This window comes from Rhododendron vialii, chromosome 6a, assembly GCF_030253575.1.
Source record: "Rhododendron vialii isolate Sample 1 chromosome 6a, ASM3025357v1".
In the NCBI taxonomy this organism is placed as follows: Eukaryota; Viridiplantae; Streptophyta; class Magnoliopsida; order Ericales; family Ericaceae; genus Rhododendron; species Rhododendron vialii.
In genome coordinates, this window is record NC_080562.1 from 9,714,360 (window position 1) to 9,858,538 (window position 144,179).

The 144,179-nt window shown below is 36.9% G+C and overlaps 6 protein-coding genes and 1 long non-coding RNA gene across 8 annotated transcripts; 4 read left to right on the forward strand and 3 right to left on the reverse strand.

Moving 5' to 3' along the window:
* Positions 1 to 18,977: 18,977 nt before the first annotated feature.
* Positions 18,978 to 22,510, reverse strand: LOC131330745 (uncharacterized protein At5g65660-like). The gene is made up of 2 exons (XM_058364426.1): positions 22,245 to 22,510; positions 18,978 to 19,372 (listed from the first exon to the last, which is right to left on the reverse strand). Exons 1-2 carry the CDS (start codon positions 22,470 to 22,472, stop codon positions 19,271 to 19,273), a joined length of 330 nt encoding a protein of 109 aa, XP_058220409.1. The 5' UTR covers positions 22,473 to 22,510; the 3' UTR covers positions 18,978 to 19,270.
* A 7,234-nt stretch (positions 22,511 to 29,744) lies between these two features.
* On the reverse strand, positions 29,745 to 39,396 carry LOC131330744 (transcription factor bHLH93-like). Its single transcript, XM_058364425.1, has 4 exons — positions 38,765 to 39,396; positions 30,918 to 31,091; positions 30,498 to 30,665; positions 29,745 to 30,042 (listed from the first exon to the last, which is right to left on the reverse strand). The coding sequence occupies exons 1-4, from the start codon at positions 39,293 to 39,295 to the stop codon at positions 29,956 to 29,958; spliced, it is 960 nt and encodes a 319-aa protein (XP_058220408.1). The 5' UTR covers positions 39,296 to 39,396; the 3' UTR covers positions 29,745 to 29,955.
* A 36,675-nt stretch (positions 39,397 to 76,071) lies between these two features.
* On the forward strand, positions 76,072 to 87,775 carry LOC131330526 (uncharacterized). Of its 2 annotated transcripts, XM_058364143.1 has the most exons (3): positions 76,072 to 76,470; positions 87,281 to 87,316; positions 87,426 to 87,775. In XM_058364143.1, exons 1-3 carry the CDS (start codon positions 76,203 to 76,205, stop codon positions 87,461 to 87,463), a joined length of 342 nt encoding a protein of 113 aa, XP_058220126.1. In that variant the 5' UTR covers positions 76,072 to 76,202; the 3' UTR covers positions 87,464 to 87,775. The 2 variants fall into 2 exon arrangements, with proteins under 2 accessions (XP_058220126.1, XP_058220127.1); XM_058364144.1 differs by lacking the exons at positions 87,281 to 87,316; positions 87,426 to 87,775 and adding an exon at positions 76,607 to 76,802 and having other exon boundaries at positions 76,203 to 76,470.
* Positions 87,776 to 93,913: 6,138 nt separating this feature from the next.
* LOC131330525 (phosphoglycerate mutase-like protein) lies at positions 93,914 to 102,714 on the forward strand. The gene is made up of 10 exons (XM_058364142.1): positions 93,914 to 94,259; positions 95,917 to 95,978; positions 96,153 to 96,260; positions 96,582 to 96,661; positions 97,384 to 97,546; positions 99,160 to 99,234; positions 99,349 to 99,437; positions 100,191 to 100,310; positions 102,137 to 102,181; positions 102,262 to 102,714. Exons 1-10 carry the CDS (start codon positions 94,100 to 94,102, stop codon positions 102,362 to 102,364), a joined length of 1,005 nt encoding a protein of 334 aa, XP_058220125.1. The 5' UTR covers positions 93,914 to 94,099; the 3' UTR covers positions 102,365 to 102,714.
* Positions 97,768 to 98,506, reverse strand: LOC131330527 (uncharacterized). The gene is made up of 2 exons (XR_009201136.1): positions 98,333 to 98,506; positions 97,768 to 98,167 (listed from the first exon to the last, which is right to left on the reverse strand). It is a non-coding gene; the product is annotated as an uncharacterized LOC131330527 (long non-coding RNA).
* Positions 102,715 to 114,475: 11,761 nt separating the features above from the next.
* LOC131330523 (uncharacterized) lies at positions 114,476 to 117,316 on the forward strand. Its single transcript, XM_058364140.1, has 3 exons — positions 114,476 to 114,947; positions 115,598 to 115,982; positions 116,390 to 117,316. The coding sequence occupies exons 1-3, from the start codon at positions 114,661 to 114,663 to the stop codon at positions 117,131 to 117,133; spliced, it is 1,416 nt and encodes a 471-aa protein (XP_058220123.1). The 5' UTR covers positions 114,476 to 114,660; the 3' UTR covers positions 117,134 to 117,316.
* A 4,745-nt stretch (positions 117,317 to 122,061) lies between these two features.
* On the forward strand, positions 122,062 to 130,957 carry LOC131330524 (CBL-interacting serine/threonine-protein kinase 8). The gene is given in 13 exon segments (XM_058364141.1): positions 122,062 to 122,534; positions 124,249 to 124,311; positions 124,454 to 124,525; positions 124,612 to 124,719; positions 124,802 to 124,876; positions 124,966 to 125,019; positions 125,127 to 125,256; positions 125,972 to 126,057; positions 127,667 to 127,789; positions 128,557 to 128,676; positions 129,815 to 129,931; positions 130,027 to 130,083; positions 130,168 to 130,957. Coding segments are annotated over 13 exon segments (1,332 nt in total). The 5' UTR covers positions 122,062 to 122,375; the 3' UTR covers positions 130,336 to 130,957.
* Positions 130,958 to 144,179: the final 13,222 nt, after the last annotated feature.

Genomic DNA, 144,179 nt, shown 5'->3' on the forward strand with positions numbered 1-144,179 from the left:
AAAGTGAGATATTATGAAATTGCAGTTTACCCCTGAATATACTTTAATTCTCAATTTGAACCTAAATTATGTGGTTGATTTATTTTTAGTAGAATAAGCGCATGCTATAATTAATTAAATTACTTGTTCAACGAATCTTAAGGGCATCGGTCCAATCATAAAATATTATGTGTTTACTTACTCGCACAATATTATTTGATATGTACTTTTTATCTCATTGAAATGTATTATGTTATGAATCGAGTTGTTATTGATTGTATCATGTTGTTTGTGTTGGAATGGGCTTGGGTTCATGGGTGGTTTCGAATAGCGAACAAGTAGACGTGGTTAAGTAAATGATAAAATGGTAAAGTTGATTAAGGATGTTGGGTGCCGGTAAAGAACCCTGGTACGGTAAAATACCTTTAGTTGAGTTGGAGAACGGTAAAAGACCCCGAGTATGGTAAAGTACTCAGAGTGTGTGAAGGACAGTAAAGGGCTCCGGGTACAGTATTTGGGATACGGTAAAGGATCCTAAATACGGTACAGTACCCAGTGTGTGTGTGGAGGACGGTAAAGGACTCCGGGTACAGTATTTTGGGAAACGGTAAATGATCCTTGAATACGGTATGGTATCCAGTGTGTAGATTAAGGGTATGGTAAAGTACTCAGTGTGTAGAGTTGGGAGACGGTAAAGGATCCTGACAATGAGATAGTGCGACCGCTAATGCTGAGTTGTCATGGTGAGCTGTTCCTTTATTATGGTTGTAAGCGAATCCAGACTGGATACATAATTTAATAGTATTCGCTTAGAACCTTGGTGGAGGACAAATAAATTAGATAGTTATTCCATGGGACAGTCAAAGTTAGTAGATATGGGAGGAAAGGACCTTGTGAAAAGGATCCTTAGATTTCATGTAAGATAATGGATAGTAAAAGAAATGGCGATGTGTTATTATTTTGTACCTCCTATGAATTAATATATTGTTGATCTGGTAAATGTAGAGTAAGGGGTTGGTAGGATTGAGATTATTCTACTGGGTGAATTATCACTCACGGATACGTTTGTATCTTGGTAAATCGTTTGCTTCGGCGATCAATTTGCCAGAGGGTGCAGGGTTCAATGGTGGAGCTGTTTGACACAGGAAGAATACCAAGAGCGGAGACCAAGTATGCTTGAGATCTAAATCAAGACTAGAGTTGCTCTGAAGATATTTAAATAAAATGTTGGATTCTTTTTGTTGTATTTTTTTTAATGTACATTTTGTATAACGATAAATAGGGGCCTAGTAGTTTATAAAATTCAGTGTATTTTAGGGTTAATGCTTTCGAAATTCCTTGAAAAATCGGGGCGTTACAGAATGGTATCAGAACATAGGTTTAACTCTCGGCCTTGGGTAGATTGGGTAGATCACTTTCCGAGAGCGTAAATCTGAGTTACTAGTTGTGGTTATTACTTATTTTAAATCTAAACTATAAGTACTATTTAGCAGTTATTCAACTTAGATTTCGAGAGCGCAAAACTAAAAAAATAAGGCGCAAAACTAATAAACGCAACAAAAAAAAAATTTGAATAAGCATAAAATCTAAAAAAAAGTCATCAAAGTTCTTAGTGGAACAAAAACCATGCAAGTACTTAAAAAATGGAGCAATAACTTTAGCGAAATGGGGCCTTAATAAAAGTAAACAAAAAATTAAGTAAAATCAGATAAGAAAAAGGCAAAATTCGATAATGAACAGAATAATCTAGGCAAAAACTGTCACTGAGAAGTCTAAACTCACGCCTAAAATCGACTTATCCATAGCCTGCGAAATGGTTTGGGCGTTTTAGCGTCAATCAAGAGTCAATAATTACGGCACTCACATAGTCACATGCGACCGGTCCCTGGAAAAAAGTCATAATGCCGTTATCTCTTTCCTTCTTCTTTTTTATATTTTTTTATTGAGTGGATTATTTACGACCCAACTATGGGTATGTGCTCAAACAATGCACATATTTGTGTCTTGTTTAGATTAGTTTTTGATTTTTTTTTTTAAATAGTAGGGGTAATAAGTAAAAAGAGAGAGAAATGTTAAAAGTATGAAAAATCTAGGAGGAATTTTTTGAAAAATTCTTTTTGAGTGATAAAGCAAACGCAGCATTGGTGTGCGTGATCCTCTTCGGCGTATCGTAAAAATGATCAGAATCATTCATTAATTTTCAATTAATTATTTGAGCGGCATTTGAAAAACAAAACTCAAACTAAATAGCTATCAGTGATTGACCGAATCTTTCAAATTTTTATTTGAAAAGAGAATTGATTTTGTCATTCCCCTTTTTATTAATACCACTCCCATTCTTTTACAAAACAAATTATCTAATAGAGACACAAAAGAGAGTGACGTTAACAAAAAAGGGAGTAGCAAAATCACTCCCCTTTAGAAAACGTTCTGCTTTGTTTGGATCATAACTTGAAATTTTTTTTTTCAATTCAAAAAATACTTATTACTCATACTTTCAATCATTACTCTCATTTCTATCTCCTCTCTCAAATCATTATTCTCATTTCTCTCTATCTTTCTTCACTCATTAGCCCTATTTTCATCATTATCCTAATTTCTCTCTCCACTCATTACCCAAAAATCAAACTCAAAATTTTTAAAACATCATACAAACAAGGCAGTAGATCTTTGATTCTGAATAACTTTTGGAGAAAAATTATAGAATTCGATCGAAGATTACAGCTATCCAATGGATCTCGTTTTTTTTCCGTGCAACTTGAAAAGCAATGTTAGAGTTAAGTTAACGGCTTGGTTTTTTTTAAAAAAAATCTCAGAATGGGCTCCACACATCTATTTGTGCACGTCGGTGCGGTCTGTACGCACAATAATTACCTCCGCCGTGACGCCAATTGAAACCCGCGACTTCTGGAACAACACTTCTTGTCAAATTAAAGTCGTTAAAAATCCCCCTCCTTTAGGCTTTAGGACTTTGATAAATCACCAAGTAATCTTTACCTAATCATTAGTTTAATGAAGTTAGGCCAATGCAAAAGCCACTTTTAGGCATTACATTTACACACAAGTCGTCATAGTTTAGGAGGATTGCCACTTTACCCCCCTAAAGTCTAGGTTTACTATCCTTTCACCTCTTATTTTAATCGAATGCCTTGTGTGAGGATGAAAAAACTCTGCATCTTTTGGATTATTTACTAACACATCAATAAGAGGTCGCCCTCAAGTTCAAGCGTGACTAAATATTTGACCGTCCAAAAATCGATGATTGAACCGACTCTGCGCAGGGCATCTTCTTTGTTTTTGTCTTGTCATATAATTTGAGAAGCGTGAAAAGTCCTAATAAGATATTAGATAAATGACGACTAAGTTGTTTTGAAAACTGTGTAGAAAATCATTAACAGATACCAATTGCACCAAATTATATTAGATGGAAAGGTGTGTGTAGACTCCTTATCGCTAATCATGTTTGTTGAGACTTTTTCATCTCATGTGGGAGGACCCTTTAATTTGAACCTTGTCCCTTGTGATCCTCCGTTGGCACTCAATTTGGGAGGTGGGATTTTGTTCCATTAAATCAAACAACATAATTTTCCTGTATCTTCTACGTGGGGAATATCCTTAACTCATGGGTTTGTTTAGGGGAATATATTAGTCATAAATGAATTTTGTTAGGGAGTTCGTTATTTATTCTTTCTTACGCAAATTTCAGTCGCATTTCTGCTAGTTGTGTATAATCCTCTAAATTAGTCCCCCTCTATCGCGAATGATTTTTCAAATCAACCAATCCGTTTACTGAAAAATATAGTAAAATTTTAGAACAATTTATTTGACCTCTATACATTAATCCGTAGAAGTGAATGAGAACTTAACTCGTTGACTTCCAGTTGAAATAGGATGAAGAAAACTCGATTTTGATTAATATTCTTTTGAATTAATAATTGAGTAGTTATTATTGTGAAGTCATGTATGTCTGATGACACCTCTGTTGATGCATAGTTTTTTATTTTTTTTATTTTTTTTATAGGCATTTTTTTTCTATTAATCACAAAGATAAAAGAAATAAAATCAATACAATAAAAAAAGAAAAGAAAAGCATTGAGTGAGTCTCGGAGAGTGCACAAAACCCTCCTCCTACTGCTAGTAGATATACATATATCATGCATCTACCCAGACACAATTGGTGTCCATCCTTCTGTGTAAATGCATAATTGGTGTCCCTTCTTTTAATGATTTATTTCATTAACCTTTCCTACTTTTACCTATATATTCATGATTTTAGCAATTCTAGTTTCATCGCTTTATTACCAAAGTTCGACAAAAAATACACTCATAGTTTCCAACGCCCTTTTCCATCGTAACAGCTCCCATGGATTGAGAGATTTGGCGAGAAGAGAAAAGAGTAGAGAAGAAATTCTCACCAGTTGTTTGAATAAATGCATGGGTGAGAAATGATGAAAAATGCGTGTAAATGCAAGACTTATTTTTTCTCACCAAAAACAATGGTGAAAAAACATACTAACTCTTTCTTTTCTCATCAAATTACACAATACAAAGGGCTGTAAATGCTTGTGCGCTATGGGGATAGATGTAAGGAACACGAGTGTCAGTAACTCTCCATGGTCAAAACTGTCGACCAATTGTTGGGCAGATAAGGGTACGTACTGTATAATAATTGCCAAATAAAGGGTAGAAGTCCGATTGAATTAAATAAGGTGTGGTCCACTTAGAAGTAGGTGGGCATCTTCCTAGTTCTTTCCAAGGTGGGAGACACTTGTGATTATTATAGAGTCGGTATCACCAACATTAAAACTACTGCTCGATCCGTCGTGATTAATTTTCACACCTTTTGTATTCAATCCCGTTTGGGGGTGGTACACACGGGTCGGTGCACAGATCGGCACGCAGAGCCTATTTTTGTTTTCGTGTCCTATGCATATTATTTGAATCTTTTATTAATTTTGAATTGTTTTTTCGAGTTGTCCCGAGGGAAACCAACTCAATTGAATCACTACAAGTGCTTGATCTATTGTACTACAAATGTTTCGTTCGGAATAAAGGATTCTAGATTCTGAATGAAAAATTGGTATATTGGATCAAACATTTTCAGTTATGCGATTGAACTAATTTTTCACTACGGGCCCTCAAAAAAAATATTTTAAAAATTCCTGAATTGTTCGGATCTTTTGTGTGAGACCCAAAAGTGGGTCTTGCATGCCGATCTGTGCGCTATGGATTCATGCTTGGCAGGTACTTAGAGAATTATTCTTTTGTATTTTGATATTTACGTTTTCCTTTTTTCATTTATGGGAAAAAAATTCTGAGCATTATTTGTAAGTGGGCTGCACAGTGCAGTTGGGGCATTTTTTGGTCCATTATGGGCATATTGTGATGATCAGAATCGTTCAATTTTTAAAACTCACAAGGTCAACCATAGCATAAATTATGTTGATTAAATATCAATCATGCAAAAAATGAGTGCACTAGGTAGAAAAGAGGTGACAAAATCAATAATTTCATTTAATATTTTCGTTGAATCCTACTTAATTTTATCAATCAAATTCTCATTAATGTACGTCAAATTGAAACAAATCGTGACACTAACATACCACCTGCAATGTCCATGCAGCAAAACCCCATGTTCTTGCCTCCGCGTGGCATCACGTTGCTATTGGTCAACCTATCTTGACCTCGTAGGTCATCCTTCATTAGAATGCTTTTCTTTTTTTATTTTGTAAGGAAGTTTTTTTTGGGGAATAGATTATTTTATATTTTATATTTCTTATTAATCTGTACTTCAATTAGCGTTATTTGCTTATTTAGTATAGTTACCTAGCAAATGTTGGTTGCAGAGTAACATGAAAGATTTATAAAGAACATCCCGATTCAAAAAAAGAAGCGGAAACTGATCAGAACGGTGTCTCGATTTTTCGAGGAACAAACTATGTCAACTACAAGGTGGGGCATTTGCGATCTTTCTTTTTCCTTTTTATTATTAGTAGATAGAGATCGAACATTCAATTGAATTCTTGGTTTGGTCATAATTTCAAAGGCTAGTTTGGACCCCCAACAGAATCATCATAAAACAAAAAGAAAGAAGAGGTGTCACTAGCTAGGTCAGTGGTCACAATGCCAGACCTGGGGGAGGTTGGGGTCACATGACATTCCAATAATGGAGACCTATTCTGATTATGCTAGAAACCAAGGTTCATTACTGTTGGGTCCCTCCTGATGATCAACTTCAGCCCAAAGTCCAAACCCTTCCTATTGTGATTGGAAATGGGAATGGACTTTGTACCAAAAAGGAAAAGAAATGGAAATGGACCCCACTTTCCTCACCCTTCAAACCTTCTCGTCCTTATCCCTCAAATACTTTCGGTTGGACCGGATCGATGAGGTCCTCTTCGTACTCGACTCTTGCGTACGCCGGCAAACTTTATCCGAACCATTCACCTTGCAAGACACGCAATTAGGAACATGTTAGCGGTGGAAAAAAAAAAAAAAAATTCTTGATTGATATTTATAAATAGGTAAATAAGTTGCATATTGTAATTTAAACCGTAATGCTTAAGGTTCCAATAGATTTTCCATAGTACTTATATCAGAAAATTTCGTATAATTTGTTTATATATCTACTGAAATCTCGTTAAACTGAGATTTTGGAGGCGTACGTAGATATTTTTATATTCTACGAGATAAACAATTCAGATCATGATTATAAACCAAAAATTAGGCTCACAAAATAAAAGTATAGAAGGGTATGGAGGGCTAAGATTATGGATCCTCTGTAGGACATTTGGACTTGGACCAAAAGTTTCATTCCTAATTTATTTTTACCTTTGTCACTCAATTGTAGTATTTCCTTGAAAAGAGGTGACAACTTGTAATGTCACTCCAAACATGAGATTTTGGAAAAAAAAAAAAAAAAAAAACAGATAAATTTTTTTTTTTATGGTGATGTGGATGGACTGAATTGTATAATCATATCATGTCCTCTAAGATTAGTCGAGGTGTGCGTAAACTGACCCGAATACCTGAGTATAAAAAAATAACTATGTCCTATCCATCAAGCTCCTTATTGAAACCTCAAACATACAATATATGCATGTACGTATATATATTGCAAGTTTTTTGAGACAAAATCCAAATAATACGTACGTAATTAATTTTTCTTACAAGTATGGTCTTTTGATAAGGAAAAAAAAAAAACAACCTTCAATGGGCTTTACTCGATAAATTAATAAATCGCCTAATGATTAAGTCAACAAAATGCATATAATAATATCTGCTGTTAGGTGCTATCAGTCGGTAATAATATAATGCAGGAAGAAGGCATCTTCTCGCTATATTCATAGAATATTTATGGTTACTGACCAAACCCATAACGTGTTTGACTACATCAAGCTGGGATCAATATTTTTTTTTGTTTTGTTTTGTTATGCAGAGTCGGGACGGAACCAGAATTTTTACTTAGTGGTGGCAGAGACGTATACAAAAAAAAAAAAATCAGAAAAGTAGTTATTTGGGTATTTTTATGAAAAAAATACCTAAATAACTAGTCATTAACAATAGATTTGGGCTACTTATTTAGGTATTTTTGTGAGAAAAAAAGTTGAAGGACTAGAAAACTAGTTATTATTATTATATAATTAAAAAGTATGAAAGAAAAATGTAGCGGTGGCGGGATTATAGAGTTTAGTAGGAAATCTGTAATTGTCTCTACTGTAGTTAATTATTTTAAACCTCTTGAATCCAATAATAACTACTTAATTTGACGAAATCACTTATTTGTAAGATTATATGTATAGTCATCACTAATAGATAGTCCGAACAGCAAACATGATCAAAATGCGATCAAATCACAATACACTTACCGACAAATGGAGATCGAGATTCGAGAGAGTAGTTTGTTTGTTGTTTACTGTGTCAAATATACTCATTTCGCCCCGAAAATATTGCATAAAATATTGTATTTTTGTCAAAATTTTGAACTGTTGAATGCAAACTAAATGAATCCATTGATATCTAGTAATTTGTGAAAAATTGAACTTTTCTTGATAAAAAGACATTTTTAAGCTATCATTTTGTGAATCGAATAATCTTTTTAGGACGGGTATAGTACTAAATAACTAGTCTTGAGAGATTAGCATGAGTGAAGTATTATCAAAGATACTCAGTGTAACCTCGGCTCAACCAAAAAAATTTGCTCTCAACCCTATCTCTCTCTTAACCCTAGCCACCACATCTTCTCGATCTTCTCCCTTCCCCTCCCCCCTGTGGGTTCCATACCCGTGTGCGGCGGCGGGAGGGGGAGGCCATGGTACTACCGACTCCATTTCTTTGTTTTTTTTTTTTTTTCATTCTGTCTCTCCCGATCTATTACTTGTCGTCTGATCTGTGAGAGTTTTGTCTCTCATTCAACGAGAGTTATTAGTTTCGTCTTCGGACGAATTTTGTCTACAGATCAGGTTTTCTCAATCGAGGTTGTTTCACAACGATATCTATATTTCAGCGTTTTATCCCTACATGATGTCTTTGGCGAGGCAACCCATGGCGGCCTGACAGATTTGTAGTTCTTAGGAGTTCATTGGTGCATTCATACTTGGCTGGAGTGCATCTGATCGTCTGGGTATTTGGTGTCTTTTGTCCTTAACTTTGCACTTTTTCTCGTTTGAGACTCCTAATTAGTTGTTAGTGTAATGACCCGAATTTTCACGTCAATTTTTTTTAAACATTTTATTATAATTCTTTTACTAAAAACCATTTTAACATTTATTAAAGTGATTATATTATAATTTAACCTTATGAGCTAGCCATTAAAAACCCTTCGATATCATAGGATTTTTATTTTTATTCTTTTCATATCTTGAACCTTGATATCTTTGTACCCAACTATTATAGAACCATAGCCCTACCTCATAATCCTAAAAAAAACTAGGATACGATTACATTGGATTAGGATAAGATATGATTGGATATCCTAAGATATACTTAGATTTATTTGGATTTTACTAGATATTATTAGATTATGTAAGATTTTCTCTAGATTTTGTTAGATAATATTGGATTTTAATAGATACTCCCTCCGTCCCTTTTTAAATGTCATACTTCGTAACTCCAACTTATTAAAAAAACATCATCATTATACCTTTTACATCAATTTTTTCCTCCACTTTCCCTACTTACCCATCATCATTACACTTTTTACTCACTAACTTTTCAACATGGAATTTACTTTTAGGGACAAAATAGACAATGTACCAACTTTTACCCACTAACTTTACCAAATGGACACTTATTAAGGGACAGCCCAAAATGAAATACTGGACTATAATAAGGGGACGGAGGGAGTATTATATAGATTTTGTTGGATATTATAAGATTATATAAGATTTGATTAGATATTATTAGATATCGTTAGGATTTTCTAGATTCTTCCTTCATGAGTATAAATAAGCTCCATCCCTCCACTCTCCTCCACACACTTCACTCCTCTTCACTTCTCAATTCCAATTGTTAGCCAGAGAGAGAGAGATAAAGGAGAAAGAAACTTGAGAGTTTATTTTATAAATAGCTAGTGATGTTTTGAAGGGTGGATATTGGTATAGAAAAATATTTTTAAGGCATTGATTCGTGGACAAAACAGCCGGTCATATTTGAGGTAATCCGAGGAGTATACGATATGCTTCCTACTTCCGGAATTCTTTCTTCACTCTCATCTTTGTACTCCTTTTGATTATCTCATGGTTTTTGTTCAATCCTATGGAATATTGTTGAAAGCGGAATAATTGGTTTAGAATATGATGTTGAATGAGTACTATAGAACTGTTTAGTACAGGGATCGAGTGAACTTATGCACCAATAGCCTATCCAATAGCCAGAATGGGTTGAGGATGACTCGGTGAGGAAGGTATTGGGGGAGTGTCACTGGTCATGTACTGAGGAGGACATGGAATGAGGTCCCTTGTGATTGTTGCTTCGGCACGGTGGTCGATTATCGTTTATTGATTCTACGTATGAGCTTTGTTATTCTGTTGTATCGTATACTTTCCGGATAATTTCTTTTTCAGGTGTGGAGCTGAATTAGTGAAAATTAAATCGGAGCATATAAGGATTAATTTGGAGAGGTCTTGGAAGAGTTGATAAATTTGGAGCATCTAGAAGATTATTTAGAAGGCGGCTTCAGTTTATTTTTGGTGATGTAATTTATTTATGGAGAAAATAGGGGCCATGTTTGAAATACAGTATATTTGGGAGTTTATTTTTAGAAAATAGCGGGGCATTACAGTTAGGCAGTTTAAAAGTGTCGCTATTGCGTCAGGCCATGTCTGGGTTAGGATGAAAAGACATCGATTGCCTTGTGATTTACTTGTTTTCTATTTGTTAGACGATTAGTTTGGCTTTGTCCAAGTTCTTTATAATGATCTCCGTTTTGTAAGTGCCACTGAGAGTTTATCAATACAATCTTCTCACTTTTGTCAAAAAAGAAGAAGAAGAGATTAGCATGTGATCAATAACACATGACATTATTAGAAGATCTCGTCATCTTGCAAAACTCCAAAAACTCCAAATTAAGGGAGAGTACTTAAGTGTGTGATTATTCCATCAAAGTTCTGTACTTAAGGTATGTTTGGTTCAATGGAATCAACGTTGGAGTGGAATGGTCATTCCATGGAATTTTATTCCCATACTTGGTTCATCATTAAATGATGAAATGATAATTCCAAATGGAATCACTATTTACCTTAGTAAAGAAATTGTCTTTCCATTTTTTTGCCACACCAAAATTATTAGTGCCACTCCAAGATTCACTATTGTCACACAGAAAATTACTATTGTCACACCAAAAATTACTATTGTCACTTCAAAAATTGCTATTTTCACACAATTCCATTGCGGATTAGGATGGTGCAATTCATTTACTCCAATCTCATTTACTCCAATTCTATTCCAATCTCAATTTCATTCCATCAAACCAAACATACCCTTAGATCTAAGCCCAATTATTAGCCCTAGGTCCCCCCCTAAAGTGCAATTCTCTTGTAACATGCAATTGGACCATTAATGGGTTTTCAGCCCCTTCTTAATTAAGAGAGTGTCCTTGTTTCTTGATAAACTAGTTACTTCCACACCTACCCTTTGGGGTGTAATGTTGGGTGTTTCAGGTGAGCTTACGCGTACCTTAGACTAATCTCTATAGCTCATTCCACAACCGTTTCATATGCTTATGCATGAGGCCAAATGAGATGATTCCAATAATTGCTAGTAAGGATAATCAAAACAGAAACCTTAGAAGGAAGCAAATTCTTAAGTCACAAATCAAGACCATTAGGCCAACAACCATGGGTTCTGCCACCCCTACCTTAACAAAAAGGTTTAAACTAATCACCAAATATGTAGTGATCATCACCACGAGCCATTACTGGGAAATGCATATGGAAATGTGATTGCCACCATGATCAAATCCTCAAAGTACAAGTAGCTAGCATGCAGCAGAGATCCACTTAGCATTTTTTGGTTTTATTTTACTTTAAGCAAGTCTTTTCTCTTTATCAGAAACTTCGGCTATAAAAGAATCGGATAACTAAACTCATTAGATAATTGGGATCACAAAGGCTCAACTTCATTTAATTAAGCTTGTATTTTGTATTAGTATCATTAATTCCATCTTGCTAGCTCCTCTACCATAGCCTATTATATAGCTCCCCAACCTGTTTTCTAATAACGATCACAATTTATTATTTAGCAAATAGAGATAGTACAACAAACAAACGGTTGGCCCAATGGCGAAGGCTCAAGAGTACTTCAGGGATTTTCGTTCTCCTAGGTGACCCTACAACCTAATTGGGATCAATTCTTGTAAGATCAGTCGATACGGATCCTTGGCCTGCCTTTAATTGGGGGGACACTTTATTGGGCTTCCCAATGTTGGACAATGGCATTGGTTTCCCAAGCATCACTGAGGGAAGCTGGCCCAAACACCCTGAATTATAAACAAAAGTTCTTATAAATAATTAGCTAAGGGATACTAATCAGTAGGTGCAATCACATGGATGACAAGATCGAAATGAAAACAAAGAGGAGATCGGATTCTTAAAGAGAATATTAACCTTTTTTTAATTAGATTCAATAATTGTTTTGAGAGTGGAAGGTTTCGCTTGATGATGGTGGTTGAGAGATGATCCAATTATTGGGGCACATGTTATGAAACTGATAACTGCTAAAGAATCCCCAACAAACATCCAATAGGTATAGCAGTGACCGTTGGTGTTATTATTAATAATTATAAACCACAAGACCTGCATGTTCATTTATCACCCCAAGGAGAGAGAGAGAGAGAGAGAGAGAGAGAGAGAGAGAGAGAGAGAGAGAGAGAGAGAGAGAGAGAGAGAGAGAGAGAGAGAGAGAGAGCACGTTCATTTCATTTGCCGTAACATGGTTTAGTATGCCATTACATATTTGGACTTTGATAGTAGTAATTAATTTGAAGGAACAAAACCAAAAGTGATTCATACTGTGCTTTTAAAAGGGTTTGGATTCTCTTCAGCCCATACATTGGTATAATATATTTAAGGTTTTGAATTTGCTCAGATAATATCATTGAACGGTTCAGATTTGTACTGTTCCATTCCAAATTAATTAGGACAAGTGAGAATCCGATTCCTTTTAAAATTTCAATAGGGATGACCCTTAGTACTCATTAGTCATTTGGCAAAGGACATGTGGCCACTAAGATAATGTAAGAGTTTTGGGTGTATGGGCTTTACCGTTGGGCTAGTCCCTTTGTATTATGTTTTTTAGGCCTTTTATGGTGTTTGTGTTGCGTTTCATTTGGTTTACTTGCTTTATTTGGGCTTGTGGCCTTTAGGTGTTGGGCTTCGGCATTTGGGGATTTTTCTTTGATTGACATCTTTTCAACTATGAATCTGAATCTCGGATGGACACTCGTTGTCTTTCTCGTTACTCCTTTGGCATAATCATGCAGATTCTCCCCCGCCGCCACACCCCCCTCGATAACAGGGGGTTGCCTTGAGATATTCCAATTACATGGAATCCTTAGTCTCACGTTTATAGTGTAACCTAAGAAACATTCCTAATCCAGATTTCATAATCAGGGAATAAACAACCTCGAACTGTGTTTGGTTCCAATTATGGGTTGCATTTGTTAATCAGATTAGTCTTGGAATAATGTGCCAATTAAAAGTGCATAACATTCATCATGGAACAAGAAGATGCTGGGTGGGTGCTTCGAAATAATTAATGATTTCTAATCCGAGAATTAATTTCACTAACCAACCCTTGTTTAATTAGTAGGTTTCAAATCAACCTAACAATAAATGTAGTAACTAACTAACAACTCCAACTTCTTTCTAAGACTGACAAATTTTCTAGAAAAACTGGACCCAGAGCTAAACAATGGCATATCATTGTGTAACCGTTTTTTTTTTTTTTTGGGTGGGGCGGGGGGGGGGGGGGGCATATCATTGGGACCCGGCTACTCTGCAGTTAGATTGAAGAGAGGCCTCTGCTGTTTCATCGTAGCCATTCATCTTTGTATTCAACAATCTAAGTTTTAAAAAACTCTTATAGGGAAGAGATAGTGCAGGTGAGGTTGCAGTGATAGAAGCTGGCTTCTCTACAGTTGGATTGCAGAGTGTCATCTGCGTATCCTAGCTGTCCAAAAGTATTTTCAACGGTTCAAGGCTTTAAAAAAAACTCTTCCCGACACATGCTCTTGTTAGAAATTGTTAAAGCATTTAACTCAAAACCAATTGGCAAATGAGTGAATAAGCCGTTCAGACACATATACTAGTTTTGGAGGTTGTAATCAACCAATATAAGATAGGCTATAACAGAAATGAAACCCAAGAATAGGAAAACTAGGTATAAGAATGCAAAAAATAAATAAATTTCAGTGTGCCTATTGCTATGAGGAAAATTGTTTACAACTTTGATACCACATCATCAATGGGATAAACAAAAAATACAATTATTCGAGTTCGAGCTTATGTTTGCTCGTTAAAATAAAAACTCATCCGTTTAGCTTGAATATATTTTAAGCACGTTTAGCTTTCAAACCAAACTACAGTGATCGTTAAAATAATACTCCTCCATCCCATATTGCTTGTCACTATTCCATTTTGTGATGTCACAGAATGCTCGTCATCTCTGTAAGTTAAAGGAAAAAGTGTGTATATTTATACAAACTAACCCTCAGAAACCATTGAAAGTAGCTTGGAAAGTGGAGAATCAAGGGGTGGTATTGGCAATCTCATCAAATTTTGTAAGGGGACATGCATTAATTTTACATCGATCTCCTTAAAAAGTAGAATTCTCTTGTACAGGAAAAGCAATATGGGACGGATGAAGCAGTATTTAACAAATTAACGCTGCTGGAAATCGGCTCATGATCTTGATTGGTCATGGATCCAAAAAAGAAGTATATCTCCTCCAATCTAATGTTAAACATATTTTCGAAGCGCTTCAAGCTTTTAAACCAAACTTGAACAATTCACTGTCCGACTGACTACAAATTTTAAACTAAGCGCTTCAAGTTCAGTACATTGATAACGTAACATGCAATCGTAACGAAAATTTCCCCCCCGCTGATCACAACAAATTTATAGGCCAGTTATGAGTTAGTGAGGAAAAAAATATATAGTTGGATGTATAGGCAACAAACATAGTTTGAGATGACAGGGGATGCTACCGAGTATTTCCCTACAAAGCAGTGCCGAGATAAAGGCCGAATCGCCGCTCTGCACCCACTATGCAGGGGATGTTGCCGAGTATCCCCCATCCGGTTTGAGATGCATTAACATGAATAGGCCCCAACGCCCCATGAAACCTCTCTGCATTGAATCCATTGATAAATGAGATCTTCCATGGCACATTTTAAAACTAAAAACCAGTTGCTGAGAAGGAAATCTCAGGAGATCTGAGCTAATTTTCTCTGCTGCATGTACGTGATCCTACCAACAATCACTTTCCCGAGAAAAAACATATGGATATAAACTGAGACCTGGCTGGGAAACAAGTCATTTAACAAGACCAGAAACTTTTCCCTCCCATTTACTTTTCAACCATTGTATTGGTCCAAAAATGGAAGTTTTAAGGATTTCCTGTAGATTTCTTCCCCAGCAACCAATGGGTTTTTATATCTAAGCCATACCCTGTTGCTATGTATATCTGCTGCGCGCAATCTCACTGTGCAACTGCAAACAGTGTCATGCACCAGTATTTGTGTTTCTATTTTCTGAAGCTTTGAGTGAGTAATTGAGGTAATGGGCAAAAAATTTGGCAGGTTATGGCTATGTATGGCTTTGGATTTTTATGCAGAGGAAATGTCCCCATTTGACACATAGTGACAGGAGAAAAAAACTTTAGTCCTGCTTTCACGCCCAACGGTATCAGGGGTGTCAACAGAAAAGATGCCAGGAGTTCAACTCTGGTTATAACGTGGTGATAATCTAACTATTCTAACAGTATTGACTTTAACCGATAAAAAAAATATCATTCTGAAGTACCCAAAAAAAAAATTGGCAAAAAATAAAAAACATTAAAAAATAAAAAATAAAAAAGTGTACAAACCTTGATGATATGCACAAGGCCCACTAATAGTTTTGTAAAATGTATCTAATGTTTATGGCGTGAAGAAAAGGAGCCTCTACTCAATAATTGCAGAAAAAAGAAAAAAAATTGTCTTTTGGAAAATTACTCTGTACCTAAGAACATATTATATTCAAAAAGCCCATAAGGATGTGAGGTTCGGATTGCTAAAACTTCCTGTTTATAAAAACATTGCCAAAATTTTATACTATGATATTGTTTGTTTGAACAGACAGGGGCATCAGATTAGGCTATATGTACAAATGAATAATTAACGATTGGCTAAATATTTCGTAAGTCGAATCAAATGTCCATGCAGTTATATAATCCCCATTCTAGTAGACGTTGCAATTGGTCCCCCGATAATTAGTCAAGGTGCATGCGTGTCTACTGACTTGAATATCCTTAATTACCAAATACAGAAAAGAAAAGAAAAGAAGCTTTGCACAAATTATGGCAGTAATAGATGTTTCAAAAACCACGACAAAGGGTGGGGTGAGGTAGACTAGAAAGGCCCAGTCAAGGCAATATAAATGTCAAAAAGGCTTATCTAGAATGCCTATAAAAAAATAAAAAAAATAAAAGGCTTATCTAGAAAATGACAAATCACTTTGTCTAGCAAATATAGGAGTTGGGATGGGGTCCATTCAAATTTGGACGGTTTGGGATCCACATATATTTTGATTGTGATCGAATAGAATATGCAAATTGATAATCCCTCCGCTAATTCCGTATTGATAGTCCATTTTCACTACTATGAAGCCTTCAAAAAATTGTCTATATTATTTAATTTTTAATATTTTATATGCCATATGGATCTTGTTTGGTAGATTTCGATTAATTTTATTAGATAAAAATTTTCAATTATACAAAATATCATATATAAATTATTATGAGATATAAACGATTTTGTAAGCTACGCGGATGTCGAAAAAGGACAATCAATTAGGAATGGAGAGAGTATCTTCATCCTTGTACCCAAATTCACCCCTCCTGAGACTTAATATTTGTTGAGGTTCTTACATGCATGACCAAAAAATAAGTCTCTTGTTTTCTAGTATCTCATTTTGGATATATAGCAAGCTTAGAAGTGCTATTTGATCGGTGGGAAATAGAATAAAGACAGAGCTTAAACGGGTTTGTTCGGGTTAGGTTTCGACGGAAGATTTTGGAGTAATAAGTTGAGAGTGATAGATAGATAGAGAAATGAGAAAAATAATTTGTGAGAAAATTTATTGGGAAACTAGTAATTCCAAAGCGTAAACCATTGCATATATAAGCACGTGGTGTCAGAGTAATTTTCTTTTCACCTATTTTGACAAATTCAAAATCAAGTTCTAACCACCGAGGTGGTAACCCAATTGGTAAGGGCCACTACTCCCCTTAACGCAGGCGGAGGTTTGAGTCCCGGCGGGTGCTCGAAACCCGTTTGCGGACCAAAGGGTGAGACTTTTCACCAACTGTGCACTAAAGTGGTGCCGTGGTGACGGCCCGTCCTTCCAGATGGTAGCTATGGCTCAAACCGGATATTCCATTGGCGGGTAGGGAGCCCTTATAGTCACGCCCAAAGAGAATTGCTACGCTGGTTGCCTCCTCCCACCCTTTCGAATATCAAAAAAAAAAAAAATCAAGTTCTAGCTTGCTATCTCATTTTGGTGCTGCTGGTTTTCTTTCCTTATGAGGCTGTGATGAGTCTGTGTTTTGTTTCTGTATCTGTTTTTGGTCCTGTTTGGGCGTTGTCTTTTCCTGGGACTTGGGCTTGTACTAGGCCTGGTTTTGTATACTTTTTAGTTTTCTATTGATGGCTGGCATCTTGCCAACCTAATGCTCTTTTGCGGTCTTGAGTGACATACGATTGTCTGGGTGCTAACATAGTTGAAATGTGTTTTTCCCGTTGTGATACTGTCGTACGCTTGTTCCTATTAGAAACCAACCACCCAACTGTAGAAGCTTTAGTTTCGAGACACGAATGTGACCGGCGGTCTTGTAAAAAACACAAAAATAAGCAGTTTGAAGGCAATGGGCCATAGGCTTTAGACGGTGGCCAGATTAAGGGCACAGATTAAGCCCAGTTAATTATTACGACTTTTGGCTTTCACTTATTGGAAATAAGAAAAGGTTCGGATCGGAGAGTACAAGTTTTGGACTATACGAGACAATCCAAATCTAGAACCAATCCATTAATTGTAGCAATAAACGGTCCATATTTGTACTGTCCCGTCTAGTCCAAATTAAGGACCGGAAGGGAGAGGATCCAATTCCAATTACTAGAAAACCTGCAGTAAAAGCCGCATAAGGTTTACAAACTGAAATGCTAATTGAGCAAAATCTAAAAGGATTTGGCTTGTCTTGAAGTCCTTGAAAGGTTCATATTTTCTTTAACAATAATGTCTGATTTTCTTGTGTTCTTTGAAAACAAATGCTATTTATCAATATGGCTATCGATTTCAGATCAATATTCGAAGCCCATTAACTCATTAGTGGGGGGAAGCATATCCATTACTAGGCCCAAGTAACATGGTTGGGCTCGGTAGAGTTTGGCAAAGTTTTTCAGCCCAACCGAGCAACATATGGGCCACCTCTCTTTTTCATAAAGGAGTGCTAGGGACAAAGAAAATTGACAAAGAAAATACCCTTAAAGTGCACATGAATGGCTCAGATTCACTGTGCGGTGCATCTGAACCGTTCATATATACTTTAAGGATATTTTCTTTGCCAATTTTCTTTGCTCCTAGCATTTCTCATTTTTCATGATATAAAAGAAAAAACTTCTCTATTGGACCAAAAATGGAAGGGAAAACGACGGCCAATGATATGTTTTGATAATTAATACCTGCTAAGGATATGTTGAGAACATTTATTAATGCTGAAAATGTTTTTAACGGTTATTAATTATCAAAACACGTCATGGACTGTCATTTTCCCAAAATGAAGGGAAAAGAAAATTCTCTCTTTCTAGGTAGCATAAGCCCTATTCCCCCCTACTAACCGGTGAGTTTCAAACAAAGTTGTCCATCCTCTACCGGCAAACATACCGGAGTTTTTACTGAGACGGTACATACCGGTACGGGTGTGTATACCATTTCAGATTGAAAGAAGCATATTTTTTATATTTAATATTATAACGAATAACATAAAAACTTAACATATAGAGAAATAAAATAAATTCTAATACTTTGAATTTGATATACTTTACCATTAGGATTCTAATAGCAAATTAACATGATATACAAATTATAGATTCCAAAATTTGTTGAATTATCTTAAAATTCAAAACTTTTTTTAGCAAGGGAAAAAAAAAATTAAGTGCACCATTTTATTGCAAGAGAAAAAAATTCAAGGCGGTGCTCCAGGTATATGCTGGTAGTTTGGCCGGTATGAAACGCCTAGTCACGTGTACCGTAGCTACCGTTTTATAATTTTATTGGCGGTATCGGCCGTTAGGTACGGATTTGACAACACTTGTTTCAAACCCTTTTTTCATTACCAATAAGTGAAAAAGAAAACATTCTGAACAATTATTTAAATTTTGGGTTCATTTAGTATCGTTCTGGAGATATTCATAACTCATCTCTAAAAAATTATCAAAAAGACACATGAAATTGTAGCTATAATTGGTGTCAATTACCATAACTCATCTCTAAATAATTTTTTTCTTTCCTTTTTCGGTGTTTTTTTTTTGGGTATGCTATGAATATGTTTGACATGGAGTGGGCAATGCTACGAATTTGGGGAATTGATCTCCGGGCATCACCACCGTCAAGTTCGGCCCTTGAGTTGGCTCTTCCTTCTGCAAGACAATTGATCCAATTCGAAATCATAATCCAATGGTATCTATAAATACGAAAAGACGAAACTACAAGTTGGCTTACGAGGGTTAGGGCCACCGCTATTTGGAAAAATCTGTAATTGTCTATTATTTTTTTTTAAACCTTTACATGGTTGAGGTATGGTGTTTCACTTTTCCAAAAAGTACTTTTTTTTTTCAAACGAAAGTAATTTCAAACTCAAATATAATGAAAATAAAAAATATTTTTTCAATTTTTTTTGAACTGTTTAAAAGATTTTATGAGATCTATCAAACAAGATCCATATTGGTAGGAAAATTATTTGCGTAAACACATGATTTTTGAAATTAAAATTGCATTCTTTTTCAAAAAGTTCTTTTTCCACAAAAGTGGAACAGCCTGAAACTTTTTATTTTTCAACCTTTAGTTGTTTTCGTTTGTTAAGGCCATGTACTTTGTGTTTGAATTGGGTATTATTCAGAAATTTAATTGTTTTACTTTCCTGAAACTTTAAATTTAGAAATATCGTTTATATTGTGGCCCCTCATTTCTGAAATCCGGACTTGGGGGAGGTGACAACAGCGTGCTGTCCCGGCCAAGCGAGATCCGTTCCGATTTCGCTTCAATGATCGAAAATGTTCACTTCGTAGAGTTTGTTGATTTAAACAAATATGCAAAAAATCAGCTCGATCAAATATCTTTAAGTGCCCCGTTCGATCGGAACAACAGATCTCCCAACTCCGTGAAATCCTAGCTAGTTCCTTCCCTGAGACTAGGCCTGTCAATGGGCCGGATCCGATCCGGATCCAACAGATCCGGATCCGGATCCGAATCCGATAAGACACAATCCGATCCGAATCCGATAAGACTCAAATCCGATAGTGAGAATCCGGATCCGGATCCGAAAAATCCGGATCCGATCCGAAAATCCGAATCCGATCCGGAAACTTTTTTTACTTCAAAAATTTTAGCCAAAAAAAAATATTTTTTTCAAAAAAATACAATTTTTTTTTTCAAAAAAAAATTATTTTCAGAAAAAAAATTTAAAAAATTTAAAATAAAAAATAAAAATAAAAATACAACTTCTTAAACATTTTTTTTTTCAAAATAAAAATTTGTTTTGCACTGCCATCGAGTTCATTGGCGGAGCTATTGAAGGGTTGGGAGACCATGGCCCCACCCACCTTTTGTTTTTTTCACCCTCTTTTTGGTTTTGCTAATTACACCTTTATACATGCATATATACAAAGTTTATTTGTACTATCCCTCCCTCCTTAGATTAGAGTTTTTATCAGGATTGTAATGAATCAAATTCTTTTATTCATATATATATATTATAAAAGAATAGGAATTTTCAAGTGAGGGATCCCTAATGAGGGACTTTCATTTCCCGATCAAATTTTAAAAATTCGAACCGTTCAATGTGTGTAGAACGTAATTTTAAAGGGCCCCGCAAGAAATCAGCAAAAAAAATGACCGGGAAGGGCGTCATCCGAGCAGTTTTTCTTGAACCGTTTAATGAAAACTGCTCGGATGAAGCCCTTCCCGGTCATTTTTTTTGCTGATTTCTCACGGAGACCCTTAAAATCACGTTCTGATCACTTTGAGCGGCTCGGATCATCGAAATTCAATCGGGAAGGGGAGTCCCTCATTTTAATAAAATGAGAAATCCCTCACCGGAACCTAACTCTATAAAAGAAATAATTGGAACTTCCAAGCTCGCCAAGTTGGTTGGGTGCTAAGTTAGTCATGTTTGATCAATGGTTCAACTCTTGCTCACTACTAAATTACTATTCACTCTTAAATGTATGTTGGAGTATGAATCTCTTGCCTTTTCTCAAAAAAAAAATTAAAAATTATATTGCTCTCTCTCTCTCTCTCTCTCTCTCTCTCTCTCTCTCTCTCTCTCTCTCTCTCTCTCTCTCTCTCTCCTAGTGTCACTAATTATCGATTGACACTCGCCTCAACCTATCTCGAAACATTGAATTAATTAATGACCTAACAAATCTCCACTAACTTGTAAGCATCACTCAAAAACTGCATGTTTCCATAAAATAGTTCACTTTTGAAAACACATAATAATATTGGCGATTTAAGGAAGTCGTTTCCTGAAATTAACAATACAAATACAAAATGAATCCTCTCTGGCCCATATTTTGGATTGGATTGGAGGAGAGTCAGGAGACAATCCTTATTAGCACTGTCCATTTGCTACAATTAATGGTTTTGAATGCATATTTTAACTCTTACCTTATCGGTAAGAATTTGTGAGTAAATCTGAATCATTGATTATACCAATGGGCGGTCCTGATGTCTAGTCTAGACCAAATTATGAATGTTTAAATGGTTATATTGTTTTTATACCTCAGCTCTCGAAACAGTGATGGAGCCAAAAATTTTGAATTGTGGGGATATTTTAAGAGGTTCAGAATAAGGAAGGTATATTCTAATAAATTTTATTTTGATTTATAATTGGTCCCAAAGACTTGTTATTTTTTAAAATCCACATATGTGATAGCCTCATTCATGATACTATTTACTCTCTGAAATAAAAGAGAACGACTAAAATTTCTATATATGCATTTGAAGCAAATTAATTGGGACAATCCATAAAATATTTTTATAGAGTCGAAATAATAAAATTTGGCTGCAAACTATATCCGTCGTCTTTGTGTGATATCAAGGCGAGCAGGATCAAGTTACCCCAGTTGTACCTCACTTTCACTGGCCCTTGTGTCTAGATCAGTTTATCGTCATCATATTTTTGGTTTCCAAAACAAGAAAATCAAAGCGAATAAAATTAAAGCAATACTGAACATATAATCCCCAAAAAAAAAAGACAATAAACAAGACAGAAAGATATGTATAGATTACCGCGGTGTATTTCGGGGGTGAATGAGGTGCCGTACTATCTGAATCTCGTGGCGACTCTGAGTAATTTTCATGCATTGAAGGTCGAAAGATAAACAGGGAACGAAGCTTGTGCCAGTGGTAGAAACAAGTGAAGAGACAACTCATACATAGCAACATCACAACTAAAAGAGCTAGGCCTAATGGGAACCCCATCAATGGCCTTGATGATCTTCCTCCTTCCTCCTCCATCTCTCTCTCTCTCTCTCTCTCTCTCTCTAAAAACGATGAAAACTAAATTGCTGATGGTTTCATGTCGATCTTATAATGTACGTCCGGGCCGTACACTTGATGGCTTGATGTTAATTTTGTACCATAGGAAGGAGCTGTGGGTCCCATCAAGTAATGTGTGTATATTTTTCGTTCCGCTTCACTTTCAATGGAGCGATATTTCTCTAAGGAAAGAGGATGGAAGCGTTGGGCCGAGTTCCGGTCCAATTTCTACTTCTCTAGTTTGGTCCAGTTTTGGGTTCTTTTGAGCCTGCTTCAGCAAACAATGATAATCAAAATGGTTCATATTATTTTATTCTTACAGAGAAGTATGCCTCTACAGAAAAGTATTTTAATCGGACACTGATGACTATGTTAACAGTTCATATTTGTGCAGGACTAAATAGACGATGAAAGTTTGGAGGGTTCATTTTGTCTTCAACAAACGTAAGTTGTTGGTGTTCAATCAAACTAATTTTTTACAACATTCCTCTTTGTGATATGCAACGTTTCTAGTGTTGTTGTTGTGGTTCCGAAATAGGCCCATAAGTGGACAAGACTGGAGGATTATAAACTTGACCAGGGTCCGGAAGAGAGGGAAGCCTTCAAGCTAGAGAAACCCCCTTTTTTTTTTTGCGGTCAAGGGAACTACAAACCTGCCGGAGCATGGTGAAGGAACAATAAATTCATAAATTTCTACTTGCCTAGCACTAGTGGATCACAGTTGGGCCTATGCAAAGGCAAGGCACGGGGCGTTTCGTTCGCCCACCTCGTACCTACAATCTCCTATGCCGAAACTCCGTGGGAGTATCCGTTCCAGAAACACCTTCTTAAAAAATAAGTACTTATTTCACATTTTCAAACTAAAAAATAATGTAAATAAAAAATAATTTTTTGATTTTTTTTACACCGTATTAAAGATCTCAATAAAATCTTTCAAACAAGATCCATATTGCATATTTTTATATTTCAATAAACCCATTATTTTTTAGCTTGAAATTGCCTTCTTTAAAAATAAGTACTTATTTCACGTTTCGGAACGAGACCTAAACCTTTTATCAGTGCTCTTAAAGAATTGCTTTAGGAGCCTTTTCAACCACACGTTACGATTCTAATCATCAACTAATTAATTTTGCTCATCTCCAGTTTCCACAACTTTTGCCCTAACTTTACTGTGCATACACACTTTAGTCTTTACTGTGCATACACACTTTAGTCTTTACTGTGCATCCATGGAGTTCCTTTTTCGTCTCTTATAATCATATTGGCATATTGCAATGCCCGGGTGCTTATCAAAATTAGCAAACAGTACTATATATAGCAACCCACATATGCCTTTAATTTACCGCCATATATATATATGTGCCTTTTATCAAGATATGCAGAGGGACGGGCCAGGATTTCATGATAGCTAGGCTGGGCGTCAAAAATTTTGAGACTTGAGTTCTCCATGTTTGGATGTTTCAGCTTGACATAAGGCCATTTTTTTTTACTGGTTTTGTATTACTTTTTTTTTTCTTTTATGCTTCCTCATGTTATTTAATAACGTGACCTTAGCTCTAAAATTTAAACCTTTTACCCTTCACATTGGATCCGGATCCTCTATGAGGATTTTGTGAGGGTTTTGTTCTGCAGGTTCTGTCCTTTTACTTCTCAGGAAGAGTGTAAAATATGGAGAAAAAAAAAAGGGGAAATGATTTTGTCACTCCCTTTTTTATTAACGTCACTTCCCTGCAAGTATATTTTTGCACAAAAAATACATTTGCAGATGAGTGACGTTAACAAAAAAAAGGAGTAGCAAAAGTGTTAATATCACTTCAGGTTAAGTATTGGAATTTATTTATTTTATGGTCTTTAGGAGGAGTCCGGCTAGCTCCTCTTCAATCCATAGGGAATTAGAGGATCCTCCAAATCTATCTTATATTGCGACAAGTGGCATCTAATGCATTTAACGGTCAAGATTAATCTATTAACTCCATCCCCAATTTTAGCTCATCTGGTACTCTAGGGCACGCAATTACTCCTCAAATATTCCCCAATTTCTTAACGTCATCTTCCTCCCGTTAACCCTGCCCCTAAAGGTTTTCATCTCTCCATTACCCATCAATGTGTTCTTTTTCAAACAGAGCTTCTCATTTTTGCAGCAAGTATCTTCCCGACTCTCTTTCGATGTCTGATTTTGTGATGTTTTAATTCGATTTGTACGTAGTTTTGGTTGGGATTCATGGATCAGAGTGAATGCCTTGGGTGAAATTTGTATGTATTTTTTTGAGTGATCGATTCTCCAATTTTCTATGGATTGAAGAGGAGCCGGGAGGTGCCGTGCCAATATGATACGCCACCCAATGCATTGGCTCCGTTCCTGAGCGTGTATTGTAAATAACGTTGTGAAAGAAGATAAAATGTGGCCCTCCCCGAGAAATGCGAAAATAGAGTTACAAGCATATGCCACCACTTTTTAGCAAAAAGAGATGAAAATCCCAAAAGAAATGGGGAAAGAATTTCAGCCGATATAATTTATTTTGTTGTCTATGAACGAGAGAGATATATATGATTTTACTCCTGTATATTCTTCAAAAGTTTCAAATTAACCACAACTATAAATCTTACCGAGCGCATAGAGCGGTAATAAAAATTTGAAGCATTGCAGTTTGTTTGATAACACCATTATATCATTTAACGTTCCGCTTTGCTATCATAGGACGTGATTATCGAGATCAATCACAATGACATTGCTATATATATGTATGTGCATTTCATCACTTTTTTCCTTTTATCAGGTTTTTTTTTTTTAATGGAATTTCTCTCTCTCTCTCTCTCTCTCTCTCTCTCTCTCTCTCTCTCTCTCTCTCTCTCTCTCTTTTCCTTTTATCAGGTTTTTAATGGAATTTCTCTCTCTCTCTCCTTGTCCATTCATATATGATGCGATCATCAACTCACAAATAAAGACGAAGGTATCCAATGAAAAATGATGGTGGAAAAATGCATGCCCATTGACTTATACCAGAGTGTTATATATGACAGCCATGAAATATGTCTGGTCTTGTCTTTTCTTATCTTTAATTTCTTCAAAGTGAATCTTGGAATTTATCTCCAAAACTTACAGAAATCCTAAAGGTACCGACGGTTTCCGTAGGGAAACCGTACTGATGGCCGCGCCGGGCCATCTCCGGCCACCGGACGGCCGATCAGAGCCGTCCAAAATTTTAAAAAAAAAAAAAAACGAGGGGGTCTACGCGGGAATCAACGGCATCCGATGTGTTTAGGGTACTTGATCTAAACACCTTATTTTTCATGTATATATGTATATACATGTATATACGAAAAAATAGGGTGTTTGGATCGAGCACCTACGCATGTCGGATGCCGTTGATTCCTGTGATAGCCCACTCGGTTTTTTTCCTTAGAATTTTTGGACGGCTCGGATCGGCCGTCCGGTGGCCGGAGAAGGCCCAGCGCGGCCGTCGATGCATTTTCGGTTTGTTACCCATCGGTACCACTAGCAGGACTCCAAAACTTAGGTTAGGGTCATTTTCAAAATCATCAGCCCTAGCAACAACTTGTAGTCCCACTAGCCCCGCGGGTTAGTCCGGTTTGTTCGTAGATTTGCTACTAGCACAATTAACTAGGGTGTCATCCTTCGGGTCAAGTCCCAAGAAATTAATCTCTTATGAATTTCATAATTCCGGTGTGGATGGCATGCCTTTGATCAGATCAGAGAGGTGATTTTGTCAAAGTGCACGTAAACTGACTTAAACACCCCAGACCATCGGAACGTGTTATAATTCAAGACCTAACTAACGTACGTCAATCCTTGTTAGATTGCAAAATTGTCTAGCTTAATATATATGACGCATGAGAAACAAAAGTTTGATGAATAATGTACGTACCCCATGGGCTTTCGTTTCGATTTCCATGTTAGAGAACATAACTGAATTACAAAACTTGTGAGCTAGAATCATGTTTTGATCTTTAAATGTAGAAATTGATGATGGTTTGGAATTACGCATTTGTTGGGCTACTTGTCACACAAAAGGATTAGGCATCTAGTAGTTTGGAATTTTAGCAATGTAATTGAACTACAATCACTAGTAATTACGGCTCTCGATCGTTGATTGACGAGATGAGATCCGAGCCGTTGAATACACGATCCGATGACTCAGAGGTGTGCAGCACGATGCTGTGCATCTTACTGCATAGCACCAACCCGAAGTCTCTTAAATTGTCCATTTTGTAAAGTTATTGGGTAAAAATTTGTGCATTTTCTATTTTGCTCCTAAAAGTATATTCAATTTGAAAAGTTAATGAGTAAAAGTGTAATGATGCTATCTCCATAGAGGGTAAGTAGGGAAAGTGTAGGTAAAAGTTAATGTGAAATGTGTAATGATGATGTATTCCTAATAAGTTGAAGGTACGAAATTGGACACTTAAAAAAGAAACGGAAGGAGTACTAGTTTAGACAAATTAACATTTAATCAAATTCTCAAATGACTAGGTATAGCTTGGCTTGTATGCACACTTGTTGGAACCAGTCTCCAATCTCTCCATAGAGGGTTCTTTTCGCCAAGTGAGATGCATCATCGGGAGTTAGAGGGGTAGTTAGTAAGTTAGTTTACAGAGACTTCAAAGACTGTTCATAACCCTGAACCGCAAACGCCCCTGGCAGGACTCGAACCCGGCTTCCCACAAGGGAAGGACTATGAAATATAATTGAGCTACAAGCCCTTTGGCCAATAGAGGTCCTTAGAAGAACTGAATTTTCTTATTTTTTTTTTGTCACAAGCTAGAAATGTTGATCTCTATACCTCAGTTAGCCTTGGGCTATTTCTATTAATCAACAACTCCAATACTCCATCTAGTAGGCCTTTTTCTCACCCCAAAAATATCGAGCAATGCAACGCACACAATTTTATCTCAGAACACAATTGTGTTCGAGACCCTTCGATGCACATACGTACACCTGCATCAAACAGAGTCAGACACACTAGTGTCCGGAGCCGTGTTTTAAAGTTGTGTGTTGCTGTGCATAGACTTTCTTTACAAAAAATCTAGTAGCCCTCTTATTCTTTAAAGCCCAGAATTTGACTACTTGGGCAAAAAATTGGATCATCAATGGCCAAGAATCTTGCGCCTTATTCCGTGGTCTGCGCAGTTTGAAGCCCAAGAATGGTCTCAAAACCCGTTAATAAAGACCATATATCACCGTAATTAGTTGCGCACTACTGCTGGTGTAAAAGATAAGTTTTTTTTTCCCTCGACAAAAGAGAAATTTTATTAAACTTCAATAATGGTACATCGAGCATCCGATGGAATATGGGATGAAACACCGAAGGGGCCGAGCCGAAACATCGGTGTAAAAGATAAAGTTACGTGGAAGCCGATTTCATGAACCCAATACAGGCCCAGCTTGAAGTCTTGTTCCCTGCAGGCAGAAGGAATGGGCTTCTAGCCCACTAGGTATCCCCTCTAATACCGGACTCGTTCATCCCTCTCGATCCCATCCATATCTAGAACCCGAACCTGAAATTTGAGAGAGCAATAACCCTTGTAACACGGTATTAAATGTACATCCTAAGTTGTATTGCGGTTAACATGCACAAACTCTTTTCGTGGTGACTGCACAGTGCATAATAGTACTTTGAGAATAGATAAAGCTATATAGTTGAATTGATTTGCTGGAATACAATTTGAATACTGATTTTTTTTTTTTTTAAAATAAGTTAATTGTCACTATCCACGACAGAAGCTAATACATCAATATGTATACACATAATCTTTCTCTTTACGTTTGGTGGCTGTAAGGATCATCATAGGGCCGAGGCAGCTCGTCAAGTCGCTACTCAAGCCCGTCCACGGGCCGGGCCGACCGGGCTTTTTCTTTTTGGCGGGCCGGGCTACCTACCATAAATTGAAGCCCAAGCCCGACCCACGGGCTAGCCCAATTGACGGGCCGGCGGGCCAACAGGCAAACTTAAATTTCCTTGGGCAAAACTAAACCAAGGGAAAAATGAAGGGGTTTTGGGCTAATAGGCTGGCCCGTTGGCGGGCTTTTGGGCGGATACCCCTGACGGGCTCATGGGCCGGGCCTACGGGGCAGGCCGAATAAAAATTCATAGGCCCGAGCCCGCCCATTACAAACTACGGGCCGGGCTACCCCGCCCGTTTTACTGGCTCGGGCTGGGTAAAAGCCCGGCGAGCTGGGCGGGCTTTGGGCGGGTCACGGGCCTTCGGGCTAAATGATGACCCTTAAGTGACTGGATAACATGCAAGAACAAAAGAAGACTCCTATCAAACGGTACCGATCTCGAATTTCCATCATGGCTCCGAAACTGATGCAATTGGACAGTGTTAGAGTTGTTACACTAAATAGCCACACCATTGGATAGAGTTATAATAATGTTCTATATCTTCTTTAATTTGATCAATCAACTAGCCCGTGGAAACATGAATATTATGGCCTATTTTAAACAAGAAACATAATAATAAAATTTAAAAAATAGGTAACATAACATTCCCTAATGTTATTCTAACTCACTTCGATTACCGGACTAGTAATGATTTGTTTCATCATTCATGAACATGTTTGTGAAGAAACTCCACAAACTTGTATGACAAAGATAGAGAGAATGAGATTATTTACTCGTCCAAAACGTGTTACGTACTGTGACAGAAAGCCCCAAAAAAAAAAATTAAAGAAAAATTAATTTAAGGATTATGATGATTTAAATAGCAGGGCCACATTTATTTTTTGAACATTAAGTCCATAACAAGTCCATTCAACCCTAACAATAATTTCAGAAAATTACAGTACATTTTAATTATCAAGAAATCTAACATCTGCTAGATTGGATGTTAGATCTCATTGGGAAGTGTGAGGATAGAAATATAAAAACCATTCCTCAGAAAAACTTTTTGAGAGGGTACATTTGTCTTTTGAGTTTTGACTTGAAAATAGGGGTGCAAAAGAGTCGAGCCCATTCATTTACGAAACGATCATCGCTAAACGAGTCGAGCCTATATATACAAATGAGTGAGCTTTAGAGTGTTGAGTTCAGCTCGTTTACTAAAACGAGCCTAAATTCGAGTTCGGCTCGGTTACTAAACAAGTTAAGCCTCTAGCTGCTAACGAACAGTTCGGTTCATTTGCAGCCCTACTGCAATGGCACATTTTTCATTTGTGTCTCGTAGAATGCCAAAATATTCCCCATGAATTCCATCTTAGAAAAAAGAAAGGAAAAAAAAAAAATCCAAGTATAGAAACAAAGAAACATTGCACTAGAAAGCAAGTGCACATTAATGTCACATTACATAAAACAGTTTCTTGAAATGGCTTTGATACTTTATTTTATTAGGCAAAGCTCTCCTAAAACTACAAGAGACCCAGACAGAATCCAACCCCATACATGTGATTCCACCACACGCTTTTCCATTATCCATTTATCATCATCCTATCCAATTTGCAACTCTAAAGACACCTTCCTCCATATCCTGCATTTCTAAATAATGCCTCCTTTATGTCCTCTGAACTTAAAATTGCCCTCTGCTCCAATTCCTGTCACCATAGTAAAAAAATTGATGCAAGGCAACGTTAGGGAGATAGACAGCAATATATTCTTCTCAATATTGGCATTTTGAACAGGGCTGATAAACGAGCCGAATAAAAAATAGTTCAAGCTTGGTTTGTAAATTGTACGAGCTTCAAAAATATGTTCTCCGACTCTAAAACGACCTTTAATAGAGCCGATCATAAGTCAATCTCGAGTAAATTGAACTTTTATACATGATCATAGCTTGAACGAGCCCAGTAGCAGCTTGTTCAAAACTCAGTTTGATAGCTTAACGAGATTTGCAAAGTGTTCATGCCTGGTTTGCTCACGAAATAAACCAATCTCTAACAAGTTTTTTAACCAGCGAACACGAGCTCGAACTCAAGCAGATCTGCTCGTTTACCAGCCCAAATTTCAAGGACTAAAAAAAACAAATTACAACCAAAGCAATAGTTTGTACCTCGGAGCAAGTGGCCTGCATTGCAAACTCATTGAAACAGCTAATCACACATTGTTGAATCTCAAGGCCTAATGCTTCTAAAGTAGACACAGTTGATAGGAGCAATCCAGGTTTCCCAACACAAGATATCTCAATCCGGGTATCCATATTTCTCCTTTCCACATCAAACTGCCAAGGAAACTGCAATTTAGAAACGCAACACAAACATGGTTTTTGCCAATCCCAAGGGTTTTTTTCACTCCTTAATTTGGACTCGATGGGAGAGTTCAAATCTAAATTGTCCATTGCTGCAATTAGTGGTTCAATTAATACCAGTGTATGGTCCAAATTTGAATTATTCCGTCCAATCCAAAATTTGGATGGGAGGGAATCCCAACCCATTTGTAATGAGATTATTCAATTGAGTGCAGAGCATCATACCTTGGGTGAATTTCTAATTAGGACTTCATTAGGCTTCACATCCTTGAAAATGCTCATTAAGTTGAACTGATTTGAAGTATCCACTTCCTGGATTTCCTCTTGCAAATTGTTGATTCTGTCAAGGAGCTCTTTCATGTAATCTATTGTGTCTCCAAGTATAGATGTCCTGTCCATCTGTCAATGTAATTCATTTAGTAAAATGAACTCAGTCTCAATAAAAAAAAAAATTTGACAAGAGGAAATATCATTTCATATCAATGCCCAAAGGATTATAGATTTCATCACAAATCCAGGAGAAAACTAAAACAATCAAAATCTAGATGCGAGCACATGCATAAATTAGCAGGCTCAATGGCACCATCTACCAAAGTAGGCCAACAACTAGGTCGCTACGTGTAGAACATTATCTTTGAAATGATAGTAGAAATCCCAAGGGAAAATAGCTCAAACCCGAAGTAAACACAAGATGAAATCTACCATGGATATGCTACATATAAAGCCAATCGCCAGCCGGCAAAAAACGCCTGCGAGCAAAACGCCGACGGATGAATCCACACTAACACAAGCAACTTGACGCCACTTCGGTGCAAGCCCCGCTGTCACGTCAGGCTCTGGCACACGGGAAAGAAGCCGACGAACCCACGTGACCACAACGAGGCATTGGATACCACTTTCGAAAAAAACCAAACACAAACCAAAACCAAACAAACTTATTTTCCCACCACCATCACCGACGGATCTGGGGAAACCTGACCAGTATAGTCATCGGACTGGGAAAACCGGTCAAGAGACAGTCGGAAAAAAATAGCCAAAAAACCTCAACTTCCCGAAACATCAACTCCCTTTATTCTATTATTAGCCATACCGTCGGCCACCACTTGCTGCCTCCACTACAATCTGAACCATAAACGCTAGAAAACACTTCAGATGGGGACTGCCAAGGGAAACCAGACCATCGGGTCAAGATAACACACATGTGGAAATGCAAATAAAAAGGGGGAAGAACGGGAGAGGGAACACGACGGAGGGTAGATCTTGGAGATGAGGTATATGAATTTGAATGACTTTTGTCATTCAGCGTTGAACTATGTCCTTAATGATGCAATTCTCCGTCTTTCTAAAACTACCAATAGTTTTCTTCTAAAACCGTTAGGTAGGGAATATGATTATAGTTCTCGAAACTATGTATTTTGACAAGACATCCTTTTTTTGAGAAGCAATGTTGAATGAATCCATAATACTTGTGGATATTCAACGAAACTTGCCAGCTAGATTTTTTTTGCCAAAGTGCTTAGCGCGAAAATTCCAATTCAAAAAAAGTTTCCTTAAAAAAATGGTCGTGGGTTACCCACGAAACATCGGTCATATTTCATTGATTTCATTCTGGATATATGTCACCATAAACCAATGAAAAAGGAGAAAAAACAATGTTTATACTCCTTAGAAGGAATTGTTGATTTTGTTGTCTCAATGTTGGGCAATAATCCAATAGTATATACAATCGAAAATCCTACTGGTTTGGAGAAGTCAAAACTTCATATTGGACAAGTCAACGATATTTATGGACCCTATTCATATGAAATAGTGTCTTGTCATGATATATTTCTTCCCTTTAAGACACACACATGCCACGCGAGTGGGGCCGTTTTGCTTTATTGCATAATCTTGTTGGATCCTACAACAAAAGACCGTTACAGTGAGGCGATCGCAATTTGCCACATAGATACTTCTGCCTGGGATACTTAGCATGTTGCTTTCACGGAGCTTGACACCACTCTCGGAAATTCTGAGATTTGCCATTGTCTTTACCTAGGCGATTTAGTCTGAGTTGCTGGCACTACTTCCGATGGAGCACATTAAATGTTTATAGCTGTCTAGAGCATTGCATGGTGAGAAAATAAAGAAGTTGCCATAGAAATGAAGTTCATAATCCTCCTTATTGCTTTCCTTCCACTACTCTTATCGTCATCATCACTCCTCTTGTCCAAAATATTTAGCTATGGGTAGGGTTGCAAATGAACTGAGCAGCTCGCGAACTCAGCTCATTAATGCTTGGCTCGGCTCCTTTAAGCTCGAGTTTTTGGCTTGTTTAGTAAATGAATTGAGTGGAGCTCGGCTCGTTCAAAAAAAAATCGGCTCGTTAAGGAAGGCTTGGCTTGATTAAAGAGGATCGTTTAGTAAATGACTAAGCTCGGCTGGTTAAAGACTTGACTCGTTAAGGCTCAACCCAAGCTCGAACTCGACAAAGCTCGACTCGGCTCGTTTGTAGCCCTAGCTATGGGGATGCTGAAAATGATTCAATTGTCTCGTCAATCGTACTAGGTTTCCAAAATCCTATGAGATCCTCCTACAGAGTAGCGTCCTTGCTATCTAAAATAAGGTATAGAAATTTGAATGGCTTTTGTCATTCAGCATTGAACCATGTCCTTAGTGATGCCATTCTCCGTCAACAAAATTCAACGTTCAACTATGAAATTTCCTAATCACCAAGTCTTTATTTTCTCACCACGCAGTGCTCTAGACATTTAATGTGCTCCACCGGAAGTAGTGCCAGCAACACAGACTAAATTGCATGGGTAAAGCCAATGGCAATGTGACACCCCGCTTTCTGGTGGCCGGCGGTACTCCAGGAAGCGTCCGGACGGAAGGGGGCAAGTCATGATTTATAAGAAAAGATCCTTCCTACTTGTACAAAGCCTTTTAAAGCCGTGAGGGCGGGCCAAAGCGCATAGGAACTTCACAGTTAAGCGTGCTCATCTTGGAGCAATCCAAGGATGGGTGGCCCCACTGGGAAGTCTATGGGCTTTGGGCGTCCAAAGGGGACAATATTGTACAAAGATGGAGCAGGTCGTTACATATGGTATCAGAGCACCTACATGGTGGGGTCCACCTCAAGAATCTGGTACGAGCACACTGATTGTGCTGTATAGAACTAAGTGCCACACCATGGCCACCAGGGGAAGGTTGCTGGGCCTGTCTGGGCCTGTGCAACGAGGACGTTGCATCCCTAAGGGGGGTAGATTGTGACACCCCGCTTTCCGGTGGCCGGCGGTACTCCAAGAAGCATCTAGACGGAAGGGGATAAGTCATGGTTTATAAGAAAAGATCTCTCCTACTTGTACAAGGCCTTTTAAAGCCGTGAGGGCGGGCCAAAGCGCATAGGAACTTCACAGTTAAGCATGCTCATCCTGGAGCAATCTAAGGATGGGTGACCCCACTGGGAAGTCTATGGGCTTTAGGCGTCCAAAGCGGACAATATTGTACAAAGATGGAACGGGTCGTTACAGGCAAATCTCAGAATTTCTGGGAATGGTGTTAACCATCGCGAAAGTAACATGCTAAGGATCCCGGGTAGAAGTATCTCTGTGGCAAATTACAATCGCATCAGTGTAACGGTCTTTTGATGCAGGATCCAACAAGATTGCGCGATGAAGCACAATGGCCCCACTCGCGTGGCATGTGTATGTCTTAAAGAGAAGAAATATATCATGACAAGACACTATTTCATATGGATAGGGTTCATAAAAATCACTGCCTTATCCAAGTTGGAGCTTTGACTTCTCCAAACTAATAGGATATTCAGTTGTATAGACTATTGGATTATTGGCGAACATTGAGACAGCAAAATTAATGATTCTTTCTAAGGAGTATAAATATTATTTTTTCCCTTTTTCTATTGGTTTATAGTGACATATATCCAGAATCAAGTCAATAAAATATTGCTCAAAATATTGACCGATGTTTCGGGGGTAACCCACAACCAAATTTTTATGGAAACATTTTTTGAATTGAATTTTTCGCGTAAGGCACTTTGGCATGAAAGATCTAGGCGGCAAGTTTCATTGAATGTCCATAAGTACTATGGATTCATTCAACATTGCTTCTCGAAAAAATGATGTCTTGTCAAATATTGTTTGAGATGATAGTTTCAAGAACTAAAATCATATTCCCTACCTAACGGTTTTAGAAGATCATGCATAGAAAAACTATTGGTAGTTTCAAAAAGACAGAGAATGACACATTAAGGATATAGTTCAACGTTGAATGACAAGAGTCATTCAAATTCTTATACCTCATCTCTTAGACCTACCCTCCTTCGTGTTCTCTCTCCCAATGTTCCCCCTTTTCATTTGTGTTTTTTATGCATGGGTATTCTGGACCCAATGGTCTGGTCTCCCATGGCAGTCCCCATCTAAGGTGTTTTTCGGTGTCTACGATTCAGATCGGAGGCATGCGTATTCTAGACCTGATGGTTTGGTCTCCCGTGGCAGTCCTCGTCTGAGGTGTTTTTTAGTGTCTACATTTTAGATTGGAGTAGTGGAGGCAACGAGCGGTGGTCTGGTGAACGGTAGCCGACGGTATGACTAATAAAGGGAGCCGTGGTTTCGGAGAATTTGAGTTGTTTTGGCTTTTTTTTTTTTCGCCTTTCTCCCGGCTGGTTTTTTCATTCCGGTGATTGTATTGGTCTAGTTTTCCGGACCCATCGGTGATTGTGGACCAGTCTGGTTTTGGGAAGTTGAGTTGTTTAAGTTTGGTTTGTTTGCGTAATAAACAATTCTGTAACGCCCACAGGGGTGTAGTGCAGTTGGTCAAAGATGGGGCCGCTTAGTTGAGGTTGAAACATACCAAGGCTGGGCACTAAGGTTCGATTCTTGGCAGCTGCCAGGAACGAAGGGAAAGGGCGGCACGTGCCTCCACTTGAAACTAAAATAATTTTGTTATATTTTCGTATATTTAGTATAATTATGAAATTAAGTGTGCTACTACACATACACACTTGCATATATCTAAAAAATATACAGATATATTTAGTTTTGTGTTTCAATTTCGTTATATGGGGCATTTATACTTGTTGGTTTCCGAATTATTTGTTTATTTAGATCATTTTTTTTCTTAATTGTACGTATTTTTAACCGTCTAAGAGCAATATTTTAAAATAATATCATTAATAAAACTATATTAATCATTCTAAAACTTGTCAATGTTTATGTAAAACATATTCTCAAATTTTATCTGAGATTTTATACTCATTTTTACATAATTTAAAGGAAAGTATGTGTTATAAATTTTTGTAATTTGTAATGCATCCCTTAATTGTATACGATCTTATTGTGGTTGACTAGAAAAATAAATTTTCGTCACAAAATGCTCCCACTAAACAACATTTCTGAATGTGTCCCTGGCAGCTGCATACTCTGAATTTAATCGGTGCACGGTGTGCGAGGCCACTGCGTGCAGCAAAACCAAGGGATATTCTCCCAAAGGTTTATCCTCAGGAAGAGTATATCTTGGGGATAAGCCTTTTTTTTTTTTAACACAAGCTCAAACTTGAACAGATTTGTTTGTTTACCTGCCCAAATTTCAAGGACTAAGGCCCCGTTTGATAACAGTGATAGATGGATGAGATTCGTAAGGAGATAGGATTAGAATTGAGATTGGTAATGAGATCGGATTGATAATGAGTATGTTTGTTTGGGATGGAATTAGATGATAGGATTGTTAATATCATGTTTGTTGAACATAGGATAAGATTGGATTGATAGTAATTAGAAGATGTGATTGATAATGAGTATGTTTGTTTGGGATGAGATTAGATGATGGGATTGTTAATATCATGTTTATTAATTCCATTTTTGCCCTTATGCAAAATTGAAGAATAACATATGATTAAAAAATTAAGTGATCAAATTTTCAATCTGTTGGAACCAGTGCAAAGATATTATTATTCTGATCATATTATTCTAAAGGGTCACAATTAAATTTTGTTTTTAGGGCTCTCATAATTAAGTTTTTGCTCTTTATTTAGAACCCTATGGAGCAGAAACGTAATCATGAGAGTCCTACTATGAAGCACCGACACCTCTAGAGGTCGAGGTATCGCAGTGTCGGACACGGGGACACCACGGGGATACGTACGGGACACGCCACGTGGCGTGTCTCATAATTTAATTTGAATTTTTCATGGGGACACCATTGGGACACGGTGGGGACATGGCTGGGGACACCGATGGGGACACGACAGGGGCCAAACTGTAATTTTTTAAAAATTTTGGGGGTCAAATTCTAATTTTTGAAAAAATTGGGGGTCAAACTGTAATTTTTTTTTAAAAATTTGCTGCCAAATTACAATTTTTTAAAATTCTTGGGTGCTAAAGAATAATTTTATATATATATACGCGTGGCGTGTCTTCCGCCGTGTCCGTGTTCCCATTTTTTTAGAATTCTCATATCTCAGTGTCGGTTTCGGTGTCCGTGTCGGTGCATCATAGGAGTCCTAGAGACAAAATTTGATTAGAATAATAATATTTTCGAATCGGTTCAAACGAATTGAAAATTGGAGCACTGACGATAAAAATCAAAACTTTGGATAGATAGAACCAAAAAATTAAAAACTGTTGAAAAGGCTAAAATAACTAATGCACTAAGCTAATAGTTATAATAGATTTATTTTTTATTCTAAGAAAAAACGGAATGTAGTAAAGAAAAATTTGTTGGCAAAAAAACTGTTTGTTAACTAGGATATTTAGTTTGGGTATTACGTTTGAACTGGGCAAATTGGTCTTCTTGGATCACTCTACTTGGGATTGGCTTACCAATACCATGTCCATGGGGTATTACCAATCCCCCCCTATTGGCCGGATTACTAAGGTGGTGTTCCAACTAGCCTTCCTTTTTAAAAAGTTCTTTTTCTTCAATTTTCAAACTCAAATATAATAAAAATGAAAAATAATTTTTTGATTTTTCTTGCACCGTATTAAAGATCTCAATGAAATCTATCAAACAAGATCTATACTGGTAGGAAAATTATTTGCATAAAAATATGATTTTTAGATTTGAAATTACCTTCCTTTTTCCAAAACTTTCTTTTTTTAGAGTTGGAACACCCTCTAATACCTTCGGACTAGTAATCCATACTCATTTTTATAATCAAACAAGGTGTTAGGGATATCTTGGGATTGGTAGTCCAATCCCAAAGTCTTAGAGTGTTAACAAACGGGGCCTAACAGGAGGGGCGAGGGGAGAGGAGCGCTAGCCCCCACCCCAAGAGCAAACCCTAGCCGCTGGAAAAAGGGTGTACGGTGAAGGATGAGAAAAGTTAGAGAGAGAAGTTGAACCTTTCAGAAAAAAAATTTCCCTCAGTCTCCATAATGAAGTACCTGAATTTCAAATTTTTTTATGAGTACCTCAATTTCAACTTTTCTCCATACATTTCTTTAGTTAGCGGATATTGATCAAGCTTGTTTTACATTTGAGTTCGGGCGAGAGATTGAACCCCATTTGAGAGAACTGAAAACAGTGAACAAGTGTTTTCTTCAAGTTCTTGAATCCATACCATATTCTTCAGTAATCAAAAACCAATTTCACCAACTGCAACTTTGGCGTGGTTACACTGTGTAAACTGAAGCTCTATTTCACACAAGCTTAATTTCTTGTGGGGTGGTGACCCTAAAGATTTTGCACTTGGGGGGGCATTTTGCACAACATCCATATTTTTCACTTAAAAAATAGTACTACTCCTAGTCTCCTACGATACAAAAAACAGAAGCAATAAAGGAAGTGTCATAGTAATTATTATTTGATTTCAAGAAGTGTCAGAACTTAGATTCCGACATATAAGAAAAACAAAACGAAAACTGCGAAAAGCTAAAAAGAAACTTCTGTCATTTTCATTTTCCTTATAAATCGCTCCATAAATCTATAATCCAAACACATCTTTAGACATTAGGGTTTGAGAGGAAACTGAGAAAAAAAAAAATTACTAACAAAACAGAGAATTAAGCTCAGAATTTCCTTTTCCAAACAAGGCGTATAATGTGGTATACTTTAATTTTGGCTTGTATTATTACCTTGCTTATTTTTGGAACAACTGACCGGAGCATAGATAGCCGGTCATTCAGCCGCTTCCTCCGCCGCCTCTCCGCCATTAGATTCTTCGACGGCTGCCCATCCACCTTCTTCACTCTGTTCTTCCTCTCTGCTCCGAAAACCGGCACTTCGCTCGACTGGATTCGCTCCAATTTGCAATTATTAGGACTCTGAAACTCCAACGTCATTTGGACTCCATTTCCCATTTGGGGCTTCTCCTCGTTCTCCACCATTGACATTGAGCAGTCATCTGGGGTGGGAAACGGCGGCGTATCGGTGACCCCTGGAGCAGAGAACTGAAAGGGGTCTCCTCCAAATGGGAAGTAGAACTCGTTGATTGAGCAGTTTAGGCTTTGATCGAGTGGTTCGAGAGGGAAATTTGAAGAAGGTACATGAAATGTGCTCTCATCAAAACCACCAAAACTCCATTTATTAGTGTCGAAATCATTCATTTCAATTGGTATGGTTGTTGCTACTAACTCCTCCAAGAAACCATGCCCATCATATTCCATCTCTCTCCCTCCCTCTCTCTCTCTCTCATCTAAGAACTTGCCTTGTTTAAGTGTAGCTGGACCACGAGGAAATAATATATAGGGAGAAAACCCGTAATTTTTTTTTTGGTAATAAAGGGTGTTCCAAGCTAGTTTCTGGTTATCTCAGGACTAATCTTTACCGGCTACCGTCCCTCACACAGCTTTTTCACTTAAGTCAGAGTAAGGTGACCCCAAAAATTATTCCTAAAGAAAATTGAATATGTGACGTAAAGGCTTGCTCCCTTGTAGGCTTGATGATCGAAACATACCAACTCTTCTAGAGCTGGTTCATACAAGGCTTTTGCCCGGACCTAAATTAGACTCGCTAATGGACGGTGAGATAGTTATTCAATATTTAATCATGATTAGCATAAGTTTGTCAAAAGCATCCTAAGTTATGAACTGTATTTTTGTGGGGGATAAAAAGCAGGGAGATGAGTATAGATTAAGAACGCATTTACATTATTGGGTGTTAATTAGTGCCTAGAGAGCCTTAGACTCGAATCGAATCTGCTTTTTTCTTCTCCTGTCTATCTCTGTCTAGGTGATTTCATGTCTTTTTCACCGAAATCTGATATAAGTATTATTTTAGTAATTTTGCAACTATGAAAATGTGGAACCACATTTCTGTCTCATCTCATAGACCATGTCAGGTTCTTGGTATTCACAACAAAAAGTGAATATTTTGTGAGTTGATTTCAAACTACCCTTTTTTATAATCTACTTTTCTGTTTTTTTTTTTTTTTTAATCTTTATCCACGCGAAATTACAAAGTTGCTCTTTTCTCCATACACTTTTTTAACACATTCAAGAGAAATATTGTAATTTCATGAGGACAAAGACAAAAAAGATTGTGTGAGTGAATTATAAAAAGGAAAGTGTAGAAATCATTTCCTAAACTTTTGAAGAATGAACCCAAGATGGCTAGGTGAGCGTGAGAAAGCAAATAAGTGTTTGTCTTTATGAGGTTACATGTTTAAATTTTACGGGGTTTGCTCGATTTTTTCCTTTTAAGCTTTGGATTTAGTCAAGGTGCACAAACTAATCCGATCATTTGGTTATCAAATTCAGGATCTTAAATTCTAAATGAAAACTTGAAAGATTGAATAACCAATTGAGTTGTTTGTTTGCATGGGCTACTCAAACAATTATTTTAACACTAATGAGCTGTTTAGATTATTCGTGCAGGTCCAAAAGGCTCCACACAGTCTACGTTTTCGATATCCTCTATTTTAGTACCCCTAGCATTAGCGTTTCTATATGAGTCCTTCTATGGGTACATCATTTGTGCATGGCGTTGAGTAAGACCAATTTCGGGGTTCCACACAAATGATCGGAACTGCTCAATTTGTTTCAAATATTTTTTACGGATTCCTATAAAAAAAAACTGCTCATTCTAATATCAATTAGTGCTTGATCGATTTTTAACTCATCTCTTGTCAGAAAATTGAGCAAAGAATTGATCAAGCCTTTACTGATTTCCAACAAAGCTAATTTTTTACAAAATTTCTTAAAAATATGTTTTAACTAAATTGAGCGACTCCAATCATTTTTGTGAGACTCTAAAATGGATCCCACACCACGCAGTGAGTATTTGGTGTGTACCCATAGTTTATTGTTTACGTGGTGCCTCACACAGGATTTGATTAGCCAATAAATTTTTCAGTATTCAGTGTACAATTAACCTACATATTAACCGAATGATTACGATTGATTAGATCAGATTTTGCAATACCTTGAAGGCCCTGTTCCAGAAACCTTCTTAATAAACAGCTTATTTCACATTTTTAAATTAAAAAATAATGTAAATGAAAAATAATTTTTAAATTTTTTTTTGCATCGTATAAAAGATCTCATCGAGATCTTTCAAACAAGATCCATATTGCATATTTTTAGATTTCAATAAGCCAATAATTTTTGAGCTTGAAATTGTCTTCTTAAAAAATAAGAACCATAATTAACCAATTGGCTGGGACTAGTTCAATTGGTTAATTATGAGGTCATGAGTTTGAATTTCTCCACCTGTATGTCGGTGTTCTTTTCTTAGAACATCCGTCGTGACATAACTAAAACTCAAATGTTGCTAGGACTAACAATGTGTATTCAAAAAAGTGCTCGCATTGGAATAACAAAATTTAGCAACCTCTTAGCAACTAATCAAATTTTGGCTTTTTGATAATTAAAACTAGCCGCCTTTTGTCAATTAGAAAATTTAGTAGATCCCATATGTTCTCAATCAAAGTACACCTATCATTACACAAAAATCTTTTCTTTCTTCGCATTTCTCCCTCTCTCTAAACAATGTTTTCAAAAAATTATTTCAAAGATAGTTTTTTTTCAAAAACTATTTTTGTAAAACTTGTTTTTTAAACACTGTTTCTACACAACAAGTGTTTTTCTAAAAACTGTTTTTTATTTATTTAAAAAAGAGTGTTTATGGGCTTCTCGACTGGCTCGCCTTCGAGAGTCGCCACTTGAATTTTTGAGATGAATGATCCGAGAAATCGAGGGCTTGATTTGAAAAGAAATGCTTCTGATCTAGCGAAAGCGATGAAATTTTGGGTTCGAGAGCCATGTTACGAACATGGAAGGTTTTGTTGAAAAAACACCCCGCTCGCCCGATAAAATCGGTCTCTACTTAGCATTTTAAATGGGGGATTTAATATCATTTTAAAAAAACTTAATTTTGACTAAAACATGTACGGGAAAGGGACATGGGGTTTAATATATCACATTGACGTGCTTGTAGTGCGAGCTGTGCAGTATGAAATGGATGAACAATATACAGAAAGTGAAATAACAGCATTACAGCAGTCTACCAATATCATGTGAAACGTCGCACGGCGACTCGGATACGTCGCACGGTGTGACTAAAATACCGTGCGGTGTACATATTTACGCATTCCAGACTTAGTTCGCTTTTACATGATAAAACAAACATAGGTCCGCAAAACTGTTTTTTATATTTCCCAAATCTCTGAAAAATGATTTACGAAACTCTTTTGTTCATCTTATCATGAAAAGCAATATTAAATTTTTTTTGAAATGTTAAAAGATTTAATAAAGTAAAAACAAAAAGACTTTTAACATTTTTTTTTTGCTCGACAGAAGACTTTTAATATGAAACTTGATTCTGGAATGTACCCGCACAGAAAAGTAATAAACAGAATTAACATAAAGAAGGAATATGTACAAAAAATAAAATAATACACGGTGTAATACACTACGTCGTGCAGTGTTATAAAATGCCGCACGATGTAGTGTATTACAGTGCAGAAACTGTTTTTTTGTGCTTTTTGAATATAAAGATTGTTTGTGACCCAAACTCAGTATAGAAAGACCGAGAAGGGCCTCGATCGGCTCTCCTCAAAGCTAAACGTGGTTTAGCCCAAGAAATTTGTTTATACCTTTTGATCGAAACTTGAACGTGTTTGAAGATGGAGGAATAGAAGTTGATTTGGACTTGAAATACTTGAATGAGAATTGAAGGATATGAGGTTGTTTGGATGCTTTGAGATGGAGGTCCTCCTAAATCAGTAGTTTACTAAACTTAAAAAGAGAAAAAGAATGGGGGATATTTTTAAAGAGAGAGTGAGAGTCTAGAAAATGACAGAATAACTTTATTTTGAGTTGAAGGGGTGTCCTTCTCAATTAGAGGGAGGTGTATTTACAGGTAAAAATATGCTTAGAGTGCACCCAAAGGCAAACAAATGTGAAAAACGTGCTCTGGCCAAGCCATTTTTCAATTATTGCATCTGCAGGGGTGACCGACAACTTTCTGCAACTGTCAGAACTTTTCTCCGAAATGCCGCACGACATAAAGAGAAATATTGTGTTGTATATTGAAGTCTCGTGCGATGGAGTGATTTTTTTGAAATTTTCTGAAACGCCGCGTGGCGTTTCTGAAATATCGCGCGACGCTTTGAAACGCCGCGCAGTATTTTGTGTCAGCACAGCACACCAAACTTCGCGGGGGCGCCCCGGACACTCCTGAACTCGGATTTGAGCACGGTTCGAAGCGTTGGAAAGCTTGTCGAGTCCTCTTTCTAACCCAATTGATTTTACTTAAAGACGTTTTATACATTGAAATGTGTGCCCATTTTACCATTAATGTGTCATGGAAAAAAAGTTGTTTTTGACTAAGCAAACGCATTTTTCTCTTTGCAATTGAACCAGGGGCCACCTTACATGTTTAGAAAAGGGGTTTTCTTTGAGATTTAGAGAAGGAATAACAAAGGAGCAACAATCCAAGCCTTGAAAGTATATTTTTCTTTATTTCATCATTGGAGAACTTAAAGATTATTCGGAGGCCCGAATTAAGGTGTCTATAGTGTTTTTCCAAAAACTATATTTACACAAACTTTTTTTTTCAAAAACTGTTTTTTTTTAAAAAAAAAATTGTTTTTACACAATTTTTTTAAAATTTTTTTTTTGAATAATGATTTCTTTTCAAAAAAATCTTTAAAAACAATTTCAAGACCCCTTTTTTTTTTTCAAAAACTGTTTTCTTTTAAAAAACTTGTTTTTGAATAATGATTTCTTTTCAAAAAAAAATCTTAAAAACAATTTCAAGACCCTTTTTTTTCTTCTAAAACTGTTATCTGTTTAAAAATAGTTTTTCTTCAAAAATGAAAACTTTTTTTCGAAATTTGATTTGGAAAAACTATTTTCAAAAACTTTTTGTTATTTTTTTAGTAAAATAAATTTATTAGTTTGAAAATTATTTTTAAAACATTATGTTCACAATTTTTAGTTTTTGGCAGTTTGAAAATGTGATGTGGCAAGTTTTAGATATCCAATTTTAATTATGCTATTTTGGGCCTCTATATTGCTAACTTTAGTTGTCTCTTAATTAAATAGATAACCAAAAACTGATGTGACAACTTTAGTTATCCAATTTTGGTTAGGCCACTATGGATACTCTTAGATAGATTTTTCCTCTCTTTCTTTGTTTTTTCCCTATAATGAGCTTATTTCTGTTATTGGTTAAATTGATGGACTTAATTATCTTGTGGACTTTCATAATTATTATAGTGTCCCAGATTTATACTTTATACTTCATGACGTAAATAAGTGACATAATTAAAAAAGTTCAACAATTGATTTTCTTTTTTGGTAGTGTTTTTCACACTCTTTTTTTTTTTATAACCACACCTCAATTTTTATTTTCTTGTGAACTGAATTTACAATTTTGTCATTCCAAGTATGAAAGAATATAAAAATAAAAGTTTAATTTTGTAAATTTACATTATAAGAGAACAAAAAAAGTGTACTTATGAGAAAGGAATGTGTGAAAATCACAGCCCTAAATACTGAAAGTATTAAACGCAAGGACAAACAAAAATGAAATTCTATTAAATAAACAATGAATTTGTGAGGAGAAAAAAACAAAAAATGAATTTGTGAGGTGGTACATAGTTGAATGCCTTCTACATTTCGGCGAAGCTCGCAAATTTCAAAGGAGTCGATGGGCCCATTTATTCCTTCTTCACTCTTCTTTCATTAGATTAATATATATGGAGAAGTAGATGGAGAATAATATTGACAATTTACGAGTATTTAATTAGATTAGTGGCAATATTTAATATTTTATTCCTCAGTTCCCGTAGTCAGGGTCTATTACTCTAGCACAGGGTCTATTACTCTAGCACTTTCTCGTTCTCAGTAATCAATCACCTGGCAGAACTGTAGTAGCAATTATACAAACGCTGAAGTGGACAAAGAACATTTAAATGATTAATTAACTGATGAATTGAATAATTAAGAAAATTAACATCTATGACTCTACCTATATTATTTCTTATTTTGTCTATTTTGGCTTGTGCTGTATGTCTTATCTAGTAAAAAAAGAATATAATGATCCCTATATTAATATTGTTTAAAGGATATATTTGGACATGAACCGGTCCATCAGAGTTGGCCATATTTCATACAGGCATCTTGCGCCTGCAGTCTTTTATTTTTATTTTTTTAACAGCGAATTTTTTTTATTAATATTTGAAGGATTACAAAGACTATTTGTGCCTGCAGTCAGTTACTTTCAAGAGCCTCGGATCCGTTTGTTGACAGGATTAATTTCTTTTCAAAAAAAAATCTTAAAAAACAATTTCAAGACCCTTTTTTTTTTCTAAAACTATTATTTGTTTAAAAATAGTTTTTCTTCAAAAATGAAAACTTGTTTTTGAAATTTGATTTGGAAAAATTATTTTCAAAAGCTTTTTGTTATTTTTTTAGTAAAATAAATTTATTAGTTTGAAAATTATTTTTAAAACATTATGTTCACAATTTTTAGTTTTTGGCAGTTTGAAAATGTGATGTGGCAAGTTTTAGATATCCAATTTTAATTATGCTATTGTGGGCCTCTATATTGCTAACTTTAGTTATCTCTTAATTAAATAGATAACCAAAAGCTGATGTGACAACTTTTAGTTATCCAATTTTGGTTAGGCCACTATGGATACTCTTAGATAGATTTTTCCTCTCTTTCTTTGTTTTTTCCCTATAATGAGCTTATTTCTGTTATTGGTTAAATTGTTGGACTTAATTATCTTGTAGACTTTCATAATTATTATAGTGTTCCAGATTTATACTTTATACTTCATGATGTAAATGATCTCTTCTATTGATTGACAAAAATAAGTGACATAATTAAAAAAGTTCAACAATTGATTTTTTTTGTTGGTAGTGTTTTTCACACGCTCTTTTTTTTTTTTATAACCACACCTCAATTTTTATTTTCTTGTGAACTGAATTTACAATTTTGTCATTCCAAGTATGAAAGAATATAAAAATAAAAGTTTAATTTTGTAAATTTACATTATAAGAGAACAAAAAAAGTGTATTTATGAGAAAGGAATGTGTGAAAAAATCACAGCCCTAAATACTGAAAGTATTAAACGCAAGGACAAACAAAAATGAAATTCTATTAAATAAACAATGAATTTGTGAGGAGAAAAAAACAAAAAATGAATTTGTTAGGTGGTACCTAGTTGAATGCCTTCTACATTTCGGCGAAGCTCACAAATTTCAAAGGAGTCGATGGGCCCATTTATTCCTTCTTCACTCTTCTTTCATTAGATTAATATATATGGAGAAGTAGATGGAGAATAATATTGACAATTTACGAGTATTTAATTAGATTAGTGGCAATATTTAATATTTTATTCCTCAGTTCCCGTAGTCAGGGTCTATTACTCTAGCACAGGGTCTATTACTCTAGCACTTTCTCGTTCTCAGTAATCAATCATGTTGGGAATGCCTTGTATTCTTTAGTCCCACATTGGTTAATTATGTTGTTTCCGTTTTTGTAGCCTATTATAAATAAGGCTTTTGGGAAACTTCTAGGAATTATCTTTTGGGCTTTCATATTGTGGCCTTTCTAGAGTTACGAATTATAGCCGGCTCTTTGTATCTCTTCTTCACGTTGGTTAGTGAATCCTCTCTCTCCTCGCCCGTGGACGTACCCATCTTGGGGAACCACATATATCTTGTGTCTTTGTGATTTCTTGTTTAGTTTTCAATTTCTCGTTCTTAGCTTGCATTCATAGCGTTCGTTACAACAAACTGGTATCAGAGCCTTAGGTTGCAAAAACTAGGGTTTCGTTTCCGATTGTGGCTATGGCGGCTAAATTCGAGATTGCGAAGTTTGATGGGCAGAGCAGCAGTTTCAGTCTTTGGAGAGTAAAGATGAAGGCTTTGTTAACCCAACAAGGATTGCACAAGGTTTTGTTAGGCAAGACTAGTTCTGGAATCAAAGAGGAAGATTGGGATGATACGGATGCCAAAGCTCTGAGTTCTATTCAGTTGAGTCTGGCAGATGACGTTCTTCGCGAGGTGGAAGAAGAAACTTCAGCAGCAGGAATTTGGCTGAAGTTGGAAGGCATATATATGACGAAGTCGCTCACCAACAGGTTATATCTCAAATAACGTCTTTATACGTTTCGTATGCGAGAAGGTATACCTGTTAAAGATCATTTAGACGAGTTCAACCGTATTATTATGGATCTGAAAAATATTGATAGTAAAATTGAGGATGAGGACCAAGCCCTAATTTTGCTATGTTCTTTACCACTTTCGTATGAGCACTTTGTTACAACCCTATTGTATGACAAAGACACGATATCCATGGAGGATGTTAAGGCCAGCCTATATTCGAAAGAATTGAGGAAAAAAGTGTCAGGTGAGGGTGATGCACATGCGGAGGGTTTGTTTGTTAGGGGAAGAACAACAGAAAGGGTGGAGTCGAGTAATAGGGGAAGATCCAGATCATCAGGTAAGAAGAAGGGAAAGTGCAATTATTGCAAGAAACCCGGGCACTGGAAAAGTGACTGTTTAAAACTCAAGGAGAAGGAAAAAGAAGACCAGAAAGGGGGTAAAGTAATTGCTGGAATTGCTGAAAGTTCAGATGAGTCAGATAATGTGTTATCAGTTACAGAGGGCGATTCTCGCTCTAATACCGAGTGGGTTCTAGATTCTGGATGTTCATACCATATGTGTCCGCATAGAGAGTGGTTTTCTACTTATGAGGCGGTCAATGGTGGTACAGTTTTGATGGGCAACAACATGGCCTGTAAGACTGTTGGTTCAGGAACGATTCAGCTTAGGATGCATGATGGTATTGTTAGGACTTTATCTGAGGTTCGACATGTTCCGGATTTGAAGAAAAATCTTATATCCCTAGGTGCTCTTGATTCTCATGGTTGCAAATTCCTCGGTGAAGGTGGAGTTTTGAAAGTCTCAAGGGGTGCATTAGTACTGATGAAAGGTCAGAAGCGTAGTAACCTCTATACACTCCAGGGCAGTACAGTTATAGGTGCTGCAGCAACGGTTGCTTCATCCAAGATTTCAGATTCAGACTTGACTCGTTTGTGGCATATGCGCCTTGGGCATATGAGCGAGAGGGGGATGACAGTTTTGAGCAAACAGGGTTTGCTATGTGGCCAGAAAATTGAGAAGCTGGATTTCTGTGAGCATTGTGTTTACGGCAAGCAGTGCAGGGTAAAATTCAGTACAGCTGTTCATCGCACCAAAGGCACGGTGGATTATTTTCACTCGGATCTTTGGGGTCCCGCAGAGGTAACTTCTAAAGGTGGTTTTCGATATTTTATGAGTATTATTGATGATTTCTCTCGTAAGGTTTGGGTGTATATGTTGAAACATAAGAGTGACGTCTTTAATACATTCAAACAGTTTAAAACTTTAATTGAGAATCAGACTGGTAAGAAAATAAAACGTTTGAGAACTGACAATGGTATGGAGTTTTGTCTTGGCGAGTTTGATAGGTTCTGCAGTGATGAGGGCATTGTGAGGCATCACACAGTGAGAAAAACCCCTCAGCAGAATGGTGTGGCTGAACGAATGAACAGGACTCTTTTGGAGAAGGCACGTTGTATGTTGTCCAATTCCGGATTGGGCAAAGAATTTTGGGCTGAAGCCGTTTCCACAACATGCTATTTGGTGAACAGGTCTCCGTCGACTGCTATTGAGTGTAAGACTCCGTTTGAGGTATGGTCAGGTCATCCGGCTGATTATTCTGTGTTGCGTGTTTTTGGGTGTCCAGCTTACGCTCATGTGAATGAAGGTAAACTGGAGCCACGGGCCAAGAAGTGTATTTTCTTGGGTTATGCAGCAGGTGTCAAAGGGTACAGGTTATGGTGCTCTGATGATTTGAAGTTTTTGATCAGTAGGGATGTGACTTTTGATGAAAATTATCTGATTAAGGAGTCTAAGCAGGTTGATGATACAGTTCAGGAACATAGTGTTCCAAAGCAGGTGGAGTTTTTGGGTGAAGCTTCCGACTCAGGGAAGAAGCACATTGAGAAGCCAATTGAAGAGGAGTTCAAGAGTTCAAACACAGAGGTTGATGCATTAGTGGAGCAACCACGCACTATTGCTAAAGATAGGCCAAGGAGGGAGATTCGGCCTCCTGAAAGGTATTCGGCTTATTCTGAGATGGTGGCCTATGCTTTATCAGTTGCTGAAACAGTTGAGTATGAGGAGCCTTCAAGCTATACGGAAGCTATTTTGAGCGCTGAGTCTGCACAGTGGTTTGTTGCTATGAATGAGGAGATTGAGTCTCTTCAGAAGAATCAGACATGGGAGTTAGTAGAACCGCTGAAAGGGAAGAGGATTGTTGGATGCAAGTGGATCTTCAAGCGCAAACCAGGTATTCCAGGGGTAGAAGACGCTCGGTTTAAAGCTCGGCTAGTGGCGAAAGGATACAGCCAGAAGGAGGGTGTTGACTACAATGAGGTATTTTCACCAGTTGTAAAACATAGTTCCATTCGCACTTTACTTGCTATTGTTGCATGTTATGATCTTGAGTTAGAGCAACTTGATGTCAAAACTGCGTTTTTGCATGGCGAGCTTGAGGAACAGATTTATATGCGTCAGCCTGAGGGATTTGTTGTTTCTGGTAAGGAGGATCATGTTTGTTTACTTCGTAAATCTTTGTATGGCCTCAAGCAATCCCCTAGGCAGTGGTATAAGCGGTTTGATACTTTTATGATAAGCCAGTCATATTCAAGAAGTGAGTATGACAGTTGTGTATATTTTCGAAAACTTCCAGATGGTTCATTTGTTTATCTACTGTTGTATGTTGATGATATGCTTATTGCTGCCAAGAGTGTATCAGAAATCAACAGGTTGAAACAACAGTTAGGTGGTGAATTTGAGATGAAAGATTTGGGTGCGGCAAAACGTATTTTGGGTATGGAGATTTGCAGAGATCGAGTAGCTGGCAAATTATTTTTGAATCAGAAGTCTTATGTTCTTAAAGTACTTGAGCGCTTTGCCATGCAGAACTCGAAGCCAGTCAGTACCCCTTTGGCAGCACACTTTCGACTTTCAGCTGAGTTGTCACCACAGTCGGAGGATGAGGAGAAGTATATGTCTCAGGTTCCATATTCGTGCGCAGTTGGGAGCCTTATGTACGCCATGGTATGTACTCGTCCTGATATTTCACATGCAGTTAGTGTCGTTAGTCGTTATATGGGGCGTCCAGGAAAGGCACATTGGGAGGCTGTGAAATGGATACTACGGTATTTGTGCGGAACTGCAGGTGTTGGTCTATTGTTTGGGATTGTCAATTCTGGTGATCATGCTGTTGGTTATGTTGATTCGGATTTTGCCGGTGACCACGATAAGAGGAGGTCTCTGACAGGTTATGTCTTTACTCTGTCCGGAAGTGCCATTAGTTGGAAAGCTACTTTACAGGCTACAGTTGCGCTGTCTACAACAGAAGCGGAGTATATGGCCATTGCTGAAGCTGTGAAGGAGGCATTGTGGATGAGAGGTTTGCTTTGTGAGCTTGGTCTTGCACAGGGTGTGAGTTCAGTATTTTGTGATTCGCAGAGTGCTATACATTTGACTAAAAATCTGATGTATCATGAGAGGACTAAGCATATCGATGTCAGGTATCACTTCGTTCGGGATATCATCTCACAGAAGCAAGTTGAGGTGAAGAAAGTGGGTACGGCAGATAACCCAGCAGATATGTTGACTAAACCGGTTCCGGTTGCCAAGTTCAAGCATTGCTTGGGCTTGCTTGGTATTTGCAGTTGATCGCCCCTCGGGGGCATTTGGCGAGTGAGAGGTTAGAAGGGGATAGCTATATTTGGTGATTTAGTTCGGTGGAATTCAAGTCAATGTGGAGAATTGTTGGGAATGCCTTGTATTCTTTAGTCCCACATTGGTTAATTATGTTGTTCCCGTTTTTGTAGCCTATTATAAATAAGGCTTTTGGGAAACTTCTAGGAATTATCTTTTGGGCTTTCATATTGTGGCCTTTCTAGAGTTACGGATTATAGCCGGCTCTTTGTATCTCTTCTTCACGTTGGTTAGTGAATCGTCTCTCTCCTCGCCCGTGGACGTACCCATCTTGGGGAACCACGTATATCTTGTGTCTTTGTGATTTCTTGTTTAGTTTTCAATTTCTCGTTCTTAGCTTGCATTCATAGCGTTCGTTACAACAAATCACCTGGCAGAACTGTAGTAGCAATTATACAAACGCTGCAGTGGACAAAGAACATTTAAATGATTAATTAACTGATGAATTGAATAATTAAGAAAATTAAAATCTATGACTCTACCTATATTATTTCTTATTTTGTCTATTTTGGCTTGTGCTGTATGTCTTATCTAGTAAAAAAAGAATATAATGATCCCTATATTAATATTGTTTAAAGGATATCTTTGGACATGAACCGGTCCATCAGAGTTGGCCATATTTCATACAGGCATCTTGTGCCTGCAGTCTTTTATTTTTATTTTTTTAACAGCGAATTTTTTTAATTAATTTTTGAAGGATTACAAAGACTATTTGTGCCTGCAGTCAGTTACTTTCAAGAGCCTCGGATCCGTTTGTTGACGGGATTAATAGTTAAATGAATTTTTTTGAACCGGCGAATTTTTTTTGTTTATCCTTTGAAAATAATTACAAAGACTAAAAGAAGCAAAGAGAAAGGCAACAAGTACCCCTCCGAAACTCAAACCCTTGATTTACAAGAAGTCAACCAAGGAGATTAAAACCCCAAAATGATTGTTATGTGTCATTCTATGAGATTAATTATACTTTGTCCATTCCCGAAAAATTTGTCTATTTTCATTAATTATTTGAACCTCTCAAAACATTGTCCAGGTTTTTATACTTTATAATGTTCTCTCTGAATTTAAATTTTTTGTCTAATGGAAATGAGATTTATCAAGAAAGATTATTATTGCGTATAAAAAATGATATCAATTTAAAAATATAGATAATTTTCTAAGACGTTCAAATATTAAAAACAGATAATCTTTTAGGGATGGATAGAGTATGATCAATACCATTCCCTAATGGTCTTATACTCCGTATATCTCACAAAGCATGGACCCAAAGGCTCCGTTCAGTTGTCAGGAAAGTACAAGAAAGGATGGAAAAATCAACTTTCCCATGATTTTTGTAGTGTTCAGTTGGCAGGAAAGTAATGGGAAACATGTTTTTAAGTTTTCCTACAGGAATTACTTTCCTGCAAAAGTGATCCTGCAAAAAACACAGGATTTTGCGTCGCGGGAAAAGGAAAATGAGTGAACACTCACAAAATTTTTCCGAAAGTTTCTTTTTCCTGACAAATGAACAACTAAACCTTAATTATTCTTGCAAAATTCTTTTGTCAAATGAACACTCACAGGAAAATAATTTTCTTTTTTCTTTACTTCATTTTACTTGACTTTTCCTGAGAATAACTTTCCCGTACAATATTCCTGGCAACTGAACGGAGCCAAAGTCTCATTTGTTAAGAAAGTCTTTAATAAACTACTATATATTAAAGAACCGTAGGAACATGACCAAATATGAAAGTTCTATCCTGATCAAATGGATCGGTTTAGCGGTTATGTCGGTTTTCTTGAACACATCTCCTAATAATAAGGAGATCTTTCTTTGAATTAACTACTACACATTCATACTCATAATATTAACGAATTGATTCAAATAAGATCAAGATTGACCCAAACTGCAAGTGACAATCCAATGGTAAATCTTTTTGGCTCTTCAAAAAAGTAAAACCGTAACTCTTTTTAAATGGAAGATAGAAATTACACAAAATGTACTTTCTTTAAATAAAGATAGAAATTCGATTTCAGTTTGAGTTTCGTGAGCCTTTCTCAAGGAGTGACATCAATAATTATACAATAATGTTAAGGACATACCAATTTGTCACTTTGTCAAGCTTGTAAAATAAATCATCTATCTTTCTTACAAATAAATGCCGTGAGCGAATGTCGATGGCTACATGAACAAATTAAATGCCCATGTGCAGTACTAAAATGGTTTATTTAAATTTGCAATAAAATTTTAGCCGCTGTATGTGTCGACCAAATTTGCTGTGTTTTTTTAGAAATCGATACTCGTTTGAAGTTAATTTTGTGCATAGATGATCTACTTTAAGAATCTCTCTCTCTCTCTCTCTCTCTCTCTCTCTCTCTCTCTCTCTCTCTCTCTCTCTCTCTCTCTCTCTCTCTCAATTCTAACCCATCACAACTCTCTCTCTCTCTCAATTCTAACCATCACAAATCTCTTTCTTTTCCGAGTTGTGCTAGATGCATAGATAATGGAGTACATACTCTATGCACAGATCATTTTGGAATCCATTTTGGGTTTTATAAATATAATCGGAGCCGTTTATTTTGTTTAAAATATTTTTGTTTAGGATCCATGTAAAAAATAAGTTCTACCAGATAGTCTTTACAAAACATCCAACTTTGACCTAGATTTTGGCCTGAATTCTGGAAAAAAGTTGGATATTTCGTAAAGGCCCCTACCGGTATCCGGTTGAAATGATTTTTTACAAGAGCCCTAAAAAAAATATTTTGAACAAAATGAGTGGCTCGAATCATATTTATGGGAACCGAAACGTGTCCTAAAATGATTTGTGCATGGAGTATGGACTCCATTATCTGTGCAATTAGCATTAGTGTTCTTTTCCCTTCCCCTCCCCCTAGGGTTTTACACCATTGTATAGCGATGGGAGGAGAAGGTTATCATACTAGTTCTAAACATTTTCTTCTATAATTTAGTAACTGTTTTGTTTTTCTCTCTTCTCTTGAGAATTGTCATTTGACCTGTGTGAGTTTTGTTTCTTGTTTTCTCGAGAGTAGTTAGTTTTGTATTGGAATGAATATTTCGCCTAAGATCGAGTTCTTTCAGATATTGTTTATTCTTGTCAATAGTGCTCCAATCTTATATGGGGTCTTTAGCTAGGCAACTCATTGTGACTTTTCAGAACTGTAGTTTTGAGAGTTCACCGGTGCTTTCCTACTTGATCAGAGTTAATCTAATCCTCGGGGGACTTAATTTTCTTTTGTTTTTGACTAGTACTTTATCTCTTTTGAGACTGTTAGAAAGATATGAATCTTCGACAGAATATGCGTCAGGTGAGAGATGTTCGGGATGAAAGACATAAATTGCCTCGTACTTTTTTCGTTTTGCTTTATTTGATAATTAATTTGACTTTGTTCAAAATTTTTGTAATGAACTTTGTTATGCATGTGTCCGCTGTGCTCTAAAGGAAAGTCCGCCCACAATATCAACTGAAACTCCGCCCACAATATCAACGCCAAACCGCTACTCTCTCTCTCTCTCTCTCTCTCTCTCTCTCTCTCTCTCTCTCTGACGAAGTCGTGTTTGTCGTCCAGTGTCTGTTTGTTTGCTATCTAATGGACAGACGTGCAATTATACATGCACAAAAACACAAACACGTACTATTGCTAGAAGCCTTTTCTGCTAATCAAAAGAGGACAGTGATGAGCCCATTGACTGTCTTCTTGCCCTTTTTCAAGGGCAACTCTACAAAATTCATGTTCTCTCATTACCTGTATATATCCATGCATGCTACCTGTTAACAAGATTTTGGGATGGTGTTGCGCACATCCGGATCGTCTGTCTCATCAATTAATGGCCCGGATTTCTCAGTATTGTGCGTAATCTCAAATGTACCCCAGTTCGTGTTTACAGAAGGATGAAGGGCTTGATTGTCAATTGGACTATTAATTAAGTTGGATAGACTAGTTGTTTGGACTAGTTAATCCAATAGGCCAAGCATTTGCCGCTGGACAATTTAAGGCCACTCCAATCATGTATGGGTGGTTAAGAGGTCAGGGGTTTCAGTCATGCTAGCAACGCGCCTTCTCGAACTTGATCCTCATGCGAAGTCCATTGTGGTCCACTAGCTAGTCCTACGGTCACGCCCAGAGAATGGTTACAACTTACAATACACGGTCACCCCCTCCTCCACTTTTTTGGCTTAGCAAAAAAGTAGTACCCCTTCACCAATTCTTCGATCGAGAGAGAGTGAGTCGATGGTGGTGATTTTTGTTTTTGGCGTGGAAGACAGGTATGAGAAATTGGGACAAAAGTATTTGGTTGGTCAAATTTTACAACTTGGATGGGGTGGATTAATGAATTAGGGACATAGTTTTGGGGACCAATTGTAGTAATACAGTTGGTAAAGAGGGATTCCATTTTTTGGTCCCTAGTACTCTTTCCCCAACCAAACTTAGGAATTAAAAGGAACCTTGAAGGGTAAATAAGTAATTTACTTTTCATCATCTGTCGAATTTTATCTTCCTATACAAATTATTAAATTACCAACAAAACCAAGTATATATATGACAATCCCCCTTTCTACAATATGCATGATTTTCCTAACAAATCACCACATGAAAAAAAAAAACACAAAATTATCGTTCATGTAACTATTACGATCCAATCAATATGTTTTTTTGGTATACAAGATAAATCTCAACTTGGTAGGAAAAAAAAAAGCGCACCGTTTATATTGTTATGTTGGATCCGAAATGAGACTCATATATATTAAAGAAAGATCACAACAACCTCCCCTGGTTCAGTAAATCAGCCTAGCATTCATTTCATTAAAAAGAGAAGATAGACTGTATGGATATATGATCATGGTAATTTCCTCCACCTCCTCCTATAATTTTCATTATTGTGGCTTCTTTTTTTTTTTTTTGTGCTAGTTTTTTTTTTTTTTTAACTAGTTTATTCTGCGTCAGTACTACTGTTAAGATGCTATTGTCCAGTCACTAGCTAGTACTCTTTTTTTTCTTCCCAAGAAACCAAGGAAACCCTAGAAACACCATCGGATTCAACACAATCACAGTATGGAGACTTTAATTGGATGATCGGGTAAATGGAAAGGAATCTATTGGGATTGATGTATAGAAATGGTACGAGCCAAACATGCACTCAAGTGATCGTCTATGACACTCCTCCTCCTCCTCCTCATTTGAGGTTATATATAATATAAAATACTCCAACTCAACTAGTCAGTACTGTTACTGAAGAGATAACGATCGATGAAGAAAGATGATCATTATGTGCATGTTGTAGTCCAGTTTCATCCATTTGGATTTCGAATTCGACTAGCGCTTTGGGACCCGCGCAGGAATTGAAATTTGGATGGGCCAACAATAAAAAGAATTGTAACTTAATTATAAAAACGATAAAATCTCTCTCTCTCTCTCTCTCTCTCACCAAACCCTAGCCAGCGTAGCCGCCGCCCCCTCCTCTCTCCTTCCCCTCCTTGGCCCCTAGGGTTTTAAATCCTTATGCGGCGGCAGGAAAGGAGGGGTTTCTCCCCTTCGCGGGTTATACCTCCCTCTCCCGATCCTAGATCCGGGAGTTTTTTCTCTTTTCCTCCATCACCCCCCATCCTCCTCCTCCCCATACCACCAGCACCAACCGCGTCTCTCGCCGTTATGGTTCCTGGAGGTAGTTCGTTGTGTGGCTTATGGTTACCGAAAGTGGGTTTTGGGGTCGAGGTCGCTGAGGTCTTGACAGAGACGGAGCCTTGGCCTCAAGATAGTCTGTGATGGTGCGATTCGTCCTTAACTCGGTGCGGCTCAGCAGACTACTCGATTGACTTGTTACCAGTTATTGACTGGTTGTTTTCTTTTTTTCTTTTCAAATGGTAGCTTTCTGCCTCCGTTTGGAGGATTGTTTTTGTTTTGTTGGACCTCCGGTGGGAGTTCATTGTTCTTTGGTTTGTCCTACCCTTGTGCATGCTTCTCTTCCCTGACGCGGGACTTTCTCATTCCTCTGGGGCTGTGGGGATATTCCGGTAATTTCTCTTATCCGGTAATCACCGCTAATTTCATCTATTAGTTTGAATTGGTCTTGAGTATTTTGATGTGACGGTAGTGAGTTTTCAAAGTGGTGGTAGCAAGTTGGTGCTTCGTGCAAGTTGTGGATGCAAGTGCCGTTACCATTGTGTCGATATTTTTCGTGCAGATGGAATTCTACTACGGGAATAAGTTATGTCCGGACAGCCCCCTGTCTGGTTGATCCAGAAAACACTTTTTCTCTTCTACTAAACAGTGTGTGTCGAGGGCGCACTCAATACTTTTTCCTTTTTTCTTCTTCTCCACATCCGTCAATGTTTAGAGACCCTTAATTTTGAGGGATTTTTCTTATTGTTTGGTAAAACCTACTTAAAAGTCTCAAAACTTTAGATAATCTTTTTCATACCCAAAGTTTATCTATTCTTGATTAATTTATGTTTTTTGGTTTGATAAATTGCTCATCATCTTCACTTGCAGAAAGGACAGGTCCCACAGGCTAGGAACGCGTATGTTATAGTATATGCAGTACGCTCGGTAAGGACTTGATTAGTATTTGTCCCTACATTTGACAGGATGAAAACTAAATAAATCGATCAAATCCAACTCCAATCATTTGTATATATATAGTAGTATCGATTAGTCTATTGAGTAACTAGAATACCGTCATCAATAATTATAGCTGTATACCTATTGCCTATTTCAAAAGGTATAACACTACTACAAAAATAAAACTATTGCTAAAAATAATACAAATTGTCGTAAAAGTCTTGGTTGAGTGGGTGTTCGATTGTTCAAAAACTCGTCGGGCGGGCGAACATGTATGATTTTAAATTTTTTGAGAACAAAACTACTATAGTTCTAATTATAAAAATTTCAAACATCAGTAGGCGGCCGCCCGGGTTCATCCGATCTTCCTTCCGTCCATGCTATATTGAATTGATATCCGTTGTTGCTGAGTAATATGAATGAAATATGTGCTCTGCTAATTAATGCCATCCACGTGGTTAATCAAGAATAAATTAAATTATACTCATCGAAGAGAGAGCAATCAGTAAATTAAGGTCCCATTTCGCTAACTAAAATAAGTTAAGTATTTATTTTTGAATTAAAGATAATGTATTATGAGAGAATGATCTGTCTCGTAAAATAAGAATAATTACTTAAAAATAAGAACATAAGCGGAATGGGACCTAAGACAATGATTGTGTGAACGTTGTCAAAAGATAACATTGTGAGTGAGGAAATGGTGTGGGATGTGATGCGTTGATATTTAAAACGCGCGAGATTCACAAGGTGAACGCATCTAATTATAGAAGAAAAAACCAAAGATGAGGAATGATAGAAGTAATAATTTCACGAACGTCGTTTTTTTACTTTTTGCCAGACAATAGGTTGTTAAGAGTTACTTATTAGTAATTACAACAGAAATCGAGCATCTCCTTCCTGAAGACTCGAACTCAGGACTTTTAATAATCCGGTGTCCTAACTTTTACATCAGTAGATTATGGATTGTTCCAAAATCATACAAAACGATGCGCAATACGCTTGATTTTTGGTATAGTTGATGTTCTCAACGAGTATAACAAAATGAACGATCTCGATCATTGAAGTGAGATCGCAAAATTTTTTTTACACGCCAGAATTGGAGAGATTGTTCTCTCCAATGATTGGCCAATGGTTTTCTCTCCTGCCGTGTGGTATATAAAAAACCAGTTCATGGTTTGTATCAAATAATTGAAGTTTTTTTTTGGGTAAGTAGCAAATAATTGAAGTTGAGCTCGTAATCTGCATAATCAGCTGTCCGGCAGATGATGTTGAGTCTTTATTAATTAGAGAGGATTACAGAGGTGTTTGGTTAGCTCATTTTCACATTTTCATTATTACACATCTTCACATTTTGATCATTTGGTTCCTCATTTTGCAAGTATGTTTTGGAGAACACATTTTCCAAGCTCTTTCTCATTTTCGGATTTTTTCATTTTGTAAGTGCATGTTTGGCTCCTCTCTTTTTTTCTTTTTTTTCCAAGTTTTGGCAAAATGGCTTTGCCCATTTTGCTTATCTAGAGTAGAAGTCAAAAAGTGCTCCGGAGGTGTTTTTTCCATTTTCATGTTTTTCATTTTACATTTTGCACATATTCATTCAAACACTATGTAAAGCCCAGTTTCTAAAATGCAATTATGTGACTCTAATTAGGTAACTCTGCATATTATTTGTAGGCTAAAAAGAAATATGATTAAGGTCAAGTCGATATTTCTAGTCTATGTTTTTGAGGCAAGAGAATAGCACGATATAATTTACAGAGTTCAGTACTTCTCTTTAGAAATCGAACAGTACCATAATGATCTACGCATTTTCATTTGTCTATGTCTAATTTTTCATATTTTTCGGAGATCGAAACGCTTACACAATTGATCGAGTCGGAGTGATGTTCATCCAAATTACTACTGTGATACCTCATTGCAGATTAAGGGATGACCATGCCATTCCTTGGGTATTAAGCTGCCATGTGTGTACACCTGCCAACAAATTAAGGAAGAGGAGGAGGTGTGAGTAATAGGTATAGCAAATAAAAAGAAAAAAACAAAATAAAGAAAACAAAGCTTAGTCGAGAGGCTTCGTACAATAGAAAGGAAAAAGAAAGAAGAAACAGCAAGAAGAGAAAAGAAGTAGTAGTTAAAGCTACTGTGATGTGTGTGGGTGTGCATGAATTTGTTTAGTGTGTGCGGTTGAACCAAAAAGGAAGGAAACAGTGTGTGTATATATATATATATATATGCGTAATTGGGTACTACATGTGATGTTAACTGTGTACGTATATATTAATAGATGGATACCAGGTTAGTTCCTAATTAGATGTTAGTTTTTTGTAACACGAAACAATCAGATTGTGGGAAACCCTAAACAATCAAAGTTCTAATAGGTTACTACTGCTATGATCAAATATTTACACATGTAAAGAGAGAGTCCCCTTCTCCTAAGGACCACCTTAACTTAATAAAATAAGAACCTTCCTTTCCCGATAGAATTTCGATCATTCAAGCCGCTCAATGTGTTTAGGACGTGATTTTAAGGGTACCCGCGAGAAATCAGTAAAAAATAATGACCGAAAATGCTTCATTCGAGCAGTTTTTGTTTGTTTTTTATCGAACGGTTCAAATAAAAACTGCTCGGATGAAGCCCTTCCTGATCATTTTTTTTGTTGATTCCTCGTGGGTACTCTTAAAAGAGTGTTGCTATATGTACCGACCACGGGGAGGGAAAACGTACCGACGGCCGCCGGCGGGCCGTCTCCGGCCACCGGACGGCCGATCCGAGCCGTTCAAAAATTCTAAAAAATAAAACCGAGGGGGTCAACGCGGGAATCAAGGGCATCCGAGGTGTTTAGGGTGCTTGATCAAAGCACCCTTTTTTCGTGTATATATGTATGTGTACATATATACACGAAAAAAGGGTGCTTTGATCAAGCACCCTAAACACCTCGGATGCCCTTGATTCCCGCGTTGACCCCCTCGGTTTTATTTTTTAGAATTTTTGAACGGCTCGGATCGGCCGTCCGGTGGCCGGAGACGGCCCGCCGGCGGCCGTCGGTACGTTTTCTCTCCCCCAATGGTCGGTACTCATAGATTTTTCGCTCTTAAAATCACGTTCTGAATACATTGAGCTGCTCGGATCATCGAAATTTGAAAGGAAAATGGGAGAAATGGAGAGGTCCTTATTTTAGTTAAAATAAGGACCTTCTCATTTGAAAATTACTATGTAAAGAGATTAGTTTATATAGTTCTTCGATTAAATTGGTTAGGAATATCACAGCCGCATCGACCCCGAACCAATTCGGGGAAATTCCTGGCCGGTCCCAAATTTTACATAGAGTTCCATGCAAATTCTTTTTTAAAGTTCTATCCCATCTAGACCCTTTTTAAAGATGTTTTTACTATTTCGTCGCTATCACTTTTCATACCTCAAGAATTCACACCTTCGAGAATTCACACCCCCTCAGAATTCACACCCTCAAGAACTCACACCTCCGAGAATTCACACCCCTCAGAATTCACACACCTCCAAGAATTCACACCTCAGAATTCACACCCTCAATAATTCACAACTCCGAGAATTCACACCCCCAGAATTCACACCCCTCCGAGAATTCACACCCCCAATAATTCACACATCCGAGAATTCACACCCTCCAGAATTCACACACCTTCGAGAATTCACACCTCTCAGAATTCACACCCCCAATAATTCACACCTCCGAGAATTTACACCCTCCAGAATTCACACCTTCAAGAATTCACACCTTTCAGAATTCACACATTTCAGAATTCACATATCTTTGTAAAATTCACACCTTTACGGAATTCAAACCCCTAAAATTCACATATTTTTTTGCAGAATTCACGCCCCATCTGCACTATTCGCACCCGAGAATTCATACCTCTTAGAATTTACACCCATTCGCAAGAATTCACACCCATTCGCTCTATTCACACTCCCATAATTCGCTTCTTTAAAAAAAGACACAATTCACACTTAAATAAATAATTCACATGTTCGTAAAAGACACAATTCACACCTTAAAAAAGACAAAATTAGCATCCCATCTATACTTTTCACATCCTCGAAAAATGAGATATCAATTGAGAGACTCGTGATCTTTACAGAACAAATCAATTGAATCCCAATCATGCAAAAATTGAACAAATCAATTCACACCAAGTGAAGTACAACAATCTACTGTATAACAATACAAGAACGAAACGATTACTAGAGAAATCAATTGAGTGACTCATGATCATTACTGCAACGATCTTGAACGTATCGACGAGCGTAGCTGCAAAATAAAATTAAAAAAACACAACAATAATCACAATCAGATTAATTAAGAAAAAGAAACAAATAAACGTATATATTTATATCTATTTACGAATAAGAACTTACCGAGGTGGATTTCTCCGAATGATCCGCTACCGATCTTTTGCTCGAGCTTGTGTTTGCCGCCGACGATCCCGACAAATACAAGTTTTGAGTTGCCAGGTTTTCCATTACGAGTTCATCAACCAGATCTACAAACACGTGGTCAGTTCCGAATGCACAGATCGAGTTTTCAGTTGATTATTCATATGTTTCCACAGAAATAATAGCTAATTGTAAACAGTGGTGTTCGAAATCAAGGAGAGGGATGAGAACGGCGTCGTTAGTGAAATGAGACAATTGGCGGCGGCGGGGAAGAGGGGGGCGGCGGTTGCAGTTTCCGGTGGGGAGTTGTTCGGAGGGTTGGATCGGATTATGTCGCCATATTACGGGAGAGGTGGATGCGTATTATGACGACGAGAGTCCCAGCGAGAGGGATATTTTTGGTAGTTTACCTAGAACAGGGGTTAGGCGGAATAGTGTTGACAGGAGGTGGGCTCGGACGGGAAGCGGGTGACGAAAAGGGGCCGGCCAGTAAGAACCCCATGACATGAAGTAATTGACAAATAGGTCGGTTCAAGGAGTGAGTACCAAAAAGATCAAGTCTTTAGCTTTGCTCTCGAGAAGTCAAAGGTGACAAATAGGTCGGTTCAAGGAGTGAGTACCAGAAAGATCAAGTCTTTAGCTTTGCTCTCGAGAAGTCAAAGGTGAGATACTCTACCTAGCTTAGTTATATTTAGGGGTGTCAAACGGGTCGGGTCGACACGGCACGACACGGTTAAATTTGGCACGGCACGGGCACGGGCACGGTCGTGCCCTAGCACGGCACGACACGGCACAGTTTTAGTGGGCACGCGGACTGGCACGGGGCACGGAAGTGGGCGGGCACGGCACGGAAGTTGGCCTAGCACGACACGGTAGTTGAATGGGCACGGCACGGCACGACACGGTTCTAGCCGGGCACGGGCCCGACACGGTAGTTGAATGCGCACGGCACGACACGACACGATTCTAGCCGGGCACAACACAAGGCAGAGGAAAAAAGTTATTAATTTGACTTGTGACTCATGAATATAATGTGATTAAATGACAATAATTTTAATTACAAAATAAGGCATTTTAGTTTCATAATTTATAAAAAATAAGCTTTTAAATTGGAACAACTAAAAATAAATAAGAAAAAAATTAATTTTAAAGAAAAAAAACCTCCATGTGATTCAAACCCAAGTCCTATGGAACTTGGGTTTGAAGCACGGCCCGTTTGACACCTCTAAATGGGCACAACACGATTAAAAACGGCAATCAAGTAAAACGGGCACGTCATGAAGCACGACATGATTAAAAAATGGGCCAACATGGCACGACACGATTTAAGTAAATGGGTTCAGCCGGCACGATTGAAAATGGCACTACAAGATTAAAAAACGGGTCAGCACGGCATGACACGATTTAAGTAAATGGGCCCAGCCCAGCACAACAAGACACGATTAAAAAACGGGTCAGCACAGCATGATACGATTTAAGTAAATGGGCCCGGCCCGGCACGACACGATTGAAAAACAGCACGGCACGACACAACACGATTTAAGTAAATGGGCACGGCACGGCACGACACGAGTGAAAATAGCACGACACGACACGATTTAAGTAAACGGGCACGGCACAGCACGGCACGACACGAAGCATGGTTGGCACGGAAGTTGAATGACACGGCACCGCACGACACGCACGTTTGACACCTCCAATTATATTGCTTTTTCAAGCAAATTATGTTATGTGTTTCATGTGCCCAAAGCTAAGATATGTATACAGGTTATCAAGAAAGCATGATTTGGTGAGATGATGTTTACCTCTCATTTTATACCATTGAAATATGCTATGAACTCTTTATTCAAAGATGACGATTTTATGAGAATGATTGTGTTTAAAAGGAATGATTCTATGAATACCTTGCCATCTAAAGGTGAAGATACTATGATATTATGGCTCTATGAACACCTTGTCATCTAAAGGTGAAGTTGATGCATCCAGTCAGCGGTGTCCCAGGGTGGGAGGACGAATTTTAAAGATATCATAACCAACGAAAGAGTTATAAGGGAGGAATATTATGTGGCACCAGCTATCAATGACTTGATCATTTCACATTACATGGGGTCGCTCTCTTATTCATGTTTAGCTGTTGGATGTGCATCATAAGATTATGTGATGATGATGTTATGAATCCTCCTCTTATGAAGTTATGAGAAAGTAATGATAAGTTGTGTCAAAGAATTTTATAAATGTTATTTTCATGGTAAAATGTATAACTCTGGTACTGTATCTCACATGAACTGTCGGCTTAGGAAAATTAATTATTTTCCTATAGGTATTGCCAAGTTGGAATGAGAACTCTTCTGCCGGGGGGACATGTAAAGAAGATGTTTAGTCAATATTTTGAAAACTTCAAAGTTAGGAATTGACTACTCCTGTTTAGCGTAAGGTCACTTTATAGTGTAAGGTTTTTAAATCTTTAAGGTTTTGACGGTATTTTTATCTCAATTATGTTTCTGCACTTTTAAATTTTTACAGTCTTTGCATCTCTTGGACTGAGTAATGAGGCCTCGGGTGGAGGTTAGATCCACTGGCCGGTCACGATAATCCTATCATTTTAACAACTTTTGGGATAGGGTCGTGACACACTATCAGATTGAAAATTCATTCTGATCAAAATCCAAAAATTCAAAAAGCTAAAAAGTAGTCTTTCAAGCACTCTACCAAATTCAAACTACATTATGATCAAAAAGCTAAAAATGAAAATTTTCAAAAAAGCCCCTAAACTTTCAAAAACTTTACAAAAAATATATATGGACTTTAATTAATGAAAAAAGACATCTGAACTTATCATTCCTTAAAAAAAAAAAACCTCGCTGTCTAATTCCGTCAATTTGTAACGGATGGAGTTAACAGAAAGCATAAACCTCCCCCCCTTCTTTTTTTACTTTTTACTTTCAAAATTTACTTTTAACTTTTTCTTTTTTTAGTACTCCCTCCGTCCCTTTTTTCGTGTCCAGTTTTTCATTTTGGGCTGTCCTTTAATAAGTGTCCATTTTGTAAAGTTAGAGGGGTAAAAGTTGGTGCATTGTCTATTTTGTCCCTAAAAGTAGGTTTCATTTTGAAAAGTTAGTAAATAAAAGTGTAATGATGATGGGTAAGTAGGAAAAGTGGAGAAAAAAGTTGATGTGAAAGATGTAATGATGATGTCTTTTTAATAAGTTGGAGTTACGAAGCAGGACACTTAAAAATGGACGGAGGAAGTACTAGTAAATAATTAGACAATAAATTCTTTTTTTTCTTACTATTTATCAACAATTACTTTAATCTCATTTTTTACTATTTACTAAAATAATTTTAACCCTCCCTTTTTTTACTTTCAAAATTTACCTCCTCTCCCCCAATTTTGTAAATAGTTAAAAAATGGTGGTGGAAGTAATTTTTTAAAAAATAGTAAGAAATAAATTTTATTGCATATTTATTCATTACTAAAAAAGAAAGAGTTAAAAGGAACTTTTAAAAGTAAAAAATAAAATGAACGTTAAAAAAAGGGGAGTGATTTTCACACCCTCCTTTTTGATAGGCACACTCTTTTTTTTTTCTTTTTTTTAGTATTGAAAGTGTATGAATTTTTTTTTTTGCTAAAAGACAAAAAGGGAGAGTGGTTATTAACAAGGGGAGTGTGAATATCATCTCCCAAAAAAAAAGTAATTTCAAAATTTTGAAATTGGGGCTAAAGCTTTGGCGGCTAATTGTGGGTTGATTGGTGGTGTGGGATCGAATTTCTAGAGGAAAAAAAAAAGAGGGGGAGAGAGATAGAGGAAAAGGTAAAATTTGAAAGCAAAAAATGGGGTTAAAATAATTTTTGATAAATAGTAAGAAAAAAAAGAATTTTATTGTATATTTATTTATTTCTTAAAAAAATTTAAAAGTAATTTTTTGAAGTTAAAAATTTAAAAAGGAAGGTTAATGCCTTCCGTTAGCTCCATCCGTTAAAAATTGACTGAATTGGACAGCGGAGGCTTTTTTGTTAATGAAATTGTAAAGTTAAAGTATAGATGTTTTTTGTAAAGTTATTGAAAGTTCAGGGGCTTTTTAAAAAAAAATTCAACCAAAAAACTGAAAATGAAAAGCCAAAAAGTAAACTTCCAAACAGCCCCTCATTGCCAAAAGAGAAAATCCAAGCGGTCTACTCCCTCCGTCCCAAATTCTTTGTCTGGTCCGCAAAACGGAGTGTTGAAAATAATACAATTTTTGCAAGACAAAATCAAAAGTTTTTCAACAACTTACTAGATATCAATGAGTATTTTTAATTTGTAAAAAAATTTTGAATTTTTTCTTGAAAAAATTGCATTATTTTTAACACTCCGTTTTGCGGACCGGACAAAGAATTCGGGACGGAGGGAGTATTAAGCAAGTTTTATTTGTTTTAACTGTGATAAATTAGCTTTTAAATGAACGTCAAACAATTAAGGATAAATTACGGGTCAATCTAAAAACTATCCCTTAGAGCATCTCCAGCTTTGACCGAAATTTTATCCAAATATATAGGGAATTGATAATGTCAAAACTGTTTTCATTGGTGCCAAAACTTCAGTACATAAAATTATTGTACATTGCAAATGGAACAAGTCTTTTATGCACTAGAGTTTTGGCACCAACAAAAATGGTTTTGGCATTATCATTTTCCAATTTATAAACCTTTTATTCTTAATGGCATAATGGTAAATAAAGTATAGCAAACAAAACAAAATTCACTCCCTCTCTTCCCCTCAAACCGTCTCTCTCTCTCTCTCGACCCTCTCTCTTCCTCTTTCGACCCACCCCCACCACACCATCGCACCCCTATGTCTCCCCTCAATCTCCCTCCGAATTCCACCACCATGACCATCGACCCAACACAACTACATTGCCTCTCCTCTCCACCACGCTACAACAAAATGGCATAAAGATTACAGTCCAAAAACTAAGAAGATCTCACATCTTTTGTAAAAGCGTAATAACATATTATGGAGTATAGTTTTAATCTCAATTATACAAAAAAATCTGAGATGGAAAGATTTTTTAGTCTTAGTAATTTAAAAAGTGCGATTGTAACTTAAAAAATAGATTTCGTTTTTAAAAAACTGAGATTGTATATGAAAGAATATATCTCGTTTCAAAAAAATTGAGATAAAAATAACCTTTAATCTCAGTCATCTAGAAACTGAGATCGTAAGTTAGAGAATACATCTCGTTTTTTTATTTGGACCAAGATGAAAACTCTTATATAGAAAAAATTGAAAAAATGAATGTCACAATCGACTTCCAAAATTCCGCCCTCCATTCTCGTTTGTCTCTCACTCTCAACCGTTCTATAAAAAATATTTTGTTGCCAAATGGGACGCTTTCGGCGATGGAAATATATTTTCGTCTCTAAAGGGTACCTTTAGTGACAAAATTTATGGAGGTTGCGTTTCTTCGCCAAATATATTTTGAGCAAAACCCTTTACTCAGAACTCCGATTGAGATAATTCAAATTGAGTTTGAACAATAACACAAAGGGCTACAACTTTTATGATTATCAAAATTGCTAATTTTAATATTTAAAGGTTCAAAATGACGTTCGAAATATATTTTAATGTTAAATCCATATGTTATATATTAGTTATTTTAATTATATATTTAAAAGCGTGTGTGGTGCAGTTCGTTGAAACTTTTGTGTAGAACACATGAGACCTGGGTCCAAAACCTAGCAAGAGAAAGAAAGTGGGATTTTTTTCCCTAGGAAAATGGCAATTTTAACCTTGATTTTTTCAAAAATTAAGATTATTTCTCTCTAAACAACCACGATTTTACAATAAAATTGAGATGTTAAGCTAATAAAAGTCACGATTTTGTCATTTTTAATCATGATTTTTACTTTTTTAGTCACGATTCTATACATGATTAAAAGATAGGGACTTTTAATTATACCTTGATAGACCACAGTTTTGAATGCGAGATTAAAAGTGAAAGACCGCACCAGATGACCAAGATCTTTGTACCTCTCACTTTCCTCTACGGGATCTACAAGTACGGCTACGAGAAGCCCTCCACCATCCAGCAGAACTCTGCCATTGCCTAGGCTCGATCAGTTCGGCACCGGCAAGACCTCCGACAAGGTCGTCCACACCTAGTCCAGAGAGTACACTCCGGCTAGGGCTCTTTCTCTCTCTCTCCCCGCTACAAAAATCGGTCAAGCCTTTTCTTGTTCCAGATTTGGGCAAAGAAATGGGTAAAATTAAACCCAAAATGGGAAAGGATTTGGAAAAAGGATTGCAGAGAGATTTTTGTGATTTTTGCCCAAATTTCTACGATCAAGTAGGATATCCCATTTTTACTTAGTCTAGGTAGGAAAGTGTGAGCTTCTCCTTGATAGTACATTTTCAGATTTGGGCTGGAGTTTTTGGAAATATCTGCCAATTACCTGGACTAGGCCGTAATTTATTCAACAATTTAACTTAGACCGACGTGCTGGTGACAGCATGTCAACATGGGAAGTGATACAATTAATACACCCCTATTAATTAGATTTCTATGGTATTCATCGCCTTAAATGCATAATGTTTGCATTAAAATTCGTAAATTTTGTACAAAATCTCGCGATATTTACGTAGAACTTCATAACATTTGCATAAAAATTTCTAACAAGACAAGACCTCATGACATACAAGTTATAAAACTGCTATGAATTCATGAAAGCTGATGTTGTCAATTTAGGACCAAACTGTTTGTGCAAATGAATTCAAAATTGGTCTTATTAACTCCCGAGAAAATGTTATGAATTTCTATAGAAAATGTTATGAATTTCTATACAAAAGGTGTGGAATAAGGTATGGGATTGGAGAATGATCAGGGCGTATGGAAAGAGGATAGAGGTGATGTTGAAAACATTATTCTTTCGTATTTCTCTTCTATTTTTACTTCTAGTAATCCCCAAAATTTTGAAGCGGTTTTAAGGTGTATGGATAGGAAGGTGACAAACAGAATGAATTAGAGCTTAGTTAGAGTTGTAACGACAGAGGAGGTGAAACAAGCAGTTTTCCAAATGGACTCATCTAAAGCACCCGGTCCGGACGGCTTTACTGCTTCCTTTTCTCAGTCCTACTGGGATATTGTTGGTAGGGATATAGTAGAGGCGGTGCGCAGTTTTATGTATTCGGGGCGTTTACTTAGAGGGTTGAACCACACGCATATTGTTCTTATCCCGAAGGTGAAATGCCCTATGAAGATGGGACAGCTTCGGCCTATTAGTTTATGCAATGTGGCATATAAGGTGCTAGCCAAAGTTCTTGCAAACCGGTTGAGTGTCTGCTTGCCGTCAATCGTTTCTGAAAATCAGGGGGCGTTCATAGCAGGTCGGCTTATTCATGATAACGTGATTCTGGGACAGGAGGTTATTCACCATCTCAAATCGAAAAGACGAGGGGGAAGGTATGGGATGGCGGTGAAATTAGATATGAGTAAAGCTTACGACCGTGTGGAGTGGCATTTTATTGAGGTTGTGATGCGAAGAATGGGTTTCAGTGAGATTTGGATTGGGTGGATTATGGAATGTATTTCCAGTGTTTCTTTTTCAGTTTTAATTAACGGGGAGAAGCATGGATATATAGTGCCATCACGGGGCTTACGACAAGGTGATCCATTATCGCTTTTTTTGTTTGTATTGTGTGCTGAGGGTTTATCGGCGATGTTGTCTTATGCGGAGAATCGAAGAGCCATCCATGGGATTAGAATTTGTAGAGGAGCACCGTCGGTTAATCATCTTTTTTTTGCAGATGATACATTGATTTTCTCTAAAGCTACGGATGGGGAGACAGATTCTATTCGGATTATTCTAAGGGATTATGGGTTGGCTTCGGGGCAAGTCATTAACTATGATAAATTCGCAGTTTTTTTTAGCGCGAATACTCCTGGTGATATAAGGCAGCAGATTTGTCACAAGCTGGGGGTTAGAAGGGATGCGGCATTGGGTAATTATCTAGGACTACCTGCAGATATTGGAAGGTCAAAAAAAGCAGTGTTTGCGTATGTAAAGGATGCTCTGGTTTCTCGGATTGAGGGATGGTCTGAATCGATGCTAAATCAATCGGGACGTGAGGTAAATCTGAAATCAATTGCTTTGGCCCTTCCCACGCACGTGATGTCATGTGTCAAGCTTCCGGATGGTCTTTGTGCGGAGTTAGTTAGGCACATGGCAGCATATTGGTGGGGAGGGACTTAGGGGAGGAGGAAAATGCACAGGCTCTCATGGGATAAGTTGTGTGAAAAGAAGTCAGGTGGGGGATTGGGTTTCCGAGACCCAGCATGCTTCAACTTAGCTTTGCTTGCTAAGGTGGGTTGGCGACTAATTACGAGTGAGGAAACTCTTCTTCAGCGGGTTCTTAAGTCAAAATATTTTCCGGCATCGACTTTTTTTGAGGCGCAGCTCGGTGCGAACCCATCATGGACTTGGCGGAGTATTCTGGAAGGGCGGAAGATTTTAAAGGATGGGGCGAGATGGAGAATTGGTAATGGGAAGAGGGTACGACTGGATGTGGATCCGTGGCTTCCAAGATCAAATGGGTTTCGTCCAGTTGGTGTATCCAATGAAGGAGTAGGCTTAAGAGTTTGTGATGTTATCGATGCTGCTCAGCATGTGTGGAAAATGGAGGTGATTGATGCAGTACTGCGGGAGGAAGAAGCAAAAGCAGTGCGTTTGATTCCACTTCCTTGTTCGGACATGGAGGATCGGTGGGTATGGCACTTCTCGAACCATGGGGTCTATTCAGTTAGTTCCGAGTATGAATATGCTCTGAGGCTTAAGAGGCAAGGTTCGGCACAAGGAATAACAGGAGGGGAGTCGAGCATGCGTGATGATGATAAGAAAGTTTGGAACAAGGTATGGAGTCTTCCAGTTCCAAACAAAATTAAAGTTTTTGTGTGGAAATGCATCAACGGTATTCTTCCGATTCGGGAGAATCTATTTCGAAGAAAAGTTACGAGAGAGATGTTGTGTTTGAACTGTAAAGGTGATTGTGAGACTTTTCCACATCTTTTTTTGGAATGCCGGTTTGCGCATATTATGTGGAAGTCGTCTCCGTTTGGTTATGTTCCTAGCATGAATGGTCAAGCATCGATCTTGGCATGGTTTGATAGTTTGATTGATAGATGGAAGGGACCAGATGATGGAGGTTATATGTTGACGTTGGCAGCGATGATTATGTGGAGGATTTGGAAATTTAGAAATGAGGTTCTATTCAATGGAGCAAATTCGGACCCCAGTCAGATTGTGGGCGTAGCTGTTAAGGAAGCCGAGGAATTTATCCTTGCAATGAGGAAACAAATTCCGGAGTCGAGACAGCCAAGAATGGGAAGTGGGGAGTTGGCTCCATGTTGGCAGAAACCGACGGGTGGAAAGCTGAAATTTAATGTGGATGGGGCTTGGGTAAGCAGATCAGATGGATTGGCAGAGGCGGGTGCAGGGATAGTGGCACGAGATTCGAATGGATCTTTTGTGGTAGCACGTTCACTGAATCTGGGTGTGGTGGGTACTCCTTTATGTGCGGAAGCTATGGCATGGCGGGCAGCTTTTGATTTTGCCATTTTGCTGGGTTTGGATTCGCTCGTTATGGATGGGGATTCACAACAATTGGTGAGGTGTATCCGAGGTGAGATAGCGTGTTCCACTGAAGTGGAGGTGGTGGTGGAAGATGTGAGAAGATTAAGAAATTTGGTTCGGGAGTGTGAGGTTGTGTTTGTTCGAAGATCGGCTAATGGTGTAGCAGATGCTTTGGCGAAACATGGTTTGCGAGGTCTTGGTGTTAGAACTTGGGAAGCTAGGCCTCCTGATTGGTTGTTTTCTCCCTTGGGAAAAGATAACCGACTTATTTCTTGTACTGGAATTCTCTGAGTTATAATAAAAGTTTCCTATCGTTTTTTTGGTTAAAAAAAAGAAGGTATGGGCTCTTCCAATCCCCAATAAATTGAAGCATTTTGTGTGGAAATGTGTTCATGGAGTTCCTCCAATTAGGGAGAAATTGTTTCAGAGAAGAGTTACTGAGGAATTGTTATACGTTAACTGTGAGGGTGATTGCGAAACTTTTCCCCATATTTTTGCTGAATGCCGGTTTGCTTAGATTATGTGGCGAACATTGCCGATTGGTTGTGTTCCGGTAATGCCAGATCAGGAATCAATCTTGGTGTGGTTTGATAACTGATCGAAAGATGTAAAGGTGAGGGAAACTGGAAGCAAAGGATTACTTTGGCGATTTTTATTTTATGGAGAATTTGAAAGTGTCGTAACGAAAAGATGCATAAGGGGCAAATGTATGAACCTCAATGCAATCTGCCATTTATAGGGCTGTGCAAGATGCAACGGAGTATTGTCAGGCAACTGAATCAGGGGAACAGGTGGATAATCGACATCAAGCTATGAGTTCGGAGCGAAGTAGAGATTATTGGGAATGGCCAGATCATGGGTGTGTCAAGATCAATTTGGATGGAGCATGGCTAAGGAATTCGTTAGGAGAAGGTCCAGCTGGTGCAGGAATCATGGTGCGCACTACATCTAGCAGATTTGTAGTTGCTCGAGCAGTTAATTAATTTGGGGATGATGGGCTCTGTTTTGTGCACGGAGGCCAGGGCTTGGCGAGCGGCTATGGAATTTGCGCACGCCTTGGGCATAGGTACTATCATGGTTGAGAGATCGAGATTCGCAACAAGTTGTTCAGATCTTGATCAGGGATATATAGAAATGGCAACGGGGCGGGGGGCGGGTTTTTGCCTACCCTGACCCCGACCCGAAAATCATCACTCGACCCCGGCCCCGCCCCGACCCGACCCCGATCGGGTTTTTTTGGGGTACCCCCATTCCCGCCCCGATCGGAGAACGGGTTTACCCGCCCCGCCTCACCCCGCCCCATAAAAATTAAAAAAATTAAAGTATAAGTGAAAAAATAAAAAAAAATGCTTAATAATAATAAAAATTATCTAGAAAATAAAAATTTTGAAATTATTTTTGTGTCTTTTGGTATCACGGTTTTATCTAAACTTTTAATTGCAATCAATATTTTAGATACTTCATTCCATTTCTTTATGTGTAGAATTTATTATAAATATTTGAAGAAAACTTTTTTAAAAATCCACTAAACACCAATAAATATCAAATTTTATTTCTTTTTTAAATTTAATTAGGCTACTTTACAGTAAAGAGACATTGTTTTTTGGATTAATGCTAAAAAAAATGAAATAACATGTATATAAGTATATATACATAAATAAATAAATTATATATATATACGCCGGGGCGGGGGCGGGTATTTCGGGGCGGGGTTGGGGCGGGACACTTTCGCCCCGAACCCGGGCAGGTTTGGGAATTTTTACCCCGACCCCGACCCGATACCCGAAAATAGGGTGGAAAACCCGCCCCGATCGGAGCGGGGAGGGTTCGGGGCGGGTAGGGTACTATTGCCATCCCTAGGGATATACTATGCCCGACTGACGTGGAAGTGATAATCGAAGATATCCGCGGATTGGCGAGATGGTTTGTGAGTTGCTTGTTCCGGTTTGTGAGAAGATCAGCTAATGTGGTGGCTGATACATTGGCAAATCATGGTGTGCGAGTGGTTTCAAGACTTAGGAAGCTAAACCTCCTTAGTGGTTATTACGCTCTATAGGGTGAGATGATCATCTTTTTAATGTTTTGTTTAATTTTGTATCAATATATGGCTGTTATAACTTTGACAAAAAAAAAAAAGTACTCTGCTCAAAGCACTGTTGTTTTGATTGTTTAGGCCCCATTCAGCTAAATAAACCAACTGGCTTATTTTTTTGTCATTCTTTAATTTTTTTTGTATTTGTTAGTTTTTCGTTAATTTTTTGGAGATTATTGCATCGTCATAACAAGAATAATCTAAGAAGTAAAAAATTACGATCAAAACCCAATTTTTTTAAATAAAGATAAAAATAAGTCAATTAGTCAATTTTTTCGTCTTTATTCAAAAAAAAATTAGATTTCGATCATAATTTTTTACTTTTTAGATTTCTCTCGTCATGACAATGCAATAATTCCTAAAAAATTGATGAAAAACTAACAAATACGAAAAAGAATTGAATAAGAATAAAAAAAAAAAGCCAATTAACTTTATTTAGCCGAACGGACCTTAGAGAATGAGTTTAGGAATCTATTTGATTTAAGATGGACTACTTTTAATAGACATGTATCCATTGTCTAATCCAAGTTTGTACAGTATCATTTTTCCAAGATCTCTATGTGCATTCGAACTCTTTTCCTAGCAGAATAGGCTGAAATATAAAGAGGTGTAATTATTACTCTATGTGCATTCGAACTCTTTTCCTAGCAGAATAGGCTGAAATATAAAGAGGTGTAATTATTAGGCCTTGTACTTTTGCTGAAATTCCTCTAAAGTCCCTCCATTCTTTAATTAGCTAATATATAATATAGTACATGTGCTAGTTGTGGTCAACGCCAATTGAAACCTTGATACACGAGCTTTCGCTTATGCACAACCTTTTACATCTTTCCAGGGAAATAGCGTCTAGCCATCGACGCATCAATGCTCATTGGTGGTACGTGGATAACCATAACTTGCCTAATGGTCTGTGATTATTATATTTGTACACTTAAAAATTTAGGATTATGTTATTTATTCCACAATTTTGCATACTTTGATTTTTATTATTTAATAAAATGAGGATGATGCTAGAAATTTCTAAACTAAAATATGAGTATGTTTTCGGCGGCTTAAAACCTGCTTGGACAGTCGCGAGCGGCTTAACACCAGCTTGGACAGTCGCGACTTCCGAGATCAGTTTTAGGTCGTGACAGCAATACAGCATCACCCCATGGGTGGACCCCAACAGAGCCATTTCTTCGAAGAACATAATTGAATCACCAGAGAACTATTTCATGGTTTAAGCTAGCCATTGTTAAATTATGTTAGTAGGAAGCTGGGAGGAAATTTATTTTAATTTTTAAATAAAAAAGGAAGCAGGGTGGAACTACATCTTCTGATATTACTCCTATTTTAATCTCATTCAGCGTGAAGAAAAAGTAAAACTCAAACCATAGGAGCTATCCAAGACTCAAACAATATTGAACAAAGACTAAGATAAATATATATATATATATATATATATACAGTCAGGTTCCGGTGAGGGATCCCTTATTTTTTTAAAATGCGGGACTTTCCTTCCCGATTGAATTTCGATGATCCGAGCCGCTCAAAGTGATCAGAACGTGATTTTAAGGGTCCCCGCTAGAAATCAGCAAAAAAAATGACCGGGAAAGGCTTCATCCGAGCAGTTTTCATTGAACGGTTCAAAAAAAACTGCTCGGATGAAGCCCTTTCCTGTCATTTTTTTTGCTGATTTCTCGCGGGGACCCTTAAAATCACGTTCTGCACACATTGAACGGTTCGGATTTTCAAAATTTGATCGGGAAATGAAAGTCCCGCATTTTAAAAAAGTGAGGGATCCCTCACTTGATAATTTGTGTGTATATATATATATATCAGTACTAGAAATTTAGAAACGAAAAAATAATGACATTTCAGGCCCCATTCCGTTAAGGAAAATAAGTGTTTATTTTTTTGAATTAAAAATTATGTATTATGAGAGAATGACATGTCACGTAAAGCGAAAATAAGTACTAGTAAAAAATAGTAAGAACTTTAATAGAACGGTGTCTCGTAAAGAGAAAAATAAGTATTTAAAAAATAAAAGTGCTACACACACAACGGTTGTGTAAAACACAACACACAACTAATCTCTAGCCATCTATTGCTGTAATAAATGGTCAGGATTCGTTCAAACTCTTCCCCATAAAAGTTCAACTTTTTCTTGGAAGGGTTTTTTTTAAATCTAGACCGTCCAAATACATCTGGACGGTCAGGATTACGCACACAACCAACACAACTGTTGTGCAAGTAGCAATTTTGTTTAATAAATAAGAATCTTAGTAGAACGGGGCTGATTCAAGATTGTGATTTTATATACTATAATAAAACTGAACAAAATCATTCAAGCAAACAAGTCTCCATCATTGATCCAATGGACAAGATTTTCTCTGAAAGTCAGCGGCATATATGTGTGATATATCATATATATATTCTCCTATTAGTTCCATTCATAAGCACCACCCTATCAGGTAAAATCCTTAGCTCATAAGCTTTAGCAAAAGGGTTGACTAAGCTACAATTTGGTCTATATATATGTGAATTATGCTCTGCCTTCTACTGTTCTACATGTTTTATATAATAACATTCATCTCTCTATTTTAGTTTCTGAATTCGTAATTTGTGGTTAATGAATCAGCATCATTACTCACCAGTGCCACCATCCATGGAGAAGATCAAAACCAAAGGCAAGCTCAAACTCTTTCTCTGTTGCTCCAGCATAGAGCTGAAAGGGAAGAAGAATAAGAACAGTACAGAGGAATCGTCTCCCGATAACGAGCATGAGGAAATTTTCACAGCAGTTTTTGGGGAAAAAAGTAAACGCTCGTTTGCCTGTATCTGCTGCTCGTCGGTTGAAGCAGGGTCAACGAAATCCTCCCCACCATCTCCGCGCAATGGTCCTACGAACCCCTCCCCACCATCTTCCTTTCGATTTTGGCCTTCATTTTTTTTTTTTTCGCCTTTTTTTTTGTGTGCGCGCACGCTTGTTTTCATACTTGAATGAGATTTTTAACAATTTTTTGCCTTCTGCAGATTTACCTCCGAAGAAGGGCGACTTGGTCACGTGGTGATGGTGCCAGCAAGGTTGCTATGAAGCAGGAATCAATCTTGTGATATGTATTATATCTATCAATCATCCAAAATATATGTTTCTTTGGAATAAGTTGTTGGATGAGTAGATGTTGTGGTTGGAGGATTAATCATTTGGTTTTGGTGTTATTGTTGTCTATCTGTTTGTTTATGCGTTTTTATAAACTTATAAGTCTAAAACTTATTTCGATATTTTTTATTTTTCGTTTAGCTTTTTGTCGTAATTTTTGAGATTAATCGTTTGTCTCGACAAGACAAATAAGAAAAGTATAAAGATATGGACCGATTTTCAAAAAATTCAAATAGACGGTACTTTAGACAAATAAAATACTCCGTAGATGTTTGATTCTTTTTTCATTTTTAGTGAACTTTTTTTTCTCTTTTTTTCTTTTTTTGGTAACAAACATTTTTTTTCTCTCCCTCGTATGGTGTACTTTTTAGACTCCTCTCGTCAAAATAGATGATTAATCCAAAAAGTATGACACAAATTTTAAAAAAATTCAAAAAAAACGAACAAATTAAACACACCAAACGAAAAAAAAAAGTTTACAAAATGGAATGCATTCAGAAACACCTGGGTTTTAGGATGATGTTGCAAAGGTACAAATCATACGTGGGCCAATAGACCATAACTGGGCTGGGGTTTCAGAAGTTAAAAGCTAAAGGTATGGTTCTTGAAATTGTTTGATTCTGGCCCGTCAAACCAAATAATTTTCTTGAGAATCGCCGAATTTTATGGCCCACTATTTTTGTTTCCCAAACTCGTTTTTTTTTTCACTCGATAGATGTCTAGCCTACTTTTAAAGAGATGGAGAATGAGTACTCTTCCTAAGCTAAGCGGCATACAAGTGGACAAAGCCCACACCTGTTTGCTTGAATGATTTTGTTCAGTTTTTACTAAGGTTTTTATTTTTTAAGTATTTATTTTTTGTTTTACGAGACAGGTCATCCTCTCATAATACATTACATTAATTCAAAAAATAAGTACTTATTTTTCCTAGCAGAACGGGGCGTGAAATGTCGCTATTTTTGCGTTTCTAAATTTCTAGCACTGATATATTTATCTTAGTCTTTGTTCAAGGTTTGAATCTTGGATAGCTCCTATGGTTTGAGTTTTACTTTTTTCTTCACGCTGAATGAGATTAAACTAATACTGTCACCGTCTCATAATGTTTGTTCAGTCCGCAAAACAAGGATGTAAAAATAATACAATTTTTGCAAGAAAAAATTAAAAAAATCTCAACAATTCACTAGATATCGATGGATTCTTTTAATTTATGAACAAATTTTGAATTTTTTCTTGAACGAAATGCATTATTTTTGAATTCTCGTTTTGCAAACTGGACAAATATTTTGAGACAGAGGTAGTATCAGAAGATGTAGTTCCACCCTGCTTCATTTTTCATTTAAAAATAAAAATAAACTTCCACCCAGCTTCCTACTAACTTAATTTAACAATGGCTTACACCATGAAATAGTTCTCTGGTGATTCAATTATGTTCTTCGTAGAAGGGAAAATGATGGCGTAGAACGTATTTTGATAATTAATACCCATCAAGAATATGCTGAGAACATTTATTAATACTGAAAATATTCTTGGTGGGAATTAATTATCAAAACACGTCTTTGGCCGTTATTTTCCCTTTCTCCTCTTAGCGTTGTAGATTCTTTGGGTCTCGGGCTAGGAATTTGATGTCATTATTCCTTTTTTTTTTTAAATCAGTCAATATTTCATTCAAGCCCGAAGGCGAAGATTACATAGCAAAAAATAGGAGTGCACCAAACTACCTAATCCGGGACCTTAGGACACCCTGCAAAAGCAAATCAACACTAGGTGCCGATATGAGAATCCCGTCCGGGACAAGACAGAAAGATCTCAAAAGAAATCACAGCACAAACCATTACACAACAAAGAGCAAATGTAATTTAAAACAACAAACAGAATATAAGTGTAAAGGGAGAAACAGCCTCATGGACAGACCAGATCGGCCACCGGCCGACTGGCCGACTGAAACAAAGCGACCCTCCATCACACCCGATCTGTTGTTGACGGCCCAGAACGACCAAACTAGTGTTGGTACGAAGACCCCCAGCACCCGCTTATTCCTATTAATCTTTGTAATATTTTAAGAGATTAATGAAATTTTTCCCTTCCGACAAAAATCATTCAAGCAAACAAGTCTCCACCATTGATCCAATGGACAATATTTTCTCTGAAAGTCAGTGGCATATGTGTGTGATATATCATACTCCCTCCGTTTCAAATTTTTTGTCTGGTCCGCAAAATGGAGTGTTAAAAATAATACAAATTTTTCAAGAAAAAATTCAAACTTTTTTCACAAATTACTTAAAAATACACATTGATATCTAGTAAGTTGTTGAAAAAACTTTTGATTTTTTCTTAAAAAAGTTGTATTATTTTTAATATTCCGTTTTACAAACCGAACAAAAAATTTGGAACAGAAGAAGTAGATATATTCTCCTATTAGGGCCCGAATGGATGGGGTATTTAGGCTCCCTCCATAGCTAATCCGGGTGATAAGGCTTGATGTGACTGTTTTTACTAGGTTTGGTTGCAAAAAATCCCCCTCCATAGCTCATCTCCCCTCCATATTTCTCACCCCTTATCCGGCTTAGGCCTGTTTGGATGGAGTAAAAAAGAGGGGGGGAAAATAAGAGGGGTCCACCATTCTCCCCCCCATTAGGCCTGTTTGGATGGAGTAAAAAAGAGGAGGGGGAAATAAGAGGCGTCCACCATTTCACCCCCACCCATTATTTCTTACCCCCTTTTGGTTTTCCCCAGTTCTAGGAATTCTCGGGTATTAATTTTGGGCTCCTCTTGAAGTCCCCAAAAATAATCCGAGTTTGGAGGGGTGTTTTGTGGATGAAAATACCCCTCGTTATCCCCTTTCTCTATCCACCATTCAACCAACTTCTACTCTCTATTATACCCAAAATCATATTTTCCATTCAAACATATCCTAAGACTCCTTATTTAATTTCAGGGCTCTTTTAGGTGTTCATTGAAAGGTCTTAGAGTTAAAAATCTATTATGACCATTTAAGATAAAATGATCAAAAAAATAAGATCTTCACACCGGTTCAAACAGATTGAAAATTGGAACACTTAATTTTTAACTATATTTTTTATAATATATAAACGGTGTAAAATATTAAGTATTCCAAATTGCAATCCGTTTGAATCGGTGGAAATATTTTAGTTCTCTAGTCATGTTATCCTAAATTATCATAATTAAATTTTGACTCTATGGCTCTCGTTGATTAGCCCTAAGAGATATCATACACCCTCCTTATACGCCCTATTAATCCTTCATCCAAACGAAATATTATTTAATCCTCATCCTCTAATACCTTATCCAAACAACCTATTATTTAATCCCTCCTCTATAAACATCACATTAATATGAGTTATCCCTTATTAACTAATACCCCCTACTATCTTATCCCCTTATTAACTAATACTCTAAATTCTTTCCCCGCGTCCAAGCGGGCATAGGGGATTATTTTGGATGGGGTTTGAAACGGGTATAATTTATACCGGTCTTATCCGGCTGGATTTTGACCATATTACCCTTCCCCATCCCCCCTCACTCCATCACTGTAATTCATACACACACTGTATGTATATATGTGCAGATAGAGAGAGAGACAGACAGATAGACGCACTTGATGAACAAGCTTGGTTGGGTCGATTTTTCAGTCGATTGGGGTTCTTTCTCACTTGATCATGTGGCCAGTGTTGTCAATTGTCGCCGGAATTTCAGTCGGTTGGAGCTTGAGGCCGGAGAGGGAGACGCACTGAATAGGTGAAATGGGTCCAAATGGGGAGTGATTTTTTAGTGCTGAGCGGGTATATTATACATAGTACTTGTTCGGCGCATCCAAGCCGTCCGATACACTTTTGGACAGTGCGGATTGAAACCCTTTCTCTCCTCTCATCTCAATACTTTCTCTCTCTTTTTTCTCTCCCCACCATCTTCCTTTCGATTTTGGCCTTCATTTTTTTTTTCGCCTTTTTTTTTTGTGTGTGCGCGCACGCTTGTTTTCATACTTGAATGAGATTTTTAACAATTTTTTGCCTTCTGCAGATTTACCTCCGAAGAAGGGCGACTTGGTCACGTGGTGATGGTGCCAGCAAGGTTGCTATGAAGCAGGAATCAATCTTGTGATATGTATTATATCTATCAATCATCCAAAATATATGTTTCTTTGGAATAAGTTGTTGGATGAGTAGATGTTGTGGTTGGAGGATTAATCATTTGATTTTGGTGTTATTGTTGTCTAATCTGTTTGTTTATGCGTTCTTATAAACTTATAAGTCTAAAGCTTATTTCGATATTTTTTACTTTTCGCCGTAATTTTTGGGATTAATCGTTCTTCTCGACAAGACAAATAGGAAAAGTATAAAGATATGGACCGATGTTGAAAAAATTCAAATAAGACAGCACTTTAGACAAATAAGATACTCCGTAGATATTTGATTCTTTTTTCATTTTTAGTGAACTTTTTTTTTTCTTTTTTTCTTTTTTTGGTAACTAACATTTTTTTTCTTTCCCTCATATATTGTACTTTTTAGACTCCTCTCGTCAAAACAGATGATTAATCCAAAAAGTATGACACGAATTTAACAAAAATTCAAAAAAGAAGAACAAATTAAACACACCAAACGAAAAAAAAAAAGTTTACAAAATGGAATGCATTCAGAAACACCTGGGTTTTAGGATGATGTTGCAAAGGTACAAATCATACGTGGGCCAATAGACCATAACTGGGCTGGGGTTTCAGAAGTTAAAAGCTAAAGGTATGGTTCTTGAAATTGTTTGATTCTGGCCCGTCAAACCAAATAATTTTCTTGAGAATCGCCGAATTTTGTGGCCCACTATTTTTGTTTCCCAAACTCGTTTTTTTTTCACTCGATAGATGTCTAGCCTACTGTTAAAGAGATGGAGAATGAGTACTCTTCCTAAGCTAAGCGGCATACATGTAACGACCCGAATTTTTGACCCAATTTTTTTTAATACAAATTTATACTATTAAATTCCTAATTCTATAATTAATTAGATTGAATAATTAAAGTATATTATTATGTGTATAATTGATATTATTTGCACTATTGTATAAAATATATATTTAAACTTTAGATATACAGGAAATTAGGGATTCATATTCATCTCTTATCTTTCCTATCTAAACCATAAGTAGAACTCTATTCAAACTAACTCTCAACTTCTCTCTCTCATCCTATACATAAAAGCGTCCAGATACATTCTCACCATGTACATACATGCGTCCACATACATTAGAATTGAAAATCCCCCCCTAAATGTGGCACTTGTCCCCTATCTTTTTATCATTATCAGTATCACTCTCTTTCCTCATTTCACCACTTCTACACTTATCCTCTCACCTTCTATCTTATTCTCTCTTATTATACATACACAAATAAATCCGAAAATTGAACACCAGTATATTATTTTACTCTCAATTCTATTGTTGAGTCTAGAATAGAGAGAGAGAGAGAGTTGTGGCCGTAGGTATGTGCACACCGTGAGTTTCGTGAGTACACCGCCGCTGCGAGCCCTATCAGAGTGCCGCCGGACGCTGCCCCGAGATTTCAAAACCACCATGGCAATTTACGGACACCGTACAACATTTATCCGAACTTAGAATCGCGTTTGAGGTAGTTTTTCGGAAACCCAAAACCTTTATCTGCATTTTAATGGAGTTACTTAGATTTAAAGTTTATTGAAGATGATGATCTGCTGTTAAATTGTTAATTTATTTTTAGTCCTGTTTATATTAAAATTTAGTCCGGTTGTGCTGGAATGATTAGTGTTATACCCTGTGAAAATTTATGATCGTTTAACAAGTGTTTGATTGTAAAATTATTATTGATGTTGCATTGTTAATTTATATTTGAGTGGACGTTTACGTGTTTAATAAATTATTGGGGTAGATAAATATTTATGAAATATTAACAAGAATATTTTATTAGTAAAAATTTATTTAGATTGTAAACAAGAAATATTTTAGATTATATATTAGTTAATCTTTAACTCTAATAAATATTGACTGGAATAGCCTCGCATAATTTTGTTGTTATAAAAATCCCATATTAATATTTAATATAGTTAGTAAATATTAAATTTAGCAATAAGTATTTTTCAATAAAAATTTGTTTGTAAAATCTATGAATAATATGAGAGTTAAAGAAAAATGTATAAATAGTAGAAATGTTTTATAAAATTTCTAAATGAGAGAAACAGACTTAATTTTAAGTATAGTAATTAATTGTTTGACTGAATATTATTTTGTTACTCGAATGATTAATTCTATGACAGGATTAATTTTATCGCATGGTTATGTGTTGTTAGTACTTTTAGTTGAAATGTTGAACCGTGCGATATTTTGTTGTGGCTGTAGATTGGACAAATAGGTTTCCGGGGTGGTTACGAGTAGTGAATCATGTAGACGATGATAAGTAAATGAAAAATGATAAAGTGTTGAAAGTGTGAGTACTGTGAATTGAGCCATGGCGATGGCAAGGGTAACCTATGGGGCCCTGTGTTGAAATGGGTTACCTAAGGGGCCCGGTGTTATGACACTAACGTATGATACGTCATGGGAAGTTTCTCTTTAAGGAAGAGAATGGGTCCCATGAGACGGTTATAGTTAGTGAGACGCTAACGTATGATACGTCATGGGAAGTTTCTCTTCGAGGAAGAGAATGGGTCCCATGAGACGGTTATAGTTAGTGAGACGTTAATGTATGATACGTCATGAGAAGTTTCTCTTTAAGGAAGAGAATGGGTTCCAATGAGACGGTTATAGTTAGCGTGGGGTAGTGGATGTCCGACCCTAATGTACGATACGTCATGGGATGACTCGATCCTCCTGTTATGGTCTTAAGTGAGAACATGCTCGGTACATAACTTAGGTGAGCTCACCTAGGACCCTGGTGCAGGACAAACAAGAGGAAGGGTGGACCCATGAGACGATTGTAGTTAGTGGATGTGGGAGGAAAGGATCTCGCGGAGAGAATCCTTAAATTATATGTAAGATGATAGATAGTAAAGAAAAAGACGATGTGTTATTATTTTGTACCTTCGGTGTATTATGAATTATTATATTGTTGATCTGCATATTGTGGTATTGGATTTTAGGATTTCTACTTAGTGAATTATCACTCAGGATACGTTTGTATCCTGGCAAAGCGTTTGTTTCGGCGTTCAATTTGCTAGAGTGTGCAGAATTTCACAGTGGAGCAGTTGATACAGGTGCGACTCCCTAGAACGGAGTCTGGGCCAACGTTGCTTGGAATTCGTGTCAAAACTAGAGTCGCTCTGAAGTTGCTTTTATTAAACAAATGTACATAGATTTTTGTATTATTTTGAAATTGTAATTTTTGTATAAGGATAAATATGGGCCTAATAATTTGTAAAATTCAGTATATTTTTGGGTTAATGTTTCCGAAATCCCTTGAGAAATCGGGACGTTACAATACAAGTGGACAAAGCCCACGCCCGTTTGCTTGAAAGATTTTGTTCAGTTTTTACTAAGTTTTTATTTTTTAAGTATTTATTTTTTGTTTTACGAGACAGGTCATCCTCTCATAATACATTACATTAATTCAAAAAAAATGTACTTATTTTTCCTAGCAGAACGGGGCGTGAAATGTCGCTATTTTTGCGTTTCTAAAATTCTGGCATTGATATATTTATCTTAGTCTTTGTTCAAGGTTTGAATCTTGGATAGCTCCTATGGTTTGAGTTTTACTACTTTTTCTTCACGCTGAATGAGATTAAAATAATACTCTCACCGTCTCATAATGTTTGTTCAGTCCACAAAACAAGGATGTAAAAATAATACAATTTTTACAAGAAAAAATTTAAAAAAATTTAACAATTCACTAGATATCGATGGATTCTTTTAATTTATGAACAAATTTTGAATTTTTTCTTGGACGAAATGCATTATTTTTGAGTTCTCGTTTTGCAAATTGGACAAACATTTTGGGACAGAGGTAGTATCAAAAGATGTAGTTCCACTCTGCTTCATTTTTCATTTAAAAATAAAAATAAACTTCCACCCAGCTTCCTACGAACTTAATTTAACAATGGCTTACATCATGAAATAGTTCTCTGGTGATTCAATTATGTTTTTCGTAGAAAGGAAAATGACAGCGTAGGACGTATTTTGATAATTAATACCCATCAAGAATATGCTGAGAACATTTGTTAATACTGAAAATATCCTTAGTGGAAATTAATTATTAAAACACGTCTTTGGCCGTCATTTTCCCTTTCTCCTCTTAGCGTTGTAGATTCTTTGGGTCTCGGGCTAGAAATTTGATATCATTATTTCTTATTCCTATTAATCTTTGTAATATTTTAAGAGATTAATGAAATTTTTTCCCTTCCGACAAAAATCATTCAAGCAAACAAGTCTCCACCATTGATCCAATGGACAATATTTTCTCTGAAAGTCAGTGGCATATGTGTGTGATATATCATACTCCCCCCGTCCCAAATTCTTTGTCTGGTCCGTAAAATAGAGTGTTAAAAATAATGCAATTTTTTCAAGAAAAAATTCAAATTTTTTTCACAAATTACTTAAAAATACACATTAATATCTAGTAAGTTGTTGAAAAATTTTTGATTTTTTCTTACAAGAGTATTATTATTTTTAACCCTCCGTTTTACGGACCAAATAAAAAATTTGGAATGGATGTGGCATTTAATTAGGGCCCGAACGGATGTGGCATTTAATTAGGCTCCCTCCATAGCTAATTCGGGTGATGAGGCTTGATGTGACTGTTTTTACTAGGTTTGGTTGCAAAAAATCCCCCTCCGTAGCTCATCTCCCCTTATCCGGCTTAGAGCAAGTTTACCAATGCTTAGGTATACTACCTCGTGTACAGTTTACAATTTTATTTTAGCTATCAACTTTTTTTTTCACAACTACACCAACACTATCTATTTTACCTAACATCAATTAAAATATACATTTTTTCAATCTCTTCCTTTATTCTTTTATTTTTATCATTTTCCACCAACTATTTCCAAAACCGGCTTCAACCACCAAAGAACTCCAAGGTTCAGATCTCCAAATCATCTTCCACGCCGCCGACATCGTCGGAGTACCCTTGCTAGCGTTCCAAAGCGGTAGTTGAGCTCCAGATCTGGAGCTTGGTGGAGAGTGTCTCCGGGAAGCAAGATCCCGGCGAGTGGGTTCAAGTTCTTTGACTCGATTTGGGCTTTGATTGGGCTGGTCGTTGCAAAGTGAACAAGGAGAGAACGAGAGAGTGCTAGGGAGAAGACTGAAGAGAGAAAATAAAACGTAATATTTAAATGGATCCCTTGTGAACAGTACTTGTACCATCTTCGGTACAAGTAGCTAACAACTGTTTGCAAATGGAAAATACCTCCCCTTTTCCCGAATCTGCTGCAGCTCTGTTTTGATGCTTTAATTAGGTAAAATAGCTACATAGGTTGGTTTTGCTGCTCTGATAAACTTGCTCTTAGGGGATTATTTTGAATGGGGTTTGAAACGGGTATAATTTATACCGGTCTTATCCGGCTGGATTTTGACCATATTACCCTTGCCCATCCCCTCTCACACCATCATTGTAATTCATACACACACTGTATGTATATATGTGCATATCGAGAGAGAGAGAGAGACGCACTTGATGAACAAGCTTGGTTGGGTCGATTTTTCAGTCGATTGGGGTTCTTTCTCCCTTGATCATGTGGCCAGTGTTGTCAATTGTCGCCGGAATTTCAGTCGGTTGGAGCTTGAGGCCGGAGAGGGAGACGCGCCGAATAGGTGAAATGGGTCCAAATGGGGAGTGATTTTTCAGTGCTGAACGGGTATATTATACATAGTACTTGTTCGGCGCATTCAAACCGTCCGATACACTTTTGGACGGTTCGGATTGAAACCCTTTCTCTCCTCTCATCTCAATACTTTCTCTCTCCTTTTTCTCTCCCCAAATCTAAACCGTTCAAACCCGCTCGGCACTAACTTCTTTTCTTTTGGTGGAACACGTGGAGAGCAGATGAATTTTATTTTATTTTCCCCAAACCTTTTTTTTTATTCCAGTTTCCCCGACTGCTTTTTACTAATGCATAAGGGCAATAAAGTTATTTAACTAATTTTTAATTCATCCACCCAACCTTACCCTCCCTTGTTCATAAAGCACCACCCTATCTGGTTAAATCCTTAGCTCATAAGCTTTAGCAAAAGGGTTTAACTAAGCTACAATTTGGTCTATATATATGTATGAATGCTCTGCCTTCAACATGTTATATAAAACATTCATCTCTATTTTAGTTTCTTAGTAGTTTGTGGTTGACGAATCAGCATCATTACTCAACAGTGCCACCATCCATGGAGAAGATCAAAACCAAAGGCAAGCTCAAACTCTTTCTCTGTTGCTCCAGCATGGAGCTGCAAGGGAAGAAGAAGAAGAAGAAGAAGAAAAATACAGAGGAATCGTCCCCCGATAACGAGCATGAGGAAATTTTCACAACAGTTTTTGGGGAAAAAAGTAAACGCTCGTTAGCCTGTATTTGGTGCTCGTTGATCATAGTAGGGTCAACGAAATCCTCCCCACCATCTCCACGCAATGGTCCTTTAGATTTGGCCCTTCATCATTTTTTTTTTGCCTTTTTTTTTTTTTTTTTTGCTTGTTCTTCGTGCTTGAATGAGAGATTTTTAACAATTTCTTGCCTTTGCAGATTTACCTCAGAAGAAGGGCGACTTGGTCACGTGGTGATGGTGCCAACAAGGTTGCTGTGAAGCAGGAATCAATCTTGCTTCTTGTGATATATTATCTATATATCTATCAGTCATCCAAAATATATGTTTCTTTGGAATGAGTTGTTGGATGAGTATATGTTGTGGTTGGAGGATTAATCATTTGGTTTTGGTGTTATTGTTGTTTGTTTGTTGGTGTGTAATATTTGTATGTTTGATTAGGCTTTGTCATTTGGTTTTGGTGTTATCGTTGTCTGTTTGTTTGTTGTTGCATTTTCGTAAATTTATAAGTCTGAAACTTATTTCAATAGTATTTATTACTTTTCGTTTAGTTTTTTGCTGTAATTTTTTGGGTTAATCATTCGTCTGGACAAGAGGAATCGAAAAAGTATAAAGATATGGACCGACATTGAAAAAATTCAAATAAGACGGTACTTTAGACAAATAAAATAGCTGTTTGATATTTTTTTCATCTTTAGTGACCTTTTTTTTTTCTTTCCGTCATATGTTGTACTTTTCAAACTTCTCTCGTCGAGACAAATGATTAATCCAAAAAACATGAGACAAATCTAACAAAATTTAGAAAAGACGAACAAATTAAACACACCAAACGGGAAAAAAGAAAGTTTACAAGAATGGAATGCATTCAGAAACAACTGGGTTTTAGCATGAATGTTGCAAAGGTATAAATCATACGTGGGCCAATAAACCATAACTGGGCTGGGGTTTCAGAAGTTAAAAGCTAAAGGTATGGTTCTTGAAATTGTTTGATTCTGGCCCGTCAAACCAAACAATTTTCTTGAAAATCGCCGAATTTTGTGGCCCACTATTTTTGTTTCCCAATTCGTTTTTTTTGCCACTCGATAGATATCTAACCTACTCTTAAGAAGATGGAGAAGGAGTACTGCTAAGCAGCATACAGATGGAACCTAAAGAACATCAACAACCACACCAAGAACTCGCGTTCTTGAGGAGGAAGTGTTGTTGGGCTGCCCGTTGGCTTCCAACCTGCTTTTTAAGTAAGGGAAAAATGCATGTGGGTCTTCCTTTTTCAATTTTTTGGACTAGTATTTTTACCAACTATTTTTGGATACTCGAAATTTTCAACAGGATTGTGAAGCTAATAATCCAGAATCATTTATACCCAATGTAATTTCATTTTAGATTAATTCAGTAAAATCTAATGGAGTCAACATTACTTTTTCTTGAGCCAAGAATCTTTTGGATTACTATTGAGATCATAATTCTTGCTTGAACATGCCACGAGAAACTAATTACTGTATATATTCTTGTTTTAGTCTCTTCTTAACGTAAGAATTATGAAAACATTACATTACGTTTTCATTCCTCCTTGAAATTACTGTCAAGCCCAACTCTTACATTTCTTCCGGTCTTCGTCCCAAGGGATGAGAGCTCATCTTCAAACCTTGTCTCTCCATAATATTTCTCCTTACTCTTATCTTGTGGGCTCATTTAGAATCCATAACCATGATTCGAGTCATTCATTTCGTAGAAAAGACAAAGAACAACATTTCTCAATAAATTATATTGTTTGAAGACCCATAAACAGGTGAACAAGTTGCATTTTATAATGTACAATGAATGGCAAAATATATTTTAAAATTACACCTTTTAGAACAAAATGTAACTTCTCCACATTTTTTGTCAGTATCGGATCATACTAATTTCTCACAACCATATTTTAAAATTTAACAACAGATCGAATCTTTCATGTTGGACACATGGTGGGCCCCAAACGACGATGTACGTCATATGTACGCACCATGATCGGTACCAATAGCAGCGCTCTAATATAAGTCAGCTAATATTGTAGAGTCTAATTCTAAAACAACAAACCATCACAAACAAATGCACCAACACTCACACGAGCCCACACACTAGTGGTCAGTGTGTGGGCTTCTCAGTGTGTGTGGAGCCCACACACCTACATGAATGTGTTTTGTATTTGTTTGTGTAATATGTTTGTGGTTGTAGAATAATTGTTTCGGGAAAATACATCTCTATCTCTATTATAAAACAGAAAGGTGTAGGGACAAGTTGTTACAATAGCTTAGATTTATTTGATCCAAGGGTTGAGATGCATTTTTTCACATTTTATGAAAGTATCCACATTTGCCCATCAGATTACATAAATGCCATCTGTTGTTTAAGAGGAAAAAAGAATCGGAATTCAAATTTCACCTCTCTCTCTCTCTCTCTCTCTCTCTCTCTCTCTCTCCTTGTGTGAAAATAAAGAAGGGGGGAAAGCAATTCTCCTTGCTTCCTTTCTACGAGACCTTTCCTCCCCTACGGGTTGACTGTCTTTGGGGAAGGGGTTCCCCCCTTTGGACTGCCGAGCACTGGGACCATCCACCGTCCTCTCTTCCTCGACAATCAAACCCCTCGGAAGAAATCAAATTGGGAGAGGTATTTTTTGTTGTCCACCATGTGTTTGTTAAAATGCTCTCTTCTATTTTGTATACACTTCTTCCAAAATCTAGAGAGGTATTTTATGTTGTCCACCATGTGTTTGTTAAATGCTCTCTTCTGTTTTGTAGAGCTGTAGAGACTTTGTTGGGGGGGGGGGGGGGGGGGGGGGTTTCCTTTTTGAACGGCGTTCTACATAATTTCGTGAGTTGCTAATTTCTTCACTACACCGTTTGCGTATTCACTTACTTCATATCAATTAAAAAAAAATCTTCGCCATTCAAAAAAAGAGGGGTTAATTTCCAGCAATTTGTAGCTACCTAAAAATTGAAATAATGTTTTGAGCCACTATCAAGATTCAAAGGGTATTTCAATTCCAATCGAGGTGAGTAGTGTTGTAGGCACGGGCAAACACTAGTATTTTAAAAGAGAATAAAGGAGGACAATTTTGTACCGGAATAATCCCTTGTCATTTGGCTCAATGCTATTCCATACCAAAATTCTCTAATGTGATTCTCTTGTGTGATGCTTTCATGAGATTCTCACGTGAGGAGAAAAGAGCCCAACATAATCTTATTTCAGGGATTTAAACGGTTTATTTTGAAGATACGGTTCCTAAACAATATATTATGAAAATTTCATTAAAAGCAATCATATGTATCTCATCGAACATTTTTATCATAAAAAACGTAAAAGTAGAATTATGGCGGTTTCTTCCTCATGTAGTACTCCCTCCGTTTTTAAATGGTCGTCCACCATGAGATGCAATTTCTTAACCAAAATATAAGGTACTTTTGTGTATAATATTTTAAAATTTCTTGACACCAAATTAAAGATCTCAATGAGAATTTTGGTGTGACGAAATTAAAAAATTATTTTGGTGACAAAATTTAAAAATTGTGCAGGAAAATACTGTATATTTTTCAGGGCAAATTTTCATAGTCGTTCATCTAGTTTTACGGTTGTCTCAATTTCGTCTCTTTAGTTTCAATTGTCTCAATTTCGTCCCTATAGTTTGTTTTAAGTTCCAAATTGGTAAAATTGTTAACAGCGTTAATGAAAATTAACGGAAAAATATGATTAAAAAATTAAGTGCTCCAATTTTCAATCCGGTTGAACCGATTCGAAGATCTTATTTTTTTGATCATTTTATCCTAGATGATCGTAATGAATTTTTGGCTCTAAGGCCTTTCAACGAGCACCCGAAGTCTCCTTATTTAGTTTCAAGGCTCTCTTAGGGTGCTCATTGAAAGGCCAAAAATCCATTATGACCATCTGAGATAAAATGATTAGAAAAATAAGATCTTCGCACCAATTCAACCGGATTGAAAATTGGAGCACTTAATTTTTAATCATATTTTTTCTGTTAGTTTCATTAACAGTATTAATGATTTTACCAATTTGGAATGTAAAACAAATTACAGGGACGAAATTGAGACAATTGAAACCAGATGGACGAAATTAAGACAACCGTAAAACTAGAAGGACGACTTTGAAAATTTGTCTTATTTTTTATTTGAAAATTGTACATAATTTCATAATGAAGTACCATTTAAGAACGAATGAAGTAATGATTAGATGGAGAGAGAAATTAAGATAATAATTGGAGATAGAGGTAATAATTAGTGGAGAGAGATATACAGAAAAATAAGAATAATGATTAGAAATAGGAATAATGAGTGGAGAGAGAAACGAAAGTAATAATTGAAGTATGGACAATGAGTATTTTGTGAGTTGGAATTTTTTTTTTCAAAAAGCAAACCAAACAAAGCATAATTTTTTTTAGGGAAAAAAACTGAAATAGTCCCTATAGTTAAGTATTTGTGTCAATTTGGTTCCTGTAGTTGTAATTGGCTCGATTTACACTCTGTGCTTTTCATTTTGTTTCAATTTGGTCCAATTACTAACTTCCGTTAGTCCGCCGTTAGTCCTTTAAACAACAAAATCATATGGGCCCCTTTTTTAGGGTTAAAATAGACTCGTTCGACTAAATAAGCCAACTGGCTTATTTTTTTATTCTTATTGAATTTTTTTTCCTATTTGTTAGTTTTTCATCAATTTTTTTGGGGTGATTACATCGTCATGACAAGAGAAATCTAAAAAGTAAAAAATTATGATCGAAATCCAATTTTTTTTGAATAAAAATCAAAAAATTGGCTTATTGACTTATTTTTGTCTTTATTCAAAAAATGAGGTTTCGATCGTAATTTTTTACTTTCTAGATTTCTCTCGTTACAACGATGCAATAATTTCCAAAAATATGACGAAAAATTAACAAATATGAAAAAAATTTGAATAAGAACAAAAAAATAAGCCAGTTGACTTATTTAGCTGAATAGGGTTACTCACTCCCCTCTTGCCCTAATAAACCTCTGAACCAAAACACAACTCATTCTTCCATTCTCCATTGATAAGGAGGTACTTGAGAAGAAATTTGGTTATAATTTTCTACAAAAAGTTGCCATCGAATTCAGCATTTTCATGATCAGTCATGAGGTATCATAACCACTGATATTGTCTACATGTTCAACTTGTGGACAAATACTGAGATGCCTTATTTTTCTGCATAGTACTGAAAATGCACATAGAACCATGTCCAAAAGTCACAACATGATATAGATCCAAAAGTCACAACATGATAAATAACCATATCCAAAAGTCAGAATATTATATAAATTCAGTTCCAAATTTACCATGTCATAACCTAATACATAGATATAACAAACCACTCAACTAGGTTACAATAAACCTAACTTAACAGCCCAAGTGGTTACAAAAAATAGTGCCCTGTTATTCCATTAATTTTCCTACACTTGGCTCATGCACTGATTCCTGACTAGGAATGTTGAAAAATAAACCTAGGCCAATTTTTTCGTCTTTATTAAAAAAAATTGAATTTCGATAATAATTTTTTACTTTTTAGATTCTTCTCGTCATGACGATGCAATAACCCTCAGAAAATTGACGAAAAACTAACAAATAAGAAAAAAAATTGAATAAGGACAAAAAATAAGAAAGTTGGCTTATTTAACCGAACGGGTCTGTTTTAACCCCAAAAAAGAGGGCCATATGATTTTGAAATTTAAAGGACTAACGGAAGTTAGTAATTTGACCGAATTGAAACAAAATAGAAAGTACAGAGTGTAAATCGAGCCAATTATAACTACAGGGACCAAATTGACACGAACACTTAACTACAAGGACTATTACAGTTTTTTTTCTTTTTTTTTAATAAAGACAAAAATAAGCCAATAAGCTATTTTTTTTGTCTATTGAAAAAAATCGATTTCGATTGTAACTTTTTTCTTTTTACATTCCTCTCATCATGACGAAACAATCATCCACAAAAAATTGTGAAAAAACTAACAAATGCGAATTTTTTTCGAAGAAGGACGAAAAAAATAAGCCATTTGGCTTATTAGGCCGAATAACCTTTAAGTTTTTCTCACACACAAAAGAGTAATGCTAGGAACACAATTGTAAAACACAATTCAAAACATCGATTTATTCTCAATTTCGGGATGCAAGTTGGCTCACATGTACCGAATGATTTCAAGCATTGAAGTTGTGTACTAAAGTTGTGTTAGTTGACTTTTTTTCGGTGGTCTTTCCACACCGTCACGCAGTATCCCAATCCTTCTATTTTTGTTATTAATTTTTTTTTTTTTTGGAGGGAACCCAATCTCTCTATTCAAAGGTACATATTTTTGTGTGATTCAATACTAATATGAATGCCACCAAAAATGTATGATGAACGAGGGTATTGAAACCACCGCTAGTGCAGTTGGTTGTCTTATTTTCTCCTTCAATTGAGGTCTCGATTCAAACTCCACGGAAGATGGACTTTGAAAGCCAAGTCTGAACTCACAAGAATATTAAAATATTACGTGAAGGTGTCTCAAAATTATTGAATAATATCCCCGTCACTGAATAATATCCCCCACGAGGGTCCCCCGTTTTCCTAGGAGATAGGAAAAAGAAGATCAAAAGAGAACCTTTTTTGTTTTGTTTTTTGGTTCCTTTTTTATGGGTACACGCAACTAGAGCCGAACCTTCACGTAACACGTTGTTGGGGGAGCGGAGGGAGACGTTTGGGGATTTGGTACCGAGCACCGACGCCACACATGCGTGGAACGGAGAGAGGAAGCTAATATAATACTAATATTCCAAAGGAATTCCTCAATTGCTAAATCAGCATTCAAAAAGTCGCACACGGCGCACGCCAGCCATGAGCATCTTATTAACCAATTGCTGCATTTGTTCCAACTACTTCAACCTAACCTGCACCGCCACTTGCACCTCAACTTCCATCCCTCCAATTATAAAACACCACCAACGTCCGCCCATTCGCCTCTCGCTTCTCCGTTCCTCCTCCTCCACTCCCTCTGGTAAACTTTCTTATACATCACCACTCTCTTTCTCTCTCTCTCTCTCTCTCTCTCTCTCTGTACACACACTCACACATGATGCGTGTGCGTGAATTTAACCACATACAAACACATATCATACAAACACACATATTTGTGTGCGTTCCGTTGGCTTGATTTACGCGTCTAAATCAGGTTGATTTCAAATCATGTAATCGTGGATCTTGATGTTCTCAACTCTTATTAATATATTGCGTTCTGGATTTGAAATGTGTTGGTTGTATTTGGTCCTTTTCGTTCTTCTCTTTGGCATGATGATGATAAACAGGAGGATTTTACGCTTTTACTGTGGTGATATGATTTTGTGAATGTGTATGTATCTGATTGTATAGTATATGTGGGAGTATTAATGTGTTTTGCTGGAGTTTTTCCCCTGGAGAATTCTTCGAAGTATAGGAAAAGGTGTTGAATATGCAGCCTCGCTATATTATTTGAGTTTATTTGAAGAGTCTGTAGTGAGGATTGATATTCTCGGGGAACTTTCGATTGCCGGATGATTTTTTTAGAAGGTTTGGAAAAGATCTGATTAATGATGGGGATAAAGGGGACATACGGGTCCCTTGGATAGTAGATGGGATTGTATGTACTACGGGATTAGTTATACTAGATTTGGTGGGATGAAGAATGGGATCAGGAGTGAAGAAACTTTTTCCACCATTACATGAAATGTGGGACTAGCTAATCCTATTGAAACATGTTGGGCCACTTGTTTCCTTGTACTATGGATGCATGATTACAATCCTGGCATCAAACGTGCCCGAAGGGCCTATTTGATTGTCTGGACTAGATCCGGATTGTGATTACATAACATGGGAGGTCAATTCTGGTGTTTGAATGCAGCTGTTGGCGGAGGGATTACATATTAGTTGGAAAACCAATCCTAAACAAACATGGAATTTATTATATTTTGGGAATGTGAAATTGCAAGTCCCTCACTTTAGTCCAGTGGTATCACTCCTCGTAGGAGATTATATAGACCCTAGCTATTAGTCTGGTCAATCAAACACGGCATTAGAAAAAGATGGAAAATTAGTGTAACGATTGCTTATGCTAGCCAAAATTATTCGATACTTGAATGAGGTACCCTCAGACAAGATACTTGATTGACGACTAGACATGGAATTGGATCCAGAGCGATGTTGCAATACCATCCTCTTGGTTAGTGTGCTTAATTTATTTCCCAAATACCAATAAGAAGTTAGGTCTTATTTGACTATTCGATAGATATTTGTCGTATGATTCAACAAATTTCTCCTTTGTATTATTTTGATTTCTCCTTTTGGGATGATTCCTGGGAATTGGGTATTCAAGACACGGTACGTATGTATAACACATAATTCAAAAGTTCACAAATAATGCTATGTAGTTTATTTTGCTCAATGCATCAGATAACATAGCTATTTCGTTGCCTCTTTGATTCTCGTACTAAAGACACAATTGCACTCATTTAACCGATTATTGCTTTGGCAAAATTGAGTGTTGGTAAGAGTCTTGTATGGCATGTAGTTATTTCCTTTCGCTATTCTAATTTGAAATTACTATATTGAATGCGATTTTGCAAGGTTCTATTTTGGCTGAATTTCTTTTAATCCATCAGTTCTTCTATGTTAACTCATAGGTATGGATTCCAATGTGGGCCAGAGCTTGTACCCTCTGCACCGATGTAAAACAATTCACCTGGTTTGTGCTATTTTTGATCCTTTTTGCCTTATGATTTGAATGGTAGAAAAAAGTAAGGTCCAATGATGTATAGGATCTGAAGTTCTGAACTACCACATACTTCATCTAGATGCACTCTTGGTTTTTCCATTTGTACTGCCCATGGCATTTTGGTACTAAAGTTCAGTGACATAGGTGAGGCATGCGCAAGGTATTCACAATGTAGAAGGAGAAAAAGACCATGACGCATACTTATCAGAAGAACTCTTTGATGCACATGTCACCCCTCTTGGCTGGAAACAGGTAATAGTTGTTAATATATGGTTTTGATGTCAATTTGTTAACCGTAGCATCCTTCGCATAAGTTTTGTTAATAGTACACTTATTCTTTTAGCAGTCCTGAAAGACTCTCTCAAGTGAGGTATCGTGTTCCGATATAGTTTTGCAGAAAGTGTTTGCTATCAGTTTTTTTCGTTTGATCTAGTAGAAAATATCTAGTCAGGGAACTGTATTGAATTTTCTTAGAAACTTATTCGATATTGTCTTGTGTGGTACTCTCTTGAATCAAATAATTCATATTTTAGCTGTAAAGAATACTTCATCTGGACTCTGTGGTTGTAACAGGTAGCTAACCTTAAGAACCATGTTGAGGCATGTGGCCTTTCCAAGAAGATCGAATTAGTCATCGTTTCTCCTTTGCTAAGGTATCAGTTACTCATGATTTTTCTCCATGCTTAAGCTCATACGTCATCAGCTGTCCACTATTTTGAGTTCTCTACAGTTGTTATCTATGATCTGACAAGCATGTGAATTCTCTATGGGTATGTGTGCGCACATATGCAACTCTAAGGATAAAAAGTAGGGCAGGAGAAGAAAAAATGATTCCTAAATATTATAATTCTCATCGTTGACTGAATTGCATCGCATATATGATTGTGGCCTCTGAAACTGCCTCCTCCTGCCCATGGTTGCTGATATCTTGTTAAGATACTTGAATTCTTATGAAGCTGATTTTCAGGTATTTTATAACACTTTATTGTATTGATTTTTAAGTGTTCTGAATATTGAAAGTGCACTTACATCTTACTGCTGCTGCTTGGGAAAGATATTTTTGGTCGACAACACTACTTAATGTTTACTGCGCACGGCATTTTGTGTTCATATGGCGTGCACTTTTCTTGCTCATTTAATCTGTATCCTCTCAAAAGTGGCAAGGTCTAGATGGAGAATTTTTTCCATTCTAAAGAAAAGGCCAACTATATATGGGGTATGGGCATACAGAATAAAATACAAAATGCCTCGACTGGTGTCCAATTCGATCTGTAAATCTCAATTGGCTGAATTGTTCATAGACTGATCATCATACAAATGGGTGAAGTATTGTAATTTGTAACATAGGCTCTGATTACCACTGGCTGCATTGTAGGACCATGCAAACGGCAGTCGGAGTTTTTGGGGGTGAAGCTTATGTGGACGGGATTGATGCACCTCCTTTGATGGTTGCAAATGCTGGGAAGAGTAGCCATCCTGCAATCTCAAGTCTAAATTGCTCACCTTTCATTGCGGTGGAGCTTTGTCGAGAACATTTGGTATGTGACATCATCTTTCTGTTTTCTTGTCGCTCTCTTTTTGTTTCTTTAGTATGTGGGAGCGATAAAATGCACAATTCCATGCATAGAACTAGTGTAAGTGTAGTTATAAAACTATGAAACCTCTCCCATGAGGAATTCTGTGAAACTTCTCATATTGGTAGATCTACAACTGATATTGTGGAGGAAACAGTTTTTGATAGTCAGGCCTTTGAGTTGGGGACTTCAGGTTGTTCTTGTTTAAAAGATGTCCTTGCTAAAATCGTCCAATTTTCTAATTCAAGTAGTTATTGGAAATAGTTTTTCTTCGGTTTTCAATGATTTGAGGATGATTTTGGGTTGTGATATTTTCTCTCTTTACTCCTTGCCAATGCTTGAGAGTAGAACCCATCAAAGCATGTGTTTTTGCTCATAATTTCAGATGACATTCTCCTGTATTCTTGTCTTCAATAAAGTGCTTGCTCATCAGGTGCTCTATTCTTATGGCTTTGTAGCTTCTCAAGGACGTTTCGTGTTTTAACTTGAATTTTGAGTTGCAATATTGAGGCCATAGGAATTTTAAAGTGGGTTGATTTGCCTCATCTGATTGCATGTTTTACAGCAAAAGATTTGTTGATTTGACTAATGGATGGTCTCTGCTGTTGACAGATATGTGTGCACGACCTTAGGTGCCAGTTATTTGTTGTCTCTCAGTTGCACAATTCTTATAACTGCATTGGCTTTGGGAGACATGTTTGGCATTTAAGTTTTCATGCTCATGGTACATCCAATGTAGAGATTAAACACCTATTGAGAGTTATATGACTTGAGGGCCTTGCAATGACATGGGAAAGACCAAGGGCAAATTTACATTTCCAGTAAAGAAAAAGACTCATTTTTGGTTTAATGGATGATTAGACCCTTAGTTTGAGATGTACAGCAAAAGTTATCTGGGATGCCTACTTTGATTTTTGGTATTTTCATTTATTGACTTTTTACATTGTAGCTTGCCCAGATAGAAGATACCTTGGCTTTTGAGGGGTGGGAACTGAAACTTCAAATACTATGATAGTTTTCTATTATATCTTGTTTGGGCTATTTCATTTCAGAACTCGGTATGCTTTGTGCGATAAATATGAGATTATATGGTGCACTGAAAAAAAAAAAAAGAGGTTTATATGATGTAAGTCGTGTTAAACACTTTCTCCTCTCTCTTAAATGCTGCATTCTATACCTTTTCTTGCAAATAGTACAATGCCTCCAGTGGACTTCATAAATATTAGGTTCTCTATTTCAACTTGTTTCTCCTTTGAACTACTATGTTAATATTAGATAGTTGCAATTGAACCCCATCTGAAAACACTTTCTGCAGTGCTTTCTGTTACTTAGCTTGAATGTCGTTTTAAAGAAAGCCATCCGTTGATTAGGTTTATCGTTAGTAAAATATTTTCATTGGTTTTGGCAGCTTTTGTTGCTGGTGCATAGCTTGATATATATCACGCAGGGTTATTGTTATGGGCCTTATGGCAGACATTAACTCATCCCCAATATAGGATTCCTTCCTGTAGTACCTTTCCTTTCTCCATCCTCTTTGTCTTAACTAAATGACATTTAGATCCCTGGATAACATGCAGGGTCTTCATCCATGTGATAGGAGGAGAAGTATTAGCGAATACAAGCCTATTTTTCCAGCTATTGATTTTTCCCTGGTAAGTGTTTTTTTCATGATTCTCACTTACCAGTCGTCGTCAGTAAGAAGGAAAATACTTTGACCATGGATACTGGATAGCCTATTAATGGGTGATGTTTGCATTTTTCTTCAGATAGAAAGTGATGCCGACATTCTGTGGAAGCCCGACACAAGAGAGAAGGATGAAGAACTTGCTCGGAGGGGAATGAAGTTTCTGGACTGGTGATTCCTTGTCTCAGTTGCCTGAATATCTTGGTGCGAAATTTGATGTTGCTATGGAAAGAATTCAAGCTGTAAAATATTGATTGTGCCATCTCCCGTTCATGAAAAATCATACAGATAGGCCCTTGTGCAAAAGATTCTTTTGTTCTCCCTTCGGATATCGCGGTTTTCCTAGGGCGATCACACCCAGATTCACAATTGATTCTTGCGAGTCGAGGGTCTTGTAGGATGCAATAGCAAACTAGCCTAAGAGTTGGTTATCCCATTGTCAGCTTTATAATTATCCTTCCGACTTTCACAACTATAAGCAGTTTAATTTTTAGTGACATTATCAACCTTTGCTAATAAATACTCTATTTTTTTCTTTTTCTTCTTTGTTTTAAGTGACTCCCTTATCTAATAAAAAGCACATAGGTGCCGTTGAACGCCGAAGAGATCTAGTTGTTTAATATTATTTTAATTTGTTGGGACATCAAATGGCCTGTTAGTCTTCTTGTGTGACAGATTGTGCTTTCTTTTCATGACCATTGCTTCTTTCCTCAATCCTACTACTGTTGAATATTTGAACACTGGATACTAACACGCAAGGCTTGATTAACAGTGCGAGCCCTCTTCCTTTCCGCTCCCTTTCAAAGCATTATTTGAATTTTCATGATATAAGTGGCAGTCGTGTCCATCTGTTTTGTGTTCTACCAACAAATGTGACAGTTACTTGCCGACTTCTCCTTTCTCATCCTATTTTCATTTGTACAGGTTGTGGACGCGGCCAGAGAAGGAGATTGCAGTTGTTACCCACAGTGGATTCTTGATTCATGCCCTAAGTGCATTTGGAAATGATTGTCATCTATCTATCAAGAGTGAAATATGCAAACCGTAAGTGTATTTTGGCTTCTCACATTTTACTTGTTAGAGAGCAGCATATGTACTATCTATCTAATCCATATATACCCAACTGGAAGCAACCAGCTGCCAAATTCTTTACCCCCGTTACTTGGGAAGCTTTGGATTCATTTGACCATTTGGCCTGGCCACAAGCTTTAATCAACAGTCAACAGCAGCTGGTGGGAGGGAAACCCATATTCTCCTATTCGATAGAGTATCCTTCTCAACACCGAAAGTGCGTAGTCGTAGGTAAAGTGGTAGAAGGCAGACTTCTAGAAGTATTCAGTCATCTAAGAGCTAAAATGTAAAAGACGCGCAAACAGCATACATACGCACACAGAAATATGCACTCCCAGAATTAGATGAGGATCCGTGCTTCTGTGTAATTTCATGTCTACTTCTCAACACCAAAAGTGTTTGGTCTTAGATAAAGTAGTAGAATTCTAGAAGTATTCAGTCATCTAAGAGCTAAAATGTAAAAGACACGCACAAGTAGCATACATAGACACACAGAAATATGCACTCCCAGAATTAGATGAGGGTCCTCTTTTTTTTTAACAGCATTAGATGAGGGTCCTTGCTGCTGTGTAATTTCATGTCTTCTGGAATTATTCACAGGATTCTGCTCCCACTCCCAGTACTTACTTTCATGTCATTATTTTCTTTTCCCACGGAGAATATCACCCAGTTGCCACAAAAAGTGTCTACGTGCAGCTAGGTCATCTTCTGAGAATTTATTCAAGACTGTTATGTTATTTCTTATTGGTTGCCACTAGCTACAGAAGTTTCTTTATATAGCTAGTTCATCTTTTAAGAGGTGCTCAAGAACTCTTCTGTTATTTCATGAAAATTGTAATGGTTCCAGTGAGGTGCTTTGGTCATGTACTACAACCCTTTTTATCTCTTTTCTAGTGTCCATTTAGTAAATGGACCCAAAGTTGGTTCTTCGCCTGCCATAATATCATAACCTCAGGATAGTTGTAGCTTATATCTGTATGTGGCAATCGTTGGAGGGATAATGAGACTAGGGAAAAAGTTGACCAAGTAATGAGACATGCATTCCTTGGCTTGACCTTTATAGACGCAATTTAAGTTCAATTCAAGTATTCAACAGTCTTTACAAGAGGTTAGCCTGTTCGAAACCACATTTCAGGAGATGTGGATTTGGTAGGTGCATTGAGTTCAGTTACCCGACTACTACTATCGGTGGTGGGGAAATTCTGAAAAAAGTGGTCGTAATTGGGAAGTTAGACACACCCTAAACCTCATCCTTTTTCCTTATAAAAAAGCACGCACACAAGCTGAAAAGAAGTTTTGTTTTTCATTTGTCTTGTAATTTTCCCCTGAATTAGATGAAGCTCCTTCATTGAGTGATATTTTGATGATGGGCGATGGAAATTTAAGTTTGCATACAGAATAGTAATGAACTGATCTGACACCTATCTCACATTCGCACACTGGCACATTGATGACTGCCTGCAGCGGCGGTGCTCCAGGATTTCAGTCAATGGTGAGTCTAGTGAGACATAGACTAAAAGATAACTTTACATCCAAATATACTCAAGTAACAAAACTATACGATTGCCAGCGACGACTTCATTTGCTTGGCCTAGTGGGTTCATTTGCGTCGTAAGAATATTGTACATATAAGTGTTAAAATCTTTCAGCGCGTTCCTTGGACCCCACTGTTAAAGATTGGAGCCGCCCCTGAATGCCTGCGTCGCGTTATCATTCTTTTGCAACTGACCTAATGTTCTCCATTGTCATTATGTGCTATTATTACTGACCAATTGTTGTAATTTGTTATGTATATTCAGCTTTAACAACTGTGAGCTTCGTTCAGTGGTCATTGTCGACAGAGGGTAAGCCAGTCATTCTTTTAACTCAGAATTTTGCCCTCATGCTTTATGCTTAACTAATGTATTGATTCCGTAATCTGCAGTATGATAGGATCTGATTCCTCAACCACTAACTATCCTGGAAAAATTCCTAGTGGGCCCGATCTACCCAATGATTTCGCAAAGCAAAAGCATCCAGGCATTTGAATGTCTGCATAATCAATGCGACGTCACGTGCGAAACTTAATTGTTTTCGTATTCGTTGATTCGATTCTTCATAAGCGATTTGGTGTGGTATAGCCTTGCATTTCAAATCCTAGTTTCTCAGTGAATATGTTGCCCATATTCCTTCTTGCTATGGAAAGGAGGGCTTAGATCTGAGGCCAGGCTAGAAAGAAATGCTGTTTCCTGTTTCTTTTCTCTCTGATGACTAGGCAACTTGCAGGACAAATTTAGGTTGTTAATAAGTTCCTAGGAACAGGTTCAAAAAGTTCTTGTTTTGGATCAATACTTATGCAGGAGTTGTTATGCCTCGATCTCAATTTGTCATTTACGAATTTCTGGCTAATTGTCCGTTTATTTTCGCAATTCCCTAGTTATATGAATCTGTACTCTTTTTTGGTTTTATTTATGAAGAAGTCAACATTATCCTTTCACTTGTGCCAGTGTTCTAAAAGTTGACCGCCCTAGACCGACTAGTCTCCAGGTCCTTTCTCAGCTCTCTCAAATAGAAGATCTTGATGGTGCAGATCGACATTGAGTCTGTGTTCTCTATGCAAATTTTTTTTTTTTTTTTGATCCACAATTCTCTATGCAAGTTGAACCCTCGGAAGGTATTTCCTCCGTCCCAATCTAAATATTCCATACGGTTTTTTGTGTATTTTCAAACCCCCAAAAAATATATTTTTACATTATTTTTAAAATTTTCTTACATCAAATTAAAGTGCTCAAATGAGCATTTTAATTTGGTGTAAGAAAATACAAAAAAATAATAATAGGTAGAAGTATTTTGGGATTTGAAAATGCACAAAAAACTGTAAGGGATATTTAAATTGGCACGGATGGAGTAATAAATAGCTCATGTAATTTTGGAAACGCCTAAGCACTAGGTGCCCATTTTTTCACGCGACTAACACCTAGAAATTTTTACCACGTTGCTTGTGCTGTTTCTCATAAAGTTATTAGAACATTGCTTGTGCCTTTTTCGCACAACTAGGTTTTTCGCCGTCGTGCAAGTATGAAGATTTCGTGCCCGTGGAATCTGTTAAAAATGAGATTTTTCGAAAATATCGTATACAACGCACAATTTCCAATCACTGATCATTTTTGTGACAATTGCCTTATTAACGTCTATTTAGTTTCAATTCGGGCACGAATACCCTCAGAATATCTTTTGTCCAATTTCTATGTTCATGTAGCAATTCAAATTATAATAATATCACAAAATAAATATTCAGCCAAATAATTAATTACTACATTTAAAATTAAGTCTATTTCTCAAATTTAGAATTTATAAAACATTTTCACTATTTATCTATTTAACTACTATATTCTTATTCATAGATTTTAGAAACTAATTTTTATTCGAAAGTGCATATTACTAAATTTAGCATTTTCTTAATTTTATTTTTTTAACAACAAAATACAATAAATGTTTAATATTAAATCTTTATAATGAGTAATTTGGTCTAATCAATATTTATTGGGGTTAAATATTAACTAATATATAATCTAAAATAAATCTAATTAATTATACAACGAAATGAATAAAAATAAATAGTATATGAACAAATACTTGTGTTAATCCTCATATTTATAAATAGATACTTTCTACAAATTTCATTGGTAAACATGTTTTTCTTTTTATAAAAAGTTCCTCTTACGTTTCTTAATGCTATTTACTGATTAAAACCCCTCTTTTGTTTTATATCATCTATTGATTCAATAAACCTACACTTGTCCTCTTGCACACAATTCAACCACTTATCTTCGCCAGTGATTCACCATAATCTCGCGAATAATCATCAATTTAAGTATAAAAACATTTTCAGGCCTTATCACTGATTTTCTATCACAAACAGGACTAAATAATAATTAATTAAATTCTGAAATTAAAAACAGGTTACCATCTTCAACAAGAATTAAGTTTTTGTCCTAACTCCATTAAAATACAAATTGAGTTACGGGTTTCCGGAAAACTACCTCAAACACGATTCTAAGTTCGGGTAAGTGTTGCACGGTGTCTGTAGTTCGCTGTAGTGGTTTCGAAAACTCGAGGCGGCGTCCGGCGGAGCTTTGACGGGGCCGCAGCGGCGGCGTAGGCATGAAATCCACTGTTTTTTTTTTTTTTTAGACCACCGGGGTGGAAACGGGTGGTGGTGAACGGAGGGGAGGGAGGTGGCTGCCGTGAGAGGTGGTGGTGATGGCAGGAGGTCGGGCCGAGGAGTGGCCGGCCGAGGTGGGTGGTTGTCGAGGAGCGGCGGTCAAGCCGGAGATGGTGGAGCCGAGGAGGTGGGGGCTCAGTGGGTCGGGCTCACGGTGTTGGACGGAGAACACCGGAGGAGGTGGAGGAGGTGACTGGTGGTGCGGGGTGAAGGGAGCCGAAAACACCCCAGCAGAACCACGGTTTTACCAAAACACCCCGCAAATTGAAAAAACCCCATCGTCACGAACCTGGCCAGCTCCAATCCAGAGGCTTAATTGGAAAAATTGGACAAAAATGGCCAAACCCTTTTAACGTTCTTTCATTAACAGATTAGATATGAGATCATTGTAAAGTTACAAGAATAACAATAAAAATGAGTGTGAAAATCAGTTTGTTTTTATATAAGTAGATAGATTGGTACTCCTATATTCTTGTAACTGTTTAGTGCAAATGATATAAAAAATAAAAAATAAACCGGTTTTAAGTGCAAATGTATCATCATGTCTAGGCGGCTAATTGAGCCAAAAAGACTAAAATTTGGACTAGAGGAGGTATTTTGTGGAAACATGCCTCCTTTTGGAGGAAGTGCACGAGGAATTTGAAAATTCTATAGGTGCAGCGGTAGCAGCCTGCACCACAAGACTATAGATCGGCCGATCCGGTTGCGTCAAAGCCCTTTAGACCAACTCATCCTACACAATTCCTTTGTCCGTGCACGAGGTTGAACTTTTTCGGCGCAGCTCATTCGAAATAGATCATCATGTCACAAACTAGTACTAGTATTCTGTTGATAACGTGTCAAGTTGTTATGAAAAGGTCAAAAGAGTGAATATAGAGAAGGCTAATCTAGGTTTTTAGTCCTTATATAAAAGGGATAATGCTATGGTGTTTCCGGTCATTTTAGGAATACCGTAATTTTTGACATAACTTTACCATTATGAGCATAACTAAAACTTATTACAAGTATAACAGAACCCAAACAAGGCCATAACCAAAGAATATTCAAAAAAACAACAAAGGCATAACTAAACCTAACCAAAGCATAACAAACAAGTTATGCCTTGTTATAGTTCTGTTATGCTCATAATGGTTTTGGTTATACTCATAATAGATTTTAATTATGCTCATAGTGATTTTGTTATGCCAAAAGTTACGGTGTCTCCAAAATAACCGGGGACACCGAAGTCATTCCCTGCAGTTGATTGTCTCATTTCCTCCTTCTATGGAGTTCTCGGTTCGAATTCCACAAGAGGCGGACTTTGGGGGCAAGAGCTATGGATTACCTCTAGATCTCTCTGTGTTAACTTTAACACCCCGCTAATGTATACAATATTGAAAAAATATATATAAAAAGAAGGTTTATCCAGATTTTTAGTCCCTATAATTATGGGCGAGTTTCAATTTAGTCCTTATATTTTTTCCCTTTTTTATTTGCCATAAAATTAATCATAGTTATCCAAATTGGTCGCAACAATAATGATAAGAGGACAAGTGGTCCAAAAAGTAGGTGAAGCGTCGTTGGGCAGAAATAATTCTCGAATTACATTATCCTCTCTCTAAACATAATAGTATTATCTATTGATCATTAAAATATAGGGGAGTGATTTTGCCACCCCCTAAATTGTTAACGACACTCCCCAGGAGAATGCCAAAATTAATATGAATTGATTTTGCCACTCTCCAAATTGTTAACTTTTGAGGAGTGACAAAATTAACCCATATTGATTTTAACACTTTCCTATAGAATGCAGTTAACAATTTAAAGAGTGATAAAATCACTCCCAAAAAATAATGATATCGGCGACATGTTAGCTGATTCCATATCCATTATTCTATATTCCATGACATGAACTGAAGCGATGAAAAAATTAATTAATTTCCACATTCGTCTAGATGAAGTGAAAGCGAAGGCGAGAATAAAAAAGAGGACAGAATCCTCTGGAGTATTGTTTTTTGACCAAAAGTTCTTTATTGAACACAAGAACTTTACTCACTACCAAAATTCTAATTTATACAAATGGAGAATATCATAATGGCATGATCAGCCAAATCATAAAGTACCAATCAAAAGATTTGGAAGTAAATTTGCCATCCACAAATATGTATAGGGAGATCATAACAATTACTATTAGTGAGTTCCCGTTTGTGTCATCTAATTTGGTTATTGTGTTTTTAACCAATTTCGAGTTTTCAAATAAATTTACGTGCAATTTGACTATATTTGAAATGATGATCGATTTGACTATATTTGGAATGGTGATCAATTCGAAAATCCAGTAACAAGGTGCCTAGTTAGAATCAATTGGTAAACTACTAAGGTCATCCACAGTGGTATAATCAAAAATCAATTATTTTTAAAGTTAACAATATTTGAGCAAAAGATGGCTCACAATGTTATAATCAAACTTAACAACATTCTTAGAAATAATCAAATTTTGGGCTTTGGATAACCAAAACTAGCAACCTTTTTTCAATAATTAAAATTTGTGAACTCCATACCACATAAGTTAACTAGTTCCAAAATTTGTATACACGCTTATTTCAATTGGTATTTTTCTCTCTTCTTCGCCTACTCTATATCTTATTCATTTAACCCACAAACTATTTCTCTTTCTTTCCCTTAAAAAATGAAGCTCATATCTCTCGATCATCTACAATTCAACCCATGATCGCCAGATTAAGGTATTTCACTATTCTTTTCCGTTTCTTTTTTTTTTTCCAAAAAAAATCATAATAGGAGGGAAGAAAGTCATCGATTTTTTTCCAAAATTAAGAGAGGGAATTGATATTTTTTTTTGCCAAAAAAAAAAGGTAAATGGAGGAAAGTGAATGGCTGACAACAAAAGGGAAGAGAGAGTGAAATTATAATGAACCTTTATTTTGGTTATAGACTAGAAGTGACCATTGTGAAGCTTAATATTGTTAAGCTTAACAACCACTTAAGTGAATAATCAAAAACTGACGTGTCAACTTTTGGTTATCATTTTTTTATTATTCCACTGTGGATAGCCTTATATTCTACTTCCGTAATGCATTTACATTTGAAAAACTATGAATTGCATTTTAATATATTTTATGTAATAAATAAATGCTCAAACCGGTCGTAGAATAAAAATGGTAAGAGATCAGAATATCTCTATTTACTACAAGAAAATCGTTCTATAGCAACGGTCGAAAGCGTTGCCAAAAAATTCAAAAACCGTTGGTAGAGACCCGTTTAGGCTATACCAACGGTTCAGCCAAACCGTTGCAATATATCCGTTGTTATAGAGGTATAGCAACGGTTTTAACGAGCGTCGGTATAGATTTTTTTTTACCAACGGTTTCATTAGCAACGGTTATAACCATTGCTAAAGGCAATTTTCATTTTTTTAAAAACAAATCACTGTGTGACTTAAGCCTCCACGTGGCGCTGACGTGGCACCCGTGTGGCAGCCTATATGGCGCCCGAGCCCACGTGGCGCCTGCGTGGCGGGCGAAATATTCTTGCTCCTCCTGAGAATCGAACCTCCGACCTCGTGTGTGCGCGAGCGTGCGCGAACCAACTGTGCTAGTCAATAAATTGTGAAAAATTATACACCTTTTAATATTTATACTATACTAACCGGTTTTTTTTAATTCTTTTTTTTTAAATCCGGTTTCTAGTAACGGTTAATGAAAACCGATGCTATAGACCAGTTTATAGTAATGGTTATTGAAAACCGTTGCTAAGGTCAGTTTTTAGCAACGGTTAATGAAAACCGTTGCTATAGTCTTTTTTAGCAACGGTTAATGAAAACCGTTGCTATAATGTTGTGATCTACTAACGGTCACATGAAAACCGTTGCTATAGTCCTGTTTCTAGTAACGTTTTGGAAACCGTTACTATACACCATCTATACCAACGGTTTTTTTAACCGTTGCTAAAAAACCTTTGGGAGATCCTAAATTTCTTGTAGTGATTATAAAACAGAAGGGTGTGGGGACAAGTTGTTGGAATGGTTAGGATTGATTTGATCCAAGGGCTAAGAGGCATTCTCCTCATATCATTAAAGAGCCCACATTTTAAAGCTAATTACACAACTGCCATACATGCCTTGCCACCACATTCCAAAACGTATTCACCGTACTTCGTCTTTTGAAACCCCCACGCCAGAATTCCTTTCTCTCTCTCTCTCTCTCTCAAGGCACCACCTCCATCACCATCGTCCTCTCTCCCTCCTTTGTAAGTTCAATGTTTTATTTGTTTAGTATTCTTTTATGTTTTGAAGTTTGCAATTATTGTTGGGTGTTCGGTTTCTTATTAATCACCCATGGTATATGTTTGCTTTCAAGGTGTTTGTTAAAATGCATGGTAGAAATAGAATGAACTCCATTTAGACATCTTAAAAAAAAGCCAAGGAAACAAAAGCAAAAAAAATTTATGGGCTCTTCAAATTCCAAACATCTTTCAAAACTCCCCAGCTTATAGGCTCTTTTTTCCCATTCAGGCATTTTTTCTCATCCCTTTTGAAAAAAAACAAAATGAAATGATAGGGACAAGTTGTTGGAATGGCTAGGATTGATTTGATCCAAGGATTGAGAGGCATTCTCCTCATCTCATTAAAGAGTTCACATTTTAAAGCTAATTACACAATTGCCATACATGCCTCGCCACCGCATTCCAAAACGTATTCACCGTATTTCGTCCTTTGAAACCCCCACGCCAGAATTCCTCTCTCTCTCTCTCTCTCTCTCTCTCTCTCTCTCAAGGCACCACCTCCATCACCGTCGTCTTCTCTCCCTCCTTTGTAAGTTCAATGTTTTATTCGTTTAGTATCCTTTTCTGTTTTGAAGTTTGCAATTATTACTGGGTGTTCAGTTTCTTATTAATCACCCATGGCATACGTTTGCTTTCAAGGTGTTTGTTAAAATGCATGGTAGAAATAGAATGAACTCCATTCAAACATCTTTAAAAAAGTCAAGGAAACAAAAGCAAAAAAAATTTATGGGCTCTTCAAATTTCAAACATCATTCAAAACTCCCCAGCTTATAGGCTCTTTTTCTCTATTCAGGCATTTTTTCTCATCCCTTTTGAAAAAAAACAAAATGAAATGAAATAAGCAACAAATTGTAGACGAAAAGCAGAACTCAAAAAAAAAAAGACCTACCAGCATTATTTTTTTGATCAGTACTTACTGGCAATTCTGGTACAAGAGAAGTATTCTTAAGTCAATTAAGCAGAATACGCCTCAAGGAAAAACAGAAAATAGTTTTGGAAAAAATTCGCGGGAAGTGTAGGGACCCAGAGACTCGGATTCACTTGATCCAATAGTCTTTTTCCTTTTGTTCCCTTAAATTGTGGTCAAAAAACCTATTTTTGCATATACAAGTTGACAGGTCAGCTGTTTCGAGTAATAATCTTCACACATTTCTTATATATTATAACTTTTGGTTGATGCTGTGGAACTGTACATTGTTGTATGTGGACCAATTTTGCTTTAATGATTACCAATAATCCTTCTTCTTTGATGGTTTTAGCGCTTTTACATTATTGGCTTGAGTTGATAAGAAATATTGACAAATTCTATTTATTTCGGTGGGTTGCTTATGTGGTGGTTCGGTGAGTTTTTTTTCTTATAATTTTTTGGTCTTTTGTTTGGAGACCGACAATGATTCCCTTTTTGAGGTGATTTCTTTTGGAGGCCGACACTTGAACTGTCATATTTTGTAGCTTCTCATTTCGGTGTACCTCAGACTCCTATGAACTTTTCTTATCTCTAGGACACCTGATGGTGTTTACATGATTCAGTACCAAAATGCTTGGTTGCTATGGCTTATGGACAATACCCTGGTAGCTTGGATCAATACTGATTTTGATTGTTGCACTAATTTCTAGGTGGTGCTCGGCATTTTCATGCTTCAAGCAGACAGGGGCTCATTTTGGATCAATACTTCAAGTTGGTTTGTGCTCTCCTATCTCTTAGTTGGGTTTATGCACATTCTGTGTCGGGTTATGATCTGAAAACTCTTTTCCTTTTTTGCTTTGTATTTTTCCTTTTTTATTTTATCAAATTTGTGCTGAGTTGCAGATGATTGTCACGGGGTAATCCTTTTTTTTTATATCAATAAAAAAAAATCTTCGCCATTCAAGAAAAATTGGTTAATTTCCAGCAATTTGAAATTACCTAAAAAATTTTAGCTACCTACAAATTGAAATAATGTTTTGAGCCACTATCAAGATTCAAAGGGTAATTTCAATTTCAACCGAGGTGCGTAGTGCCATAGGCACGGACAAGCACTAGTTTACCTAATAAAACACAAGGGCATGGGGACCACACAAATAAAAGTTGATCTAAGGGCTGAGATTCATTTGATCCAAGGACTGGCAATGCATTCTCCCCAAGAAATCAAAGCGCCCATGTCTTTTTTACATATATTACAAAGCTGCCATCAAATCACTTTTGCCCTAACAGCCACCAGTTTGCACATTTTCAAAACATTTCTGTGTTTCAAAATCCACTGTGCCATTTCTTCTTCTCTCTCTCACACACATCCAATGAGACTTCCCCCCCCCCCCCCCCAAAGAACTAGACTTTCATCCCCGTCACCATTTCAAAACATTTCTTTACATTTTCTGCTTCTTTGTGATATGATGGTGTCTCTACCTATGTTTGACGGGCAATTCCAACCTGAATGCGTAGTGTTGTAGGCACGGACAAACACTAGTTAAAATAAAAACATGACATGCACAGAAATTGAAACACAAACATGTTCATAATCGTTTAATGTGTATGAATTCTTCTGCGAGATTCATGTGCATCATATGTAAGAACACAACTATGGGATGCCGAACTTTTGGAGTACCAAAAAAGTACAACGGCTTTCGAGGCTATTTTTGAATCCCACAAAAAAGATCCAGACCGTTAAATAATTTTTCGAAGGGCCTTGCCAAAACAAAGCTCAATTCGATATGTGTAAATAATTACTCTAAACTACAAGTTTTCATTCAGAATTCAGAATCGTAAATTCTGAATGAGAAATAAAAAGATTGGATCAACCACTTTCAAATATTTAACTGGATGAATTTTTGCAAGTTTATCAAAAGTGGGCCTCGCAAGACGTCTTACATTTTCGGTACCCCAATAGTTCAGTACCCTTAGCATTAGTGTTGTATGTAATACATCTGAGTACATATATATTCACATACAATTAGCTAGGGCTGTAAACGAGCTGAATATTAAAATGTTCAAATTCATTAGTTAAGTTTTTTAGCGAACTCGAGCTGAACTCAATGAAAATTTGATGTGCTGATCTTTTGTCGAGCTTGTTCACGAGCCAATAATCTGATATATTTATGGTATCATACATGTTTAGAGTCGCAAATAAATTTTTTAGTATGTACATAAATACGTTCATACATATAGTGGAGTATTAAAATGATAAAAACATATAAAAAATAGTTTTTAGTTATTATAATCGTTTATACTTCTACAAATTTTAAAATTGTCATTATGTAAATACATAAGTTTATACATGGACAAGTTATATAAGTTAATACTTAGGTCTCGTTCTCTTGAATTTAACTTAAATCTGGAAGTTTTGTCTTTAATTTGAATTTTTTTTTGCATTTTTTAGTTTTTCACCAAACTTTTGTGAGTTATTGATTCATTTCGACGAAAGGAATCGGAAAAATAAATTTTTTTTTTTTACTTTTACACAAATATTTTGAGAAATAACCATTTTTTTGGCTAAAAAATGTCGATTTCTCTGGTCGACACAAATCAATAATCTACAAAAGTTTGGAACAAAACTAACAAATGAGAAAAAAATTCACATAAGGACAAAACTCTCATATTTAAGTTAAGTTAAAGAGAACCGGGTATATAAAATTTTCATGATACACATCATGCACTCTAGGCTCGCGAATCTAATCAAGTCGAATACTACTTAGTTTTTGTTTAGTTCGTTTTTGTTTAGTTCATTTAGTAGACAAATCGAACTGGAACGAACTTTTACCTAGTCAAGCCTCGAACAGGTTAAAAACTACTCAGTTCATTTACATTTTTCAGTCGTATTATTCAATTAAACTTGAGAAATAATTTTCACATTTTTTTTTTTGATAAATGCACTCCAGTTTCTTGTTTTTAGGTGAAAAAATTTCACACAAAAACTTTACTAAAAAACAAAAATATATTGCATTTTTTAAAAAGGATGCGGAAATCATTATAGGGGAAATCACCGATCAGTGGCCCATGGGGCAATTAAGTCTCAACCAATGGACAAGTTTTCACAGAATTCTAAAAATATGAAACGGAAAAAAATATTTCATTATACATGGAAAGGGTCATGTAAAAAGACTAATATACTCAAAATCCTAAGCCTCTTCTTCTCTCCCTCCGTACGACGCAGCTGCTGCTGCATCTTCGTCTCGAGAGAGAGAGAGAGAAATTATTCGTTTGCCCAAACGAATTAAAATTTAAACTTGGAACATTGACACACGTTTTTCTCTTCCACTGCACACAGCCTTCTCTCTAAAATTAATTAAGTATTTCAAATTTCAATCCGTTTGAATGAGTGAGAATATTTTATTTTTTTTATTATTTAATTCTAAAAGGTCATAATTAAATTTTGACTATAGGGCTCTCGTTGATTAGCCCTAAGAAAGTTGTAGAATCAAATATCTCTTAGGACTAACCAACGAGAGCCCTAAAGTCAAAATTTAATTATGACCCTTTAGAATTAAATAATTAAAAAAATAAAATCTTCTCACCCATTCAAACGGATTGAAATTTGGAACACTTAATTTTTCAACTTGCAGTTTATATATTAAAAAATATGGTTAAAAAATTAAGTGCTCCGAATTTCAATCCGTTTGAATGGGTGAGAAGATTTTACTTTTCAAATCATTTAATTCTAAAGGGTCATAATTAAATTTTGACTATAGGACTCTCGTTGGTTAGTCCTAAGAGATATTTGATTCTACGACTTTCTTAGGGTTAATCAACGAGAGCCCTATAGTCAAAATTTAATTATGACCCTTTAGAATTAAATAATTAGAAAAATAATATCTTCTCATCCATTCAAACGGATTGAAATTTGAAACACTTAATTTTTCAACCTGCAGTTGATATATTAAAAAATATGGTTAAAAAATTAAGTGCTTCAAATTTCAATCCGTTTGAATAGGTGAGAAGATTTTATTTTTCTAATCATTTAATTCTAAAAGGTCATAATTAAATTTTGACTATAGGGCTCTCGTTGATTAACCCTAAGAAAGTCGTAGAATCAAATATCTTTTAGGACTAACCAACGAGAGTCCTATAGTCAAAATTTAATTATGACCCTTTAGAATTAAATGATAAGAAAAATAAAATCTTCTCACCCATTCAAACGGATTGAAATTCGGAGCACTTAATTTTTTGGTGCCAATAGAGTAGTGTTCATGTGTCTTTACTAATACCCAATGTAGTCCGTTATAATAAATAACTTGCTCTTTTATATGTCAAGCAATAGTCAATTATTTGGGACAAAGTTCTCTAAAAAAATATGACTTGGTCGATGTTAACAGAAATATTGGTCTTTACTAATACCCAATGTAGTCCGTTATAATTAATGACTTGCTCTTTTATACGTGAAACAATAATCAATGGAGTCTTGGAAAGTATTTTTCAATATCAATCAGGGATATTTTTGTCTTGATAAATTATAAATTCCATGTATTGGAAATTAATATTCTCCTTCTCATGACTTATGATTTCCAAAAAGGTAGTCCATAACCTGGTAATAATTTGCCCCAAGCTCCACTGTCCTGTCATTTCCCCATCATTATACTTAAAATTTTCTTGCAAGACAATCCCTCTCAATCCCTCTCTTCCACGCCTCATGATTATCCCTAATAATTAAACGAACCCGGGTCCCACCCAGCCCCCACACCTCACCTCTCTCTCTCTCTCTCTCTCTCTCTCTCTACCGGCTCACAATCTCTCTCTCTTTCGCTCGCGTTTTTCTCAGGTGCCCCCTCCTTCCACTATCCATTCGACGCCATCCACGCCCACCCAACAAATCACGTGCTTGCCCTTTTCTAAAACCCTAATCCCCAAATCCTCAACCGGAAAAAATGGAGAACTACCCCTACTCCAATTCGTATCCAGATTCCGGTCACTCATCCCCTCGGTCTCGAGAAATCGACTGCGAAAACGCCTCGTGGGACGACCAGCCGCTTTCCTCCGGTTACAAGGTCAAGTTGATGTACAGTTACGGCGGCAAAATCCACCCTAGGCCTGGCGACAACCAGCTCACCTACGTCGGCGGCGACACCAAGATCCTGGCCGTTGATCGGAACATCCGATTCTCCTCCTTCATCTCTAAGCTCTCCAATTTGTGCGAATCGGATATCTGCTTCAGGTTAGTGCTTGGTAGATTAATCGGACGTAAGGAGGTTTGATGATGAAAATCCCCAAATTATCAGAAAATTCACATCGTAGCTTCTGAAATTCTTTCTCAATTTGTTACTTGAAACGCAAAAATTGTCACTTTGGAGCAACTCCCCTGATCACTACTTGAATCGCGTCTGACTCTGTGCTCTTTGATGTGAATCTATATGAATTAAGTTACTTCAATTTCCTTTTGGAATTTTGTTACACTAAAAAAATTTTAAAAAAAATCATCTTGGAATTGCGTTTTATTTTGAAATTTAGATAGATTTCATGTCTTACTAAACGAATTGAAGTCTATTTCTGTTAAAACTTACTGTCCTATGTAATTATTGGAGTTCTTTTTTCTTTTCTTTTTTTGGTAATTTTGTTTTTCTTAGACTGGCCCAAAGTTGGTTTGGGTTTTTCTTAGAAGTCCTGTTCTCCATCGAATTGGCGAATATGATCAGAAGAATCTAGTAGTTTTCACGTTTAAGATGATCTTAAAGTATAGTGAATTGTAAGAGCTTGTACCATCAAATTATTGTTGGAAATTTGCGCCCCTTTTTTTTTTTTTCCGGTCAAGCGGAAATTCGAAATTTGCGCCTTTTGTCGAACCGTAGAGATCTGTTTCTGTTTCAGGTACCAGTTACCAGGAGAAGACCTCGACGCCCTAATCTCCGTCACGAACGACGAGGACCTCGAGCACATGATGATGGAGTACGACCGCTTGTACCGCGCTTCAAACAAGCCGGCGAGGATGCGCTTGTTTCTTTTCCCGGCGAACTCTGCTCCGGCGACGACTTTCGGTTCCGGCGAGACCAAGTCGGAGCGGCAGTGGTTCGTGGACGCCTTGAACTCCGTTCAGATCCAGCCCTCTTCGCCGCCGGCGCCGGATGCGGGGACGAATCCGGACTTCCTGTTCGGTTTGGACAAAGGACACGCGCCGTTGCCGCCGGTCGCTGCCGTGGCGAAGGAGCGAGATTTGCCGCCGCCGCCACATATGGTTCCTGATTCTTTCCCGAAGGTAAATCTCAGGGGCTATTCCATTGGGGTTTGAGGGTACAAGGAAACCTCTTTGTTCAAAATGCATCAAAATTTCATATTTTGCATGTAAGTTGATTTTTATTAGAATTAATAACAATCCACTTGAATTTGTTATAAAATGAGCTAATTTTTTTTTTTTTTTTTGCATATAAAATGATTTTTCTTTAATGTTGTTTGCATTTGGATAATTTTTCGTATAGCTTAATTTGTAAGTTAGTGGATGATTAGCTCATTTTTTTTGTTTTTGTTTTTGCGAGGTATCATATGAATAGATTATTTTATATAGTTTTCAATCGAAATAAATATATCTATCTTATTAGTAATGTTTTGTATGTAAACTATTTTTATACATTTTTGTCACACCGCGCTAAAATTAAAATTTTGCAGCCATCCCTAGTAAATCGTGCCGAATCGGACAGCGGTTCGGAGGATCGGCACGTGATCGGAGAGCCGGTGGTTTCTCCGTCAGAGATCCAGAGGCAAATGCACGAATTTCAGAGGTTTCAGATATCTGGAAATGAACAAGGGATGTACTACAGAAAAATCGACGAACCAAACCCGAACTATTACAACACACAGAAAGTACCGGAGAAACTTCCACCTGCCCAACCGGCTGCGCCGGTGACAGTCCCGGCTTCCTACTGGCAGGAACGAAACGTGGCTACTGGAGGTTACCCCGTATCAGCAGCAACAGCTCATGAACCACCGGTTTACCTAATTCAGACGCCGACCGGGATGTATCATGCTCCTGCTCCGGCATTGCGACCGGTTACCAGCCAATTCACCGGTCAGGGATACTATGGAATGCAACGAGTAGTGCCGGAGATGTACCGGGAGCAGCAGATGTACAATCCAGGTCCACAGCCGTCTATGCAGGCTTTGCAGCAACAAATGGTACGGCCTCCGGCAGCGGCTGGAGTAGGGATACCCACCGAGCAGGGTTATTCACATGTAGCTTACGAAGGGCGGCAGATGTACTACACCACTGCGCCAGCAGGGGTGGTGCCGCCTTATCAGGCGGTGAATGCAGTGGTTGATTTGAGGCAAGGCGGAGGCGGAGGCGGCGGCGGCGGGTGGAATGCCGAGGGCGGTAAGTTCGTTGGCAAGGGTTCAGAATCTTCTTCGCTGTGATCTTTGTTTTTTTTCAGTTAGTTAATGGAGAATTATTGATTTACCTGGTGTTCTGTGCATGTTCTAGTATCAGTTATTTGGATGTGGTTGGTTTTTGTTTGGCAATATTCTTGCGAGTGTATGTTTGTCATGAGGTGTGCAACTGTGAATATTTTCTCAACAGCTATTGCAATGCCATTTATTGCTATGCACTCTTTCGAGGGTGGCTTCTAGGCACACCATTAAGTGGTCATTTAGGGGCCTTAGCTGGTGATCCGAGCTGCTTCCCTCTCAACGATGAAACTTATCCCCCGTCATCTCACTAGCCGGCCTTGGTATTTTGGGTATTTTGAGGTCATTTCTAGTATTCATAGTTTGCCTTGATTTGGTACCACTCTCGCGGCACAGACCGAAAAAACTTTTTTGAACTGCACTTATTACTAAACCTTTTCAATGGTTTTATACATTGTTTTACGGGTGGTCAATCACGTACTTTTTAAACTTGGAATGGGAAGAATTCCAATAGTCCTCTCAATTGTAGAATAACATAAATTACATGAGTAAACTAAAGGAAAATGTTTCAATAGAAGTCATCCATTCTGTGTTTGCTTTGTTAGATTGGTTTGGTGGAAAGTGAAGGAAAATGAATAGGAGGGTAGAGAACCATTTTGAAATAATTTTCAGTTTCTTTTGCTACAAGCTATCCCACATTTATCTTTCTTTTTTTATTAATAGTAGATAGAAAAAAGGAATGCTTTTGAAGTTATATAACCTAGATGCCTTTGATAACATTCTCAAAGAGTGTTTGAGGCAATTGGATATGCCTGGGATGACAAAACATGCAACTTTGGGCTGTTTATTATTAATAAAATCGAAACTGATTATTACCCGATCGTTGTAAAAATCTCGATTTGTCAAATTTTTGGGTCTAGAAATTCAAATATGAAAGGTTTGGATTTGTGAGAATGTTAAAAAATTATGAATTTTTGTTATTCTTAAGAAATAGAGGTAAAATTAACTTTAATTAGGCTCCGTTTGTTTCGAAGTAAAATATTTTTTGATATAAAATGTTTTACACGTAAAATAATTTCAGTGAAAGAGAAATTTTTTGTTTCTATTTTACGGTGTTTGATTGGTAATTGAAAAAAATCTTTGCAGCAAAACATTTCTCCAGTGTTCAATATCAACCAAGTTGACCTTTCCATAAATACAACAAAAATTAAAGTGTAAAACCCACGAAAACCTCAACACCACCCCCCTCCCCCTCCTCAATTGACAAAGCATTTCAAATTTTATCAATTCCTGCCTCAATTCTGCTATTTATTTCAAGTTTGGACTTCATACCCAATTGAGTCGAAATCCTTTTAACAATTCCTTTAAAGAAAGAAAGTTGTATGCGGAAGGAATTTGTGTGAACTTTTTTTGCATTGATGTGGTCGCAGGAAAAATGGGTATTAACAGCTATGTTTGTGTGTGTGTGTGTGTGAGAGAGAGAAAGAGAACAAATATATGTGTGGGTTGAAATTGATTTTGAGTTTGGAGAGGAGAGAGAAACGGATAGATCAGAAGAAGCAAAACAGGAAATGAACTCAATTGGGCCATGAGAGTATTAGCAGTGAATAACGTAAAATGACTTGCAGGAAAATCCATTGTAAGTCATTTTCCCTCCATAGCCCAAAAACATTTTACGGGGGAAAATAATTTACGTGTGATGTAGGCATCCGAACGTTGAAAAATGGGTAAAATGTTTTACCTGAAAATATTTTATGGTCAAATAAATGGAGCCTTAATTTGCAAAATCTTAGAGAGAGAAGCTGGGAATTTCCTATATGGTGACATCACTGATTGCTGTGAGGAAAACAAACGGAAGTTAGGGGAGGGGGGAATCCAGAGAATAGTTTAAAAAAATAAGGACGTAGTGCATTTTCAGAAACCCGAGGAGAGGTCCTGAATTTGTAAAGAAACCTTAGCGGAGGTGACTGAAATTGCCTATTTCCTTTTTGAAAATCCCGTGACATAGTTAAACGAAATTTATCCAGATATTATTGGTCAGAAGTCATGAAAAAATTATTCAATTCCCTTGAAATATCGCCACGTGGTACCTCAGGCCCCTCTTCAATCACACATTTTTATAGAGCCCGAGATTAAGTGTAAGAACCTCACAATAATTTGCGGTGGAGAGAAATTTGGCGCATCGTCACGTGGTGCCCTAAGTCACTGAATAATCTCTCCAAGTCATGACTCAGCATCAAACTGTTACGTCAACTTATCAACTACTCCCCTTCTACCACTAACCTAATGGCTTCTTTACCAAACCTGATCCGTTCTAGTTTCCACCCCATTTTCAAAACGGCCCCACCACCCCGTATAACCTCGACCGCGAGTATCACGTGTCACGAACTGCACAGCACACGTAGCGTATATCCTCGAGCATAATGTGACATTTTCACATGATATTCGTAACAAATTATGTAGCGATGAACGGGTAAATAGATCAAACTCACACTTTTTATTTAAAGGCATTGAAATTATCATGCAAGTGATATCTCTCATATGTCATGTAGTAGCTTAACTAGTCATTCGAACGGTTCATATGTTATTCGTAGCAAATCTTATAAAATAAGTCAGATTATCTTTTAGCAAGTGAGTTTGATTGAACATAGACATGTGATTAGATAAGGCGGTTCCCTTTTAGGCGTGATCTCGATTTTCGAGGGTAGGTTTACTATTTGGGAGGTAAAAGTCCATGTGACTAGTCTCATTGGCACGTCGTTCAGTGGTTCCGTGGTCCCTCTTTCTAGCTACTTCTGATTGCTTTCCGTGTAGGTGTTGATTCCCCGAAACCAGTCCTTTGTAAATTGTCTCATTCCGTTTCTGTGTGGGGATACCTCCTATGTTATTTGGAAATAAAATAAAATAAAATAAGCAGTCTACTTTTCAAACAAATGTGTCTTCATTTATCTAGCAAAATCTGATTTTCAGCGTGAAAAATCACATGATGAGCCACATTCAACGAGTCTGAATCCTCTCGTGACAAAGAATATGCTTGACACTTATTTAACAAATCAACGACGTATGTCACGCTCTCAATTAAAAATAATCTAAGATGACATCATTTTGGGTCTAGAACTAAGGAGGGAAAAAAACGAAAAAAAAAAATCATGCAGTTTACTATGATATTGATTTTAATTTTGAAGATATTGATTAACATGGCATAGAATTTATCTAGGGAAGAATTCGTTTTTGTTTGGTAAGCAAATTTTATTAAAAAGCGCAAAAAGTTACAAGAGATCGCAGGGACATTCCCGAAACAATAACAATAAATCCTACAAACAGGCTAACAAAACTAAGCAACATTTAAAGAATTGTTAAGAGCCAAAATTCTAGAGTCCAACAACCAAGTGTCAGAAATCTGACGATTCGTTTTGTTTTACCATGATTGCGTATATTTTTCTAAAAGCTTGCAGTTTACTTTAGTTATTTTCTATATCATGCAGTTTACATTACTTGGTCTTGACACTTCTGGATGCTTAACGATAAATAGTTGTACTAATGATCCTATTTTGGGTGAATTGTTGGTTTTGAATGTGTATTACCAAAATAGGTTTCAACTGAGTTTATGAAATTACGTAAGAAAGAGATAACCATATTTACGAAGAAAAATAATCGTTCCACTTTTTCAAAAAGAAACTTTTTGAAAAAGAAGGTAAATTTTAAGGTCAAAAATCTTGTATTTACGCAAATAATTTTCCTACCAATATGGATATTGTTTAATAGATCTCATTAAGATCTTTTAAACGATGAAAAAAAAATGAAAATTTATTTTTCATTTTCGATATATTTGAGTTTGAAATTACCTTCTTTTTAAAAAAGAAGTTTTTTGGAGAAAGCGGAACGGGGTTAATCGTTTTTTTTTATCAAGGGATCGATCTGAACCGTTGATTTGTTAAATGGGCTGCGTGTCAAGCACATCATCACATGAGAGGATCACGTGAGGAGTCTCGCATGAGAGAATCAGACTCAACATTGAACGGTTCACATCAGATATTTTAGTCGGGTAAGACCCCGGAATTCACGCACGTGCTATAGTGCATAGCTGCACTACACCCATGTAGTGCGCCATCCGAGCCGTTTATCTTGCAATCAATAATCCAGATTTTATCTCAACAATGAATGGATCAGCCGAGATGAAATATGGACCATTGATTGTTGAGATGAACTATTCAAATGCCACACTACGGTAATGCAGTTGTGCACCACAAGAAACCTAGTCCTCCACATAGATTGCAGAGCACGCGGCCATCGGGTAACACCAACTCCATTTCCGTTCCGTACCCAGAAAAGGAAAAAAAAAAAAAGGAAATTAATTTCTACACTTCCTAATTGATGCACTCATTTTTTTGTCTTTTAGTGGGTGAATTTACTGAATAGTCTCTGAGATTTGTAGAAAGTGTATGCATGCAAGAGCTGTTTCGTAAATTCATTTACTAAAAGACGAAAACAGAGTGTTTACACCAATTAGGAGAGTGTAAAAATTAAGGGTAATTGATAATGCCAAAATTATTTTTATTGGTGCCAAAATTCTAATGTATAAAAGTCTTGTACATATGCACATGGTACAAGCTACACTAGAGTTTTGGCACTAACAAAAACAGTATTGGCATTATCATTTCCTAAAATTAATTTTCAAAAGAAAAACAAGGCTGCTGATTTTTCACTCCCTTTTTTGTTAACGCCTCTTTTCTGCAAGTGTATTTTTGTACCAAAAAATATATTTGCAGAAAAGTAACGTTAATAAAAAAAAAAGGTAAAAAAATCATTTCCCAAAAACAAACAAATGCTCTAATTTTCCTTCTCTTTTTTGTCAACGGATTCGGACCGACAAAATTGGCCACCGGACAACTTTTGTTTCTTTATTTGTCGTTGCCTACCAATCAAGCTTTCCCTTGCGGATCAAAAAAATACAGTATACTCCAAAAAATCAAGCTTTCCCTTTTCTCTGCTATCAAGCTGGAGTTCAAAATTGCTCCTCTCTCTCTCTCTCTCTCTCTCTCTCACTCTCTCATCCGAAGCAGCAACAGCTTGTTGGTTTTAGAATAGGGAAAGCTTCTTTGTGACGCCCGACAATTGTATTGTTCGAAATCTTCGATTGTCTTCGGGCGAATGAAAAGAATTAACTGAAGCAGACATAGAAACAGACCTATACATACATACATACAGAGAGAGAGAGAGAGAGAGAGAGAGAGAGAGAGAGAGAGAGAGGATGGGGGTGAGGAAGGTTGGGAAGTACGAAGTGGGGAGGACGATCGGGGAAGGTACGTTTGCAAAGGTGAAGTTCGCTCAGAACACAGAGACTGGGGAGAGTGTGGCCATGAAAGTTCTCGATCGCAGCACCATCGTTAAGCACAAGATGGTCGACCAGGTTTCTCCTCTCTCTCTCTCTCTCTCTCTCTCTCGCTCTTAAATTTACCCGTCATCTATTAATTGTCTATTAGGCGAAAGTTTGAAATTACTTATTTGGATTATGTATACTTTCCGCGATTGATTAAACAAATTGGCTGTTTTTATTTTTTGGAGCGTGCTAATTGAGTAAGGCCCAGCTGATCTAATTTCTTCAAACGCTTGATAATCAAGATACACATATGCACACACACACACACAAAAGGAAATATATACAACGCATACGTATGCTGTGCTTATAAGCTTCTCTTGTCGTAGGAGTAAATATTTTTTTGTGTCTTAAGAAGTTTGAAGAGGTAGATTGATTGAGTGGCGTAGAATTTACGAGCAGTGGGGGCACAATGAAAACACAACCTCTAGAGAGAAAAAAAAATGGTATAGTAAGCAAAAAATGTGACAATATGAAGTTTCTTCATTGGAAACGCTGGCATAAGTAACATATTCATCGATCAGCCACAAAGTTACTCATAACTGTTTCCATGAGATATACTAACAAAACTACCATAGCCATCAACTAACATAAACCTTGAAAGTGCCATAGTTTTCCTAGAAAGGCAAAGGGAGAGAAACAAAAAGAGAAAGGAGTGAAGAATGAAGATTGAAGCCGTACCAGTTGCTAGAGATTTAAATGCCAGCCAAGCACCAGCAAGGGCATCTGGTGAAGCGACGATGGTAGATGGTCGGAGCCTAGTCAAGGGTTTCACGTTTCAAGGTTTCGTGTGTGGGATGTGTAGAACCAAAGAGGCAAAACATTTAGCTTAGGTGTACAGTAAAAACTGATGGTTAATTCTTTTAGGTATATTAGAAAATTAAAATCTGCAGTGGGGGCACAAGCTGAATCTGCCACTGCCTAGATTGCTAGGGTTTGATGGAACTTGGAGCCTGCACCAGAGTATCAGCAGAATATACTAAAGCTTGCATCATCTTCTTGTGCTTTCTCTAAGATTGACGATGAGGTGCCATTAATGTCTCTTGCAGTGATAGGATGTAAAAATCAGCGTTTGTGATTCACATCGTGTTTTAAGTTTTTAAGAAGCGATTTCAACGTTGCGAATAAAGATGCTGGCAAGCTTGGGATTCAACAGTATATGGTACAAACACAAACTTCCAGGCATAATGGAGTGTTGACCTTCATTTGTAGAGCATTCAATGCACTAGTAGAGATAGCAATAGCAACAACAACAATACTAGTTGGAGTAAAAGCAGTGTGGTAAAGTGGTGGTGGCAGTAGTAGTAGTAGTAGTAGTAGAAGTAGTACATAATGTGTAGAAAATTTTCATGCAGGCTAATTATTCTTGATAACAGATTGATATTTTAAGGACTTGACTTCAGTGGTTTCTATAAACCCCGGTTCTACCTTCACCTTTTTAAGGTGAACCTATTGTAATTTGGGAGTTTATTTAATTTAGTTAGTGAAGAGTTAAAAATAACTGAAGCATATGGGACTTGCGAGTTCAAGTTTAGGATTGCAACTTGTGAGTTCATGTTTAGGTTCTCTTCCTCTACAAAGGCATGTTGAGTGGGGGTTTTCTCATTAAAGATTTTCCCCTCTCTCCCCCTCTCATTTCTCATTTATGAAGTGCCTATGTGGAGACCTGTATGCCAATTTTCAGTTTCCATACGATAGTGAACCCTTGATGATTGTCTTCTCTCTTTTTTCCTTTTCCAACTTGCAGATAAAAAGGGAGATATCTATAATGAAGCTTGTCAGACATCCAAATGTTGTTCGTCTGCATGAGGTATGGGCTTAATATATAAAGACTAAAGCTTTTTAGAAATGGAAAATTAAGTTTCGGAAGCCACTTTCTGGCTCCACGAGATTGGGTAGCATCTATCTTTAATGACATGTTCTCCTACTAATGTAGAACATTGTTTGGCTAGGTTCTGGCGAGTCGCACGAAGATCTACATAATCTTGGAATTTATAACAGGTGGTGAACTGTTTGATAAAATAGTAAGTTTCTAATTCGACGCAGCAAGGTAGACCAGATATTTTCATTTTCTGTTTTCGAGCACACAACAAAATGGTAACATTCGTAGGTTCACCGTGGACGACTCAGTGAAGCTGAAGCCAGGAAATATTTCCAACAACTTATCGATGGTGTGGACTATTGCCACAACAAGGGAGTCTACCATAGAGATTTGAAGGTGTTCCTTGTCTTCCATTTGGAATGCTATTGTGCTATACGACTGTTTCCTTACCTTCTTAACATGGTTTTCTTTTGTACAGCCGGAAAATCTTTTACTAGATTCTCAGGGAAATCTAAAAATTTCAGATTTTGGGCTTAGTGCGTTGCCTGGAGATGTAAGATACTTGATCATGTCTCATGGATTCTCTATTTTAATTCAAGTGGCAGTATATAAATGTTGTTACTTGGTGGTCATTGTGCTTAGGGAGTCAGCCTCCTTCGAACGACTTGTGGCACTCCTAATTATGTTGCGCCAGAGGTGATTGCAAGTATTTATTTGTCTAATTGTGTTATTTACATGGTAGATGTTTGATGTCTACTCATTTATAATTTGGCTGCTGTTTTGATTTACTATTTCTGCTTTAGGTACTGAGTCACAAGGGTTATGATGGTGCTGTGGCTGATGTTTGGTCTTGTGGGGTCATCCTGTATGTTCTGATGGCTGGATATCTCCCATTTGATGAACTTGATCTCACTACGTTGTATAGTAAGGCATGTAGTTAATTTTCTGGGAAAAGACTTGCCCATTGGATTTTAAGGGTGTATTCTGTCTATTTACTTGATCTTCTTAATAAGAGGAAGGTTCGAATAAAGCCATTGTCGATGTTAGTAGCCTTTTGAAATGCTGTTCAGGTTTGTCATGGATCTGCCTCGTGCCTCCTCTAGTTGGCAGTATTAGAGTGTGGTTAAGTCATAATGATATTCTATCTTACCATCCAAGCCCATGTCCTCTGTGGCTTTCTGTATTTTTTTCATTCGGCGTCCTTAATGTGACTAAATCACCACTACTTGCTGGTGCAATAATTGGCCCATCTTGTGTATGTCTATATCTTCTCAAAAAGACTTTCCCTTGTTTTGTTCTCAATTGGCATTGCTTGTAACTTATACAATTGCTTTCATTTTTTACGCAACCTTTTCTTTTTATACATCTCATCCATCTCAACATTCTCTTGAACTGTGCTCATTTTTTTGGCATGTGTTTTTTAGTACCCAAACATTTTCAATCATACTTAAGTAGGAAATGAGAATGTCGGTGCTACAATATTGGGATTTACCTACAAAAAAGAATGCCAAAGTTGGAACAAGGTTGGGTGTCCTGTTCACTCTGTATTTTGTGATTGTGGTACTCATCTATGTTTTATTAATACGGTGTATTTTTGTTTGTATGATGCTCATCTTAATTTTGACCTGAATCTGTTTTCTTCAGGTAGGAAACGCAGAATATTCTTGTCCGTCGTGGTTTCCAGTAGGAGCAAAATCTTTAATACAACGAATTTTGGATCCAAATCCTGAAACTGTAAGTACATTTGTTTGACAAACATCTGTCAATGGATTCATTTTGCGCACTGTTCTTGCTGCTCTTCTGAGTATTACAGCAGACTTAATATTGTGTTTTTCTATACTCTATATAGCTGAGGCACTACACTCAGCACCTCTATTATGAAAGGCCTTGAAACAAGCATATCACGTGTTGAAAATGCTTCTTATATAATATCATTTTACTTCCACGACCTAGATGTATCACATTTCTCAAAGAAGCTTCCATGACCTAGATGTATCACATTTCCCGAAGAAGTGATTTGATTGATGGGATTTGGTATGATATTTATAAGCTCGATGGTGTAGAGATTTGCGTATCCTGTTAAGAAAAAGAGATGAGGTGAATGCAAAATAGCTTCAAAGAGTTCCCAAAAACTGTTTTACCTCATTCAGGCTCGCAAATGACCTTTGATCCACAAAGAACTTATTATTGGACTACAACATTCAAGATATAGAGAATAACACCTAGTACATATTACCCATAGGTGGCATAGAGTTATAAGCAGTTCCTTATTTGGCTTGGGACTAACAAGAATGGTGGGTCAAGAAACATCCATCTCGTATATTTGATACCCGTGTAACAGCAGAATGCTGTTGAAGTAAATAACTCCTACAAATTAGGAGGTGTTGAAAACAAACAAATTGTTGAATTATCATCACTTCTATCTTGTACAAATACATTTGAATTTTGATGTTAAGAAAAAATCTATTGCACGAAGGTTGGCATGGGATTTCTTGTAAAAAATTAAGCCATTCATATTAGAAGCTAGAATGTTTCTGCAAGCTGGAAAAAAATTGCTTATAAGTGCGAAAAAGATTTTGTTTTAGCTTTAGGTCTTGCCCTCAGTTCAAACTTCCATATTGTAGGCTGTCATCGAGATCCCTGTGGTGAATTTTAATTGTCAGTCTACATATCAATAAAATTGCTGCTTTATGAGACTATAGGTATCAATACTGAACTTCATGATTGGTAGTTGACAATAATTCCCTTGTAAATCCGCCGCTTTAGTCCAGTTAGCCATTTCTCCCGATTGACAAAAGCATTGAATAGACTGGGTATTTGCGTTATCAATATCTCAAATCAATGATGTGTTCTGGAAATTTGATTTAAGTATCTTGTCGATGCCAAATAGGTTGCAGCGTTGACCCATTGGCCATCTAACCGTCCCTCATTACTGGAGCTTTCTGATTTGGATGATCCCCTTTTGATGGCTTGATGAAGCTACCAATGATGCTTAAGCGCTGTAGTTTTCATTTCACTGTATTGTTTCGCCATGAATGTGTTATCTGTTGGCACTCATTCATGCTCCTCATCAAATTGCTAACATGAACAATATTTATGACAGAAGTTTGGACTTAGGATTATACATATCTTCTTTTGGAAGCTGTGATATCCTGAGGTATCCTTGCCATGGATGACCTCATATTTTAACCACATGAACCTAACTGGTCATCATTGATGTTCCTTCCTTCACCTTCGTTCCATGTTTCTTAGACTTCAATCATGCGCATTGGATTCTATGGCTCAAATATAGTTGCTTTGAATGTGGTTTTCAATGAAAGCTTTTACTCTCTCCTTTCTGCAGCGTATTCGAATTGAAGAGATTAGGAATGATGAATGGTTTAAAAGGGGTTATGTTCCTGCCAAACTTATTGAATACGAAGATGTTAACCTGGATGATGTTGATGCTGTTTTTGATGATCCTGAGGTCCGTATCACTTGTTCTTTTTCTGCTTCTTTTTCATCTCAATTGCAAGAGCTAAGAAATGAAAGGTTTCCACAGTTTGGGACTTTACACATAATTGGTGGCAGCAGTAATTTGCATTTTGCTCCTAGCAAAGACTCTTCCTACTCTTGGTTGCTTTTGCTCTGAATCAACAAATTGCCTGATTAGTGATTAGGGTGCTGATTTTTCTCCACCCAAGGCTTCTCTTCAGAGTTCAATACTTCTGATCAATGCTCAAAACATGGATTGCAGGATATAATTCTTTCACTATTAACAGCTTTAATGACCACCCGGCACCCACAACACTTCACATCACTAAGTTAGAGCTTTGACAATACAGATGGAGTTCTTACATTTAGATGTGCATGTGCCTTCAGAGAAATAACCTGTTTGCATGCATAGTGTTGCAGCTCTTTTGAGTATTCTACAGAAATGTTTACATCATCACTTTTGATCTTTCTCACCTTTAGGTTGGTTGTTTAGGTTTGCATACTATAGATGGAAAATTCAATGAGGTTTGTGAGTTTGTGCCAACTGTTATTAGATGGAGGAAGTTTCACTCATTTCTTCTGCTATAACCTTTTGGGTATTTGGACGTTCCTTCTGAAAATTGGTGTCCCAGCTGATTATTAAGGGAGGGTCTCTATCATTGAAAACTAGTAGGATCAATGTTAGGTTTCTGCTAGTAGTTTCTTGGTATTTGTTAGTGGTTCGCCTCACATTTACGACTCCTTAATGTCCTTTTGTAGGAAGACCGGGTCGATGAGCAGTACACAAATGCAGATTTGGGTCCTCTGACTCTTAATGCATTCGACCTAATTATCCTTTCTCAAGGGTTAAATCTTTCATCGCTGTTTGACCGTCGGCAGGTAGGAGTTTGTTACTTTTAGTGAAGCAATCTCACCCTTAACTTCTATTCATGTCCAAAGTTGTTTGTTGTTTTCCCTATTGTATTCCTTGCTGCTGTCAGCTGCTGATATGTTTTCAAACTTGCCAACTCTTGGTAATGATGTTGATGTCTCACCTCACTTGTATCACATTTTTTTTCCAGGAAGTTAAATTCATTAAAAGCACAACCAATTACAGTTTTTTTTATAACCCATCAAAACAAAACACAACTGTCCTCAGCGACAATAGACACCTGACACCAAAAAATTACAAGCAATCACATTCCCACCCAGGGCCTTCAGAGGAAACAAAAACAGGAGATAAGAACATGTGAATTAGAAACAACAAAAACAGAGGACTTAGGCCATGCAACAGCTCACTACATCTCTAAAAAAAATTTAGAAGAGGCATGCCATTTCAAGCAGAGCAACCGAGTACCATCAGACTTCTGCACATTCCTCCAAGAGCTCATACAGGCCGTAATGTCTGTTTTTACCTTTGCAACCACCCCTTGCACATCATTAGCCTTATGTTTAAAAATTCTAAAATGTTGATTCTCTCCTTGAGTGGTATAGAGTAGCTGCAAAAAGAGAGCTTCAACACTATGTCTTGTAAGCTTTTACCACCTCTGTGCAGTCTAACCCAGTCAAGCAAACTAGCCATTGTTGAGAAGAAAAGAGACAAGCAAAGAAGAGATGAGCATGAGTTCCTGTACTGGAGTTAAACAGCAGACGTGCTATCTGCAATCACACCCATCTTTATAATCTGTCCTTTCTAGATAATCTTCCATGAACGATTAACCGTTGTATTAAAGACTATCTTGGAACATGGTGAGGAAACCATACGACAGAGTACTAAGATATGTCAGAACCTCTATTTCGTGACCCTTCCCAAGCAGATTATTGGAGAATTGGCCAGTGCTTGACTTAGTCCAAACAACATAGTCTTCACTGTTGTCAGTAGGCACAAGAGAATCTGGGGTATTCGTGATGATTTTTCCAATAACATTGCACACTCTTGAGCCCAAAGTTCATTTCATATGACTCGTTTCGTATCTCCTATTTCTCATGATATGATTTGATCACCCTTGGTTTATAAGTTTCTTCCCCTCCCTGACAGGACTCTGTGAAGCATCAAACCCGCTTTGTTTCACAGAAACCGGCTAAAATGGTTTTGTCAAGTATGGAAGTTGTTGCACAATCAATGGGTTTCAAGACACATATCCGTAACTATAAGGTAAGATAGACCACTTTTGAGGTTTCTACTGTCATCTCAATTCATAGTTTGGCAAAAGTTTGACCAAATTTATGCTAATTGCCTCCTATTTTTAGATGAGGGTGGAAGGCCTTTCAGCAAATAAGACTTCACACTTTTCAGTAATTTTGGAAGTAAGTTGGCTACCCTCAACCTCTAGAATGGTTTTTTTTTTGAAGCATTTAAAGTTACTAATTCGCGCCTTAATTACAAACCAGGTATTTCAAGTTGCTCCTACATACTTCATGGTTGACATTCAAAAAGCAGCTGGAGATGCTAGTGAATACCATAAGGCCAGTTGCTCATTTTTTGTAGTTCCTAGATGCGTTTCAATGCCAAAACAGGACGTTTCATACAAAACTTGTTTTCATATTTTTGTAGCTTGACCTTCTTGCTTGACATCATTGCTGTGATATATTCCGCCCGCCCTTCATGATTTGTTGTTGTTCTTCTTCTTCTGTTTTTTTGGTTAAGGAAATATATGGTTACTTTGCTTTTTGAGACTCATATAATTGAGTCTCACTTTTTCCATGTTTCAGTTTTACAAGAACTTTTGTGACAATCTCGAGGACATTATTTGGAAGCCGTCTAATGAATTGGCCAAACCAAGGATTAGCAAGAGTAGGAGCAAAAGGCGTTAATTCAGTTCTCCGCATCACTAACAGGTAAGGCAACTTTCTGTTCTTACACAGGACGATCCATCTCGTTTCGATACTGCTCTCAATTGGGGTTACCTTACCCAATTGGCCGCAATCTCCACCCTCTTGACAAACAAAACAAAAAACAGTTCCCACTTTTTTTTATGAATACTGAGTGTTGCAGAAATCCCTTTTAAGTGGAGTTTTCACAAGTGTTACCGTTGTAATGTTATTTTGTAGTTTGAAATGTATGAGAGGACAAGATAAAAAAAAATAAAAATGTATGAGAGGACAATAATGTCATTCGACTTAGGTTAGTTGAAGTGAAGCTTTTATTATTATTTATTATAATTTTGTTTCTTCATCATCCGTATTCTGATCCTTGCTTTTCTTCTGGTGGGTCCAAGTTATGGGGCATTTTACAATGAAAGAATGAAGCTTTGGGATGAAATATTAAGGATGTTCCATTGGCATGCTAGTAAGCTCTGATACCGAATGCCTCATCGTATATTTTGAACGACTACACCTGCTTCATTGCACCAAGCTTGCGCACGAGAAAGGCACTCCCAATCGCCTTTTTGATGTCCTTCTCGTGAAGGAACCAAGCTCACAAGCATGCACAAAAGGAGGGCTCGCGGGTAGTGTATACTACCCGTAGCAAATAATGCCTCTCATGTGATAATAGACAAGTTGCTCAATCACGTACTAGTATATGGCGGACACCCAACCAAACTAAAAAGTTGGTAGAGTTTACCTTACATAACTTGAATAGTGGAGGAGCTAGGATTTGGAAGCGGGAGTGCACCGTTCAACGGGAATCTATTTATGTTGGGCGAAAAAATGTGAACAATAAAGTTTAAGTGTAATCACATAATTAATTGGACTTTGTGGTTATCTTTATTTTTTGCGAAAAGAATAAGGGATTGGTCCAATCTTATGGTACTCAAATGAAAACCATTGAGATATGATTTTTCTGATATGAACTGGTCATTCTTTAAATTGTAAATTTTTACATTATGTTTTAAAAATACTAAGTTTTTCGTTATACAGTAAATACCTAATCATATCACGTTAGTGCAGGAAAAAAAAATTGCATTCGAAAGGGGTTTGGCACCTATGCCACGCCCGGAGCCACTGCTTGTAGGAACGGTTAGGTTAAATTTTTTGAGTTGGAGCGGGAAATAGTATTGAATACCCCAAAGGCATTGTTACGTGATACCCTAACTCATCTCTTCTCCACCATAAAGTGTGTGAAGGACTGAATAATTATTCTTAAATCAACTGGGATTAGCTTAGTTGGTCAGGACCTCTTGCGTCTTACTAGGAGGTCAGGAGTTTGAGTTTCTCCATCTGTATGTGAGTGTTGTTCCCTTGGAGGGCTTTTTTTTTCTCTGTCTTTATCCTATAATGGGCTTATTTTTTTTGTATTGGTTCAGTTGTTGGGCTTGGTTGTCTCGTAGTCTCTCACAATTGATGTGGTGGTGTCCAGAGTTCGTACTCTGTACTTCATATCTGATGTAAAAATGATCTCTTCTATCGATTGACAAAAAAAAAAAAACAAGAATAATCATTCTTGGAGGGGGGTAAAAATTCATTGCAATTTTTCTTTATGTCATCATGTTGCTGATTCATGCAAATGTTGTAATTCACCGCTTTTCTCTCTGGATTCCACATCATCTAATTTTAGCAGAGGTCAAATATTTTGTACCGAAAAACCCTCTGTACCTCTCTCCCGGTACATCTTTTGCCTTATGATCGTATAAAAGTTCGGAATAAAGGTACACACATTTTTTGATAAAGGGGATCTGGTGGGATTTACGTGATCAAACTAAACCCTCAATTGAGGATCAAAAGAATAAAAAAAAAAGAGAGAGTAAATCCTCAATAAGGGATATCTTGAAAGAACCAAAATTAGGCAGCGCAGTTCATTAGCCACCTGTCTTATATGCTAATCTACGTCTAAATGGAGTATCTACTAATACTCCAGTCAAAACCCCACACGTTTCCATCTTTCTTTCTTTATATATATAATATAATAATACAAAATATACTTGCTACAAGTACACGTTTTGAGCCCTCATTTGGCAACTGTTTCCAATGGTCAATTGCTAGGCAGTAGGGAAACAATCTTATTAATCACAAAACATAGGATACTGTGATTGGTAGAATGTTCGTAGGTTTGGGCAGAGTTAATCTAGTGATGCATCCCGCACCATCCCCGAATTCCATAGGGTTGGCCCCTCATATATGGAATAGATTCATTCACGATAGCAGAGCAAAAGCAAAGATACCAACTAGAATCAAGCAGTTATGTCTGAAATTGTGTCTGAAGACATTTTAAACTAAGCACATGTCCTCAGTTGGTATTTGTACCAACTAAGTACAAATTCGAAGTCATCACATAATTAACTTTTCTATTAGCAAATTTACCCCCTTTTTTTTTTTAAATTCAGGATACCCGGATTACGTTATGCATACATCAATCAACTTTTGAGAAAATAAATACACCTTCCATTAGCAAGAGATCCAATTAAAGCCAGAACAAAGCTTTACATGAGTTAGTCGTACAAGAGTTCATTAATTCAGGTTTGCTACATCCACAAACATTTGTATTAATAATTGTACAAATTCTCTCATATGAGATTTGTGAATCCCAACACCCATATGTGGTCCCATGCAACATACCTCATGTGAGAGAGTTTGTACAATTGTTAATACAAAGGTTGGTTTATGTATCTTTTCTCTGTAATTAATAATACCTAGAAAGTTTGAATCGCACACCTACGATGTTTCAGATTGGATAACCTACCTATGAAAATGAGATAAGAATGACAAAAGGTTGAACCTCGTTGTGAGCTTTGGAACTCGAACCACAGGGCAAACGAGACTCTTAATCACCAAGCTAGCTATCCTTTTGTCCCCCGATGAAAAAAGGCCCCGTTTCATTAGGATTCTTATTTTTGAAGTACTTATTTCCCAGTTTACGAAAGAAGTCATTCTCTCACAATACATCACATTTAATTCAATAAATAAATAATTATTTATTAGTTACGTAGAACACACCCTCATTTTCCAGGGTATTTCGATTGCATTAATGTAGTGTATAATCAGTTTTGCTAACTTACGCCTGCTAGGCGGAGGATAATATGTCAACAATTTCAAACAAGTTCGGCTATCAATGTATATTTCACGGATATTAATACACTTTTACAAATATCAATACACATTTTTCAAATATTAATGCATATTTTATCTATTATTCTATACCTTTTAGGCGGAGATTAAAATAATCCAATAATCATATCATAAAATCTTAAACCAAGTGTAAAGAAAAGGAATGAGCCCCAGAATCCTCCTCCCCCTGTCACACAAAAAGAAAGAAAATGACTCATAAAATGAGCATCTAATTCTTCAGTCACGTGCATATTTTGACTAATAATATACTACTAGCTAGTACATGACATGGGTCATCAATCCATAAAAGAGAGGTTGATCTTGCACTCTTACTTTTGCACTAAAATATCTGTACTCGCTAGTAGTATAAAATTCAATTTTAAGAGGAGATTATGACGTGGTACACGATCACCTGTCATATTAATCCGCGTCTAATCTTAAAGAGATCTACGTACGTAAGATAAGACTAGTTAATTTGAAACCCCAGCTTGTTGAAACTGAACACGTTTCCGTCTTCTTTTCTAGAAGCAAAAGGTACAACGTTGTGACCCCCCATTGCCGACAGCAGTTTCCCCTAGTTGTTGGTCGAAGAACCTTGTTTTATTCGAAAATGACCTTCTTCTTCTTTTCTTTTTTTTTTTTTGGGTCACCGTACGTCATAGGAGTAGTAATTTATTTGCCAATGGGCTCTAGCGCACGCATCTCTTGGGTTCGAGTCCTGTCGTGGGTGTTCGGAGTTTTAGGGCTAAGAATAGCCTCTGAAACCTACTAACCTTCTCACTAACCTCAGCTAATGTAAAAAAAAAAATTCGTTAGTATTTTATCTACTAGAGACTTCCAAAGCTAATACGGAGTACTAGCTGCGCCTTTGACTTGTACCAATCATGTACAAGTTTAAGTTCATTATTATAGGTTTAATTATCTTCCTACCGACATATATCTGCTTAATGTCTGTACCAATTAAAATTGATAGTTTCTTCTTCGCCAAGTGATGGTTTGGTTCAGTAGATGAGTTATTTCACATAAATAAGTTACATTTGGAAATAGCAAAAGAAATGGGAGCTATATAGAAACATTTTACTTGAGATAAAGTAGAATATTGAATTGGTGGACACAAGAATTCACCTAAGAGGAGGCTATATGCAAAATCATAGTATTGAGGGTTTTTTTTTTTTTTTTTTCACGGTTTATAGTATAGAGTTTTGAGGGGCTATATTACAAGTATCTAAAACATATGCAAGAAAATAAGATTATATGCATTGGTTGGACGAAAAAGATGAGAAAGAATTAAAAATGCAACTATATTACAACATTTTAAGTATTCAGCTACTAGTAAAATAGTGGATCCACATTTCTAACTTTCCCACTGAGTAACTTTTCCCTTCAAAAATATATACCACAAAAAATAGAGAAGAAATTTAGGCCTTGTTCGTTTAGTAACTTTGCGTATTTTAGTTTTGATAGTGGGTGGAAAGAGAAATAGGGTAATGATTGGAGAGATGGGTAATGATTGGAGAGAGATAGAGAGAGAAATGAAATTAATAATGTAACGCCCCGATTTTTGAAAATAAAATCGGAGGTTTTAAATATTGATTTCTAAAAATTTATTGATTTAAAATTTAAAATTCAAAATCCAAACCGGATAATTCACCCTAAAGTTTCGTCTATTACAAATTATCGTTGAAATATTGAAAATAGTTGTAACGACCCGAATTTTTGACCTAATTTTTTTTAATACAAATTTATATTGTTAAATTCCTAATTCAATAATTAATTGGATTGAATAATTAAAATATATTATTATGTGTACAATTGATATTATTGGCATTATTGTATAAGATATGTATTTAAACTTTAGATATACAAGGAATCAGTGATTCATATTCATCTCTTATCTTTCCTATCTAAACCCTAAGTAGAACTCTATTCAAACTAACTCTCCACTTCTCTATCTCTCATCCTATACATAAAAGCGTCCAGATACATTCTCACCATGTACATACATTCGTTCACATACATTAGAATTGAAAACCCCCCAAATATGGCACTTGTCCCCTATCTTTTTATCATTATCAGTTTCACTCTCCTTCCTCATTCCACCACTTCTACACTTATCCTCTCACCTTATCATTACCTTATTCTCTCTCATTATACATACTCACATAAATCCGAAAATTGAACACCAGTATATTATTTTACTCTCAATTCTATTGTTGAGTTTAGAATAGAGAGAGAGAGTTGTGGCCATAGGTGTGTGCACACCGTGAGTTTCGTGGGCACACCGCTGCTGCGGGCCCTATCAGAGTGCCGCCGGACGCTGCCTCGAGATTTCAAAACAACCATGGCGATCTACGGACACCGTACAACACTTATCCGAACTTAGAATCGCGTTTGAGGTAGTTTTCCGGAAACCCAAAACCTTTATCTGCATTTTAATGGAGTTACTTAGATTTAAAGTTTTTTGAAGATGATGATCTGCTGTTAAATTGTTAATTTATTTTTAGTCATGTTTATATTAAAATTCAGTCCGGTTGTGCTAGAATGATTAGTATTATACCCTGTGAAAATTTATGATCGTTTAACAAGTGTTTGATTGTGAAATTATTATTGATGATGCATTGTTGATTTGTATTTGAGTGGACGTTTACGTGTTTAATAAATTATTGGGGTAAATAAATGTTTATGAAATATACACAAGAATATTTTATTAGTAAAAATTTATTTAGATTGTAAACAAGAAATATTTTAGATTATATATTAGTTAATCTTTAACTCTAATAAATATTGACTAGAATAGCCTCGCATAATTTTGTTGTTATAAAAATCTCATATTAATATTTAATATAGTTAGTAAATACTAAATTTAGCAATAAGTATTTTCCAATAAAAATTTGTTTGTAAAATCTATGAATAATATGATAGTTAAAGAAAAATGTATAAATAGTAGAAATGTTTTATAAAATTTCTAAATGAGAGAAATAGACTTAATTTTAAGTGTAGTAATTAATTGTTTGACTGAATATTATTTTGTTACTCGCATGATAAATTCTATGACATGATTAATTTTATCGCATGGTTATGTGTTGTTAGTACTTTTAGTTGAAATATTGAACCGTGTGATATTTTGTTGTGGCTGTAGATTGGACAAATACGTTCCCTGGGTGGTTACGAGTAGTGACTCATGTAGACGATGTTAAGTAAATGGAAATTGATAAAGTGTTGGAAGTGTGATTGTGTGGATTGTGATTTGAGCCATGGTGATGGCAAGGGTAACCTATGGGGCCCCGTGTTGAAATGGGTTACCTGAGGGGCCCAGTGTTGTGACGCTAACGTATGATACGTCATGGGAAGTTTCTCTTCGAGGAAGAGAATGGGTCCCATGAGACGGTTATAGTTAGTGAGACGTTAATGTATGATACGTCATGGAAAGTTTCTCTTTGAGGAAGAGAATGGGTTCCATGAGACGGTTATAGTTAGCGTGGGGTAGTGGATGTCCGACCCTAATGTACGATACGTCATGGGATGACTCGATCCTCCTGTTATGGTCTTAAGTGAGAACATACTCGGTACATAACTTAGATGCGCTCACATAGGACCCAGGTGCAGGACAAGCAAGAGGAAGGGTGGACCCATGAGACGATTGTAGTTACTGGATGTGGGAGGAAAGGATCTCGCGAAGAGAATCCTTAGATTACATGTAAGATGATGGATAGTAAAGAAAAAGACGATGTGTTATTATTTTGTATCTTCGGTGTATTATGAATTATTATATTGTTGATCTGCATATTGTGGTATTGAGTTTTAAGATTTCTACTTAGTGAATATCACTCAGGATACGTTTGTATCCTGGCAAATCGTTTGCTTCGGCGTTCAATTTGCCAGAGTGTGCAGGATTCCACAGTGGAGCTGTTGATACAGGTGGGACCCCTGAAACGGAGTCTGGGCCAACATTGCTTGGAATTTCGTGTCAAAACTAGAGTCGCTCTGGAGTTGCTTTTGTTAAATAAATGTACATAAATTTTTGTATTATTTTGAAATTATAATTTTTGTATAAGGATAAATAAGGGCCTAATAGTTTGTAAAATTCAGTGTATTTTAGGGTTAATGTTTCCGAAATTTCTTGAGAAATCGGGGCGTTACAATAGTCTTTGTGGTAATAAACTAAACAAAATAACAGAGCTATCTTCTAAGTTTGATACGGATCCCAAGCATATTCTGGCTCAGCTCCCACCTCTGGGTTCTCTTCAACATAAAACTGTTCACCTTCGGAATTTGGTGTCTCTTCTTGATTATCTGCAAAATCTGGCACGGAAGCCTGGCAATCCGTACCTGAGTGAACAAGTTCACCCCGTAGTATAATCCAACCCAACTACCCTTCTTACTTTACAGTTAGCAAGCAGCAGGAATAATAATAGTGCGAAAAAGTAATACAGAGTTTGTTCCACATAAATCAGATTCATTACTATCCATTAACTTGACGTGAAATCTAAGATCTCCTTCGCGGGATCTTTCCTCCCTCAACCGCTAGCCATGCTCGGTCCCATGAGGTCACTTCCCTTTGCTGTCGCAGATGCATCTAAGTTATGTACCGAGTATGCATCCCAATAACTACAACAAGGAGAAAGCTTATCATGCCTGAATCACAACTAGGGTTCGCCTATCTTATATACCACTTCACCATCATCACTGGACGCACGCCAGTTTATCAAATCATCACTGGACACACGCCAGTTTATCAACTCATCACTGGACACACGCCAGTTTATCAATTCATCACTGGACACACGCCAGTTTCAATCTCATCATAAATCTCAACATCACGCCTGCAGGCAATCTAGAAATAAAACTTTCCAATTCATCCATTATCTAGTATCGTCTAGGTGAATTCTACTCGCATACCACTCCATGTCTCTAGGGTCCAATCTATCACTCAAATCGATGCAATATACAACAAATCAATAATAATTAAAACAATTAATAAACAATGTAATCACGTAACTTATTATGAACGGGCCGTTGCCCTTAATCTTGTATAGTCACAATGTCAACAATAAAGTAAGAGTTTTAAAAGGAATTTAAAAGAAAAATTTTCTAGGCTTTTATTAATTAATTCTAAGATAATAGATTAATTAAATACATTAATTGGATAAAATTATTGAAACATTTATCATGACTTTAATAAGAGTCCTAAAGGTCCTATGCAACCAGTGAAGTGTCAAAAGTTGGGTTCGGAGGGTCACGGGATTTATTTAAATAAAGACATTAAATAAAGTGACCGAAAGTGAAGTAAATAGATAATAAATACTTTACAAAATAAAATATGTTACGGTTAACAAAATTTCATCTTCAGAATATAGAGAGTCGAAATAAAATTATTCGGGCATTTATAATAACGTTTATAAGGTCGTAAAGAATTTTTAATTGAAAACACTGTAAAAATAATAATAAATAGTACATTAAAAAAATATGCAATTAACAAGATAACATCTTTGAGGTGTGAAGAATCAAGAAAAAATAGTTTGGGTGTTAAAAAATATTATTTGAAAGGTCGCAAATATTTTTCGTTTGTAAACTTTGATAGATAACGAACAAATAATTTAATAAATAGATAATCAAATAAAAAAAATATGATCTTAACAAGTAATGATCTTTGGAGTGTGAAAAGTCTAGGAAAAATAGTTCGGGGGTCGAAAACGATTTTTGGAAGGTCGAAAAGTCGATTCGAAACGAAACAGGTCGAACCGCAAGGTCTGACCGGTCAACCTCGCGGTGGAGTCTTCTGCCGCAAACTTGACCCTGGTTCTTGTGGCCCGCAGGTTGCGGCCGCAAGGTTGAAGGCAGAAACATATTTTTTTGTTTTGGGCTCAATTTTCGATGCATGGGTTCGTTCGGGTTATTGGGTTACGCATAAAAACAATAAATATACTTAGAGGAGTATTTGGAAAGGATTATAATACCTTGAATCAGATCGAATTGATTTAAAACCGAAACTTGAATTTTTTGGAAGATGACTTCGGTTTTGGCGATCGGGGGACCTTGGGCTCGAATTGAACGATGCTTAGGGGTGCTTGGGGTTGAAAGAAGTGATTGGAATGATCAATTCGGGTTTCGGGTGGCTTTGGAATGCAAACCCACTTTTCTCTCTTTCTTTCTCTCTCTAGAACTCCATGGATTGGAGTTCGATTTTTCTCCGATTTCTCTCTCTCTTTGGACTGGTGGGGTGTGGGGAATTTTGTGGTATGCCCTAGGGTTGGAGTAATGGGGCATATATAAGAGAATTTATTTGATAAAAGTAATAAAATTGAGTTTTAATGGAATTCTAACTCTTGGCTTGAGATGGACGAAAAAGAGTGGAGATGTGATCAGGGAGAGGGAGTAGAGTCTGAGTAGGAGAGGGAGAGGTGGAAGGAATTTCGTAATATGCGTGCATGCAATTAAAAAAAATAAAATAGGATAATTAGAATAGGATAATTATGTTCGTATAAATATATCCTATTAAAGAATAATTAATTTTTATTATCAATAATACTAATTATATGATATTATTATTAATAAAAATATCGGGTTGTTACAAATAATTGGAGAAATAGAATAATGATTGGAGAAAGATATAGGGTAATGATTGAAAAATAAAGTTAAAACAAAGTAAATATGTTAAACGAACAAGGCCGAAGATCTCTGTCAACAGAACATACATATGATATAAATTTGGATTTTGATTTTTGTGCTCCATTTTTTACTAATGGCACTCCACTTTGTTTATGAAATTACTAGTAATTTCACGTTAAAAGTGGAGCGCGAAAATCAGTTTTCTATAAATTTCTACCAAACTGTTACTTCACTAAACTTTACTTTTTTTTGGAAAATGATTTTGCCACTCTCTTTTTGGTTAACGTCACTCCTCTGCAAGTGTATTTTTGGTGCAAAAATACACTTGCAGGGGAGTGGCGTTAACAAAAAAGAAAGTAACAAAATCAGCAGCCTTTTTTTTTGACAATATATACAATTCTCACACAGTATTGTCGACAATTTAACGAAGCCGGCCCAGCTAAAATTTTCCCTAACAGATTTGCAAGGGTCTAAATCTTTCTGTGAGCTTCTAAACTCATTCATAGATTAAAAAAAAAAAAAAACGCTCTTATTACCTTTTATTATTTCTTCGGGACTAATTTTGCGTATATATTCAACTAATTCTTGGAACACCAATCCTTTGTTTAGTTGTAAAGGAGCTCAGTTAAAGTCCGATAAAACTCCATATCGATTGCATGTGTATTGATAACACCAGATAAAGCTCCGTATCGATTGCATATGTATTGATAACACGTAGTAGAAAGTTTCGGACATTAAGTTCAGAAAATACATATATCTAAATCACAATTCTTGACCACCAAGGCAACCTTTTAGAGTTAAGAGTATTTACATAATTATTTTATGATTCGGTTATAGTTACGATTTGCTTCGGGTTTCGGTGCGTGTATCATATCGAACAGAAATCAGAACCAAACCGGCCGATTTTTTAAATAAAAAACTAAAACCAAAATCACTGTTAAAAGCGGGTTAATTATATACTGCGCTAATTGGTCCGGTACAGTTCAAATAACCATTAGTTTGAGCGAGATTCTCATCCTAACTCTAACTATGAGTTACCCTTTTGCTTTAAGAGACAAACTTTTCTACCCGAAATGACATTTAAAAGGGGAGGGAAAAAAAAGATCTTTAGAAATTTTTTTTTTTTTTTTTTGATCCGCAGGATCTTTAGAAATGAGTATCTTATTCCATAGTCACAAGCCAATTGACAATATTTTAGTACACGACATGGGTCATCAAAGCATAATTGCTTTTGCTCGTGGCCCCAAGAAATATTTTCTTACAACATGGGACTAATAGCTGGACTCTTTGTTATAGTACCTGCTAAACTAAATTTAGGGAATTAATATTCGCGCTTTATTTTTTGATGTAGGTGCTCCACTTTCAATGTAAAGTTACTAGTAACTTTATGAACAAAATGGAGCACCTGTATTAAAAAAGAGAGCGCGAATATCAATTTCCTAAATTTAAGAGGAAATTATGATGTGGTTCATGATCACCAACCTTGGCTTAACACGTTTCTGTGCTAGAATCCTAAATTTCAACCTGCATTCCATTCAACCCCTCTTTTCGATAGTATCCTCGGGGCACTACGTGGTAATGCCTCAAGCCTCTTTTCGCCACACATTATCGTGGAGACCTCACACTTAATCTCGGACCCTAAAGAAATGTATGATTGAGGAAGAGGCTTATGATTCAAAAAAAAAAGAAAAGGAAGAGGCCTAAGGCATCATTAATTTGACGGTGTCCCAAAACATTGAATAATTTTTCCCTCTTTTTCCTTTCTCTCACATTTAATAAGCCTTTTATCGGACCTCTATTTGCTTTTTCTTTTCTTTTTTTATTTGATGCATCGAAGATTGAGTTTTTATAGCATTTGGGTTATAATTAATTTGGAAAAATGATAGGTTTAGGAGTAGACTACGCGTCTAATGTGGATTTCCGTGGAGACAAGGATTAAATAACCAACATTCCATTTCAAGAAATAGTAAAATAAAACGATTAAAGAAGCAAATTTAGAGTGGTTATAGGCGAGTAATCGTGGATAGTAAAAAATGCGGCCACGTGTTTTCCTTTAGTTTGATGAGTCGACAATTTCGATCTTGAACACGCAACTTAAATGGCCTTTAGCCGAGCACACGTCTCGAGCCCTCATTTGGCAACAGCTGTTTCCAATGGTCAGTTGCTAGGCAGCAGTGAAACAACCTTAATTCCCAACACAGGATACTGTGATTGGTAGAATGTTCGAAGGTTTGTGCAGAGTAATCTAGTGATGCATCCCGCACCATCCCCGAATTCCATAGGGTTGATTGACGACAGAAGAGCAAAAGCAAAGATACAAACACAATTTTATCCGGGAAGTGATTTTGCTACTCTTTTTTTTTTTAATACCACTTCCTTTTGTGTCTTGATTAGATGATTTGTTTTGTGGGAGAAAGAGAGTGACAATTTTTTTTTAATCGGTAAAACATTTTATTAATGAGGAAAAGGGGTTTCAATCAAAAGTTGGAAGATACAACTTGATGGGACAAAACCCTAACACCCTAAAAGGACAAAACTCAATACACATGAGGGCCTAAACGCCCAGATAAAGCAAAATAAGTGCATAAAAACAAGGGCCTAAAGTGCCCAAATACAACAATGAAGCTTAGCGCAAAAGAAAACCCAAAACCTAACCCTAGACATTTGAGAAGCTTCAATCACAGTCGTAGATCGCTTTCATCCACCATACAAACAATTCATCGCCACCGCCACCGTACAACCAACACCAACCACCACCACGCCACCACACCGGCCAACCCATCGGTCTAGCTGCATAGAACCCCATCAAAACTACCAACCGCGGGCTCAACACAGCCATTAGGCGAGAACCGGGCCACCCAATAGTGGATCCTCGGCGGGAGCCACACTGGCCGCACCAACCATAACAAATGGGTAGCACGGCCGTGAATGGGAACAAGCGGCGATAAAGATTGTGATAGAAACAGACCAAACATCACCGGGCAGGGGGTCGAAAATAACAGATGGGAGAGGGAGAAGACAGAGGAAAATTAGGAGACCATACTAGAATGCCGATCTCGGGCGTCCGAAAACCCCAGAATCAATTGCCGTGAAGCACGCTATTTCGGCCCCCCAAAATGACCCAGGGTATCTAACCGATGAGATTCCATAAAACGCCTGAACCGTCCACCATCGCTGCCGCTGCCGCCCTACTCAATGCCGATCATTTTTGGATGAGGAAAAAGAAACGCGGAGGAGGAGAGGAGGGTGAGAGAATAGATAGAGGAAATAGATAGAGAAGGAGGAAAGAAGGGGGGGGGGGGGGGGGGGGGGGGGCGGCTAGCAGCGGGCTCTGCCTCCCCCAAATGGGACCCTTGACGAAGAAACTGTAGAGAGAGAAAAAGTGGCAAAATCAATTCACTTTTATCCAGAACCATTCGATGTTATGTATCACGTTCACATGGATCAAACAGCTGTGTCCGGAATTATGTCGGTAGACATTTTGAACTAAGAATGCTACATCCGCCCTTGATTGGTATTCGTACCAACTAAGTACAAATTCGAAGTCATCACATAATTAACTTTTCTGTTAGCAAATTTACTTCTTCTTCTTCTTCTTCTTCTTTTTTTAAATTCAGGGTACTTGGGTTACGTTATGCGTCCATTAATCAACTTTTAAGAAAATAAATACACCTTCCATTAGCAAGAGATCTAATTAAAGTGAGAACTTTCTTCACATGAGTTAGTCGCACAAGAGTTAATTAATTCAGGTTTGCTACATCCACAAACACTTGTATTAATAATTGTACAAATTCTCTAATATGAGATTT

Bases quoted from the DNA above. Each gene is read 5' to 3' on its own strand.
- LOC131330745 (XM_058364426.1), bottom strand. From the start codon at position 22,472: ATGGAGGAGGAAGGAGGAAGATCATCAAGGCCATTGATGGGGTTCCCA. The intron at 19,373-22,244 runs GTAATCTATACA...ATTGTCTTGCAG, and splicing joins CACCCCCGAAATACACCGCG to AAGGAAGAGCCAACTCAAGG.
- LOC131330744 (XM_058364425.1), bottom strand. From the start codon at position 39,295: ATGGAATATGATGGGCATGGTTTCTTGGAGGAGTTAGTAGCAACAACC. The intron at 30,666-30,917 runs GTATGATGCTCT...TTTCCTTGGCAG, and splicing joins TAATTAGAAATTCACCCAAG to TTTGATGTGGAAAGGAGAAA. The intron at 30,043-30,497 runs GTACAAACTATT...CTATGGTGACAG, and splicing joins TGCAGGCCACTTGCTCCGAG to GAATTGGAGCAGAGGGCAAT.
- LOC131330526 (XM_058364143.1), top strand. From the start codon at position 76,203: ATGAATCAGCATCATTACTCACCAGTGCCACCATCCATGGAGAAGATC. The intron at 76,471-87,280 runs GTCCTACGAACC...TGATCATAGTAG, and splicing joins CCCACCATCTCCGCGCAATG to GGTCAACGAAATCCTCCCCA. The intron at 87,317-87,425 runs GTCCTTTAGATT...TTGCCTTTGCAG, and splicing joins CCCACCATCTCCACGCAATG to ATTTACCTCAGAAGAAGGGC.
- LOC131330525 (XM_058364142.1), top strand. From the start codon at position 94,100: ATGAGCATCTTATTAACCAATTGCTGCATTTGTTCCAACTACTTCAAC. The intron at 95,979-96,152 runs GTTTGTGCTATT...TCAGTGACATAG, and splicing joins GATGTAAAACAATTCACCTG to GTGAGGCATGCGCAAGGTAT. The intron at 99,438-100,190 runs GTGATTCCTTGT...TCATTTGTACAG, and splicing joins GGAATGAAGTTTCTGGACTG to GTTGTGGACGCGGCCAGAGA.
- LOC131330523 (XM_058364140.1), top strand. From the start codon at position 114,661: ATGGAGAACTACCCCTACTCCAATTCGTATCCAGATTCCGGTCACTCA. The intron at 114,948-115,597 runs GTTAGTGCTTGG...TTTCTGTTTCAG, and splicing joins GAATCGGATATCTGCTTCAG to GTACCAGTTACCAGGAGAAG. The intron at 115,983-116,389 runs GTAAATCTCAGG...AAAATTTTGCAG, and splicing joins TTCCTGATTCTTTCCCGAAG to CCATCCCTAGTAAATCGTGC.